Source organism: Cydia amplana, chromosome 2, assembly GCF_948474715.1.
Source record: "Cydia amplana chromosome 2, ilCydAmpl1.1, whole genome shotgun sequence".
Classification (NCBI taxonomy): Eukaryota; Metazoa; Arthropoda; class Insecta; order Lepidoptera; family Tortricidae; genus Cydia; species Cydia amplana.
Window position 1 is genome coordinate 17550966 of NC_086070.1, and position 144179 is coordinate 17695144.

Here is a 144179-nt window from a genome sequence, read left to right on the forward strand (position 1 = left end):
TGATGAATTGACATCAAAATATAAGTTTGTATTGGCCTCCTTAATATGTAATCGCACCGTAGTGTCCTAGCAAACAATAACAACACTAAATGTCACTTATGTCACAGAATAAATAATAGTACTAAGTACAGAAGACTCACTCTCTAACAAAACGCGTCTGTTACGATCAGCACAGATATGGCCGCTAGGTGGCGACAGCGCCACGCGCGGCTTATGGCTTTCCCCAAAATTGGGGCCGAACGGATGTACTTTTAGCTACCTGTAGCAAAGCGACGAAATCGCGGAGTGAGACACGTCTGCTTATGTAGCTATGTGTTTAATAGGCAGTATCATAGACATTATTTTGTCAATGCCATTTGGAATTATTTTTTATCTCAATATGTGTTTAAAATTCTATTTAAAGTACATAACTCATAAGTAATATATGATGCTACGTGCATTTGTCTAAAGTTGAAAGGGTCATTATGTACCTAGGTACTCTAAAACGGTGTACGATACACGTGCGAATAAGTAATTCGCAACTCGTGTCGATTTAAAGCACTCCCTTCGGTCGGGTTTTAATTTATCGCCACTTGTTGCGAATTTCCTACTTTCCGCACTTGTATCGTAAATAACGATTGAAATTCAGAGACCTATAAATACGTACGTACGTACATAGTTTACGTGAATATGCCGATATAAAAACGTTATGCCTAGATACTTACATCATTCCGTAAAAGCAATTCGCTGATTCCCAAATTAAATTAAGCGAATACAACGTTCTGTGAACCGACCGAATTAAAACGGATACCCTTTGTCTGTTTTAACCACGTACGTGCCAAATTGAAATGTATTTTAGCTATTATTATATTTGCATAGGATTCAAAAGCCCTGTCTATAACATGTAACTAATTAAACATCATTTTGCGTGATTCTACCGCAGAACAAACAGAAGTGATATTAAAACTCGATGTTGTGTACAGGGTGTAATCGTTAAGTGTTTACATAATATTCAATGATTAAATAAAACAAAAAAAAAAAACAATGGGTTGCACTCCGGGAGTGCCGGCAGAAGTGAAAACTCAATGACTAGTGCAAAATGTCTGCAGCACTATGTGTAATTGAGATTAACGCCATCAAGCGTTATTTCGTCACATTACTTGAAACCCCTAAGCACATCACTGTTAGTACTCGAGTTATATTAGTACCAGTTAGAGGGAAACTCGCTAGATGGCATTTAAATCAATAAAGAAAAACTCTGACATGACATTGTACCAGTTTTTCGATCAGGTCACGTGTCCGTCTTACGTATCTTTTTTTCCCCATCACAAGAAGTGCACAGCGCCGCTAAAGAAGTTTTCACTTCAATAAAATGTGGTTGGTGGCAAGTTCTTACTTACAGTAAGGAAGGGTACCCAACTGGTCAGCTCCGATTTGATTTATTTTTTAAATATGTTATAGAGTGTTCGGTGAAGGAAAACATCGTGAGGAAACCTGCATACATCTGCGAAGAAATTCAAAGGTGTATGTGGAGTCCCCAATCCGCATTGGGCTAGCGTGGGGACTACAGCCCAAACCCTCTCGCGCATGAGAGGAGGCCTGTGCCCAGCAGTGGGACGTATATAGGCTCACATTATTATTTTATTATTATGTTATAGAGTAGTCTAAAATAACGGACACGTATTTTTTTAGCTGCCCATACTCTGAAACGCTGAAACTATGAAGTGTGTTTTTTTTTTGTAAAATATGAGTTTGAGCCGAAATAACAAAACACGTGTCCATTCTTTTTTCATATTCTCTAACATATATTCAAACCAGTAATTAACTAGAAATTTGCTTGAATAAAACTCTCTACAGAAGTTAGAGCGTTTCGTCACTTTTCAGTACTTTGGAGGCCAATTTCAGGGAGGAGGGCAGCTAAAAAAAATACGTGTCCGTTATTTTAGACTACTCTATAACATATTTAAAAATAAAGTAGAGTGTAGTGTTATAGAGTAGTCTAAAATATTGGACACGTATTATTTTTTAGCTGCCCATATTCAACTTACTGGGAGAAATTGGCCTCCAAAGTACTGAAAAGTGGCAAAACGCTCTAACTTCTATAGAGAGTTTTGTTCAAGCAAACTGCTAGTTAATTACTGGTTTGAATATAATATGTTGGAGAACATGAAAAAATAATGGACACGTGTTTTGTTATTTTGGCTCAAACTTATATTTTACTAAAAAGTAATGTACCGACAAACGAAAACACACATGTGGATTTTTTTCGAGCGAAGTTTATTGAGTCGAAAGGTACCAAAGGTCTCATAATAGAAGTTTTTATATTATTTTATTTTTAATACGTATAGTATTTTGAAATAAAGGCATTTACAAAACTTCAAACTTCAAACTTCAACATTTATTCAGCAAATAGGCCACAAGGGCACTTTTACACGTCAACATTGAATTTACATACAAGCAAAATAATAATAATAATACATCAACAATTATTAAATACAACTACAACTACCAAATCAAACTAACGTAATACAATTACTTAGAGATGTATAAGGTCTCTTAATGTCGAATTACATAAAAAAACTATAATAATAATTTTAAAATAAAAACAAAACAGATACATGGAAAAAAAAATTTAAACTTATTTAGAGGTGTAAATGTCTCTAAGTGTCAGAACTAAAAAATAACATAGTTTATCATATTATCCTTAGAGATGTATAGGGTCTCCAAGATTCAGAATCCTATATGATTAACACATTACGAGAAAAGAAAAAAAAAAAACATACGAGAACCGAATGAGGCGTCTCACTGCAATTAAATTAAAAAATAAAGTTACTAAATATATTCGTGTTAGCTTAAACAGACCCGTCTCCACAAACAGCACCCGTTCACGAGTACGACGCGTATCTCAGCCATCGCCTCCCTCAACCTTCATTCGGGAAAGTGGCGACCCGATCAACGACGCCACCGTAAGCAAAGACTTTTAAGCGAGCAAAATCATAATTATGGTTTGTGGGACCCTCAACTTTATGAATTGAATCTCATGACACATGCATTTGATGAACACCGATTGTACATACCTACTGTCCGTAATCATCCAGCAAAGTACCTTTGTAATCCGATTTCACGGCAAATGTGCACAATATTATAATAATTAACCTGCAATCAGTCACCTAAAGCATTAATTAGGCCTTATCGAATTCTGATAAACAATAATTATCTAGCCAGGTATCGAATTGATTTATCTTAATGTCAACCAATGTACATAGTGCTATTTTGGTCGTTGTGTGGTAATCTTGTTTTGTTTTGTACCGGTAAGGAAATTTTAACTTTGATTTAGACAAAAATTTAAAAAGATTGTACAAAGTCACATTTTTGTTTTCTATTTCTACCTACTCAGAGTAACGAACACGGGGTTGCGTAAACATTATAATTCAAAATCATTAAATACAATATGTATACCTATCCCGTGATGAGCGTTTCTTTTATTTTTTGCCATTTTTTTTATATTGTGACCTTTTTTGCCACTTTTTGTTATTTCTATAGTCAGGATCGCGAGCCCTTTTCATTCTTATAAAAGAAAAAAAGTGTCCTAAAATTTCCATACATTTTTCAAACCATCCTTTTTGTTACCTCCATACAAAGTATATGGGGAAATGGTAACACAATAGGAAAAAACTCATGAACATTTTTTATCCCATTAGGATCGAAAGTGTGAGTGTCATAAATTAATTAAAAATTATAAAACACGACTGCAAATTAAAAGCGAACTGAAAAGCTAAATGTTTTTTCTAAAGGTTGCGTAATATGGCGTATTAAGTTCACCATATTGTTTTTATAATGACGTCACATAGCCTATGTTACTCGGGATGATGAAAGGATTCTAATGATATATCATACATGTAAATCGGTTAAGGCATTTAGCTGCTAGAGTGGAACAAAGAAACTTACATACCCAACCATCAACATACAAACATGAACCCTGAAAACAATACACTCCTTTTTTGGGGCAGTCGTGTAAAAAAGTGGCAAAAAAGGTCACAATATATAAAAATGGCAAAAAATAAAAGAAGAAGAAAGACTTAAAAGTCACCAATCCGATACACAGATTGTGTCTAGATTGGCCAAGAATTTAGTTATTCTAGGTACTTTTTCGGTAATGAAATACACTGGTCTGCAAAAGTAGGTTACTTAAGACTATTAGCGGTCATTGTGCGGCCTAAGTACTCACACCGCGGTATTCGGAAAACAAGACCCATCAAAAACATTACATGTAAAAAGGTGCAAGTCTCGCAACGCTTTTACTACAAAAACGTTTTGAGATGTAATGTGAAACCAAGTCGGTTATTTTAATCAGTGCCAGGGGGTGTTAAATTAAAACCGTATCTATAAGATATCTTTAATTTGTAATACGTATAATGACTTGGCCATCGCACGGCTCCATAATGACAAAAGGATCATCGTCACCTATTAAAAATAATTCTAATTGAACATAACGCTAGCGCTAATTGCAGTTTGAGCATTACACATATTTACGAGTACGGTACGAGTAAAGCATTATGTGCGATTGCCAAGTCATTATATGTACTTATTATTATTATTTGTATCTCCTTTTTTGGGATCACGGGCCTATAAATCCCGGTCTTTTGATAGGCTTGCGTGGGGATATAGATCCAACACGTAGAGGCCCTTTGGAGAGCTTTAATGTCATGTAGAACGCCTGCTGGGACCCGTTTACAGGTGCAACAATAGACACCCATGAACCGGTCTCAGCAGGCATTGGGACTATTGTAGAAAAAAAGTGAACAGAATACCGGTCTATGGATTGAAGTTTGGGTGGACTATGAGACTGGGCTATTGCAAAGACGTACGGACACCTGCCATAACAAGGTTTACACAAGTTATCGAGGCAGGTGGTGACTTGCCGCGCACTAGATGGGCCCCTGAAACTGCCGTCGCGAAGACGACCAGGAGCAACATCGGTGTGAGCGGCTCAGGGGTGTCGAGAGGTGTACACCGCTTTCTACCCAGTGACTGTAAACAGCCACTGTGCCAACTCGCGCTTACGCAAATTTCACTTCCACCCCTGGAGCATATAGCTCTAACGACTCCTCTCTGGACGGCCAATTAAGGCAAGCCAGAGCCGAGAGTCCTGCGGGTCCCCTTGGGGTTCCACTCCAACCGACGAAGACACGCCGGAGACGGAGACCCTGACCGACTCTCTGGAGCACTCGGGTCCGTGGGGTCGTTACTCCCCAACAGCTCGCCACAAGCTGCCCTGCGGGCTTATTATTATTATTATTATTGCGAGCCTATTGTGTCCCACTGCTGGGCAAAGGCCTCCCCCCTCTTCTTCCACTCCTCCCGATTTTGAGCTACATCTGGCCAGTCGCTCAAAAAGGAGTCTAAGTTATCCCGCCATCGCCGACGAGGTCTGCCGGATCTCCGGTTCGACTCACGGGGCACCCACTCTGTGGTTATCTTGGCCCATAAGTCATTCGGCATGCGGCAGACATGACCAGCCCAGTCCCACTTTAACTTGGCCGCTTTTCGAGCTACATCTATTATTTGAGTTTTAGAGCGCAGCGTGGTGTTCCGGATGCGATCCCTTAGTTTCACACCTAATATGCTGCGCTCCATAGCTCTCTGACAAACCCCGAGTTTGGACTTCTGAGCTTCCGTCAAAGACCAAGTCTGAGCACCATAGGTGAGGACTGGAAGTATGCACATGTCCATAAGCCTACGTTTGAGAGACAGAGGTAGGTCTCCCTTCATGAGGTGTTTCATGGACCAATAGCTCTTCCAGGCGTTCTCGGTCCGTCTATCGACCTCTTTTTCTTGTCGCGCCTGGAAAGAGACTATTTGGCCCAAATAAAGGTATTCATGGACATATGCAATGTGTTCTCCGTTTACCTCAATCCTACGTTTTATGCCGTTAGTCATGACTTTGGTCTTTGACATATTCATCTTCAGTCCAACCTCGAGGCTTGCGTTGCTAAGGTCTTCCAGCATATGATGTAGCTCGGATGCCGTTGGGGAAAAAAGGACAATGTCATCGGCGAAACGAAGGTTAGTTAACCTTTTCTCGCCGACAACCAACCCCTTGTCTCCCCAATGCGGCGCAAGCTTCTGGAAGACATGTTCTAATGTACTGGTGAAAAGTTTCGGCGATAGCGGATCTCCTTGTTTCACTCCCCATATATATACTTATATGTACTTATTACAAATTAAAGATATCTTATTGATACGGTTTTAACACCCCCTGGCACTGATTAAAATAACCGACTTGGTTTCACACTAAATCTCAAAACTTTTTTGTAGTAAAAGCGTTGCGAGACTTGCACCTTTTTACATGTAATGTTTTTGATGGGATCTCATCTCTTTTTGTAGGCAGTCCTTCTTTTCGGGTACTCATACCCATACTATGTATACACATATCATAACTAAACATATCTTCATTCATACTCACATCGTACATCGTAGTGTACCTTTACTTTACCTACTATTTGTAGGAACTGCAACAGTAACTTTGTAATATCATATATTTATATGGGATTACACACTTACTTATGCAGTTCTTAGATCTTTAAAACGTGACTGATATTGCAATATTTTTAGATTTTCCCTTTATGTGGCCATTAAACCCTAACTCTGTACCAAATTTCAGCTCTCTAAGTTTATGGGAAGTACCAGTTCTATTCTGATGATCATGAGTGAATGAGTGTCATAAATGCGAAACTTTGCTTTCGCTTAACTTCGGAACTAAATGACCTACAGACTTGAAATTTTGGATTTTAAGTATGTGATTATAACTTACTGGATGACGAAAATTTCTGCGTTCTGGTCTTATCCAGAGGTTCTCAAATAGGGGCCTGAAAATGCGGCGAAATGGTTCCAGTAAAGGATGGTACGGCAGTGTTTGCTTCGCGAGACGTTTTAGACATTGGTGGAAATCATTCAAGAGTATCTCAAGGATCGCGGAAATGTCAAATTTGACAGGCTAGATCTTAAAAATATTGTTGTCATATCTTGGTGATATCTAATAGATGTCTTGTTCAAAATCCGAATCGGGCCCACCGAGCTATAATTAACACGCGTTTAAACGTGATTGTTATACGTGATACAAGGACTTACCTTAAGGCCCAGTAGGTTTAGCTTCGTGTTCTTCTCTCACTTAAGCTGAGCGTCAAACGTGATCATACCTACTTGTTATTATTCTTACCGCATGGAACCATTTCGATATAAATACTCGTACTTAGGCAAATGTTTACCGAAAATAATGGTACCTATGACAATACAATTCTATATTTTGTTATGTTACGTTTTTTAAACGTATGGTATCTACAATATATAGGTTTATATTGTTTTTGGAAAACTAAGAACATCCGCTTAGATATTTTGTATAAATTATACATAATTATATTAATTCTGTTGCTATTGTTCGAAAAACGATTGCATCACTGGACTTTAAACTCATAGATAACTAAATTCCTACAAGCAATTACTTATTTTCTTCACCAATTTATTTATTTATTGTCACGCGAAAGATATACGAAGGTTACCGGCCTAGCCAAGGTGACGATCGCTTGCGCTTTGCCATCGAATCGCTTTTAGAAGGCCGGCCGCACGTTTTCTAATAATTTGTTAGACCAAGTATTTAAAATGTTACACTATGTTATATATTTGTGATTTACTCACAAAGCCCTTTCATTTGGTACCCCACATTACCATTACATTTTAAACATACCTGTTTAAAAGAAAATAAAAATAAAGTTTGTACTGCCGTCTTTATGACGTCACAGCAACTACCCCCACCACTTTCGCGCTTGTCATCTCATATATTTGTATTCAGGGCATTACACTGAATCGATGATAGCATATTTACCCATATCCGAGACGACATGAGCGAAAATCGATTTCTAGAAGACTTTTCGTTCGCTGGCAGGAGTATCGAAGTTTGTAGCGCTTTTATAAAGAACGCCATAAATAAATATATATGTTACGACATTGTCATCATAAATGTTTTCCTTATCGGACTTCCCTTCCCTCTTTTTCAAACATGAACCGCAGTTTTCCTGCAGTCATGAGCGAGATAACACTACTAGACTAATTGAAGGGATGTTTACAAAAACAACATAACTGCTTAGAGCGGTTGACACTTTATTAAGAACATTGTTAATCGTTTCAGGTGTCAACCAGTGTAGTCAGTTATGTTGTTTTTGTAAACATCCCTTCAATTGTAATGTAATGTCGTAGCTAGTAGTAATACCTACGGTACGACTCATGCGCGTGTCAAACCGTTTATGTGCTCTGCAAAGATGCGCGCGGTGTGTCGCAAAAAATGAAAAAAATAATATAATGGCGAAATTTAGTGAACTTATCTTAATTGTGTGTTTGCGTTTATTAAAAAAACCGTGAGGTATCGGTATAAGACCGTATCGGTCTAGGATCGTATTCTCAGATTTATTATTGTGTGAAATTCAGTACAAACTGTTCCGTGTCAATTGATTAACAAAGACCGCTTTATAATATAAGACTTTTGGGGGTACGTAAATCACATACAAATATTTTATCGTAAGTAACTTAAATAAATGAGTCAGCTTTAATCATATTGCTTTTATATCAGCTTTTATATATTATACTACATACTTATTAGAATATAAATATTTCATTATTTAATTACTATATCAAATCAGTTCGAGAATATTTTCTGATAATTTGCTTTCAATTTTATTCTCAAACATTTCTGACAACATATACATACTTAATTTTCAAGTACCTAATTAGTAATTATCAACTTGAATTTAAATTTATTTCTTATAAATATACCTAGTACCTTAGAATCGAGATTTTGACAGTATCATGATTACCTATAAGTTGACAACCCAGTTAATATGTTACCTTATCTAAATAACCCTAAGCCATGTAAGTTCTTGACGTTAATTCAATAGTCCCTCTTCACAATAAATTTCTTAACATTTAATTTTATTACATTAAGTAATAATTAAAGATGCAGCTTACTGACTATGGAAATATAAGCATATAAAATATTATACTTTTTAGAGAACGGTTTTGTACAAAACGCCTTCGGGCGACGCCTATTTGACGTTTATCGGTGACCAATAATCATATGCAGGGTGGATTTTCTTATCCTATTCCTAAAAATTCCGGCTAGAAAAGCCACAAACCGAAAAAAACTTTTCCCATACAATTTATATGAAAATGAAAACTTTTATTTTTCACATGCTATTTTTGTATGCCAATCGATGCCATTCCTATCCAGTAAAAAGCCACAAATTTGGACCCCACAGCAAACATAGGGAAAAAGTGGTTTCAGTTAAATCTCACGAAATTTTAGTATGATGTTAATTTGGCTCTCCTGATATTTTTTTTGTATGGGCACAACTCTCTCACAAGTATACTTTCAGAAATAATCAAGTATATAATTGTCTATTTACGCGACATGTTTTCTAAAATCGATATAATGTTATGACACGCACTGACAGTTACTGACGTTATAAGGTGCAGCCACCAACTGTCAGTCATGTACGCTTGTTTAAACCCGTGTATTTAAGTCTCAAACCTCGAGGAGCGATAAGATTATTGCAGACAAAGCAATGATTTCTTGTTGCCATCATCTGCTATAAGTATTATGTGCTTATATCTAATAACGTAATTATCAAAGATAAAATATGATCTTTACAATATTTCTGTCACGTTGACATCGCATGTTATCAGTTATCTATGTTACGAACAACATGCAAAACAAGACAAAGAGGAGGAATTACGTAAAAATGGTTAACAAACACATATTTTGTATAAAACAATTACATTGATTATTTCTGAAAGTATACTTCTGAGAGAGTTGTGCCCATACAAAAAAATAATCAGGAGAGCCAAATTAACATCATACAAAAATTTCGTGAGATTTAACTGATACCACTTTTTCCCTATGTTTGCTGCGGGGTCCTTAAAGAAAACTTTTTCCATACATTTACTATGGACAAAACGTGAAATTTAATTCATTATTATCTATCTCTCCCATCAGTCCTACAGCAATGTCTTCATACAGTATTATGGTCCTTAAATGTAACAGGACTTATTGGCCGATCTTCATTAATTTGAAATCGAGGGAAGGTCTTCTAAGACCGCTTTCTCGTAGCAGCACCGGATCTGGTAGCTGCCCTCACTGACCCAAAAAGAAAATCCATCCTGTATAATGTGTTTGCATTAATTACATAAATAATAATGAATGAATATTGAATAAATATTTTAAAATACAAGACAATGCCCATAGTAGTCTGATATTGACACGTACGTCAGTCGAAACAGTACATCACTTTCAACTTAACGTATTCGTACTGGAAAATATGAGAATAGTCAACTAATAGCGACGTCTTATAGCTGCAATACATCAGGTACCCATCCTAGTATTCCTAGTAGTTATTTTTTTAACACAAATTTTAGAGTAAGTAATTTAGTGTATTAAATGTTTGTGAACGTGATCATAAATACCAAGACATGATGAAGAACTGAAACGAAAATATAAAAAAGTTTTTAATAGACGCAACATAATTTTTTTATGAACAGTCTAGAACGTTACGTCTCTCGTCCCATATATGTCCCATACTGATACCTCCATAGTTCCATACGTATTTAACTTCTGTTTAATAGATTATACTTTAAAATGGTTCATGCTGTTAGTTAACGTCGTGATTTGTTATATATTTCATCCACTCTACGCAAACCCAAACCATGAAATGAATTTAAATTAAAAATTAAAGGAGTTACCTAATATTTGCAAAGTTCCTGAATAGTAAGAGTGGATAGTGCACACTGCACGTATTTTGAGAACATTACAACATTTAACATTGTGTCTTGGCATTTTCCATTATTAGACTTATATCGACCGGGATATGAACCGTGATTACCTTTTGTATTGTTTTTGAGCTCCCTATATTTCGACGCAGTTACATGCATCTTGTTCACGGTCGATATAAGTCTAGTGAAACTAACCGTGAATCATTCAAAACTGTTATTTTCCATTATTTTCAATCGAAGTCATGAGTACATTTATGAAACGAGTAAACAAAAAATTTGCTTTTGTTTTGAATTATTTTATACCTACTTAGTCATGTTTATACTATTGAGAGCCCTTCGATTGTTTGCACCAAAATTTGTATGTAGAAATTAGAAACGTTTAATGGAAGTCAAACAACAGTGGTTAGCGCCTAAATTAAATTGTTAAATCCATCCGCTTGGCAGATCTCATTACCCGCTACTTCTGATGGTTAATTAATCGCCAGATTAAAGCAATCTGTAGCTGTTATTACAACTAAGGTGGCCTATTCAATGTCGTTTTAAATTATGTTTACTTTTATAATGTGTTTCTACCTTATATACAGGAACATATAATGATTCAATTTCATAACGCATCTGTGTAAAATAATATACAGAAATTGTAATTTTTTTTTCCGTATCCGGTACATGCGGTATAATTAGGGTTGCACCAAACTGTTTGTCATCGTCGTTAAAGAGTGCGACAGATTTTATTGTATAGAAAGTTGCATAGTAAACCGCCGCGGCGTACCGGGTGACGTTGATCAGTCCGTCAAGTGCGGATGGTGCAACTGGCACAACTATACTCGAAACTGGAATTCAAGACAAAAAACTGCGACAATGTTACCACTGCAATAAAATGTTAGTACATTTATTCCTATTTTACATAAAAACAAGGTAAAAAAATGTATTTATTGGTAATTTTGATTCTATGATTTAAAGACGTCATTTTAATTACTTATTTTTACATAAATACAAGACGCCCTAATATAAACTTGAACATCCGTGATTTTTGTTGGGAGCAATATTTTACAAATAAGTTAAGAACGAACTCAGATGTAATAAATTACATCTAGCTAATTGACAAAATCGCAGAATAATAGTGTCTAGCTCGCCTTATGATTGTTATCGCCGCCATTTTTATCGGCGACCGGCCATAACTCCATGGTTTCTCAATCCACTCGACATCTCAGACGTCTGTTCCGAGTGTTAAAATGTTCTTTTTGCTCCGTGGTGTTTTCTGCCTTGTTGAGTTTTTGTTTAAGTGAGACTTAAAGGACTAATCTAGTCTAGGAATGTTTTTTGGTAGAAAAATGCGACGTTATTGTGTTTAGGTTCGTTAGAACTGTCTCGATGTTAGTTGAATGTTGAAAACCAAGTGTAGTCGGTGACAAAAGTTGTATTTTTTTGACAAAAACCTTGTTTTATCTATGATCGCCAACCAATATAAAGAAGGATATAAAAAAAAGTTTGACGCAACCTGTACGGATATGATGGTCGTTCTTGTCTACGTGACAGCGTGATAAAACGGTGTCCGTCACTTTCTTTCCCACGGTGTTAAACAGTGACAGTTATTTTATCACGTGGATAAAGATGGATAAAGCTATCCATAATAGGCTGGCAGCCAGCCTGAAATGTTTAGTTGACAGTGACATAAGTGGCATTGACAGTTTTGACAGTGACGTATCTGTCGTAGTAGTTTTTTTGTCTTGAATTCCAGTTTAGAGTATAACTTACGCTGTTAATACATTATAACGACTACACAAGTCTTAAGTTGATGGTAATTCATTTCGTACCCATAATCTATTAACAGGTATAACTTAGCGAGGTACAATATTCATGACCTAAGACCTCAAGCCGCAACACCTTGTAGCTCATCACTGATGCCATATCAAATCGGTTTAAAGGTATTTGCACTCTACACTTAATAGAGATAAGGTGTTTATCAGCTTGATAACTTGTCCGTTTACAAATCATTTACAGTTCAACTTAATTATCGAAGCATTTCTATTTTCTACCTTTTACGCTGAGGATTGGTAGTGTTTAGTGTAAACATTGTTGTGTTTACTAAACAATAATTATTCTTGGTGATATCTTGGTGGAAATAAGAAAATTATACCAATGCGAGTATTGTATTGATAAACTATATGGTGCTATAAAGTCCTATTCGTTATGATTAAGGTACCCACCTACAACAATACAACACATTTTTTGTTAAAAACTAAAACTTTTATTTTAATTAATGTTAATTTTTTTTAGGTACATCGTTTATTCCTTTTTATTGTTTTTTTTTAAATTGTCCCAACACGCTTGTAATCCTATAAAAAACTAATGTATTTCTTAGGTCATAACAACGAATTGTCAGTAATTCTAAAAAAAAACAAGGCTAATAAATAAATAAAAACTTATAACCTTATCGATTTATTAATGGGGATGCAACATGTGACGTCACAATTACATGTTGCATTTCTTGTTATGTTATCAAACCGTGATGACGTTTCGTAAATGTTAACTGAAATAATTGCTGCTGCTTTATCTAACTTTTGTAATAATTAATATATACCTAATAAGTATTTTCTTTGTAATGTCACACTATAAAACAAAACCATCATAATAAAAAATACCCAAGGTACCTGATTTAATTGCTCTTGTCTTTACTCAGACCTCATGTCCAAACAGTACCTACCGTAAAATGGGGTGAGTAGGGTTCGCAGGGAGAGTTGGGTTATGAATGGGGAGAGAAGGGATGAAAGGGGGGTGAGATGGAATTTTAAGGCTACTGCTACAAAAATGATGTATTTAAAATGGAGCTATAAAAAAAGCTATGGAGTAATAAAAAAAAATCGATCCAACAATCTTCCAAAATCCCATCTCACCCCAATTACGGGGGACTACGGGGTGAGGTGGGATTTTCTGTTTATCGTCAAAGTTATGAAATGGAACTACCCAAAATAAAATAAAAACTAAATTACAAACGTCCGGAACACTTATTATATACACCATTGAGTTTGCATATGTAAAAATAAAATGTTATCGAGGTTTGAATGTCAGTTTTGTCCCTACTCACCCCATTTTACGGTAAAGTCCAGAAAGTTATAAAACTGATAGTGACTAAGCCCACGCAACATTTTGCTTCAATTTATTTGATATCCTTGCAAGCAGATTGACGCTACAACTGGTATATTAATAGCTTCGTGTCCTAGTTAGTATCTATGTGCGTCTATTGTACTTCTAAAATCACACAGTGCGCCCCGAGATAAGACTCTAACAGTAAGACCACAAGATAGTAAACGGGCGTGAACGATTCAACATCTATTAATTTGTATTTGAAGATATAGATACATACTCTTAAATCAATTCGCGCAAATGGAAATGAAACGATCTCCAAGGTTGATTGCGCCTAGCATCCGATCTTGATTATTGGGCGCGTACCTAGTGTAACTTACTCATAATATAAATTTAATACACATTCAAATGAAACTCCATGTATCATGGCTTGCCATGAATGAGTACATACATGAATTAAAATGAGTACCTACCTAATAATATCAGATCCCTTAGTGTAGTAATGGGTTGGCTAAAATTATGATTTCGATAATCCGAGCCACCAGCATGTGTATCCGTGGGACACGGCACAGATTCAAACCCATCCAACATTTCTTCGGTCTCAATGACGGTGCAGCCCTACCTAACCTAACCTAACCCTAAAACAGAATGAGCAACAACAACAACATGGCGCTAGTGCAGGGTGGAGGTCCCTGCCAGAGATGTACAAAATGGTTTTAAAAAAGCATTTAAATACAAAATGCAAAATACTTTTCAGATTTACTATTTCAAATGCAAAATACCAAATAGTTTTGCGTTTTGTATTTCAAATGCTAAATGCAAAATAGGTATTTTCAAAATACTTTTTCAAAATAAAATACCTTTTGAGCAAATCTCAGATATTTTTATTTATTTTAGGTATTTATCATGAGAAATAGAGACACAATGCCGAGCCGAACAAAAACGTCTAATATCATGGCATGGCACCTTATGCATGACATTTTGGTCATATTTATCAGTACGCGTATCAATAAATTCTGTTATGGTATTAATAATAGTCCGTCGGTTCCTCTCTCTGCGGCCCTGACCACCGGCAGCTTGGGCCCTGCCCCGCTGCTGGCGGCACCCTAGGTTAGGTTTTTTATAATGTGTTTATAATATTTTTGTAAGTGTTTTTATATTTTAATTTTATATACATATTGTAAAAAACCAACCTAAGAAGAGAAATAAATAAAGGAAATAATACTCACTTAAAATAATGTAAAAAACTAGACTAACGAAAAGAGAGCCATGGCTCCATTTTGTGACTTGTGTGGCCATTTATTTCGGTTGATTGTGCATCTAGTTCTTATTTTATTATTATTACACTTTTCTTTTATTAATAACAACTGGACTGGTATTGTTAAAAAGTGAAAAAAACATAAGTTTTTATTTATTACGCTTTTTATCAATACCAGGGGGCCGATTTTTGTATTTCGATCGCTCGATTTCGTCACTCGAAAATCGGTGGAAAACGGCGAGATGCTGATTTTTGAAATACGAGCGATATAAATTGTGAATTTAGTGGTATTGACCACTAGTTTTTGATTCTATTAGTAGAATTTACATGCCTAGTAGTGGAGATATTACTGAACGAAATACACGAAATCGAGCGGTCGAATTTCAAAAATCGGCCTCCTGGCGCTGGCGCCAGGCGCTAGCAGGTGCCTCTATCGGTCAAATTCGGCAATACAAGCGTCATTCGTTCATTTCATTTTGTTTGACTGGTAATGTTGGCTAAACTTAATCACAAAGTATTTTGCATTTTGAAATGAATATTAAAAATGCAAAATACGTCTCGAAAAGTATTTCAAATAAAATACAAAATGGTTTTTACTAAAAGGCATTTAAATGCAAAATACAAAATAGGTATTTTGCATTTTGTATTTGCATTTTAAATAGAAGTATTTCAAATAAATCGCATCTCTGGTCCCTGCACTAGCGCCATGTTGTTGTTGTTGCTCATTCTGTTTTTTTTTATACATAATTTTACATGTTTGATAAATATATACATTTCCTAATTATTTTTGTCCTACACAGAAAAAATATATATAAGAATACCACTTAAAAAATATTTTAAATTAATCTTTAAAATTATGTTTACTTTGACATTGACTATGTTTTGTTAAATTATTTTCAGATATTATGTCTATGAAAATATAGAACACAATAGAACAAAATGGTGGAAATAAGCAAACCGTTATTCGCGCAGGCGTGCCAGAATTTGGACTGCCATGTTCTACTTCATCCCTGGCATGAGAGTTGTATAAAATCTATACCTCATACATACATCCATTCATTCATAGGAAGCGCCAAATTTTACTCAATAATTTATGTAGTAAGTATTATTCGATTATTAAGGGCGTAAGCGTTCCACATACTATTTTTTTTTGACACGTTATTAACCCAAGACCCTTCTGTTATACACATGATTATCCTTTAGACGTTAATGTCTGCCTCAATAAGATTAGAAATTATTTACAATTTCAAAAAAGTAAAATTAAACATTGATTAATCCCCGACTTTTTTCTTTCTTATGACTTAATCTAAATTAGTCTAGTTACGATATTGTTTGTGTTTAATCGTATTAAAAAATATTTCAGGCGCAAATTATAATGCGAGGTAAAAAACTGAAGAAAAAAGATGAATGGCTCAAAATGGGGGAGTATTACGCGAGGTCCGTGTTGCTTGGGGGTGCTATCTGCGCCACATGTTGCACTTTCGGTTGCATTTTGAGGTAAATGTTTTGTCTTTATATAATTTTTTATAGTAATCTATAACTACTCATCTATATTTTCGACTACCTAGTTTTCTTTAATCTACATTTTAACATTTTTGACGCTCTTTTCATTGTTTATGGTGATCAAGACACTATTAAAGTGCATTTCTAATTTCAGGAAAATGTTGGGCAATAAATTCTACTATTATTCGCTATTCCTTATACCTAGTACAATAAATGGTATATTTATATATGTTGAACCACCAAGCAGAAGAGGTCTGATAATCAACTTATTTACTAGTTTGGTAAGTTTTTGATATGGAATTAAGCAGTTGATTTGCAATGCTATGTTTGTTACAAGAATTGTACTTATAGTTTTAGTTTTTATTTGATACGGCTTTAATTTGTATGCAAGAAAATAACTATAAATGTAAAATTGTAGGTATGGGTTTCGAACGGTGCTAGTCCAAAGCCGAGTAAATACAGCTACAAATAATTATCAGTGTAGCCTATTATTTAAATTTTCAGATGTTAGAATATTGGATCACGACTATGGAGAGAGCTGGTTACTTATCAATGACTAAAACAAAACAAACAATCATGTTTATGCTTGGCAGCTCGGTTCTTTTCTATCTAATGCGCTTGGAGGGTGATAAAAAGGAACGGACGCCACTTTTTTGGTTAGCAGATATTTTACTTTTAAAATGTTTAACCCCGTTAGGATATCTTCATGAGGTGTGGTACTATACAGTGTGTAAGTCTAATACGGGTAATAAATTAAACCAGATATAGAATTTACCCGTCTTATCATTAATTAAAATGTTTTTTTAAGTTACACTTAATTATGACCCCGTGATTAATTTTTTCCACATGTACCGAGCAGCAATGTACTGCAAACATTAAGAAACAGAAGATGACATGACATTACTAGATACGAGCTTTTTATACCTAACTGCCATAGATGGTAGTATTTCTATAGATGTGGCCTACCGCGTGCCCCCGTAAGGGATAGACATAGATGACGTCACAAACCCGGGGATACCATATAATTAAAAATTACCCCAATATTATCAAATATTGGGGTAATTTTAATCACGTTCGCGAGTTGTTCGCCTACGTAAGACGCAGCGATAAATAAAATATCAATGGGCCAATTTTTTTATTTAGAAAACAAACAGCCTTTTACAAATAAGTCTTACAGAAATGACTAAAAATAGGCCTAAAGTTTCATACGTTACTAAGTTGACTATTACAATGAAAAGTAAATAGGTTACTTAAATTACCCGTAGGTATAGTTCAATAGTTGTGAGTACAACACGCAAATAAAGTAAGAAAACAATGCAAAATATTTACTTGAAACAATTTTTCAATTACTAGTAAACAAAATATGCCGAACATTGTTCTTGAAAACGGACAAACTATGAACAAAAATGTCTATATCATTAAGCGATTCATTATACATATTACAAGTACGCCTAAAGAAAGAATTTTTAGCATACTGTGTGCCACAGGAAGAAATAGAAAAGGTAGGTTTTCGTAAATATGCTTTGAGCATATCCGGCAGTTTTGCGTCGGTGCCCAGTTTCTCCTTCCGGTTGCTAAAATCCATTTAGCACGCGTGCCTGCATCTTGTGGAAATCTGGAGGTAATAAACGAAATATTCATTTTGTAATCTGTCACTCTTATTGCAAAATTAAGAATTAGTGCCTGCAGCATATCAATTAGATTCTCTGATAGACAGGTGGAAATCGGCCTGTTTCGAGAAAAGTCGTCGACATCTCTTCTAAATACCTAAAACTGGTATGGATGTGTTCCTCGTGATCTCTAGAATACGAAATGACCGGTTTTAGTTTATGGAGTGGGGGACGGGTCGAAAAAAAGGGGGGCAAAGATGGCGGCCGACCATCATTGATATTTGTTCACATCTTGAGTCCTATGGGACCGATCGGTTCGTGTGAGGTGTCGTTTGAAAGAGTATTAAACGTGCTATTATTGTTTCATAATAACCGTAGTCATAACTGTAGTCGTTTACAAAATATTTTAAAATATTTGATTTTATACCGTGCATGGATGGCATAAGTACTGATTAAATATGCGCCTAACTCAATAAATTACAACAATACCGCAATTATTTTATTACAAAATATACGAGACATTTCATTAGCTTACCAAAAACATAAGTTTTATTGGCGTATGATATTATATAACCAATTAATAACGAATTTTGTTCAGCATGGGTCACTACGCACCGTTACGTAAATGGCGGGCGACCGACGTAAACTTTTCATTATTTCTCGGGTTCTATTTTATTGATCAATTGCTGATAGGTACCATTTGAAAGGTTATTAAACGTACAATAAATGGTTTCTAATAGCCGTAGTCATAACTTTAGTAATTTACAAAATATTTTAAAATATTTGATTTTTTTACCGTGCATGGATGGCATAAGTACTGATAAAATATGCGTCTAACTCAATAAATTATAACTTTACTCCAATAATATTCTTACAAAATGTACTTGAAATTTCATTAGCTTTCCAAAAATATAAGTTTTATTGGTGTATGATATTATATAACCAAGTAATTACGAATTTTGTTCAGCATGGGTCACTAAGCGCCGTCACGTAAATGGCAGGCGATCGGCGTCAACTTTTCATTATTTCTCGGGTTTTATTTTATTGATCAGTTCGTGATAGATACCATTTGAAAGAATATTAAACGTACTATAATTGGTTTTCAATAACTGTAGTCATAACTTTAGTCATTTTCAAAATAATTGAAAACATGATTTTTTACCGTGCATGCACATAAGTACTGCTAAAACATGGTTCTAACTTAATAAATTATAACTTTATCGAAATTAATGTATTTACAAAATATACGAGACATTTCATTAGCTTTCCAAAAACATAAGATTTATTGGTGTAAGATATTATATAACCAAGTAATAATGAATTTTGTTCAGCATGGGTCACTGCGCACCGTCATATAAATCCCAACAAACAATTAGGCAACACTTAGCACCTATTTTCTTACCTAAAGACAGCCTGGCTCTAGAATAGCTACATCTATAGTCTTTGTTTAGAGTTTACAGGCTCTGGTGAGATAAAAGTGTTTAAAAGGTTCATCTAAAGATTTAAGATCTACAGTAGCTGTTTTGGCTATATTGCATGTTAAGCTGCTAGTATTATAGCTTATAGCTCAAAGTGAATTGAACAACCTTAACATCTATATGAGTAATAATCTGCAATTTGCACTTAAGGTTCTAAACGTGTGATAAAGCCTTCTACTTATAGCTTTTTATATCGCAATCGCTACTTAACTCTCTTGTATGACTTACAGTCGAACAGAGAAGTTATGAGTCGCTATTATAGATCTAAGATCATGTAGTTACAGACGAGCGTTATTTAAATACCGTAGTACATCTTATAACTGTCAATAGAGTCATACTTACAAGCTAAAACTACAATGCCAAACGCCAATGAATCAATAGGTAAGCAAAAACTATAAATTAGACCGTAAAATAAAATAGTAAATAAATATAATATAGATAGTTTACTCAATATTGACCTTATCTTACTATTACTATACTTAAAACCGGACTTCACGGATAGTTATTATGTGGACATACGCTGCTACTCAAATAGTAGTCACTTATTTTGCATCCTGGAGCGTGCGGCGACAAATATCTCTTTAACGCCACAAGCCTCAGATCTCACTAAAAAGGTGATTTTAAATTATTAACTACGGAGTGGGGTTGAAAACGTTTTACGTGTAGACGCGTGAGTCAAATAACAACACAGATATTAAGTACTTCATATGCAGTGGTTTTGCAATCATGAAAGCTACGAACTTAACGATGTTATGAACCTAGAACTGGGCTTTTGTCAAAAGAGTCAAACTATACTTAAGTTTCCTGTGATAAAAAAACAAAACAAACAAACCATCATTTATATCGATATTTTATCATTTTGGATACCTACATTATAAAATGTACTGTCAAACAATAATAGAATGCTGCTGGTCTACCAGGCGCTCGCCGCGCCGTGTGTTTGCTTGCTTGGCGAAATTGGTCCTGGCATACCTACATATATGTTTATAGTTGTACGGTAACTAAACAATATTTTTGGAAAGTTAATAAATAGTTTGCTGATTTTACTCTAAAAATTTCACGCTATATTTACTACATTATCTCTTTCTCAAATTATTTCAGTCACTAAGCAAACCTCTAAGGTAAAAATTAAACATTTTCTTTAATATTTTTAAAATGGTTATTTTGGGCCTCAGATTTCAAACAATCGAGTATTCACAGAAAATTTAATATGCTTGCAAATGGTATCCACCATGTATCAGAAAAATAGAACCTGAAATATAATGAAAACTCAACGATGGCCGGGCTCCATTTACGTGACGGTGCACAGTACCCATGCTGAACAAAATTCATGATTACTTAGTTATACAACATTATAAAGCAATAAAACTTATATTTTTGGATAGCTCATAAAATTTCCCGTATATTTTGAAAATATTTATTGCGGTAATGTTATAATCTATTGAGTTAGAAGCATGTTTTACCAGTACTTATGTCCATGCACGGTAAAAATCATATATTTTCAATTATTTTGTAAATGACTACAGTTATGACTACGGTTATTAGAAACCAATTATTGTACATTTAACATTCTTTCTAATGGTATCCATCACCAATTGATCAGTAAAATAGAACCCGAGAAACAATGAACAGTTGTGGTCGGTCGCCCGCCATTTACGTGACGGTGCGTAGTGACCCATGCTGAACAAAATTCATCATTACATGGTTATATAATACAATACACCAATAAACCTTATGTTTTTAGAAAGCTAATGAAATTTCTCGTATATTTTGTAATAACATTAATTGCGGTAAAGTTATAATTTATTGAGTTAGACGCATGTTTTGTCAGTACTTATGCCATCCATGCACGGTAAAAAATCATATATTTTAAAATATTTTCTAAACGACTACAGTTATGACTACAGTTATTATGAAGCAATAATAGCACGTTTAATACTCTTTCAAACGACACCTGAAACGAACCGATCGGTCCCATAGGACTCAAGATGTGAACAAATATCAATGCTGGTCGGCCGCCCACATTCCCCCCCTTTTTATCGACACGTCCCCCTCTCCATAAACTAAAACCGGTCAATTCATATTCTAGAGACCACGAGGAACACATCCATACCAGTTTTAGGTATTTAGAAGAGATGTCTACGAAAATCGTGAAGGAGACGACTTGTGTTTAATTTAACGCCAGACTATGAGTCGTGGCAAAACCCCCTATAACGTTAGAAAGAATCCGTAATGCTTAAATACATAATATAATTACATAATATAATTATATAATTTACATTCTAATTTAAACACAGTTCAATTTTATTGTTCGTATATGTCAAGTTCTACAGCAAAATTATTTATAAAAATGTTATTAAAATACAAAATACCCGAATTTTGGGGTAATTGTATGCATCACGGGCTGGTATCCCTCGATTAATAGCAATGCGACTAAATTGAATACACGTTATTAAAAGGGTGACGGCTTACTGTCAATATGCGTACGTAATTTGGTCGGTTAATTTATCAGGAAATATTTATAGGTTAATTTTTTTACCCGAGTTATTATTTACTGTAAATGCTTTTTCTACTCCGATTTTAATTTATATAGATTGTAGGATGCTGCTACTAAGCATGATAATGTGACCGAAGTATAAAATACTGTATTTACCTGTGAAATGTTACGTTGTCCTGTTTTTGCCGGCAGTCACTTGTACAGCGCAAAACTGAGCAATTCACCATATTTGTTGAATTGTTAAGTACTACCACATGCACACGAAACACTGATTTCAATATTTTTCCTGATAATCTTTGCACTGTTCATATGTTTCACACCAATTTGACGTTTACGCATTGTTTGTATCCCACCATAAACTACGGTGGGGAATAAAAAAATATGAGACTGTGACAAAGACAAACAATAATAGCGCTTTCTCTGCTACTCCTAGTGAAAGATACATAAGACTATCCCGTTCTGTCAGTTATCCCCACCACTCATGCCATGCCCTCGCTAACTGCCAACAAGCGTTGACAGTTACTTTAAAAAGCTCGTATCCCGTAACTTGTGTGGTGTATTACATTGCGGGCCGAATTATTTTGTATGGTTAAAATTTTCAATGCATTTCTAAGTAAAATCTATCTCAATATACTTTTTAGGTCCTATGCTAACCACCGTTTAAATATTCGCCCGTATTGGATTTACACACTGTATAAGTAGCAATTGGGAGGGCCTCGGAAAGCTAATTGTAGATGGCGCTCTTCTAGATTCCATACAATGAGTGAGAGTGACAGATGTTGCCGTCTTTAACTTTGTATCCAAACCATACACAAAATTTATTCGACAAAAATCTTTTATTTATTAAAGGATTTTATTGATTTCTATTTTGGGGCAATGCGGAATCATTCAATGAATCATTTTCACGAAAATAAATATTACACACTAGTTACTTTGAAATTTAGCCACGGCCAATTATGTGTTTTTTTTTTCGAGTGTTTGCCTACGATAAGCCAGCGTTAGTGTTATCTTCTGTCATTCATAGGAGGATTATGGGAATAACAGTCCTGCCTAATGTTGTTAACACTTGCATTACTCATGGATATGAGTTTTTAAATGACTCAATGTGTTGTTTGTAAAGTGAAAGTTTAAACACAGCGATGTGGTATGATAACGATCAAGCTTCATTTAGATTTTTGTACCTTTTAATGAAATAGATAACTAATATTATAGTCGATATATTTAAATAAATAAATAAATAAATAAAATATTTATGAGTGTTAAAAATCTCAATAAACTACAATAAATCATTTGAAGAACTTGACTCTAAATTTTGTTTGACAAAATGGGTATACGAGTATTCCCACTAGCTGGCAGAATAGGAATAATCAATTCAAACATTATATTTGTTACAATACAATAATACCGATCTCTTGTTTTTTTTTTCAGGTTATTTACGCCGGAAAAAGTGAAACAGAAAACAAATGATGATGAAAACCCCTGCCCACACAATGGGCCGTGTTTGCGACATATCTTAAAGGTAGGAACTAGGAATATAGGTTTTACCAATACATAAATATGAAAGAAGAGCTATGATTTTAGCAATCTATAATAATAATGTAAAAAAGCCTTAAAATTAAGAATGTGTAATATCGCTTTCAGACGTCTCTGCTTAGTACAGTCGTCATCAGATATTATATCGGAGCGGCTAAAACGCTCACAAATATCTGAAAACGTCTCTATTGTCAGGGCGTTAGAGTGCGTGTTCAGATCCTTTCGGCCGTCGTCGCAACCATGTTTCGCAACCAGGTGCGACGGAAGAATTTTCCTGCTTTGTTTGTAACTAGTTGCGGTAGGCGAATGTTTTGTCTTGATACGCAACCAGTTACCAACGCGTAAACCATTTTACGCATTGGCAACTAAGTTTCGCAACCAGTTGCCAATAAATATTTATCTTTTCTTGCTATGCAACCTATATGAACGTGGTAGTATAGTATACCCTGCATATTCTTCAGAGTACTAATTTATAAAACTAGGTAATTTTTATTTGGGTGGGCAACGGAGATCGTGGGTTAACTCACGGAGTAGATGGTGTTTTGTGTTTGTTTGTTTGTTTAAAATATAAACATATATTTACTTCATTTGTTACCTTTTTTATTTGACAGAGACAGTGCCCAAAAGTTAAAGGAGGAACAAAGTACACATAGGATTATAGTGCAATAGTGCGTATAATATTGCTAACATAATAAATTTACTACAAACTGTACTAAATTCAATGGCAACCTCATAATTCGCACTATATCGGCTGCATGGTCCCTGTTAAAGTCCACCAAATTGTCCTCTGCTTCCACAATTTCACTCCAGTCTTGGCCATGGCGAAGATGGTATTCGCAAGCTGTTGTCCCTGGCGAAATATATAAATTATATTTATAAAGCAATGCTGCTTTTAACATATCTGTAAACTTGTTCAAATGAATTCTACAGTTTAGTTGCGTATAAAGAATAAACGGTATTTTGGCACAACTATACGACCAAAAAAAATCTTTGCTGGCAACTGGTTGTGTATTACGTTAATTATTCCTCATTTACAACTAGTTGCAAACAAAGCAGGAAAATTCTTCCGCCGCACCTGGTTGCGAAACATGGTTGCGATGACGGCCGAAAGGGTTCAGATATTGTGAACACCTTGGCCGCTCCGATATATCTGATGGCGACTGTACAAAAAATGTTTTATAATAATGAGTAAGTTAATGTACCGAGATGTATAATCCACCGCAACATGAATTATGCTTACCTGCCTATATTATGAGAAGATGTTGGTGACGATGTAACAATCACCTGCAATAATATGTTACTCTTCGAAGGCCGCGAAAATATCTTACACGATCTTATTTGTAGAGCCATAAGAGAGTGTCACATATTTTTGCGGCCTTCGTAGAGTAACATATTATTGCAGGTGATTGTACACATATTTACAGTGGTATAGTAAATAAGTATTTAATAGCGATATTTTATTGTTTTCAGGGTGCTGCCACATACTTCAGTGTAGGATCAGCCTTTACCCTCGCGAGGGTCATCCTGCCTAAGATCGGATACCCCGCCAGAGCCTTGGCTTCAGTTCAGCGCAAGCATTTCAAAATGGGCCTATTCTTCGGTTCATATATCGGTATTTACAGAGTACGATTTGTTACTATGTATTGTATTAAACATGAAGCTAGGTTATATAGTTAAATTGCTCTCATAAAAACGGTCTTTAAATATATATAAAGACCAATTTTATGAGAGCAATTTAACTTTTCTTTGAGCATCTAATAACGTCGTAAGTTTATCAATATGGTTCATATTCATAATGATATAGTCTTGTTTTCAAAATAATTTATTCTAAAAGACACTGCACATACTTAATCTTTCTGGTTTGACCCATTGATTGACTGGTAGAGAATGCCTTAAGGCTTTAAGTCCGCCATTTGTACCTTCATGTATTGTGCAATAAAGATTAAAATAAATAAAAATAAATAACGTCGTCTTGTGAAACCCATAACGGTTATAACATTTACACTTATCTTAAGAAATTCAATTTTTAATTACAATATTTGATGGGTATCTAACCATTGTGAAAAAAGTTCACCTAATTATAAGATTGCTCTAGCGGACTATTTGACATTAGTCGTGATAAGGTTTTGCATTTATAAAACAATCATTAAATTAAGTAAAACTTGCCTGAAAAACAGGTTATTGAAACTAAAGGAAGTACAAATTTAGTCCAAAACAGCTTAATGGAAAACAATATCAAGTTCCTTGTAGGTACCTAGTAGTTATTGCTTGTGCATACATTTGTGCAAGTTGCGGAAAGTTTCCATAAAATTCTATAAATTCTTGAAAATTTCATGAAACTTTCACTAGGAAATATGGGAAATATAAATTTAAAATTGGAAAGTTTCAATTCTCATACAAAAATGTAAAAAAAAATCCGAATTTTTCCTACGTTAAATTTCCGAAACATTTCGCAATTTTGGAAAGTTTCCTTAGGCACATCAGTACTTGTACATACCTATTAAGCCAACATTCTAAGGGCCACTTGCACCATTTCACTTACCCGGAGTTAACCGGTTTAACCTGCAATTGCCATGATTACCAGTACAATTTGACACTGGGTTGACGGTTTAACCGGTTAACCCCGGGTTAGCGGTATGGTGCAAGTGGCACTAAGTCAGTTAGTACACGTTTTATTTAGCATCATGACGCAATTCACATGAGGTACCTACATATACGAGTTCATAAGCCAAAGGTCAAATGAATTAAAAAACTGGAAAATAATTCTAAATTGGATAATATCATCTGTAGAGTCAAGGCAGATCTTTGTATGCATATTTATGTTAAAATGTAAGTAAGCGATTATGTTTTGTTACTTAGGTATATAGGTACCTACTTGTTTTGTTTTCGTTACCTACGCCTTAAGTAGGTACTTACATGTTACTGAAATAAGGTTTTGTGTAATAATTCATTACTTTCATTAGTAAAACTTTTATCTGCTGACGAAACTTAAGGTCATATCTCAAAAACTTACCCATTTCCTTTGTTTATGTAGAACAAGAACGTGTCTTAATTTAAATTTTAAAGAAAATTAGGCACAGTTTATTGAACTTATTTGTTTGTGATATATCTAAACGCGAACAATCTGTACATTTAAAACTATTATGAATTATCAATTTTGTGTTACAGGCGGTTATATGCTACCTGTGCCGTAAACAAGGCGCAGACTCGGCGTTGTATGCGCTGCCGGCAGGGTACCTCGCTGGATTATCGTTCCTATTCAGTCCAACCTTGGGTTTTGCGACTGCAGCAGTCACAGCGGCATTGAAAGTGAGTAAAAATAACACATGCTTAACTTTTCACTAAATACTAATAATAATAATAGGCCATTACCATCTGTGTCAGATTTTTAAGCAGCATCCCGGTTACGACACTTGTGTTCGTGGCTGTAAAGCTCTATACGAGAGAGGATCCCTCGGCCACATACGCACTAAATAATATAAATAGTATACACATCTAATCGGTGCTTCCACAGCTGTATTCAACAATTCTCTACGAGAAGAAAATACTGCCAGACAACATCCCACTAGCAGAGCTGATGTACTGCCTCTGCCAGGGAGCCCTGTTCCATGCCCGGTTCATGCATCCGGAGACTGTGCCCAGCTACATGTTCAAGCTCACGGATGGTGTTAGCCATGGAAGGTACTTATGTTTCACAATACATTAAAAAGTAAATAATAGTGCATCCCACCTGATGACTGTATCAGGTGGGATGCACTTTTATTTACTAACGTCAAAAGTACCGGATCAGACTACGTGTCAAAATTATCTACCATTCTCAAACAGCTTATTAAAAAGAAAATATCTATCTCTATGTAGGTAGGTCAATTTAACTAACATAATTATACTTTTGAATGCGAACTGTAGAGATTTATCTGTGTTTGGCAGATAATTTTGGCGCGTTGTTTCATCCGCTACTATCGATATTGACTGTACCCTTTGCTAGTTGCACTTAGCAAAATTTTAAATAAGGCGTGAGACGTCTTACTCCTTCACACACTTCATTTTATTTTTCTTTTTAACCACAGAACTTAAATACTCATTTCTGGCTCATTTTTAAAAACTTTTTTGTTTTAAAGTTGGTACCTATATATGTACATATATAGGTACTTTGAGATTGGTCCCTTTTTTGACAAAATGAAGTTCTGTTGATGGTATCAATGAGGAGTCAAGGGAACTCATTAATTCTTATATAGGCATACATATAGTATTATAATTTCTCATCAAGCATTTTCTATCAAAAAAGTTATAGTCCGGTGGCCGGCTGCATGAAACAAACCTGATAAAAAAATAGAATATACCTACCCTGTGGAGGTACCTGACATTTAGTAGCTTCCAACGCACTTGGTCGGCCTACGCTTAACCTGGCAGATTTTGTACAAATGGCAAAAAAGCTGGACAAAAATTCATCAAAAAAAAACCTCATCGAAAAATAGAATGAAACTTGTATGGTAGGGTAACTGACTTTGAGGACAGTAAAAAAAAAGTGGTCGGCCAAATCCTGTGTTAGCAGGTTCCTGTGTCCGACCAAATTTGTGGGTAACGTGAGAGCTACAATTTACCTCATCGAAAAATAGAATGAAACAAACGGATTATAATAGCTAAAATAAACCTGTAGACGTATGTCTTGGTCGGCCTCACCTTAACCTGGCAGTTTTTGCAGTTCGACCACATTTATAAAAAAAATCACCAAAAAAATCTTATCGAAAAATCGTATGAAACTTGTATGGTACGATATCTGCCTTTGAGGACAGTAAAAAAAAGTGGTCGGCCAAATCCTGTGTTGGCATGGCAGGTTCCTGTGTCCGACCAAATTTGTGGTACCGCGTGAGAGCTACAATTTACCTCATCGAAAAATAGAATGAAACACACAGATTATAATAGCTAAAATAAACCTGTTGACGTATGGCTTGGTCGGCCTCACCTTAGCCTGGCAGTTTTTGCAGTCCGACCAAATTTGTGGTACCACGTGACAGTTATAATTTACCTCATCGAAAAATAGAATGAAACAAACCGATTATAATAACTAAAATAAACCTGTTGACGTATGTCTTGGTCGGCCTCACCTTAACCTGGCAGTTTTTACAGTCCGACCACATTTATAAAAAAAAAATCATCAAAAAAATCTTATCGAAAAATCTGATGAAACATGTATGGTACGATAGCTGCCTTTGAGGACAGTAAAAAAAAGTGGTCGGCCAAATCCTGTGTTGGCAGGTTCCTGTGTCCGACCAAATTTGTGGTACCACGTGAGAGCTACAATTTACCGCATGCAAAAACTGCCAGGTTAAGGCGAGGCCGACCAAGACATACGTCTACAGGTTTATTTTAGCTAATTATAATCAGTTTGTTTCATTCTATTTTTCGATGAGGTAAATTGTAGCTCTAACGTGGTACCACAAATTTGGTCGGACACAGGAACCTGCCAACACAGGATTTGGCCGACCACTTTTTTTTACTGTCTTCAAAGGCAGCTATCGTACCATACAAGTTTCATACAATTTTTCGATAAGATTTTTTTGATGATTTTTTTTATAAATTTGGACGGACTGCAAAAACTGCCAGGTTAAGGCGAGGCCGACCAAGACATACGTCAACAGGTTTATTTTAGCTATTATAATCCGTTTGTTTCATTCTATTTTTCGATGAGGTAAATTGTAGCTGTCACGTGGTCCAATAAATCTGGTCGGACTTCAAAAACTGCCAGGCTAAGGTGAGGCCGACCACTTTTTTTTTACTGTCCTCAAAGTCAGGTATCCTACCATACAAGTTTTCGATGAGGTTTTTTTTGATGAATTTTTGTCCAACTGTTTTGCCAATTGTACAAAATCTTCCAGGTTAAGCCTAGGCCGACCAAGTGCGTTTTATATTCTATTTTTTTATCAGGTTTGTTTCATGCAGCCGGCCACCGGACTATTAAGTTTGATACGCAAGTAAGGCTTGAAGAAACATTTCTGTTGATGAATTCCATGAGGAATTGAGGGAACTCAACGTCTTATAAGCATACATGTTTTTGTATTTTCATTTGCAAATCAAGCATTTGCATTTAAACAGGGCTATTTGTTGAAATAGAACTGCTGACGAAGACTAGAATGGAATAGCTCATCAACAAGTATTTTACATCTTTGGAATAGGTTCTCCTACAATTACATTACAATTGCAATTATGCAGTTGTTAGAAGATGCACTATGGTCGTAAATAATTCTAATGGTTATTTAACATTTTTTGTGAAGTTTCTTTTTCTGTTGTTGGCTTGTCCATCTAGGTATGTAGGTCTTAAGCTAGTGCATATTCTCTTTTTTAATACATTATTTCTGTGGTTGATATAATGAACGACAGCAACCTATAACTGCACGTTACGAAGATTTATATTGTAGACAATAAATTAAAAAAAGAGTTATTCTTAAGTTCTTTTTGTTTCAGAACTGCATTACTCTCGGACAATCTTCAAGCAGTAGCAAAAATGGCATTATCGTTATAATCACGGCAACGAAATGAAGAAATGTGGTGGTCTAATCTAAATATAATCAAGAATGATTGGTGATGGTTTAGTGGACATTGGTGGACATGGGGAATGGGGATTAAACTCGATATGACAAGTGCAATAAATGAATATAAGGGATAAACTGAAATAAATGTCATATACTCAGAAAAAGTGACCCAAGCCTCTAGTGCCCCAGGCTGGAATCGAACCAGCGTCCTCTGCTATCGCGGCAGGTGCCTAAATTCGACCTATGCCGCTGTCCCCCGGTGGCCGAGAGGTAACAGGCACCTGCCGCGATAGCAGAGGATTTCTGAGTATATGACATTTATTTCAGTTTATAATTTATATAGTAGTGTGACTACTCGAAATAAAAACAAATTAAAATATTTTCTGAAAATAATTTAATTTGTTCTAGTATGAATATAAGGGATGTGTAAGTAAATTCTTGATATTTGCAAGCAAATCCATTTTCAATATTTATGACGTCACTTTGCAAAATGTGGTCAGATAAAAACATTAAAAGATTCAAAGATGCCATTTAAATGTTACCTAAAACCGTTTTAGCACTACCGGTTTCGTGGTAATGTGTGATTTTAAATAACTGACAGTGATATCTAAATCAACTTTATTTGAGTAGTGGCGATGAAGTCATTTTGTCCATAGGATCTCAAGGTAGCAGTCATCTTATGAATATAGTCACAGATCATATAATACTAGTATACTAGTATATAGTACACTGTTGTATTTTTAAGGCCCAACTTCAATGCAATAATTATGTTCGAAAAAGGTTAAATTTTGTTTTAAAAACATACCTCATTTTCAAATTAAGATAATATATAATAATACATTTATTTAAAATAAAAATAAATAAATGTACTCTGCATTTTGTAGGTACCTAATTATGTTAATATTTACAGAAAACGTAAACGTAAAATTTGTCAATATAATTTTTATTTTGACATTAAGGTCTCCTTGAAGGCAACCATACTTTTTTTCGATGAGAACCGGCGAATTGCCTATTGTCTATGCAATTTAAACAGTTTTTTGTGCAAAGTGTTTACATAATAATATGCGGTTCTGTATTGTATAAATTTGTAAGTACTTAGTTAAATCAAAATTTACATTAATATAATGATTATAAGCGACAAAGAGACTTCATAGTGTCCTTTGAAGCTTTTGACCAAAAAAAAAGAGAAGAGATAATTTGACCATAAAAATGTAGATAAAAATGGTTAACTTAATTTTTACGCATATTTTATTTATTTACCTGTTGCACAAAATGCTATAGAAACATTTTATTTCTTTGATTAACATGATACCGTTGCAATGATATTAAACATTAAACTGCCAATGTGTCAATGTAGTTATGCAAACATAGAAATGACAATTTGTGTGTGGTAGGATTGGTAACAAATACAAACTATAGCAGATGACTGAAATAAATTTAATTGTACTTGGAGTATTTTTTTAAATTAAAACATGTTGTTTTTGTTATTCATTTTTTTATTTTTTTAAATAGATGCAATATTCTCTTTTACCATTTGTTTAATTTTTTTTATTAAATGTCTTAAGTTATAACTTGTATTTAGTACACACAAGAACAAATCAGATGAACGACTGTGTGTGAAAATTATATTAAAAGTGACATGTGTTATTGCTCTTTAGTGTATTATGGAATGTTAACGTAACATCATCACGTTATTTTTTTATCGCTAGGCGACATTCTGAGGGAATACTAAAAAGGTTTCGCAATACTAGTGAATAGCGAATATTAATTCCTTATAAAGTACCCTGTTGCTTTGCTCCGCTCCGCGGACTGGTTTGATCCGGCGGGTTTATAATCAATACCTTCTTCAATTTGCCATCATCACTTTGTTCCTGTGCTGGTGGGCCAATACCAAACCGGCAGATTGATTCGCACTGTAAGAAAATATTGTTGACGGTATTTTTATTACCTAAGTATTAACTTGAAATGGTTTGTCAGCGACCTAGGGTTTCAATTGGTTGATTGTATGTTCAAATCAATCTAGCATATACAGGGTCCTTCCTGTAACAGGAGCAATAAACTAAACTGTAGGCTGCACTCCTCAAACTGACCAACATTTGTTCAGCAACTTTTGAAAATAACTCATGTATTGATTTTTATTACACTTTAAAGTTTATTCTAAGACGCAATGTACTGCAAATTTTGTTATGTTTAAAGCGTGACAAGCAACGTCAAACATACTGAGGTCAGCGTACATTGAAGGCAATATTTATTTTGTATGAAAAAGAGGAAGTCTAAAGGATTCATAATTTTTTAAAGTTGCTGAACAAATGTTGGTCAGTTTGAGGAGTACAGCCTTTAGTTTAATTTATTGCTCCTGTTACAGGAAGCACCCTGTATACTGTACATGCCTATTATAATTGGAAATGTTGTATAGTTGGATGTTTATTTCTCAATCATGTAATCAATGTGGTTAGCTGTTTAACTGCGGAAATACTGTTCCAACGCCGACCTATACGTGGTCTACATACGTACCTGGGCTTTTTCAAAAAAAAAATAACGGAAACCTGATTCTTTCAAATCTGGACATTCTTGGGCTCATTCTACTCAGAATCGACAGCACTCTCCACCCTTCCATTAAAAAAAGATGTCCCAAAATGTCCATTATATTACGTCACGTTTTATTATGAGAAAAATTTTCACTTGTATGGACGTGACGTAGTGGAATGTACAATTTTCATACAAATTTTTGGGACATTTTTTTTTTATCATCAGGATTGAATATGCTAGTGATTCTGAGTTGAAAGAACCCAAAAACACCAGGATCCGTGAGAATCGGGTTTTCAATATTTATTTTAGAAAACGCCCTCCTAACAGTCGAGTGCCAACTGCCAATGTGTAATTGATAATAATATTACTCACTCCTGCTTGACTGTAGAAGTTGTTCTTGTTTCCGCCACAGCCGGAGTAAATAGTTTCTCTACAGACGTGCCACTTTTCATCATAATACCATCTCTTGTCTGCACCAAAACAGAAGCCGTAGTCAAATCTCAGGCTACAGTATGTTGGGCGGCCCGCTAGAACAACAAACAATACTTTCTAATATGTATTTAGGTCGGCAACTGGCATATCGCCGCCACAATATTCATATTGCATTTCTTTTTAACAAGCTTTTATTAGGTCGACCTGTATGTAACTATGTAATGGAATCTAAGGTAACTAATTTAACCATCTTCCAAGGACCGATGAAAATTGGCAGCTGTATGTAGTTCTGATAACAATACAATAATATGGTACTGTCGAACTGATCTGATGATGGAGACAGGAGGTGGCCATAGGAACTTTGTTATGAAACAACGCAACCTAATTGTGTTAGGGGTTTTTCGAATTGTTTCGATGAGTATTAGTTGTCTGTCGTAAGAAAAGTACAGTCAGCGCTAAAATCTTGTACCAAAAATGATATTTTTGCCAAAAACTTATTCAAGTTGCCAAACAGCGTTGCGCAAGTTACGGAGTTATAGGCTATAGTTTTTCGCGGGCTTGGTTTCCGCAACTCGACGTCTTATTAATGCGCCTATTTTGCGTGATGGGTTGGCGGCACTATTCTTGCCAACCCAACTCTACCAGGAAGCCTAGCAGACCCTTGACGTTGCCGACGACTTCTGGGAGAGACCCCGGTGAGCCGGGGTGTTGTGCCCGGTACTCTGCCACCCCTGGGCATTCGAGAATGAAGTTACGGCCTTTTACTCGTTGTAGGCAAATACCTAATGGCAAAAATAAACATAAAACACATGTATATAACCAATAACCGTAATCAACACACAAATAAATGTTTTTGCCGGTATTAGAATCCAGAGCCTCGCTCGAGCTTAGTTGGCGTGATCTGTACTACCTACCTGGACTAGGCTAGGAGTTCGTGACATTAAATATCGTTATTAAAAATAAATTCTCATAGATAGCACGACAGTATCAATTAATTGCGGCACATTAAAAATCTGAATCCGTTAAGCCTACAAAAAATCCTTTCTAGTTTTTTGATTTCGAACCGTAATTTTTATTGTAGAGATGCGTGCCGTGCCGCTATGGACTTAAAGGTTAACTAAACCAGAAATTATTGCTGTCACTTACTGCCAGGGTTAAGCAGAAGACTTTAGACGTTAGTCAGTAAGAATATACATTTTACTTCAAAAACTGATGAGATTTGGATTTTGTCCATAAGAGTGGCAAAATATGCTGCAAATTTTTAGTTTGTTCCTCATGTTGGCATAGCTGGCAGTCAATTCTTGACTTTAAAGTAATGATTTTGCATAATAAATATATAATTCAATTACGTTCATTTGACTTTTGTTGTAATGTTTTAGTTAGTATTTTACTCTCGTCAATGTAGTGAAAATTTTTGTATTTCACTCGGTAGCGAAGTTTGTTTATCCCTCGCACCTTGAAACCTCAGATTCCACTTTTCAAACCAAGCGCTACTCGTGGTTCAATTTTGGAATCCTTTGTTTGCTCGGATACATGTTCATCATCATCATCTCCTAGCCGTTTTCGGCCACAGCGACTGCATGTTAATATTTGCACGAAAAGTTTTCCCGGTGTGGAAAATAACTAATACTTACGCTGTTGGCCAGGCTGGCTTGTGCAGGTTGTCAAGCATTCACTGAGGGTGTCAAACCGGTTGCCATTGCCCTGGCAACCACCCCAGCGGAAGGTACTGCAGTTCATTGTCTCCGGTTGGAAGTAGTACATCGGAATATCAGCGCGACATGGCCCTTCGTCCGGTATCAGGAGACATATTTTGTTGATAACTAAAACATTTAGTAAGTACCTTTGGGCCCGATTCGGATTTTGTAATAGACATTTATTAGATATCTTGTAGACATCGCCAAGATACGATAACGATATGTTTAAGATCTAATCTGTCAAATTTGACATTTCCGCGATTCTGGAGATAATCTTGAACGATTTCCACAAGATATTACTTAGAGATCTAATTCACATCTAATAGATATCTAACACGATCTATCGTAAAAGTGACATTGGTTGCCCGAATTGCGCTGCAAAAGAGAACTAGTTGAAATCTAAACTATAACGTATCTAGAATGGATCTAGTACGTGTCGTCTCTTGTGAATATCATGAAGTTCGAATACGGCAGTATGTATTTATAACTTTAAAGGAAAAAAGAACACCTCAGATTACATTTAGGCGACAGATGGGCAAATTAAGATATTATTTTACGTTAAGACGTAGGTGATAGAAACAGAACAAGATTAAAAAGATTTGCGCGGTCGAAACAAATCAAACAAATCATGGGATTGTAATTTATATGGTTTTTAACTTCATAACATGCCCATGGGCATAAATGCCTACTTAAGTAGGTACCTACTTATTATCTTAGCTACACTGACCTTTTGGTACATGGACGGTTGCTCTACTTAACCTTTGCGATCGTAACGTATTATAAGATATTTTTCCATCTGTAATGGAAAAACGAAGTAATAATGCCAATAACAACCATTTAAACATCATATCTTAAATCCACAATATCGATATTGTGGTAAACACGATATAGGTACTTTTTTAAATCTATAAATGTTTCTGAGGTAGAAAATAAAAACTGTTTTATTGCATAGTATTGATGTGAATGTTTTTACAAATAATATGTTTTACTTTGAGTTAATTTTATGCAGCTATAAAAATATAATTTTATGTATTCTGATACAAGCAGTGCAATAGCTCATGCAGACTTCGATGGTATGGAAATTTCACCTAACCTAACTTAACTTACCTTTTATTTAAAGGATAGGTACTAAAACATTTTCTTTTTTAAGAACAAGAACTATATTTGACTAGAATGGCATTTGCCGGCTAAGTATTAAATTAAACGAATAAGGGTAGACCGTCTAAAATAATAAGTACTCTGCCGGCAAATGAAACGATAACATTATAGTGTGTCAAAGTACTGTTTTATTTCAAACATAATAGACAGAGATAATCATACTATCTTTTTCTTACACTAGTACTAGCACCCAAAAGCAAAGGGATGAGCATAGTTTTTTTTTATCCTATTTACTGAAAAATTGGTTTGACTAACTATAACTCTGTTCTGATATGCATTATGCAACAAGTTTTACGAAAGTATATCACTACACCTTATAAAACAAAATCCCCTGCCGCGTCTGTCTGTTTGTGTGTATGATTTATACTATATTCAGCACGAACAAAAAGATCATGCCTAAGTAGTTACTTTCTGAAGACAAATAAGGGTTAAACTCTATACTTACCTCATACGTACCGACCCTAATATCGCTTGTCATGCAATTCTACTTAGACGGTAGACGTATACAGTTTTTAAAGCCTTTTACGTAACGTATAGGCAAGACGCTGACGTAACTTTATAATACATCCATAAGCCAAGACAAAATACTAACGAACTCCCAAACTTCGCGTAAATGAGACTACGGCTGCCTCAGCCGTAGAGAAGATACAGCTGCTTAAGTCAAAATATACTGTTATTTCCTGAGTTTAGCAACTCTGTTATTAAAACATTTGAAACAGGCGCAGATTTAGAAGCACATAATTATATAGACATACACATTGCGAGATATTTATGAATAAGTATTGTTAAATTCAGCCGAAAACAACAATAAGTAAGTGCCACTGGTCTTGAATGGTGCCTATCAGTATGAGGGCATTTTTTAATTTAGGTACTCTTGAGAAATATAAAAAGTGACATTGGCAACCTAAGCATTGAAAGCCAGAACCAGTTCAGGATCTAACGTTTTAAGATAGGTACACTGTGCCTTTAGGAACCAAAAATGTAATTATTGTATAGCAAGATAGCAATCTTGTAATATTATTTAAAAGTAAGGGAAATGTGCGTAATGAAATCGCTGATTCATTTTTTCTTAAGGCTCACTAGATCTCTAGATACAGTATGAAGTGGAAAGGCTGTGCATCGCCAGCTGCCTGCACGCGGCGCGGCGCTGAGATAACTTGAGCTCTGAGCGCCTCGAAATCTTAACGAGTTGCCAGTTCAAATCCTATTCTATGACGTTTTTCTTGCGCTAAAACTCAATTTCCATATGTATTCGCAGTATGAAATTCAGAACAGCTTTCGCGAGGCGGGTAACATTTGCATTGTTAATTGTGGCTTCAGAAACTATGGGACACGCCGGCGCTGTGTTTACAAACCCGGCCATAATTAAAGTTTGATACCTACTTGCAGTGAGGACTTTCATTGTTGCAGCGGGTTAAGAAAGTTTTTGACAAAGCAATGCGGTAACTTTGGTCGGGTAGTTTTGCGGAAAAGTGGGTTGAATGGCGTATTCCAAATATTCTCAATGCGGTGGCAAAATTAATATATACTGGATCAACCAAATCCTGTCAGTAGTAAAAGGCGGCAAATTTGAAAAATCGCGGGTTAGCAACACTGTGTTCGAATAATTCCAAAATCGCGTGTCATCTGTGTGTTATCTGTGGAATGTGGATCTTATTGTTTACATTCTGAATCGTTTCTATTTCAAGAGAAATTTCTGCTGTAACCATTAAATACCAAGATTATGCAAAGCTAAGGTGCCTACAATGTACAAACATGCTCGTTGACGGTAAACATTACTAAAATTTTAGGTTATGGTAATTCACTCGAACTGACGTATGAAGGGAAACACGTTTTGGTTCGATGTACATTGCTGCTTTTCTTAGCGCAATTCTGCTCTTTGAGTGTTACATGGTGTTACCCTACTTTAATTTGCAGTACATTGCTACTGACAAGATTTGCTTGACGCACTATAAATACCCAATTTATAATTTTTAGGGTTCCGTACCCAAAGGGTAAAAACGGGACCCTATTACTAAGACTCCGCTGTCCGTCCGTCCGTCCGTCCGTCCGTCCGTCTGGCACCAGGCTGTATCTCACGAACCGTGATAGCTAGACAGTTGAAATTTTCACAGATGGTGTATTTCTGTTGCCGCTATAACAACAAATACTAAAAACAGAATAAAATAAAGATTTAAGTGGGGCTCCCATACAACAAACGTGATTTTTGACCGAAGTTAAGCAACGTCGGCCGGGGTCAGTACTTGGATGGGTGACCGTTTTTTTGCTTATTTTGCTCTATTTTTTGTTGATGGTGCGGAACCCTCCGTGCGCGAGTCCGACTCGCACTTGACCGGTTTTTTGATTGTTTTTCGAGAGTACCTATTTGAAATTTTGTAATTTACACTTTATCTGGATCTCATTTTACACAATTCATTTTCGCGAAAGATGATTGATAGTTTCTAACCCTAGGCACTATTTAAATGCTATCAAAATTAATTTTGTATTGAGTATGAAATTATCTAAACTAACTATACTTAGTTACCACAATGTTTGAATCAAAGAGGTGTATAAGTTGATATAAATAATATAACTGATGTCGCTGTACGGTCCCGAATATTAGAATTCACCAATAGAAACTTGCTTTCGCATACTAAATGTATTTTAAACAATCAATATACCTATTTATTTTCTTACATTCAGCCCAAAAATAATAAATTAGCTATAAGACTAAATATTTGTACACCTTTAAGGTAGATGATCACAGAGTACTGTATCAACTCACTGTCATCTGTACATAACCCGTGTTTCACAAATAAATATATTACTTACTCACAAAATTTGCCGCTTAAATGACAATATAAGTAGGTATAGGTATACAGTAGCTAGATAATTGGCACGTTAGGCGGGAGAGTGCAGATTCCACCGCAGCGCTCGGCTAGGTAAATAGAACCGGCAGCGGATTTGCCAACATGATGAACAAGAATTTGCACTTCTCGTCAAAATTAATATCTCACACTTTCCTGTAACATAATGTGTATCCTTTGCTGTCTATAACATAATTCCTTTTATTTAATGTGACGAACCACAGTAATGTAAAGTAATAATCTTCTTCCTCGCGTCGTCCCGGCTTTTGCCACGGCTCATGGGAGCCTGGGGTCCGATTGGCAACTAATCCCAAGAATTGGCGTAGGCACGTTTTGACGAATGCGACTGCCATCTGACCTTCTAACCCAGAGAGTAAACTAGACCTTATTGGGATTATAGTCCGGTTTCCCCACGATGTTTTCCTTCGCGGAAAAGCGGCTAGTACTTAAATATCAAATGATATTTCGTACATAAGTTTCGAAAAACTCGTTGGAAAAACCCTCCGGTTTGAAATTTGAAAGTCGCACGCTCTTACCGCTAGGCAACCTGCGCTTATGAGAAATAGTATAGTATAAAATTAGTAAAACCTCTTTTGCAGTCAGTACCATGGATTATTAGTACAGTCTACACAATAATTTTTTTTACAGTAATGAATAAGTAGCTAGTAAATGAGTCAAATCTTTCACTATACCTATTATATATAATTATCTGCCATTAAACCCACTCTTTACCTATGTCAGACGGTTTTATTCCTGAATAAAGAATAATAAAAAAACCCAGCAACTGCCGATTCAGTGCACGTATAAACCGCCTGACTGTGTAACATCATACACTAAGACCAGACGCTGTGTCCACGAGTTAGGTATCGAATTCTGTGTACCCTTTATCTAGCTTTGTTTTGAGACATTTCACGAGTACCTACAATCATATTATTCATTATATTGTAGATGGAACCTAAGCATTAAATAACCAATTCATTTACTCAAAAAGTAAAAAAAAAAAAACAGTCTTAAGATACTGAAATTTCTATAAAACGAGATTAACATAGTTGGTATTCAAATCGTTGTCAGTGTGAAATCCAAGCGACTACCATAATAACAAAATACAGAGAAAATGCACTCAACCGACTGAAAGGTATTTTCCTCCGGTCTTGATTCTCGGGAATCTCTCTATTGCGGGACTTCTCAATCAAAGTCCTGGCAAGTCAGTATTTTTATTTATAGGTGAATGCAAACTTTTTAGTGGTTCCTCCGAGCTCTGTAGCTTTGTAAGTGCTTTGTTTAGTCGTTTTTTGTTTAAAATACTTGGCTTCGAAACTGATTCACTACTAACATCGGATTTTATGGCTCCGTAGTCGTATTGATCGCTTTTGTTAAAGGCGATAAGTTAAAGATATCAAAAGTAAATAACATTGCTTTTCTTTTTATTGTTTCCACTATTGTTTATTCTTGTATATTCGATTAAAAATGGTGAGATTCAGAGACGGTTGTATTAACTACCTATCTATAGGTATCGCGAAGTCTGATTACCTATGTACAATGAACTATGGTGCTAAAGCCCCATTTAGACGGTTTAAGAACTTGCATTTATTTTCATAACATTGCGGTATTTAGTCGATCGATTAAATGAATTGTGTTTTGTAGTGAGCAATGTATCTAATACTGCATGCAAGTTCTTGCAACCGTCTAAATGGGGCTTAACTCTTCTAATTCCATGAAATATTTCTTCATATTATTTTATGATATAGAAGGAAAACGAGCAAGCGAATGGCATGATGGTAAGCGATTACCGTCGCCCATGGAAACCCGCAACACCAGGGGCCCGTTTCTCAAAATCTTGTAACTTGTAAAAGAAGTGGAAGTCCCTTTCTAAAAAAAGTTGACAGAAAGTGACGTCCGCTTGTATTACAAGTTACAAGCTTTTGAGAAACGGGCCCCAGAGGGGTTATAAGTGCGTTGCCACTAATTGCCAGCCTTTAAATGATAACTATGGAGGAACTTAACTTAAACGAACATAATATTAATTGTAATAACTGAAAGTCAATTTCAGACGTCTCACGTCAGCTTCGCTGCGCTTTCGCGTCGCTTAGTATTAAAGTAGCCAGAAAGATGACCTTTGTGAAATTCACTTACCAACTAATTTAATGTGCAAGTCAATAATTCTCATTCTGAAGAGTCTTGTTAGATATTTTAACGTAGATTTTATCGTTGATATAAATACAAATAAGAAATAAGTATAAGTAAGGTAAGTGAATCACACAAATGATTGACCTAGAATGTGGATCTAGGCATAGCTAAACGGGCGGAAGCGTGGCATTGCCAGAGAGCGCAGAGTACTCTAATGCAGAGAGTTACGGTATTCAGCTAACAGACGTATTCCTCGAAATGCTTGGTATGTTGTTATTAAGTTCAATATTTAGTAGGAAATTTCAAAACACAATAGGCATTGTAACTAAGTACTAACATGCCATGCAAGATAGATTTAAATTTGAGTTTGATCCGGAATTATTTAAATTATATTGCTAATTTTTGGATCAGATCCAGCTCATTTAATGGTTATTGAAGCATTAGTGTAGTGTAAACTAAACATTTTAAATGAAAACTTTGCTTGCCAACAAAATTATTATATCTTATCTTATCTTATACCTTTAAACGAGCAATTCTTGTATATTTATTTACGTATATATATTTTGATCTCGGAAACGGCTCAAACGATTTTAATGAAATTTGTTACACGTGGGGGGGGGGGGGGGGGGTCGGGGGCGAAAAGTCGATCTAGCTAGGTCTTATCTCTGGGAAAACGCGCATTTTTTAGTATTTATTTGATTTCCGATCGCATAGCTCGGTCTCCCAGATATTGTACTTTAATAAACCATAAATAATCTAAACGTGTAGTTGAACACAAAATATTACTCTGTATACGACCGTATATACTCTCTGCATTTCTTCCTACGCTCTCTCAGACTATGTTTGTTCATTAGAGGGGTTTTAATTTGATTTTTCTACCGTTCTAATTGCACCTCGCTTATAATTTTCTGCTCATTTATGCGGGCAAGGGCACAATTAATTTGCACCGTTTGTTTAAAACGAGGGCGGCTATCTTTAGAACTCTTATTGTGTTAAGTTTTCTGCAAACCGCTAATTGCAGAAAACTTTTCATTTTGTTTGCATCCCATATGGCTGTGGAATATGTTTGTTTGTCTATGAAATTATTTTTATGATTGCGAAGGTGACAAACTAATTGTAGTTACATACAAATGTTAACATAAAAACCCGTTTTAAGCTAAAATGTTTATTCCAGTTAAAATAAAATAAATAGGTTTAAAATAACCTTGGTTAAAACAAGTTTTACGATGCAGCGATATGAGGCGTGAGACAAGGGGACGTCATTTCCCCCAAATTGTTCTCCAATTCAATCTAGAACAGAATCTAGTATAGAATGCACTGGCATGGATGTGGCATAACTATAAAAATCTCATCATGCACTCTCATCATCATCGATTATTTAAGGTCGTCGTCGTGCGCGTCATGATGCTCGGAAGTGCTCCATCAGATTCTATGTAGTGTCCAAGCTGATCAGTAGAACGACCAACTTTCGAGCTAGCGACGTCTACCGTAAGAACATTGCACTTCTTAAATGGCTATCGGAGTTCCAAGTCATATCGTAAATTCAGCAGTAACGATGCGCCAGCCTATACTAAATTAATTTCCTAGAGTCGCGAGTTCGAGTCCCCCTCGAGTCATTGAGCTTTTCCACTGTTTGTGTTTAATTTTTATTTTGAGATTAGTAATTTTATAACCACAAAAGGTAGGGGTAACTTTTTCCTCCAAAATTAAATCTGAGTAACTATGCACTGAATAGCATAGTGTCGTTTTCGAATTATAATTTCGTTTGTTACGCAATATTAGAAAGCATTTCGGAAGAAAAACTTAAATTCTACCACTTTTGACGTTAGAAAACTTCTAACCTTAAAAAAAAACGGAGTACCTAAAGTCTGATCAGTACGGATATGAAGGTCGTTCTTGTCCATCTCCGTGACATACGACGAAACGTGCCGAGAAAAGATATGCACTGCCTTTTGCCCTTTGTCTCGTCTTGGCGGGGGCACGGCCGTGGTCCCAGATAAAACGGTGTCCGTCACTTTCAATCCCGTGGTGTTAAAAAGTGACGGTTCTTTTATCATCACGTGGATAAAACCACCCATAATACGCCTGCAGCTACGCTCTTAGATGTAAAGTGTAAAATGCATTTTATGTTTGGTGTAGGCAATCTAACTGTAACTCACGTAGATAAACTTCGGTCGTTTCGGCAAGTTTACCTTTAAAACGAGAAACGAGACGTTGGCACCCTATAAAAACGAAACTGTTTATTTAATAAAACAATTAGAAAGATATTTGAAATTGTATTTCCTTGTTTCTTTATATACATTTCATTAAATAGAAAAATCTTTGAAGAAAATCAATATTTGCTAACTAATTCGTAGTTTTAAAGTCTAAAAAGTATCCTATTTACTTTTCTTACATTTAATTTACTTAAGACTAGATATCTTTAGTATGCTTTATAGTGATAACTATGTACATAAAGTTATACTCGAAGTTAAAATATTTTATAACGTCAAGATTTGTTAAAGTTATGTGCATACTCGTATTTTACGCATTTTTACTTAGATAGAACTTGACCTTTGTGACATATTATTTTGTGTAGTTATAACTATTTTTAGTAAATACCACTTGCCAAGCCAAGATTTAAGAAGACAAAAAAGGCTATGGATGACAGGATGGAAAGGGACATAAAATATAAATAACCGATTTCATTTATCAAATACTCCTTTAAAAAGCTGGAAATGTGTCGGAGATATAATAGTACCTACTCTATAATTATGTATGTATCCATGCTTTATTAAAAAATACTCCAACGTCATGCGTTAGTCGTTAAATAATTTTGCTAAACAACAAATGAGGCGATCCATCAATCCGCGTACTTATATACCAGTCAAGTGCTGCTCCAGCATAAATACCTTATGATCCAAACCTCCTCATGTGGGCAATCGCACAACTCCCAGTTCGGACCCAAGTGTCGGTGGCTTCAGAAAAATAATCTCCGGGCGACGATTTTTCAACAAAACAAGTAATAACGGCTAATAAAACCCTTAATTTCTTCGGAATTAGACAGACGTGCTACATATATTTTGAACTCTAATTATATCAGCGTGTCGGAAAGCGTTTCCTTGGTCAAGATTTAATGTTCTCCGTGATCTTATTAGCGGCTTGTGCGAGTATCGGTTAATTTTAAAATTAAAGAAAAAATCGCTAACTTCCTTCGTGAGCCAATGGATTCGTAAAAATGTATACATAAGAGAGTGTAATTTTATCTAAAAGTCATCTCGGATATGGAAACAGATCAACAATATGGAATCAACAGAAAATTATATACTGTTATTCAAATTGATATCTCTTATTTTTTAATATGTCTGGTTATTTATTTGTGAACATTATTATACAAATCCTTTATTATCTACTCATTAGTAGTTGGCTATTTATGAGTAATTATTTCAACTGGTTGAAATTCGATCATCGCGCGATGGATAGTTTTGCACGGAGTAAGTTTAAAAAAAATATGATACTCGGTTATTAAGTAAAAAAAGATCAAGTGTATTGTGTCCTTTTACAATTTTGTATATTTTTCCTTCGAAGAAATTGTATTGTAACATCATTTTGCAATTAGGTATAAGATCAACTGTAACTTATTGAACTTTAGAAATTGAATGATCACCCTAATAATGAATTACACTAGAGGTAGAGGTGTGCACACAATTTCTAGACGGTGAGCTAGATCAAAGTTAAGATCTTAAGATATAAAACTTTTCTGACAGTGCTAAGCTATGATATTATGACATAACCGTTTATGTATGTAGAGTCTGTGCGGAAAGAGAAGAGTCGTAGAATTTATTGGATCCCATACATTTCACGACTCTTCTCTTTCCGAACTGAATCTAGCATGTGGTGTTATGTAATAAATAAGTTATAGGCAAAAAAAAACACATTTTTGGTACAAGCTTTTATCCCTAACTGCACTTTTGTTACCACAGGCATCTAATACGTATCGAGACAATCCTTAAGGAGCTGCCATTAATTAGTATAAAGTTACAGATTGATTCACGAAAGCTGGCATGAATGAATTGGAATGTTCGAAACTTTCATTGTATGAGTGACATTTTTTATTTATTTATTTATTTATTTATTAGAGATAAATCACAATAACATAATATTTAGATCCAAAAGCATCGTTAAACCACAGTGGTTTGTCTCGATACTCCATTCCGCAGTACTTAAATAATTAAATATACAATAGGCACTTAAAAACACATCTAATTCGTAAACAGCATAATGAATATAACTATTGCAAAAAAATACAAACTGAGCGCATCTGTAATCACACCGGCCGGCCGAGCAAGACAAGAACCGGTCGGCGCATACTCGGTACAGGCTGCTCCATTTATGCTAAATGGAATAACATAATTATGCATTTTAGTTAAAATAATTTAGTTGTTTAAGCATTTCTTTTTTAAGAATATTTCCTATATTATTTGGTGTTATCTTATCTTTCCATTCTTTAGGTAACTTATTTATTAAATCTGGTATGATATAATCTGATGTTATTCTGCCATAAAAATTATTGAATTGGGGCTTACGAAGCATTTGATTTGTTACTTGCCTCGTATTTATTGGATGAGAGATTAAATGCTGGATTTCATTTCTAAAGTATTGCTCTTTTAACATATGGTATTTAAATTTTGTGAGAACCGGTAGGACCTTACATGGAGTGAACAGGTCACTATCACACACACGATCCTCTCTAATTTTATGGGGTACTATTAACTTTAGCAGCCTAACCTGCAGCTTATATATTTTGTCTAAGTATGACTTAAAGGTACGGCCATAACTACTTAACCCATAGGACATATATCGGTATATAGTCAGAGCCCCCATTTTAATGGTTAATGTGGTTAACTCATTCATTCCATTCGTGCCAGCTCTTGTGAATCGACCAGTAATTGATTCCATTGTGTGTTCGGCAAGAAGTCTCTATTTAAGAGCCCATCAACGTGCACACTAGCGCCACTGCTAAATAATCGTGATTATTTAAATTTAACGAAATACAAGGTGTCCCAAGAAGTAGTGATATACTGAAGCTGGGAGGTAGAGGACCTAAAGCGCTATCTGAATCACCCCCATGTATGTTCCGCGATTTTTCGTATTTTCGGAGTTATGAATTTTTTTAATTTTTCACCTATCGCCGAGTACGATGAGATTTTTATTTATGGTGACGTGAATTATTGCGGTAGATGCTTGATTTTTTTTGTGTGCTAAGCTGATAGATAGGCCAATTCAGTATGGTAACATTTACTATCGTTAGATCTTTGAATGGAATTAAAAAAATAATAATGCCAAGAAAGATAAAATTACCCAGTATGTTCACAACTTCAAGGGCGCTTAAAAAAATAAAACATACTGGGGAATTATTTGACATAAGTAATAAATTTTCGTTACACATTGAAATCAATTAACTTATATAGTCCGTCAACCAAATCTTGTCAGTAGCAATGTAAAGCAAACTAAAGTAGGGCAACACTCAAAGAGCAGTATTGCGCTAAGAAAAGCAGCAATGTACATCGAACCAACAGTTTTTTTTTCCGCTGAGCGCGCCCTGCGTACGTCAATTCAAATTGTCACTCGCGGTTTATTGAAAAAAATTGAAACATGGACGGACAATTTAAAAGCGATGTTAAAACAATGTTAATCAAAATGATGAACAAATTTGAAGATACCAAAAACAACTCCCTATCGTAGTGCTTATATTCTCTTTGTTCCCTATCTATGTCTTCTAAGTTTACTAAAATAAAATCATATCAAAATGCAGATAATTAGATAGTGCATATATTTGTTATTTACAATATAATATGCCACTTGTTAATGTAAATTAGTGTACTGTTCTGGATGAATATGACATACCTGTGTAATTTTTTCGATTGGTATATATTGTACAATATACATATTAAAAATAAAACATCTGATATTTGGGTGTTTATTTAATTTAAAGGTAAATAAGATAAGGGTCACTTTTCGACTTGGTTGCGTTGTACACGTACATAAACCGCCATAGGTAAGTATTGTCTGAAAAGATACTACCTACTACGAACGCCTTATATTGGGCAAGATTTAATCCTGCAACAAACATGTATGGATTAGGTAGATATTGCGAAAGAACGGCGATATAATCAAGGCTCTTAATACTGTTTAAAAGGTTTACCTTTGTAAATAGTCACAACTGATTGCTGAAAATATTAGACACGTGGGCCTATGGACGGTTTCCAGGACACAATTTATGGTCTTGTTGGATAGATTTAGGCATACGTTTTAATTTTATTTATGCCTTTTAACCCTAAAACAAAAAAACTGAACATAATCTTAAAAGTTCGAAAGAGTTCTTCCAATACTTGTCATAACCTCAATTTTTAGTAATGTTTACCATCAACGAGCATGATTGTACATTGTAGGCCCCTTAGCTTTGCTTATTCTTATTTAATGTATTGGTATTTAATGGTGACAGCAGAAATATCTCTTGAAACAGAAACGATTCAGAATGAAAACCAAATGAAAACAAATAAGGTGACGGCTGTCATTCACGATCCACATTCCACAGATAAAACACAGATGACACGCGTTTTGGAATTATTTGAACACAGTGTTGCTAACCCGCGATTTTTCAAATTTGCCGCCTTTTACTACTGACAAGATTTGGTTGACGGACTTTAGGTACCACATTTTTTTGCAATTCAGCCATAAGCTAAGTGGTGTTTTAATTTTGAAAATTTATAAATGTACCAGATCAACAAAATACAGATTATCTTGCAAAATACAGTTATTTTAAAGAAGATTGATGCCGTGAATTCATTATTTACCTATTTAACAGACAAATATGAATCTTATCGTAACTATGTGCGCTAACCTAGTTTAATGCCCAATAAGTGACAGAAGCGGCTTTTTAGGAGTCGATCCTATTAAGTACAAGTTATCATCGTAGTTTTCTTCGAAATTGTTGTCATAGGCTTCGTTGAAGACGTCTTGGTTGAACATGCCGTAATCTTGAGCCAGCACAATGGGCAGGGAAAGCATGAAGAAGATCAGAAGCCAGCTGGTGAAGCATCTAGTGGCGTTGCTGCCGAGTGTGACTGAAAAACAAAATATAAAAACGTTAGCCGATTTTTGAAAACTTAGGTATAAAAATATAATTAAAATTGCAGGGGATAGAACTATAACATTTGAATAGAACGATTTTAATAATAAAAATTGGTTGATTAAACAGAATGTCGAAATCTTATGATGCGTTTGCATGGCTTACCTATGTATGCCATCTTACTAAGGGTAACATTCCATTTCTGACCGCAGCTGCACTACTGGTACTGAACGCGTCAGTGTTACTGTCAATTTCCATAGTAAAATGAACAGTAGTGCAGCTGTCGTTGGAAATGGACTGTCACCTTAAGACCAGGCGTCTTTGACCAACTCTAAGGGCAAGCATATAGTCCAGAAATTGGGACGGGTTCCACCGTGGCGGGGTGGCCAAGGAGTTCAAGGCGTTAGCCAAGATTGCTAAAAGACGCCGGATAAAATCTAAAAAAATATAATTTATTTATTTTTGGATTTCATACAACGTTGTACATTTTCAAAGTTCCCCTTGTAGTTGAGAAAGTGTAACCAAATAAGGGGGTGCCGCTTCTTTTAGCTAGAGTTTGAACTTTTCCCATACAAACGTGAACCACCCTAAAGTACGTAAGAAGGACGGCCTGTATGCATTAGTAAGACATTTTTACCTTGTTGCCCCAAATGATTTATTTTTTGAAAAAATATATTTTATGCAATAATATATTACGCATTAAATAACTAAAAATTGAGGTTGTCGCTATCACTCAAGTATTTAAAAGAAGTTTTGAGAATTTAGTTAAACGATATCTTATAATAAGACAAATAAACGCACCTAAGAAAGGTATACCTGGCTGAAGAGCCAGGGGCAGTTTCACTATAGGATTGCGGCTAAACCCTTTCTGTTTTTGTAAACCAATACCAATAATGTAATACCAGCTTGTTCAGGTATTGTTTTATTGTATTTTTTTTTATTGTTTATTAGAAAAAAAGAACCCTTAGATTTACTATGCTCGTCTCACAATTTGTACCCAGTGTGAAGTTACAAAATGACTTATCAAAGCATGTAACGTACTGGGATCTAATTCACTTAACTAGGCGACTGGTTCATGCATGATGGCACAAACTTGCCAACGGGTAGGTAGTCAATCACGCGAGATTATCGTGTTTGTTCACTACTAATCACTTCGCAGCACAAAGTCAGCTTTGTGCTGTGAAGTGATAGTAGTGTATTGTGTATACACAGTGTCTTGTTTATCATGACTATCAAAACGAATAATGTTACAGTAAATACTTATAGAATCGTAGAAACGATTTTTGATCTGGTCAATTCTCATAAATAATTTTAACATACATATTAATTCAGTATTGCAAATATGACTTAAATAACTACTGGTTGCTTCATTCAATCCTGCGGTAACATTTATTGTCTTGCAAACCATGAGATCATCGGTTGACGTATACATATTTAGAATTTGAAATTACATGATAACTCGTAAGTGACTTAATAATCAGTGATAATAAAATATTGATTGATATTTATTGAAAACAAATTTTACAGCATTACAGCTAACACCAATGCACTGTAAAATTAAGTATTAAAATTAAGTAAGTAATAATAAAGCGATTAATAAGCTACCTATTGCATGTTTAATTCGCAAAAACGTAAAATATCTTTAAAAAGTTTACGACTTTGGTCGGCAAACAAGTCGCAGTCAGGTGCAAAAGATAAAAGATTAAAATATATTGTCCATAAGATGTTTTTGTATCAGAAGTAGTACCTAATCGGAAACTCTTCGACCTTGGGTTTTTTAAGGCATACTGCCGTATTCGAACTTCAAGATATTTACAAGAGACGACACTTACTACTTACTACGTTATAGTTTAGATATCAAATCAACTAGTTCTCTTTTGCAGTGCAATTCGGGCAACCAATGTCACTTTTACTTTAGATAGAGTTAGATATCTATTAGATGTGAATTGGATCTAGAAGTCATATCCTGTGGAAATCATTCAAGAGTATCTCCACAGAATCGCGCAAATGTCAAATTTGACAGGTTAGATCTTAAACATATCGTTATCGTATCTTGGTGATGTCTAAAAGATATCTAATAGATGTCTATTTCATAATCCGAATCGGGCCCATCACACAACCAGATGTTCAGAATAGTTATTTGAAAATTATTTAATTCATTTTATTTTCTTATTTTTTTATATTTATTTAGTTACCACACTTTTCTAAATAACATTGATTATGTTAATTTTCGGGTTCCAAGCTATTATAGCACTCCTGTATCAAATTTACAAGTTAAACCAAGAAGCAGCGGCATCTTTAGAAGCTGATAAAACAATTTAAAGATTATGCATATTATGCACCAAAGTTGAACTTATTAAAGATTTTGCTTTGGTTATTAAATGGCTACCTACCTTGAAATTAATTCAATGTTATTTCTGTGTTCATCTAGTAATATTTTGATGGAAATTATTTATTTTAGGCAAAACGCCCCATGATCTACTCATCAATTATGCAACTAATTTAAAATCTTATTATAACCATATTATGAACCAAAGTAGAACTTATTAAATATTTTGCTTTGCTTTATAAATACCTACCTTGAAATGAATTCAATGTTATTTCTGTGTTCATCTAGCAATATTTTGATGGAAATCATTTTTTTAGACAAAAAGCCCCATGCTCTACTCATCAATTTCGCAACTAACATAAAATCTTATTATAACCATATTATGCACCTAAGTTAGAACTTACTAAATATTTTGCTTTGCTTATTAAATACCTAGGTACCTTGGAATGAATTCAATGTTATTTCTTTTTTCATCTAATATTTAGTAATATTCTTATGGAAATCATTTATTTTTAGGCAAAAAGCCCCATGATCTACTCATCAATTTTGCAACTAAGACAAAATCTTATTATAAGCATTAAGTAAATATACTGTAAACTTTTTCTATAGTTTGTAGCTTTCTAGTAGAGCCCGAAGGCTTATCCTATTGTCTATTGTTCAGTAAAACCGCACGTGCTACTTACCTGCAAAAAAGGGTCTTCATTATTCTATTTGGCACCTGAGCGCGGGCTAGTCCAACGCTCAAAAAACCAGTGTAGGTGGCTAGGTGCACTCTCCGATAACGCGCCTTTGTTACGCATCTCGATGACACATTTTAGACTGGTTCTGTAGCGTTCGACTCGCCGGCACTCAGTAACCGAAGTCTGACCGCACACATCGTAACAAAATATTTATCCATTAGTTCATTTTGAATCTTATTGCAATTTCCATAGGAGTTGTAATTCTATTACCTGGGTAAAGTGAACGAGCGATTTTTTATGCAGGTGGTATGCACGTAGCACGAGCGGTTTTACTTAACAATAGACAATAGGATTAGCCATCGGGCTCTATTAGAAAGCTACAAACTATACCATGATTGAGTCAAATTATTCATTTTCCTATATGTGTTCAAAAGAAACATACATCACTTACATCAGCCTGCATTTATTCTACCAAACCAAACTCACTTCTTTCTGGACGCGGGTCAGTCTCCGGCGTGAAGAAGTCCAGCTTGGCGGACTCGTTGTACACGGTGGCGTTGCAGGTGACGCGCAGGCGACCGCCGGGGAACAGGTCCGGGGAGACCTTCAGCTCCACGCCCACGCTGGCCCAGGACAGCCCGCCGTCCCACGAGTGCAAGGTGGTCTCGGATGAACGCAGCTGGAATGACACTTCTTTCTGGACGCGGGTCAGTCTCCGGAGTGAAGAAGTCCAGCTTGGCGGCCTCGTTGTACACGTCGTACACGGTGGCGTTGCAGGTGACGCGCAGGCGACCGCCGAGGGGTCCGGGGAGACCTTCATCTCCACGCCCACGCTGGCCTAGGACAGCCCGCCGTCCCACGGATGCAAGGTGGTCTCGCATGAACGCAGCTGGAATGACTCACTTCTTTCTGGACGCGGGTCAGTCTCCGGCGTGAAGAAGTCCAGCTTGGCAGACTCGTTGTACACGTCGTACACGGTGGCGTTGCAGGTGACGCGCAGGCGGCCGCCGGGGGGTCCGGGGAGACCTTCATCTCCACGCCGACGCTGGCCTAGGACAGCCCGCCGTCCCACGGATGCAAGGTGGTCTCGCATGAACGCAGCTGGAATGACTCACTTCTTTCTGGACGCGGGTCAATCTCCGGCGTGAAGAAGTCCAGCTTGGCGGACTCGTTGTACACGTCGTACACGGTGGCGTTGCAGGTGACGCGCAGGCGGCCGCCGGGGAACAGGTCCGGGGAGACCTTCAGCTCCACGCCCACGCTGGCCCAGGACAGCCCGCCATCCCACGGGTGCAAGGTGGTCTCGGATGAACGCAGCTGGAATGACTCACTTCTTTCTGGACGTGGGTCAGTCTCCGGAGTGAAGAAGTCCAGCTTGGCGGACTCGTTGTACACGTCGTACACGGTGGCGTTGCAGGTGACGCGCAGGCGATCGCCGGGGAACAGGTCCGGGGAGACCTTCAGCTCCACGCCCAAGCTGGCCTAGGACAGCCCGCCGTCCTACGGGTGCAAGGTGGTCTCGGAGCAGCTGGAATGACTCACTTCTTTCTGGACGCGGGTCAGTCTCCGGCGTGAAGAAGTCCAGCTTGGCGGACTCGTTGTACACGTCGTACACGGTGGCGTTGCAGGTGACGCGCAGGCGGCCGCCGGGGAACAAGTCCGGGGAGACCTTCAGCTCCACGCCCACGCTGGCCCAGGACAGCCCGCCGTCCCACGGGTGCAAGGTGGTCTCGGATGAACGCAGCTGGAATGAGATAGGATGTCCAATTAGAATACAGAAAAATAAGGGGAGTACCTACCGAAAAAATAACTGTAAACTTCAAATGAAAAAAACTGATGCAATAGGGAGTATTACTGCAAAGTTTTGCCGACAGAGTACAGTACTAGCGACGTAAGTGTACCATAGAGTAACTTATACATACTGTACCTTAAACTGTTTTTTGACAAGTTTTCACAGACAATCAAATATGAAATATGACATCGATACATCAAGGCGGTTTGTTTACAAAGGGGCCTACCGCAACGCAAAATCGACTCAGCTATCTGCATCTTTATTGCTCGAATATGCAAGAGTGATAGAGAGGTTAGATAACAAAATTTCGACTCTCATTTGCGGTAGACCCTTAGATTGTGAGTTGTTGTGGGAGTGGCGCCACCTACGCAGAGTTTTGCGTAATATTCCCTGTTGAAACTATGTTTTTTTAGGATGACTATAATAAAAACGACTTTAATATAGATTAGATGATTGCAATTTTTTTGACAATAATCAATGTTTTGGTTCAGAAGTACCTTTAAAACATTGTTGATAAACTTACACCGAAAAACAACTGAAAATGTAAAAAATCCCGTAGATACCCAAGAGGTAGGTGTTGCAAGAGCACGACTTCGTCATAGAGCCAAGGCAAGCATTAGGTACTTACACAGATGTTTATTGTTAAGTGAGACCCATAAAATTTAAATTAAAAAAGGTCAAGTGCGTGTCAGACAAAACACAATGAACTTTTATACAAAACAAAATTAATGAAACAAAAAAAAACATTCAGGCAAGAAAGCGTAGGTATCTTCATAGCACGTACAGAATTTTATTAAGGATGTATTTTGTCGGCAATTTAATTTAAATACTGGGGAACGACCTCAGAAACTATTTGGTTATTTTTTACTTGGATAGTACCTATTTATGCTATTCATATTTTTCACCACACCAACTGGTAAAGGCTCTCTTGATTGCTCAAAAAGTGATAGCAGAGTTGGGCGTTTTTTTTTTGTTGTCCCCTACACTTTTTTTTTCAAATTTGGGATTTTTTATGTTATTTCTACTCAGAATCACGAGCTCTTTCTATCCTAATAGGAGAAAAAAGTGTCATAAGGTTTTTATTTCCATTACGTCACCATTTTTCATAGACTTTGTATGGCGGTCGCGGAATGGAACAATGGACACTTTTTTTCTCCTATTAGGATAGAAAGAGCTCGTGATTCTGAGTTTATATAACATAAAAAATCCCAAATTTGAAAAAAAAGTGTAAGGGACAACAAAAAAAAACGCCCAGTTTGCATTTTATTCACATGTGAGACAAAGTAATCAAATGCAAATTTTGAGTAGTTTTCTTATGTTTGCTGGTATAATTGACTTTTAAATAATGATTTTGAATGATATATACCTATATTTAAAACATTCATTCGGATTTGATTTTGGTTGCTGTGGTGAAAAATGTTTCACTCGGGGACATTTTGAAGAATTAGAATCTTTTGCTTGCTCGGGTATCAATATTAGCACGAGCGGTTAAACAACAACTTTGCCCCCTTGTAAAAAAAATATATATTCCTCTGTCTAAATATCATCGGGAGAGGGAAAGATTTTGCAAACGGCCAGAGTTTGCTTAATAAGGGAAAGTGGAAATTTCGATGGCCCCTTTGTCAAGTAGTGAAATCATATTATCATTTTAAAAATACAGCAATAACTTGCAAAAATAAAAGTCTACGTAGCATGCAACAAACACAGAAGTTACAAAGAAATTGAAACATAAAATTTCATACCTTAGAACACATAACCTCAGCTGCCTGTTATGTGTAAAATCAATTGTAAGGAGATTTTTCGTTTTTGGTTTACTATGTTATTAGGTATAAGTAATGTAAGTCTTATAAGCACGGAGAACAAAATTGTTTGTATGATCAGGATAATATTTATTGACAGCTACTTTTTACTACGAAAAAAATAATCGTTACAATCTGACCAAAGAAAATTGTTTGGTACCTAAACGTAAAATAAAAAGATCCCAAATATTAATTAAAATTAAAATACCAATTCCTACAACTTACCTCAGACGGTTCGTAAAGAAGTTGCGCAGCAATTTTCTATTATTAGAGGGCAGCAGAGCTGAGATTTAAGACTAAAACTAATGTATATTTTACATTTTAACTTACATATTTTATATAATACTAATGAGCTTCATGCAGCCAAGCATTTCATCAGTCCATAGACCCAATAGCTGACCATCATAAATTCATAACTTCTTACCAGCCGCTTCAGTTAAAACGGTAGGACCAGATCTGCCGCGCCATGTACCGTTCGTGAACCGTGAAGAGCATAACGGCACGGGTTTCAACGCTCCCTCGGAGTTCACGCGCAAGTTGTAGATAAAATCAATAATATCATTTTGGTACGAACCGGTTCATCGTTGATGTAAATGGTGAGGTTGGCCGGAGGCTTGGCGGGCGCGGAGGTGCAGTTGGCTCGCATCAGCTCTCCCGGCTGGTACTTCTCCTTCTCTGCTTGAAGCACTGGCTGACTCTCTGGTGTCACTGAAATTAGCGGCGTTTGCATTTAATATTGTTCAATTATTTTACCTGAATTATGTAACGGCTAAATGGGAACATGGCAAGTTGACATGGTAAAAGTCCCTTACTGTACGATAAAGATAAAAAGATATTTATTTCTATGTTGTTCCTTATTATTCAAAATAATCAGATAAATCATCGGAAAATATCGGCATCGGTAAATCAAAGTGTCGGTGCGTAATCGTATAGATAAATCTTACGTTTTCTTAGAATATAAATAAACTCAATACATTTTTTTGTGTGATATAGTCCGCTGACAGACGGCATATAGTAAAGGCTTTAATAATTGAGTTCCGATATCTTTCGAGTACAAAACCAACCAGTACCAAATAAATATAGTTAGTGATAATAAGGCGACATCGCTAAGCTTATCTACCTATTCCTCAGTTTTATCAAACTAATGAAAAAGCAATCAGTTCAGCAATCCTCGCCAGAAGCCAATCATATTACTTTGTCTTTGCGATCAGCACTGCAAGTTCCCACTAACTTCTAATGTCTGACTTCGAAGTTCAGTGGTCGGTAGTTATGAAACTGTACCCACCTTCAATAATTTAAAAAGTTTTTATTTTTCTACAAAACTTTAAAAATAGTTATGACGATATTTTTTAAGTATTATCTTTCTACCAATTTCTGTAGTCTTTTGCATGATCTTGGGTATGATGGCTTGGCTACCTATGCGAGTCAAACGATGCCAGTGACAGATGTATAATTATGAATATTATGATTATGTAATTAAACGCCGCAAAATGTTATGTAATCAGACGAATCTTTGGTACTCAGCACCAAAATAGAAACGCAGGTAGGTAAGAAAACAAAAGGAATTAATGTTACTATTTGGATATTTCGTAAATTAACAAAATTGTAGCTAAGGATACGCAGATATTACAATAAATCCAGAAATCTATAAAAAACACTTTTAACCACGGATGTTTCAATTAACCTACAAATTTGGTATATTTAAAGATTTTTCTACTTCCGTACTTTTATTTGTCATTTAAAGGGTCGTGCACACACCTTTAAAACCCTACCTTATAGAGTTGTCAAGACAAGTCTTTAGTCTATATATTCCCCAGAATAGAATTTGTGCTTACACGCAGTATCTTTTTGGCGATTTTACGATACTTCGTGTAATGACCACTTAAAAAATATTGAATGAAATACAGTGTTGCCAACCTTATTTTAAATGTCATCTCTGACAAATAAGTGAACCATAGACATGTTTTTTTTTTATTTCATTCATTCATTCTTTTCCCGCCTGTACCCTCCATTTTTGCTACTTATTGAATTAAAAATATTTGTTAAATTTACAATTTTATTTCAAAGTACATAAGTACGTAGAAAAAATATTGTATGCAACGTTGTTTAACTGAGTCAAAAAATACTCGTGGCGTCTTTATTAACAATTTTCGGCTTTGCCTCAAATTGTTACTCACGCCACTCGCCTTTTTTACCTCTTTTAAACAACGCTTGCATAAAATACTATTTCCGGGGTTTGGTAAATCGTTTATTAAACTAACCTATACTTACTCTAGTTAGTCGATTTTCATATTGTTTCCAATTAACTTGGCTATATAGTATGTTTATTTGTAAAATGTTTGTCTTTAATGTGTCATAACAATTATACATTTTATTTATTTATTTCATTAAACTTTATTGCGCAGTAAAACATATACAGTGACAAAAGGCGGACTTAATGCCACACGGCATTCTTAATGTTTGCTTAAAATGCCGACTAACTGTTTGTCCGTTAACGATTAATGTTTTGTATCGAACTTTAAGATGATCATAACTAAGTATTGTTATTATAATAAAAGCATTATTAATAGTGGAAAAATAGGGAATATTTAGCTTACCAACGACATCAAGAAACTGCGTTGCGGTCTGGGTGGAGAAGGTGCTGTCAGCGGTGACTTCGCAACTGAAGTTGCCCGCGAGACTCGGCTCCAGCTTCCGCAGGACTACTTTCTTGTCATCAGAATTGTTCATCTGAAATGTATAGCGGTCTTTATAGAGAACGCGTATGCAACACTTCGTTCCGTATTTTATAAACATTAATCGAATGTTTGTTCCTATTTCAAACAAATGTAATGAACGCAACGTAATTAATGACCTCTAAATTACAAAATCCTCTATTATTACTTATTCCACCTGTTAAATACAAAATTACAAATTACAGCCCTATTTATTCTGGCTAAAGCCTGTTACGCATTGAGCTCCCATTAATGTCATTTAAAAGAACAATAATTAGATATACGTGATATAGATTTTGAATCTAAATATATTTTATATATTATTTATATTTTAAGTTTAAAATCTGTGAAAAAAATGTTGGTTAGGTAACTCACCATATTCTGAAAATGGCATATTTCTGAGCATAGGTGCTCAGCGCGTTCGGATCAGACATTTTCAGACGACAAAGAGCTCAACAATCGCATAAAATAGAACGCTCTAAGGCACGTAAAGGCGATCCTATCAGGACGTTGTTATTTTACAAAACGCCGCAAAATGTACCCTATGCTGTCAACACAAGGTTCACCAGTTTAATCGTTTTTAGAGCTGACAACACGTGTCGATAGAAAGAGCTCTTATAAACTTGTACGACAGAGCACTACAGAAACGTAGCTCAGATGTCGTTCGAACGCCCAATTTAGTTTTACTGATCCAATAAAGCAAAGGTGAGAAGTGGGCATATTCGATACAAGGAAGGTTGAAGCTGCAAAATGATTTCATACTTTCAGAGTGATATTGAATGCATGCCCCAACCGTCAGTCGTCTTTCCCTAATATTAGAACAAACTGAATAGATTTGTTTCCGAATATAGGGTGGGTGAACTGATCGGAAAATTTTCAAATTTGCAAAATTTCCACTTTAAAACTATTTTTGTATAAGAATCGAAAATGAAAGTTTGCAGTGTTCCATTTCCATTTCCTTTATTTCCTGTTAAATTTTCCTAAGGTAACATATTATGTACAGTCAGCATCAAAAGTAGTTTATCAGACTATGCGTCAAAAGTCTACCATTCTCTGATAGCTTAAGAAAAAGATTTGTATCTCTATATGTATATAGAACAATACTTTAGAACGCGAACTGTCGAGATACCTATATTACCTATTTGAAAAAGGCATCGAGGGTGGCAGACTTCGAGCAACACCGGCTTCCGACACGTCGGAAGGGAGGGGCCCAAGCGATATCTTACCGTACAAATCTTTCTGGCATTTTTTGCGGGAGGAAAGGTGCACACAGTCGCACTTCTCACACACTTACATACAAAATCCAATTTGAGGGCCTACCGCGAACCACGTTCGACGTGTTACCTCCCTGTCACACTTACGTACGAATTTACAAGTGCGACAGAGAGGCAACACGTCGAACGTGGTTCGCGGTAGGCCCTCTGTAATGACGACACAAATACATAGAAAATGACACCCTACACAGACAAATCTTGCACACCTCGATCTGTTTTTGTGTACGGACGAGTCACAAGTGTCACAACACGCACACTGACACATTTTCGTCGAAGAATGTTATTATTTTCTGAGTGATGAGAAGTCGGATTTGTCGCTCGACCGATCCGCATTTTGTACTCGGCGAGCAAAATCGATAAATCCAACAATTACGTGAGACTAAAATATAATAATTGTGCTTAAATGTAATTAAACGCATGATATGTAAAAAAACCTTAACACCTTCTTTTTGTAAACTTGATGTCCCCGACCTTTTTTTACAATAAAAAATCGAGAATTAGGCATTTTTTCTGCTGCTGTGTTCACCCGCGCGTCTGGACTCGGTCTAGTTTAAAATCCGAGCGCAACTAGTTTTATTACCCGCGCTAGATCAGTTGATCTTGTACCTAGGCAGAGGGGAAATAGTGCGAATGCCGCCTACCTTCCGTGTTGCTCGAAGGTGGCAGATGCTTTTGGTGCGTTGTTTCATATACTTCTATTGATGCTGACTGTACAAAAAGGTTTAGATACCGGAGATTATCTCAATATAATCAATGTTGCCAAAACCAGTGTTCTACTAGCTTCTCGAGTAATTGAAAGGTTCGGGCAGATCTCGCACCAGCACTACTTTGTTTACGTTTTTGTCATGTGTGTGGTTGTTGCTGTAAGTTGCTGGCTCTGATCTGAATTTACTATGGATAGTATGGATATGATCTGTCAGGTCAGTGACAAACATTGAAATGCGTTGAAGATAGGGTAAGCATAAGTAATTATTTATAAAGAATTAAACATCACTACATTATTATTTATAAAACCAGGACAGGGCTTTAGGATCCTACGCCGTTATATAGACTTTTTTAATGAATCTTTAAGAAGGTAAGAATAATAAATGTTCTTTTAAGAAAAGTCTTTAAATATTTTAAGAAACAAACAGTCACCGTCAAACTCAGCAAGGCCGTTTCGTACGTAGTTATTTTTGTTAACTTTGATCAAAGGAGATTTACTCTGATGGATAAGGTTTACTTTTCGGACATTGCTTATTATTCATACATTTACGAAAAAACATTATACGGCTGAAAAGGCATAATAATGACGAAATAATATAGAAATATAATGGATAAAAATCTGTTTATTTATACTCTGCCAAAGGCATATTTCAAAATGCAATGTATGTCTCAATTCTCAATGACAGCCAACAAAGATTTTGAAATAAACTAAGTACATTTCATAAATAAATAAACGTCTAAGTAATATACTAAATGATGAGGCTTTAGTTTTACTTTTAACTACCTAGCCATTTTATTTTGTCCCTAATTAATTAGAAAACTTTATACTTAGTTTCGCCATATATTTCGCTTATCTGTCTCCGCGACTTAGCTTATTTATTTAAATCTACAATTTAAAAAAAGTAAAAGATATAGTAACATTAAAATATGATCCTACCCTTTCTAAATATGGCCTAAAGCCCTTGTGGTCTTGGCTTAAATTTAAAATACCTAACCTTATTACGAGGGGTGTTCAAAATATTCTCGGTATGAGAATGAAAACAAACAAGTACGAAAAGTTTGATATTTTTATTTTTCAATATACTCCCCCCCTATGTTCATACACTTAAAAGATCGATCATTTTTTTTTTTAATCCTGCATAAAAATATTTTTTATCTTTGGTGTAAAAATGCTCCTCCACTGCCGCCTTCAATGCTTCATCATCGGAAAATTTATTTCCACGCAGATCCTTTTTAAGATTGGGGAACAAAAAGAAGTCGCTGGAGGCTAAGTCCGGACTATACGGTGGGTGAGTAATAGTTTCAAACCCACATTCAACAATAGCTGCCTTGGCAATATGAGCAGTATGGACGGGGGCGTTGTCATGCAGAAGCATAACACCTTTGGTTAACTTTCCTCGCCTCTTTTCTTTGATTGCATCCTTTAATTGACGTAGAATGTTAGCGTAGTACTGTCCTGTGATATTTACACCTTTTTCTTTATAATCGATCAGTAATACTCCTTCACAATCCCAAAATATCGTGGCCATGACCTTGCCAGCTGAAGGGATGACCTTGAACTTCTTGGGATGAGCTGAACCCTTAATGTGCCACTGCATGGACTCTTGTTTACTCTCTGGGTCATAATGATGAACCCAGGTTTCATCTCCAGTAACTATTCTTTGCAGCACCTCATCAGGATTTTCACCGCACAGGTCAATAAAATCGGAACAACAAGCTACACGCATGTCTTTTTGAAGCCGAGTCAGCATTCGCGGAACCCATCTTGCACTTACTTTTGACATATTAAGATGGTCATGGATAATATCATGTACGGTACCAATAGAGAGATTGGTTACTTGTGCTATAGATTTTACCTTCACTCGACCATCTTCCAATATAAGTTTTTCCACTTTATCAATATTTTCTTGTGAAGTAGCTACTACAGGCCGGCCAGGGTCGTCTTCAACACTCTCCCTTCCACGTTTAAACTCGCTTGACCACTTTTGAATGGTAGATAAAGAAGGAGCAGACTCATGGTAAACACAATCCATTTCCTCTTTTATGGTTTTTTGATTTTTACCCTGTTTTGTCAAGAATTTTATCACGCATCGATGTTCTAATTTAGTTAACATTGTCAATTCCCACATGATGTTCATGTTTGTTCAGCAATTGCAGAAAAACAAAAGAACATCTCGGTTCGAATTATACTTTTTTTTAATGTCAATGAATAAACCTTAGCGGCCAGTAACGAAAGAAATTTTAGAAGAGGTTGTAAGATATCAATACCGAGAATATTTTGAACGCCCCTCGTACAACGATTGACAATACGACTTCCCGACTAACTAGTTAGTTGCTGGTGGTGCTGCCTGAGACACCTAAACGAAACGCAAATATTCGTGATAAAAACATTAATCGGCCATAAATATCTGTGTAATGATGATAATAGCAGTATATCCACACGAGTAGAGATACTGGACTTTTATGGGTACCGTACGAATGCATTATTGACACATATATGATGATATAGTAGGCAGAGCAGCGTGCATCGTTACACTTACAATAATAATTAATGGACAATGGATATTTAACTTACATCAACAAAAATTCCAGGCAATCCAAACACCCTGGTGCTGGGGTTTTCCAAGGGCGTGTATCTGTAGAACTCATGGTTCCCTCGGTACCACTTGGCTGTGTATAGTGGCGCCCCCTGCATGTCGCGATAGCACGTCAACACTGCAGTGCCGTTGCGTTTTACGATGGATGGCTCTATTAGCAGCTTGACGTTGCCGATGCTGGTTACATCTGAAAAATATTTATTTTAAGCAAGTCTTATACATGACTACCCTTCTATTTCCCGGGAAAGAGATAGTTCATTGCCTATGTCTTATCTTACCTATATCCGACCAATGTTAATTTAGGACCCGATTCGGATTTTGAAATAGACATCTATTAGATATCTTTTAGACATCACCAAGATACGATAACGATATGTTTAAGATCTAACCTGTCAAATTTGACATTTCCGCGATTCTGGAGATACTCTTGAACGATTTCCACAGGATATGACTTAGAGATCCAATTCACATCTAATAGATATCTAATTCTATATAACGTAAAAGTGACATTGGTTGCCCGAATTGCGCTGCAAAAGAGAACTAGTTGATAATATATCTAAACTATAACTTATCTAGAATGGATTTAGTACGTGTCGTCTCTTGTGAATATCTTGAAGTTCGAATACGGCAATTAGCCTGAACACTTTAAGATAAAGCTCTGAAAGCAATGTTTTATTTGTAAATATTAGGATCCCACTCATTTCATGATAGACTCGTACTGATCATCTGTTAGTTATGCAAGGTGTCAGTAATGGCAATAGGTATATAGAGAAATTTATATTAAATTTGACATTTCCTGCATTCATGTTGCGCTGCAATACTGCTGCAGTCGAATGCGTTACTGCAGGAAACTTTCTCGATAAAAATGACTTTTTAGACATTTCCTGCAGTTTCAACATCAATGTTGCTGCCCGGATTTTTGTCATTTGCGGTAGTAATATAGTCGGCAGTAATGTTGTGCTGCAATACTGCAGCCTCAGTAATGCTGATGCACTCTAAATCCCAAGGTCACCTTTGTGACAAACTAAATTTATGTCAAATAAGACATTCGCATTTTTATAAATGTTACATTTTCACAAGATAATTGCTGAATGTTTCTAGAATATCCATAAAATCGAATAACCTCGTACCCTGCGTGGTCCATTTTAATTTTTATTACCTACCTAGTTAGCATTCTCGCAGTTAAGTCATTGTGGTACCCGAGAGACTGTTCGGACCTACTTCCATTTTATCGCGTTGTGTCTTATTTGCAACCTTTGGTTATATTAACGTATTCCATTGTTTCCAAAAAGTATAAAACTTAATACTTAAAGGGGCTTAAAATTATAAATTTATGAGAGAGTTACAGGGGATTGCAAACCAATTTTTGTTCGTCACTTGGAGTTTAATTTTTCAGCGTTGGTTTTCAACAAAATATGTTTACCAAAACAGGAATTGAATTTACAGCTTTTATGGATACCAATATTTGAGCCGTTAAATTGTTTGTATAGGTATATTTTTATTTTGACTACTAAAATAAAATAGTTTACTTATTTATTTAAATGCTTTCAAACACAAACAGGGCCAAAGAGGTGGACTCCACCACTATCCGCTGGGTGCAAAGCATGCTCTCAAGCAGAGTGGTTAGGCTGGACTTGCTTAACACCACAATCGAAGTGACCACGGCGAGAGGCTGCCCGCAGGGGGGTGTCTTATCTCCCCTGCTCTGGACTCTTGCGGTGGATGGACTTCTGCACAAGATGGCGGAGCTCCGAATCGACACACAGGGGTACGCGGACGACCTTGTTGTGACGGTGAGAGGCAACTGCCAAAGTACTTTATCAGACCTTATGCAGAGGGCTCTCAACACTATAAATACATGGTGTGGAGAGAATGAATTGTCTATCAACGCAGATAAGACAATTATAGTTCCATTCACGAACAAGCGGAAAATAGACAAACTCAAACCGCTTGTCATGAATGGCAAAAGTATTCCGTTCTCAACAGAGGTCAAATATCTGGGGGTAACACTGGACCAGAAACTGACCTGGAACAAGCACGTGGACGGAACTATACAAAAGGCTAGATCAGCCTTGGCAATAATATGCTGTCGTTTAGCAGGCAACCGATGGGGTCTAAAACCCAAAATTGCCTTATGGCTGTACACATCTATAGTGAGGCCGATAGTGTCTTACGCCTCTGTAGCATGGTACGGGAAAACGACGCAGAAGGTAACAGTGACGAAGCTTGGCAGCCTGCAAAGAACTGCCTGTGTCATCGTCACTGGAGCCATGTCATCCTCCCCGACGGCAGCCCTAGAGGCCATACTAAATCTACCGCCCCTTCACCTGCATCTGGAGTTGGAGGCGAAATCTAGTATGCTTAGAATAGCGGGCGCGAGGAGAGGTAATTGGTTATCGAAAACTCTGAGACTGTTTAAGGAATCAGTGTACGATATTCCTGTTCTTGGGATGCCATCCGACACTATGGCACCCAAATTTTGTCCACTCAAACTTTACTCAGTGGAAGTCCCCAAAAGGGAGGTCTGGTCAAACAGTCAAATTAAGTGGAAAGAAGGAAGCCTGAGGTGGTACACTGATGGCTCCAAATCCGGATCTGAAGTAGGCTGCGGAGTATACGGTGAAGCGCCTAGGGAAAGCATCAGCTTAAACCTAGGACGGTTTTGCTCTATATTCCAGGCAGAGGTATACGCCATTCTAGAATGTGCGTCAATCAATCTGCAAAGCAACTACGGTAATCACACAATCTATATCCATTCGGATAGCCAGGCGGCACTCTTAGCCCTAACCTCTGATGTCACCACATCGAGGCTGGTTGAGAACTGCAGGCAACTATTGAACAACCTTGGAGCCAGGAACAAAGTTGTTCTACGTTGGGTCCCAGGGCATGCGGGTATCGTAGGAAACGAAAAGGCCGACGAACTCGCGCGAGCAGGGGCTAAAGGGAAAAACTACAGTCCTGAGCCGTTTTGTGGTATCCCCAAAAGCCTAACGCGGCTCACCCTAAAGACCTACTGTCAATACACAACAATTCAACTCTGGAGGGAAACAACAGGTTTGAACCATTCCAAAGCGCTAATCAAGGCCTTCAGCAAAAAGGCGTCCTCGAACGCCTTAGCGCTGTCTAGGAACCAACTGCGCAACTTGGTAAGGGTGCTTACTGGGCACTGTTGCCTAAATAAGCACATGCACACCATGGGGAAACGTGACATGGGGCGGTGCAGACTCTGTATGGAGGCAGAGGAGACGCCCTTGCACATCCTCACAGAGTGCCCTTGCCTAATGCGTACTCGTGACTTAATCCTGGGCGGGCACATATTGCGCCCGGAGGAGGTAAAGTCTCTCGAGTTCAAAAAGATCCTGCAGCTGTTTGAAGTTGCAGGTTTGGATCGAGAGTTGTAGTAGGTGGCGATCACAATAGATCAGCGATGGTCGCAGTGATACATAGGCTTTGGAGCCTTATATAGCCCCTAACAAGAAGAAGAAGAAGAACACAAAATAATACAAATATTAACACAATTTCCACGTTAAAACTATTTTTGTATAAGAATCGAAAATGAAAGTTTGCAGTGTTCCATTTCCATTTCCTTTATTTCCTGTTAAATTTTCCTAAGGTAGGTACATATTATGTACAGTCAGCATCAAAAGTAGCTTATCAGACTATGCGTCAAAAGTCTACCATTCTCTGATAGCTTAAGAAAAAGATTTGTATCTCTATATGTATATAGAACAATACTTTAGAACGCGAACTGTCGAGATACCTATATTACCTATTTGAAAAAGGCATCGAGGGTGGCAGACTTCGAGCAACACCGGCTTCCGACACGTCGGAAGGGAGGGGCCCAAGCGATATCTTACCGTACAAATCTTTCTGGCATTTTTTGCGGGAGGAAAGGTGCACACAGTCGCACTTCTCACACACTTACATACAAAATCCAATCTGTAATGACGACACAAATACTGCAGCGTACGTATATGAATAAAAATATTGTTATTGTTAAATATTGTTATTGTTATCAAATATTTTGATTCTGAAATAAATGTCATATATTTAAAAAAAAGTAACGAAGCCTTCCAAGAATGAAGGCAGGATTCAAACCGGCGCGGCGTCTTTAGCTATACCTATATATTTGTTTGCCTGTGCAAAAATAACCTGTTTTTGCTTTCAATTATTCTCTCTTTGTAGAAGTTAACATTGTATAATATAGGAGATATATCAATATTTATATTTCACCTCCTCCATTAAAAGCAAGTACCTACCTATCTGGATCGCATAAAACTGCTTTGGTGTGCCGCCGAAGGCTTGCCATCTTCAACACACGTCTCGGCTTACCCAACACGCCAATAATATTTAGATTAATAAAAATCTGCTGCCGGAGGGGACTAACTAAAAGTAATGAAATATACATTTCAATCCACATTCCATATTCCTAGACAGTAAAATACGGTCTGATGTGCTCACTACATAACAAGCGCGCCGAGGGACACTAGAAATGATTATGGCCAACATGAACATTCAAATTGAATCGAGATAGCCGGATCGAATCCGAGTAGCCGATTTATATTCAGACGATATGTGGTTATTTTCTTAAAGGAAGTTCACCCTCGGGAATTTACGGTTTCAAGATATCGTTAGGTATATAACAAAAGAGAAAACAGTGTATCAACTTTCTATGACAATATTTTTCCGAAACATTACTGTGCACGTGTATACCTACGAAAATATTGGAAATTTACCGAGTGATTTTATTGTTTTGTATCTCGTATTACAAGATTAGGTAGGTATAATAAAAAAGAGGAAAGACACAGTATACTCGTATCTGATACGGATATCCGGTTAGCGCCCCCCTTCCTCCTAGCTTTATTAGTTGTTTAGTTTGTTTTGCATGGCCCATGACTGGATATTAAGTTATCTTAGTAATAGAAGTCAATGTGTAGAAATTCCTAGTATGATCGATAGTGAAAAAGTCCCAATATTAAAGACTTACGGCTCTTCCTACCGGCAAAACGTTAATGGGGTCCCACAGGGAAGCGTTCTTGGTCCGCTTCTCTTTCTGCTTTATATTAACGACCTGTCCAGTGTCTCATCTGACAAATACATATTGTTCGCTGACGATACGTCGGTAATAATTAGAGCCAACCCAGATGAATCACTTGAGGATAAGATTAACTCTACTTTGACGAAATTGTATCAATGGCTGTCAAAAAATAATCTAAAGATAAATTTAACGAAGACCAAAATTGTCGGAATACCCCTAGAAAACGTGTTAACTTATAAATCACACGTAAAATACGTCTGTGACAAGCTATACCGGTTTGTTTATGCATTAAGGCGCTTGAAACAGATTGTTTCACGTAAAGCAGCTATTATGGCTACGTCTACTCGAGCCTTACCTATGGATTAATAATCTGGGGTAACTCGACCGAAGTCTATGATGCTTTTAAAGCTCAAAAGAAATGCATCCGTGCCATTTGTGGCGGTGGACACAGAGAAAGCTGTAGGCAGCACTTTAAAACATTGCGCATTCTGCCCCTAGCTTGCATATACATTAGGGAAATCTGTATTTTCGTTAAGCAAAATATCCAACTATTTAAATTACAATCTCAGGTCTCAAATCGTTCTTACAGATATAACTATAAACTCGCAGCACCATTTTACCGCCTAGTATGTAGCCAAAAACATGTATATTATATGTGCATCAGAATTTATAACAAACTGCCACCAGAATTCAAAGAAGACTGCCTTAATATATTTAAGAAAAAAGTGACAAAATGGCTTCAACAAAATTGTTTCTACAGCCTAAATGAATATTTTAATTATAATGTCATTTAATTATTGAATGAATATTCCTATTACTTATATTATATGTGATTTAAATTTTAAATTTTACATTTTACATTCAAATAAATGACTTATGTACCTAATGACTTTATTTTGCAATACTTACTTTATTTTTTCTTGTTTCTGGAATTCTGATAATTGACATAATTTTGTATCTCCTTACTTTAAAATATTTGTGATTTAGATAAATTTAGATAAGTTTAGTTTAAGCAAACTTTCTTTGCATGCTTTGTTAAGCAGAATGTATTGGAAATTTTTATATTGTAAGAACTTGTTTTGTGTACTACATTCTTGCAAATGAATAAATGATTAAATGATTAAATTAAATGCAGTTTATTTACTACAGGTTATAGGTCGCCCACACTAATATGCGAGTACGAGCCAGATGCATAGAAAGTGAAATTACGCACATGCTAGCGGAAACATATTCGCCGCCAGTTTGACACTGACATCAGTGTCAAACTGGTGGTAGCCGTACAGATGTCCTCAAATCTGAGCGTACTAAATGTTTAAGGGCGTTTTTTTTTTGTTGTCCCAAACACTTTTTTTTTCAAATTTGGGATTTTTTATGTTTTTTCTACTCAGAATCACGAGCTCTTTCTATCCTAATAGGAGAAAAAAAGTGTCCTAAGGTTTTTTTTCCATTCCGTCACCATTTTTCATAGACTTTATATGGCGGTCGCGTAATGGAAAGATCGAAAAATGTATGGAAATTTTGGGACACTTAAAACCTACCCGTATGTCGCGCTACATCACATAACGACAGACAAGTATGAATCCGGCTTGATCCAGCTTAAGACAGCACTTCATAATCCCCAATTACCTGTTTCATAATGAGACCCATAATAATATTTTCGTTAAAAATAATTTATTAACATTTATAATAGGCACCTAATTTTAATTAGCTACCTAAAGTCAAGTTGACGTAATGGCCAGGCAAGTTGCACGGTGTTTGAATGCTTTGAAATTTTAATATATAAAAATACTAAGAGGATGTAGTTTAGTGGTAGCTTCTATTAAATACCTATAGGCTATACGCTAGGTTGGTAAAAATTGTTATGATCAGAGGATCACGTTGTTTTCATCATATGAATAAACACCCACTATCCTTAAGATCTGTGTGCCATCATCATCATCAATAGAACATCAAAAACTTCAGAAATGAGAAGAGAAAAATACAGAGAGTAAAACCATGCGCTCATATAATGAATACCTAAGGCAGTAGCAATGGGGGTACCAAATCGCTAAAAATAAAATGAATTAATTAGTGAATATTTATTAAATGACCGGATAAAATTTAAAGGCTCACTTGTCCCCTTATCATTGTGGAAGAATATTTATTCTCCTTAACCTGTACCTTTATTTTTCAGGAAAGGTATCTCTGGACGTTATTGCGATGTAGATAAAACTAGTGGCATCTTTATTGCCAATAAAATTCAGTAGGTACCTATATAATACGTCTGAGGTTGAAACAAATGCATAAATATTTATAGATATGTGTAGGCAGCAGCAATCTATTGTGCATATTTGGGCCACCAGTTTAAAAAAGATTATATCTATGTCGGGGCTTAATGTAGGTTTAGGTATTCAGGAATGGCTACATCTATATAAATAAGAAGTAATCAATACTATGTGTTACGACTATTACCGAGTGGTATTGGGATTATATGCGTTCCCGGCGTTAATCTGCTTCGACGTACATTTGCGATAAGAGATTATTATAATGCCTTATTGTTTGTACCTATGTATTAAGCTGCAACCATACATAATGACGAACTAGCAAACTAACATGACCTAATCCGTTATGTCGTGTTATTCTAAGCATTGTGTTCTAATCCTAACTTTAATTCAAACTGGGTTAATCAAAGGTAGAAAATACAAAAATAATTTCATGTATACCATTTCGTTTCAGTATAAATTATTCAATTATAATCTGTTAAAGTTAAAGCAAAGCATAATCTTCAACATTTTAATAAAAAATATTCTTATAAAATTGAAAATGTGAAGGGTCGTATGTCTGTATGTTTGTGGCTCTACAAATAATATATTATATACCCATACATTACTCATTTCTGAGCAAAGACGAAGTAGGTACTCCCGAGATCAAATACGCATACTTCATTGCGTACTTTAAAAACAAGCAAAACGTTTTTGAAAATATTTGAACTACGACTAACTGAAAAATATAAAAAAAAACTCCGCTTTTGAAGTCAAAATGTAACTTCTGTCATACACGTTGTAAAAAGCAATCGATCGATTCGATTTACACCTCATTCGCCAAAATCAGATTCATACCTAGTTTGACGCTATGGTGGAACAGACACATACCTACATACGGTACATACACAAACTTTTTCCAAAAAGCAACTGATAAATATATTAAGATGACATATGTCGTGATGTACTACTTGCAATCCCGAGTAACTCATTTGTAATACCCGTGTATTAAACCCACGACCTCTGATTTATAAAACCAACGCCTTAACGCTCGGCTTCCAAGTCTACCTGAAGCAAACTCAATTGGTCGAAACATAACCGGGCTGAGAGGTAGGACTTGAACCACAGCAAAAATATTGACACAGGAATGTTCTTATATGGGACCACGACCACGACATTCATCTCTCAGTCACTTAATAACCGCTTTACCTGCTGCGCTTTTAATTACAATCTTCCCATTCGTCATCATCATCAGCTAAAAACGTCTGTAGGTATACTGCTGAAAGTACTTAGGTCTTTTACGAGTATGTTGTGTTTTATCAATCCTGCGCTTCTAGCACAAGCTTCTAACATGGATACACGTTTCTTTTACAGTTAAGGAAGTCTGACTCTGCTTTTACTAATCACTCTAGTAACTAATAGTAACCAGCCACTGCCAGCAGTGCTCCACATTGGAGGACCATTAAAAAAAAAAAAAAAAAAAATTTAAATTTAATCTGTTTATTTCATAAAATAAGCATGCATATTTACAAAACTTAACTACTAATCTTAAATTAAAAAGATTTTTTGAGTTAAGGAGTCTAGGTAGTCATATATAATTAATTATACACTACTATTACATCTTTATTTATTATTTTTATTTATTAAAAAGCTCTGAGCGAATTTGCTCGGAAAAGCGTTGACATTGACGGCGGTATGACAATTATCTATCCTACTAGGCTAATTACTACCTACGCCAGCAAGTCTGCTGTTATTTTGTTAGAAACATTAGAGTCAGACCGAGAAAAGTCTGCAGCGATTTTGATAGCCCAGGCAGTGCAAGTGTCATTTTAAACGTCAAACTTCTATGAACTTATGACGTGTAAATAACACTTGCACTGCGTGGGCTATCAAAATCGCTGCAGACTTTTCTTGGTCTAACTCTATCAGTTACTAATTTTAGTTTTATGCTGCTAATAACTAAGATTTCGGTATAGTTCTATACTGCACATGTTTTTCTTGAGGATGACTCAATCAAGCTTTTACATCATCAATATGATCGGTGACGAAAGTGACGTGAATTACAATAGTAATTCTCCCCGGGGGTAGTTAGATTAATATATCTAACTACCCCCGGGGAGACCATTTGTGGAATGGATGTGCCTATTACCTATTTTATACACACGTATTTCATTTACAATACATAAATACAGCCTAAACCACAATTGGGTACTTTCCTCTACTTAAAATAAATTATTTCAAACCGTGCACGAAATAAAGCACCAGATTAATTAGAAAAACATATATAGCAGTTACTTTAAATACTATTTCTATTTAATAAATTGGATTGAACTATAAAAAGTAGGTGCTTTGACCGTGACGTCACTACACACGTTTTTATATTATTATCTATTTGGTTGTCGCACTACTAGGTGTAGGGTACGAATGTTATTACACCATATTTTTTGTGACTGGCACAAATATATTATGCATCAAATCTCTAATTTTCGAACATAAAAAAACAAAACACTGGTTCACATATTTGGATTGTAGCTGGGCCCTTACGTCCTTGTCCCAGTGGCTTAGTAGCGAATGTAACTCTCTCCCTAAAGCTCGTCACCGCGATGAGTGCGTACTTATTGCGGATTTCATATTTTACGTCCTTCACTCGTTTGAGCTTACAAAATAAAGCAGTGAAGTAAATATTTTAGGAAGATTATTCTACTCCACGTTGCATAAAACCGTAAGTGAATTCGAAAACTTATTCAATTGTTTACAATATGTAAAATATGATTTTCTTATAATTGTAAATTAATACGTGTTGGGGCTGTCGTTGGGTATAGGTACCATAAACATGCAATTTTTCCCTTCATTAGGTTCATTATAGCAATTTCAAAATGTTTTATTCCAAGTCAGTGGAAATCGAGCTCTCAAGCAGTCTGATGATTCATTAGCTATTTCACGAATCCTTAAATTATGAAAATAGTAAAAACCTCTTGAATAAGGCTCATATTTCAGAGTCAAAGTGTGAAGGTAGCAGAACAGAACAAACGTAGTACATAGTAGCACGACTTCGTTTACCAGTTACTCGCCTAAGGCACTGGCTGCTTTCCATTGCCAACGAACTCAGACAATGGTTGAAATTATTATCAAAGCGGTACAGGTAAGTGGGTTAATTGCTTAACAAAGATGACTTAATTGCCATTCTCTTCATGTACGCACTCGCAGCTCACGTGTGAGTTAACATTCTTAGCTTTAGGTAATTATTTAGAACAAAAGATTTGCTTAATTCACTTCGAAACATCGCAACACGTAACTTTACGTGTAACTTTCTTAACATCAAACCAAATTGCTGAAATTGGAGTTAAAAGCGCTACCTTGCTTGACGCAAGTTAGGAATGCAGGTTGATTGAGTTACTAACTACTTAGGAATTAAATCTTACAATGTTTGATACAGAGAGTCAGACCAAGCTAACTGTGCATAGTACAGGTAGGTACCTAATAAATGTCGTCAGTACACGGCAAAAACGTATTTTATCGAAGAAAAAAGTAACAACGAGCGCAGATAATAATTATAATCCTTATCAACCATCTTTTGTTTTTTTTTTTAACTGTATCGCTCGTAGTTTTCACCACGGCAATGAAACCTCCAGAGAGCTGTTCAACTAACGTATACTAACGGTTAATTAGCATAAAGTTCTTAATAGTCTTCAAAACTTAAATTGCCATGTTACGCAGTAGGAGGCAGGCATGTACAATTTGTCAAGACAAGCTGGCTATTTAGCAATTCTTTGGAGGCCATGGTTAATTAAAGTTTCTAATAGTTATAAGTTATAATTAACTTGCTAGATTCATTAATCTATTAATGCTCAGAAATCAATCTAAACTTTAGGCGATTGATGTTTAAGAGGTAATATTTGGCCAAGGTTCTGTCCTTTAAGGGCCAAGTGCCCCTTGGGGGTCTAAGTTGTTGGCCTATAAGTGAGGCTTCGTAGTAGGTGTGACGAGTTAGCTGGGTAAATTCCCACGGGCGTTCAGTTTGATGAAGGTAACCGGCACCTAGGTACCTAGTTCTCGCTTGAAAACAGTCACCTTGAACATTTATAAATGTCGAGCCACTTTCGTAAGTATTTACATATAGTTCTGAATTTCTAGGTGTAAATGTACACGTCGCTCTATCACACCGTATTTATCGCAACACTGAAAAAATGCACCTAACAATTTTATAAAATTTACTCGTATGAAAATAACGTTGCCGGCGTAATAATAGCTTTTGACACTTTTGAGTTGTCTGCATTTTTTTAGTTCAAAAAGACGGTAAAGTTCTCAGTTTTACTACTAAAACTCGACATGAACTTTGGCTTTAAGAGCGTCGTTTTTTACATTACCGGAGAAAAGCTACAATTCAAGCGCATACTTTTAATAAAATAACTCGCAACTTGTTTTAAATGTTAGGAATTATCGCCGCGAATGGAGTTTTGAAAAGTATTAATAAGTAATGCGTTGGAATATAGGGTGAGGGTGTCTCTGACTATGGGGCTTTAAATCCAGGGCTCGATTCTACTCGCTAAACTGAGCTACTTTTATTATGGCACCAACCCCGAAATCCCGAAAAAATTTTTTACTTTTTCATACATTTTGGCTAATCAGATGTCGTCGTTTTCTATAGAAAAGCCAAAAAAATTTCCCCGATTTTAGGGTTGGTTCCATAGCAAAAGTAGCTCAGTTTAGCGAGTAAAATCAAGCCCTGGATTTAAAGCCCCATAGTCAGAGACACCATGTAAACTAAAATTTGAATAATGTATATTCTTAGAAATTTACAGGTTTGGGTTTGCATATTATAGTTGCGTACAAATCCGAAAAAATCAAACGAAGGGACGCAGTAGTACATAAAATCTATCAAAACATTCTACGTTCCAGAGAGAAAAATGAGGACTACGTTTTGTATGGAAAGGCGATTTCGCGCTGTTGTCCTTATACAAAGGTTTGGACAAACCCCTATAACAAACCACGGAGTGAATTAGCAACATAAGCTTCTGGAATAAATAAAAATAATATGCCTTGTGTTTGTTCTGTGATAATTCATTCGTCATTTGTGAACCGATTTACATTCTTATTTCACGTAAATATAACTTAAGTAGTTTCCAGTGGAACTTGTCTTAAATCTGTGTCCGAAATTCGATCTTCAGCAATAAATAGGAATATGGATGAATTCATATAAAAATATAGGAGCTTGATAATCGGGCTATATATTATTGAGCGTCCATTTTGAAGGTTCTCCACCTTGCAGGCCACAGCACCCTCAGTTTGACCTGTCTAATGGACTGGAAAATGGAGTTCCCGTGCTGCGTGTGTTGGGATAAGATTGTGAAGAATTGCCTACATTTGCTTATGGCTCGGGGTTCAGCTATTGTCTTTAAGGTGTGAAGGTGTAGTTAGGTATTAACTCTACAACCTAAGAGATTAATATAGGTGTCTAATAATTACATTGATGAAAAATATTTTATACATATTAATTGTGTTTTTTAGTGTGACTTACTAAATAATTTGATTTATTTTCTAGTTGTATTAGACAATTAGCGTTTCATGATTTTATTTATGAATTAGTGTTAGGGTGGAACATAATGAAAATTTATTTTTAGTTTTTCTGAATTCGTCTGCTGTAGATACATATACAATTTAAGGAGTTTTGGCTACAGTGGATAGTACAAAATATTGTTGTAACTCAAATCTATTTAGTATTACCTACTTTATTTCAATAAATACAAACTTAGGTATAAATAAATCATCCTGTGTTATTTTATTTATTCTTTTTTCTGTATACATTCTATTTTGTATTGGTTTGGTAAAGTATACGTTAGCAATTAGAATTATGTAGTAGAAATATTTTGGCACAAAAGTAGGTAATAGAAGGTCGAATAAACAGCCTCTTAAATGAACCGTGTGATGTGGTTTGTTCACCCTTATTATGAGAAATAGGTTATTCTTCCTAGTTACCAGAAAAAATAAATAACTAATGAGAAAGAAAATCACCCTTGTCCATGTAGTATGTACCTAATAAAAAAATGTTCTACAAAAATCAAGTGTCAAAAGCCCCCCAGTTTCCCACAGTTTAGTAAGGCCTAAAAAAAATTATTTCGATAATAATTGGAACACTAAGCAAGCTTGTGAAATAAAAATATTGCTTCTTAAGTGAAAGTTTATATGTATACTTATATCACATTTATAGGTAGTTATATATAATTATTTTTTATCATTATTATTAATCAGAATAAGACATACGAAAGCGTATTTTTTTCCAAAAATAACCATCTCAATTAAACGACTACCTACCATTCATCTCTTGGTTAACAAGCTGCAATAACGCAGTCAACGCAGCTTTGGCATGCAGCGATCGGCCCAATCGACGAAATCCCAAAGAGATAGTGCGTCAAAGTTCTGTAAAGTAGAAATCTGCTCGGCAAGCCTAATTAGACAGACTCTGACTTGCTACCCCAGATTTCCCTATGAAGCAAAGTTGTTTTCGCTTACTCAGAGGTGAAAAGGAACAGATTATGAGACTGGAAGTAGATTTTACATGGGAAAATGAATTCTATTTACTATTGGATATGGCTTCCTTTCAAATGAAATTGTAGCTATAAAGCTTGTCTGAGCGTGAGAACGTCTCCTGAAGTTAAGTCGAGTATATGTGCTTATTTTAATTGATCCATTTTGAGATTTGATTATTTCATTTGTTGACGACCGGTCTGGCCTAGTACGGACCCTGCCTGTGAAGCCGATGGTTTTGGGTTCAAATCCCGGTGAGGGCATATATTTGTGTGATGAGCACAAAAAATTTCAATTTGTGATGAAATATTTAGATACAGAGATACCATTCTGTTTTGGATGAAAATTGTGATAGGTATGTCTTAAATGATTATTCTATTCAGACAATTGAACAATACCTATTTTAGAGAAAACGTAATAGAGTTAACTTTTATTTAACTACCCGGTTAGTATGTAGGTATGTATGTTAGTTGGTGTGGGTCAAATCTTGGAAGCTAAATTTGACCCACTTCCCGATTTCCGATTGAGCTGAAATTTTGCATTAAATATGTAAATTACATGACAATGCAATATTCTGATGACATGGAGCTGATCTCATGAAGGAGACAGGAGGTGGCCATGGGAACTCTTTTATAAAACGACGCAAACTAATTGCGTTTTGGGGTTGTTAGGATTGTCTCGTTGAGTTTAGTTGCCTATGGAAAGAAAAGTACAGTAATCAATAAAACTTGTACCAAAAATTAAATGTTTTGTTTCTAAATATTTGTTTTATTTCTTTGGCAATGTCCGTCTCAGCTCCCTCACATTCACAGAGGCCAATTCGAGTTTTAGTTATCAGATCTGTTTCCAATATGATACTGACAAATCAGTACCATATTGGAAACAGATCAAACACACAGTGCGCAAGGCTGGAGTTGTTGCTGGAAATGCAACAGAGCTCAAACACATTTTTTTCGATGTCTGTTGAGACGTGAACCCAGGAGCTCGATGTCAAAAAGTTTTATCAAAAATTTAAATCTTGTGAATTACTGGTCCCGCTCATACCTAGTCCAGGAAATATCAATAACTTTGCAGCGGGGTTATACTTATATCCCTAGTATATTTAGCACGTTTGCTCTGGGTGCATGTCGTCCCAAGGTTTAGTCGCTGCGTTGCATTTGATTTAGATATCTAGTTAGTAGATATTAGAAATGTTACTTTTTTTATTCAAAATAAATTAAAACTTTAAGTGACTGTTTAGTTAAGTAACATTAATCTGTACTCGTACCTACTTGTAAACTTAGTTTTATTGAAGCAAAAAAAATATGACTATTATTATGATAATGATGTAAGTATAAGACCGGAAACAATACAAGAACACGTGATACTCCGTAAACCAGGGATCGGATACCGGTATTTTTTGTATGGGAACGGAAACGGTATTTTTTCGTTCTTTGCTAATTACTTCATTTCTAATTGGGCAATCTAATAATACGAAGTCGTAACCTAAAAACACAACTGAGTCCTACATTTCGAGTATAAAATAATTCGAAAAACATGGTTATTTCTAAGTTTTTGCAAAAAACCGGTTCCGATCCCTGCCGTAAACGATAAGTGGACATTTCCGAGCTTTTTACGGGCTCGCCGTGCTTCAGAAGATTGGCCGAGAAACGGGATCGAGCTATAGCGAGCAATATTGATCAGTTTTACGGGCCAATACAGAAATCGCTGAGAGCTTCAAGAGATTTTCCAAAATAATTAAACGGAGCTAGATATCATTTTATACCCTGTTAAAATAAGTATTATCATACGGTACGGTATCTTACCATACGGTAAGATTTAAATTTTTGTTATATACCTAAAAATGTATTTAATCTGTCAGCTCCCACGGCTCATATATGAGCCACAACTCTTATGGTGACGTCATATCGTGGGATTCGACGGATCGGAACTAACTACTTTTTAGTACCTATTACTTCAAGGCCTGATTTACACATAAGCTACTGTAGAAACTGGCACTATTTAAACACTAGGTAATAAATGTAAAAACAGATCTTTTATGGTAATCTAATAGCATGTACCTTCAGCAAAATTTAATCCACACCCAGTCTGAAATAATACTTTATAAGACATTAGTAGTAACTAGTGTAGTAATATCCTTTTTGACTTAACTTGTAAAGAACAATTTGAACTAAGTAATAAATATTAGAATTAATTTAAAATAGCATGCTTAGTCTTCTCTCAAATAAGGAAATTCGAAGTACCTACTTTTACTACTCGTACCAATGAAAATGTATGGTATCATACATAAGCCCAATTTAATAATGAATTAGATAAAAACATATTTATTTTTGTACCTAGTAGTTTTTAGGGTTCCGTACCCAAAGGGTAAAAACGGAACCCTATTACTAAGACTCCGCTGTCCGTCCGTCCGTCCGTCTGTCACCAGGCTGTATCTCACGAACCGTGATATCTAGACTGTTGAAATTTTCACAGATGATGTATTTCTCTTGCCGCTATAACAACAAATACTAAAAACTGAATAAAATAAAGATTTAAGTGGGGCTCCCATACAACAAACGTGATTTTTGACCGAAGTTAAGCAACGTCGGGCGGGGTCAGTACTTGGATGGGTGACCGTTTTTTTGCTTGTTTTGCTCTATTTTTTGTTGATGGTGCGGAACCCTCCGTGCGCGAGTCCGACTCGCACTTGGCCGGTTTTTTTACTTTCTACATGTAAACATGGGGTATTTTATTCTTAATTTTATGAAATTTTAATTTTAGTTGTTTAATATTAACCTACGTAATTTTATATTCGTACTTTGGAATAAGAAAAATTGCGATAGAAGCGAGAACTCGTAATCAATTTTCTTTGATCTACCAATGTACCTAATAATACAGCTATAGATCTAATGTGCGCGCGTTCACAACACCAAAATCAAACCGTGAAGCCCGCTACATCATTCGCTGAAGTATTTACGCAAATATGGTTAGGTACGTCACTTTCGTTTATGATGAAGAAAAAGCGAAGGAAGGAGAAATACATCAGCTGTGTATTGCTTCGTTTGATGCTTCAAAAGAATTTATTTGAACACAGATACTTATATGTCGGTAAAAAACTTAGTTAAAGATCCTCTTGCACATGATTGCACATCATGTTCATGTACAATAAGGTACATAGATAACTGACCCAACTGCATAGAAACTTATTTGCAGGGGTAACATGTATATTTAACCAAAGGATCGTTGTCATTGCAATAGCTTGTCCTACAGTAATTGAGAGAATCATACGAAGTATTGCTTTTTTGTTTGGTTTATAATGTAAACATCCGGTCAAACGCACAAACGAGAAACTATTACTTAGTAACCTACCGCCTGCCGTTAATCAATGGACACAGTCGCCTTTCAAACATTTCTTTTTCTCCCACAAATAGAATTCGTCTTAAATCTACATTTTATTCAATCGCGCCTGTTATCCTGATCAGCACAACTAAGCATTTTTTTCTCTTACGTAAGTGTCCTTGTTACAAATGATAACGAAAATAAATTATTTTCTCTTTCTTTGTTTTTTGATAAGTCAGCGCTCTCGTAACCACATTTTTAAATGGCATTAGTTACAAACAACTAAATGGCCTGCCTGATAGTAAGCGGATAATGCCTTCTGTGGACGCTTGCGATTTTTCGATATAAAAACCTTAAAAAATCGATATATGTATATGTACATCGCGCACGATTATTATACAGGGTGTCCCAAGAAGTAGTGATATACTGAAGCTGGGAGGTAGAGGATCTAGAGGGCTATCTGAATCACCCCCATGTATGTTCCGCGATTTTTCGTATTTTCGGAGTTATGATTTTTTTTAATTTTTCACCTATCGCCGAGTACGATGAGATTTTTATTTATGGTGACGTGAATTATTGCGGTAGATGCTTGATTTTTTTTGTGTGCTAAGCTGATAGATAGGTCAATTCAGTATGGTAAGATAGCCCTCTAGGTCCTCTACCTCCCAGCTTCAGTATATCACTACTTCTTGGGACACCCTGTATAATACGAATAATCCACGATAAATTTTAGAACAACGGAATACCATACAATTTCGATCATTTTATGTTTTGAATACGGGAAATCAAACTAAAAGACTGACTCACTATGAAAAGAGAGGATTGATGAATAGGTATACTGTACCTCCAATAATTTACCCCCTCATGAGATAATGTCCGGAATAACAAGTAAGTACTATTCCAACAGCTTTAACGTTCTCAGTGTGCCAAATTTACACACATGGATATTCAGTGCACATCGCAATAAAAAAAATGATACAAATTACAATCTAATAATTAGAGATAACTAATAGGAACACAAACCCTCACACTTTCACACTAATTGTTAAAATTTTAAATTTTCACGATTTTTAATCATCATTATTCACAACAACGGGGCTTAATCGCGTAAAATTAAGTTTTTTACCTCCGACGTTTCGAAGACGGCGTTGTCCCCGTGGTCTAGCTGGAGACTTTTACACTTAGTCTGTGGAAACCAATGAAAACCAACAAAGTTTTTTTGTAGGTATAGCTAGTTGTAGGTGAACAGAGTGTCGAGTGGCTGGAAACGTTGTAGATATTAAAAACTGTCTCAAATAGTTTGGAATTTCAATTTCGTTAACAAAATTAGTAAATGAGTTAAGTAAAACACGTTTTAAAGCATTAGGCAACGGCTTAATTGTAATTCCAAGTCTATTTATTAACTTTAGGTTTATTGAATTTGAATTTGTGACCCTTTTTGGGGTTATTCAATTTTGTTAATTGCATCGTTTTTACTCGTGATTTAAATCTAAATAACTGGAAATGGCATGAACATGAACACATGCTTTCAAATGAATACATAATGTAGGTACTACAAAGCTGTTTTAATGACTAACAAAGTTCCTATTTGTAATTTACTTTCCTGAGAATTTATCGTGCGGTGAGCGGTAGATAGTTGGGTTGGTGAATAGTACCTAAAGGCGCTAGTAAGCATCGTTTTTACTCATGATTTAAATCTAAATAACTGGAAATGGCATGAACATGAACACATGCTTTCAAATGAATACATAATGTAGGTACTACAAAGCTGTTTTAGTAACTAACAAAGTTCCTATTTGTAATTTACTTTCCTGAGAATTTAACGTGCGGTGAGCGGTAGACAGTTGGGTTGGTGAATAATAAGCTAGGTTACTTTACATACGTATTTACTGTTTGAAACCGATTTTATGGTTCCACATGTTTTGAAAATCTTTCTAAAAACTTCCTCCAATAATAAGCAGAAAGAAATTAAAATGAAACCAAAATGAAAAGGGTATATTGAAATCAACGATTACTAGCGATGAGACTACCCGTCCTTTTAACCTCTGATTACGTTTGATTTTAACGTGTTTGAGTAATAAAAAGTATTTCAGTGACGGATTATTTAAAAGAGAATTAAGTAGGTACATACATGATATCCTTCATCTATTCAGGTATGTCAATTAAAGGTATTAAAGTGTTTCTTGGTATTAAATAGAAACCTATTTATAGAATGTACGCAAATAAACATGTTCCCATTAAACGCGTCTACATTTTCTACCCTCTTAACTTAATCAAAGAGCTTCGAACAACAACAGACTTGCGTCTGAAACATCGCAATGCTCTCCAAAAGGATTGCGCAAAATTCGAGGAATTCGAACAAAGCAAATAAGCTTCCGTTTAAAAAAAAAACTTTCTCTAAAGACCGCGATGCTTCATCAGAGGATCTTAATTAAAAACCCGGCAACAATAGCTGCTACGGTAAAATATGGCTGCTGCATTTACATGAATCTCCATGCAATACCAGTTTCCTTTGATTATTTCATGATTATTCGCATTTTTTTATTTAGCCATTTTATCTGTTGAAGATTTATTTCTCTTACAGTGGTTGTTTTTATGCTACAATCTAAAATAGCTTCATTAGAGGCTCCGAGGGCTACTGAAACATGTGCGCGACGACATTTTTATTTCCCAACTTTACCAACACTTTAATACTTCAAAACTTATAAAAGGTACAATAGGACTAAGATGGTCGGCTCTTTATCATTTGTCACCATGCCTGTCACGTTCTAACAAATGTAAGTGCGAAAGTGACGCATGGCATGACAGGTGATAAAAATGCGACCGTGATACCGGTGCAGGAGACCGGCGACCTGAGGAGCTACCGCGAAAACGGAATTTCGCAAAATGCGGGGATCTTTCTCTTTCACTCCAATTAAGACGTAATTAGAGCGACAGAGAAAGATGCCCGCTATTTGCGAACTTATGGATAAACGACAAACGAAAAAATCAAACCCCAGAGTCATTTCAAAATTAGTTGCGTATTCGGATGAGTAACAACGGTTATGTTTCTTCTCTAACTATACATAATGATGTGAGTGTAGGTACGTTTCGCGCAAGTATTTACATACCGTACTACGAGTATATATTTATGTGCATGTACATAAAATATCTTCAAATGTTGATTTCGATGCTAACAAGTAATAAGTAAGTGGAACCCGATGAAACTGTAAATTAAAGGTTCGATCAGTAAATAAAAGTGGTACAAGTTTTCACCTACAATTCCCGAACTAATTGGATATTTCGACGATCGTAAAATCTACCTACATATACGAATATGATGATGATGGTTTTTTTTTGTATATCGTGTCATGCACACTCTCGCATTTACTGGTATGATAAAAACATGACCATCACACATCCGTAATATTTTTCATCATTAGGATTTTCCGACTGCAATCTATAAAAGTTGGTTTCGTTTTTGGCAAGTGAGAATTGATACAGGCGATAGTGTTAACGAATACTTTTGCGATCTGACCTTCAAACCCAGAGAGGATAATAAATACGACTTACCTTGATCAAAGAGGTAATATACCTACTGTCAAATATAAAAATATATTTTGTATTTAAGTTTCGAGAATCATGTTGATAACGTGTAGTGTTCCAGGACTTACACGTCTAAAGTCAGACTAAAATAACTCTGCAGCGATTTTTATAGCACAGACGTGCCGGTGTTATCTTAAACGTTTTCTGTGAAATTATGGTCTGACTCTACCCATCTGCTGAATACTAGAGTGAATTAATCTGCTACTACTACATCATTTACCACTTCCATGTGAGTTGTGGTTTTCGTTTCCTGAGGCAGAGACAGCGAGCTAGCCATCTGGATGAGTGAATGTATTGTGGAAGGGACCGTTTTGTATGCTGGTATTTTTGACTTGGCTGCGTATATACGAATAATATACGAATAATTAATGTGAATTAATATTCGTAAAACTTGAACACCAAATTAATATATCTGAACAAACTTTTAGATTGAATCTTGTGGGAGTTGTGGGTTGAAAGACACGTACCTAATTAATTAACTTCTGACGGTAGACTTTGTTTTTACGCCAGGTTTATTTAAAAGTTCACTGAGTTAAGTGGTATACTAAATTAAAAAAAGTACACTTTATCACCCAGCAGCAATCGCACCAAAAAAATAAATCGGAATAATTTTCCTGCAGATTTAATTTAACAGTGGGAAAAACACAATAAAAATGACAAATGAATAATGTCTGCATAATGGAGGTTGTTGCTAAAAAAAATCTGTTCTCGATGTTGCTTTTGTTCCCAAAAAAAATTGAAATGACGTTGAAAATGAAATGATTTATACTTTTGCTTGTACTTTTTTGTGCATTCCACGAAAATAACTTTAAAATATTTATTTTTACTCATTTTATCGAAATCTAAACAACATTTATTTTGGTGACTAGACGTTCTATTAGGTTACTTATTCTAACTTTAGCTATTGATGAAACCTCACTTTCAAATGAAACATCATGAAGCAATAACTTTACTATATACATCATACCTATTTACTATTTATATAGTATAAAAGAACTAGCTCTCACGGCCAGCCGTCGGGGCCCTGCAGTTGACATGAGGAAAACCCCTATTGCTCCCGAATCCCGACCTCTTGGGTACATATAATATATTACCCCACTATTACTTTCTAATATGGGAATGGTCTATTTAATACGCTATTTGATTATCAATAGAACCGCCCTAGGACAGATTTATATCTTCTGGGATTTCTTTTACGTATTTTCGTATTATATTTAATTTGAAATATGTCATTCTCAGTCTGGCAAAAATATGTACCTAATATTGTTAGTATTTAGTCGATATAGCGCTATAGGTAAAAAAAACATTCTCAAGCGTTCCATATTTGAAATTTATATTGTGACGAAACTCTAGCAGATAATTTATTTACTTAGCTAAGGGCCACTTGCGCCATCCAGGGTTAGCCACTAACTAGGGGTTTATCGGTTAAACTCGGAGTTACCAGTACAATTTAACCCTGTGTTAGCGGTAATTCCAAGGTAGTGGCTAATCCTGGATTGGTGCAATGCAAGTGGACCTAAAAGTTATAATTGATCCTGTTCACATATAATTTACTCTCCGTGAAAATCAAATTAGTTTTCGTAAATTGTACACTACCTACTTTATAGAAGAGCTAGCATAAAGAACAGCAAGTCATAACATAACAGGAGGCACAGCCAGTCATAAAAGTAAGGAATAATTAAAACATCAAGTACCTACCTACATGTGAGTGTGATTTTCAAAAGTCACTTTGGTAAATTTAACGAGATACAGAAATATACTGATTATTCACTTCCATTTTGTGTTTCAAGCATTTCATTAGACAGGTTTCATTTTATTGAAACACACTTACTTTCGAGAACGCGATAACAAGCTAATAATTTATTAACTATATATTACAATCGATGTCTATCAGGCCAAGTCGAACGTACCTACACCACCTACACTAACATCAAGCCGATATTAGCATGAATCATATCAGTTACCTGTCTGTCATTCGCGCGTTCATTTCGCTCAGACTTGTCGGTTGCATGTCAGGTGCACGTTCGAATTGTCAGACAGCAAAGTATGTTTATGTTTGAGTATTATTGACTGATAATTTATTGAGCTTAAATTGTGTACAATCAGCAAAACTGTTAACTGTACATAGGTGGACCTTATTACAAAAGGCATAAGGTCCACCGATGTACAGTTAACAGTGTTGGCGATAGTACCTACACAAAACAATATTATGGGCAAAATTAAGTAATTCTAGAATTTCTAGAATTTCAAGAATTAAAATAACCTCAGAACTTCAGCCGCAGCAATTCGTGTAAACGACCTTACGTATATTTAATGCCCGCGTCAGACTATTGTGATCTCTAACAATGGAAAACGAAACGAGAGCCATGTCCAGTTGTAGACAAAAGGGAACTTGATATTTGAGTTCAGTGACACTTTAACAAGTCACAACAAAAGCGGACACGCTAAAGCCCTTGCTACACGGTCGCCGACAAGCCTTCTAACCGTCTGACCTTGGTCTGTCCTTGGTCAGTTTTGGTCAAATTTTGTTGGTAACAACTGTCTACACGGTCCGTCCAGACCAAGGCCACGCGGTCTGAGGGGCTTGTCGGCGACCGTGTAGCAAGGGCTTAAGGGGTCATACGTATGCTGAAAAGCAAAAGCTGTCTCTAATGTACCCAAAAGTCAAATATAATATTTGTAATTTCCGTCGGTAACAACCAGTACAGTCAGCAGCAGAAGTTGCTAAGTGGGCGAGGTGTTTGTGTACTTTGACGCGCTCCTTACTCTTAACAATAAAGTCGCGTGAAGATCATTTTGAACACCTCGCCCGCTTAGCAACTATTGCTGCTGACTGGACAAATATGGTTTTGAGCGGCATCAAAATTGTGTACGTTTTGTTCCACTCTACCAATGTTCTTGGTTTTAGGGAACATAAAAACCCAATTAGAGAACCTAAATGTTTTTCTAACCCAATTAAGTGGTGCACCCAAAAAGAACGATTACGATAGAATAGACACTTAAACACAACAACTCAAGTCTTGTCTGCATGTCTAATTGTATAATTATGCATGCTTGGTATTGCTTTAAGCTTAAATATAAAAACGTATAAATTATACGTACCTACATATTTTAAAATGGAGCAAACATAAAATAAAAAGGTCTAGTAATGAACGTATAAAACATTCTAGTTATAACTGATTTTATATTCCCCCTTACACATAAGTAGATTAAAATATCCAGCTTACCCAGAGAAATTAATCTGCATATAAATAACACATAATAATGTAGGTTTATAAAAATGTTATATGTAGTAAAAAAATAAAAGGCTATTACAAATACTAGTTAGATACTCAAAAGACCCTATATTAATTAAACATTACAAAATGTACAGTAAATTATTAAAACGTATTATAAGGCAATCAAAAAAACATGCATACATAAGGGAAATAAATAAAGCAGAAAATGTAACAAAATGTATGTGGAATGTTATAAAAGAACGCACCAATAAAAACAATAAACCGACCAAACAAAATATCGAACTCACGATCCACAATAATCTTACGACGACGGACTCTTATCAAGTAGCAAACCACTTCAATGCATTTTTTGCATCGGTCGGCGCCCCCGCCGGGGGAGCGCCCCCGCGCGGATTACCTGTTCTTGACCCGGTGACCAACTCATTATTCCTACGACCAGCGGAACCGAGAGAGGTAAACAAAATAATAAAATCTTTAAAAAATAAATATAGTTACGGCAACGACGATTTACCGCCTGCGCTAATTAGGAAATGTGCTGACGAGCTAACAATACCATATTACATTCTTATTAACCAATCTTTTTTGGAAGGAACCTATCCAGATATTTTAAAAACGTCAATTATCAAACCCATATTTAAAAAGGGTAATAAAACGGAGGCAAATAATTACCGCCCTATATCACTTTTACCAACATCAGCAAAAATATTTGACATGGCAATGTGTGATCGATTATACTCATTTTGCGAGAAATACAACATATTTCACGAATCTCAAAATGGTTTCAGGAAAAATAGATCCACCATCTTAGCTACCTACAAATACATGCAAGAAATATCAAACATATTAAACGATAAAAAATACGCAATAGGTATTCTTCTCGATATGTCCAAAGCCTACGATAGGGTACAACATCACATACTCTTGGACAAATTATATGGAATAGGTGTCAGAGGCGAGGCACACAAATGGTTTTCATCATATCTGCAAAACCGCGTACAATACGTCGAAATCCAACATATTGACAAAAGATCCGGAAATATTAATAAAATTAAATCCAACACACTGCCAATGTTAAGCTCAATACCACAAGGTGGCGCCCTCTCGTGTCTATTATTCTTAATATACATTAATGACCTGCCTAAAATATTTAATGAAACGTGTGTAATGTTTGCAGATGATATCTCTATTATAACATCTTGTAATGACAATGAAAACCTATGCGCTGACCTAAATAACATACTCACAAAACTCACACAGTGGATAAAAGAGCACAATTTAGAAATAAACTACACAAAAACTAAGATGATGCAATTTAGACCCAGACAAAAAGATCCCTTGCAAATATCATTCTCATTTATGGGAACCCAAATCGAGTGTGTCGATACTTTCACGCTCCTCGGATTAGACATCGACTCGCACCTGAATTGGAAGGCACATGTGATAAAAATTAAAAACAAACTGTCAACATTCATATACGCCTTAAGAGAACTAAAGAAATGCACCGACCTAAGAACAGCCCTCAATGCTTATTACGCATATGCCTACTCGTGGTTAAAATACGGTATTATACATTGGGGTGATGCTACAAACATTGAAGATTTGTTCATCCTTCAAAAAAAATGCGTACGTATTCTTGCCAACATCAAAAGCCCAGAGAGTTGTAAGCCGCTCTTTGTAAAACACAATCTACTGACCTTAACATCAATCTATATAATATGTAAATTTGTTCGGAAATACCCTCAATTTTTCACAAAAGTCGATGAACAACCACGACGATACCCCGCGAGATACAAAAATAATTTGGCAATTACAACAAATACTAATTTAAAATTGTACCAAGCAAGTCCAAACATGATGGCTATAAAGATATATAACAAGCTCCCAGATAAATTAAAGAACGAAACATCTGAAAATAAATTTATACATAAACTTAAACAATTTCTATTAAATAAGAACTACTATAGCCTTCAACAATTTATTGATGATACCGAAGAAAAATGACAAAATAACGTCGGTCTGCCTCTATTCACAGCATTGTAATGCCCCTCTGGCCCTACGCATAATAATTTCCATTTACAATAAATTTATTCATTATATTTATATTTTAGCTTTATAACATTATTGAAATCAGGATCTTAAATTGCAAGTTGACAATTTTTTAGCATTAGCCTATTATTACAACCTACACAATAAGAAACGACCTCAATGAATTAAAATAATAGCTATTAATAATAAATTGACAAATTAGTACAAATAACCATTTGGCAATATATTGTGGACGCTATGTACTTAGACTTAGTTTTAAGCTTTGACGTCATTTATTTTTAATTTTTAATTTAATTTATTACTAATAAGTAAATGGTATTAATTAGGGCGAGCGAAGCGAGCCCTATCACTATTCGACAAACTATGCATTCTTGTGGTACACTTTACGGAAAAACTACTGCACTGTTACGTTTGAGATTTAACATAGTAAGTTAAATTCATGTCTAGATGTGTTATCAAACATAAAAATATCATTTTATCAACTTAATAAAATAAAATAAAGGAATAACACTTTGTATGACTACTAGCGCCATCTATTAGAAAAATTATGAATTAAAATTCGTGTCAATGTACTATGTGTTAACAACGATGAATACAAAAAAACCGGCCAAGTACGAGTCGGACTCGCGCACGGAGGGTTCCGCACCATGAATAAAAAATAGAGCAAAAAAATCGTGTTTGTAGTATGGGTTAAATATTTATTTTATTTTATTTTTAGTATTTGTTGTTATAGCGGCAACAGAGATACATCATTTGTGAAAATTTCAACTGTCTAGCTATCACGGTTCATGAGATACAGCATGGTGACAGACGGACGGACGGACGGACGGACGGATGGACGGACGGACAGCGAAGTCTTAGTAATAGGGTCCCGTTTTTTACCCTTTGGGTACGGAACCCTAAAAAGGGTTAAAATTTTGGATTCAGACCCATTTCGCTTCGCTCGGTTTGATTCCCAATTTAGCAATTAAGTTTCTCTGAATACTGGAACAATAATCTTGCTGTATATTTGTCGCAGTCGGATCGTATAATCCACCGTATTACATTACGGCTAGCCGTTTTCAAAGGGGTGTTTTGACATGCGGCGGTTTAACTATTAGCCGGAATGAATGCGGCTGAATGAGAATCCGCCGGAATGTATTCGGCGCCATACGTTCTTCAACACGGCTAGCCGTAATGTAATACAGCGAGTCATTAGCCGCCGCTTTGACAGTTTTTAGTTCCAATTTTTAACACTCGTGGCGCTGCCTGACATAACAACAATAAACTATGAAAAACGCTGGGGTGTCCATCAAATCTGGAGTTCGTCGAACTGTTTCTTTTCAAAAAACATTTCCTTCCCAACTTAACTAGATGGAGCCCGGCTTCGCGGGGCTCCCATTTCTCAGCGGTTTGCCCTTCGGGCATCTGAAACTATCTAACGAACCTAACCTACCTACCTATTGATTTAGTGAGACGTCCGTGAAAACATTACACTTTAGGGAAAAAAGCGTAGGTAGGTAAGTAGGTTAGGTTCGTTAGGTTAGGTAGCTTCAGATGCCCGAAGGGCAAACCGCCCAGAAATAGGAGCCCCGCATTTGCGGGGCTCCGTCTATTTAAGTTGTGAAGGAAATGTTTTGGAAAAGAAACATGTAGTGCGGTGGGACCATAGTAAAAATAAATTAAATTGCAAACATTGTCAAACTCCGGTTACGTAGGCGACCGAAAGAACTGGTCACTCTACAATCTAAATAGTACTTAGATACGATGCGGCTACACGTAGGCCGCCTTATTGAAGAACGTATCGCAATGACAATCCGGCTAATCGTCGAACCGCCGCATTTCAAAACGCTCCTGTTTTTGAAAACGGCTAGCCGTAATGTAATACGGCGGATTATACGATCGGACTACGACATATTCACTGCGGAGGTCAATTTACTCGCTGTTCTGTTCTGTGATGCCGATGAACTGATCAGTCATGTTATAATTCGACACGTCTTGATGAGCACTTGGGGGAGCAGTACGATAGAGCTGATGCTTAACCCTGGCTGTACCTAGCGGAACTCAGGTTTGGTGCAACATAGACACACACTGGGTTGGACATCCGACTCGTCATGATGATAACTTGGTAGAGCAGTACCCAAGATAGCTGATGCTGAACCCTGGCAGTACCTAGTGGAGCTCGGGTTTAATACAACATATGCACACGCTGTTTTGGTCATGAGACTCGTCTTGATGAGCACTTACGAGAGTAGTACCCAAGATAGAGCTGATGCTGAACCCTGGCAGTACCTAGTGGAACTCGGGTTTGGTGCAACATAGACACACGCTGTTTTGGATCACTTGGTAGAGTAGTACCCAAGGTAGCTGATGCTGAACTCTGGCAGTAGGTACCTAGCAGGGATGTTGCGAACATCCGCATCCGCATCCGCAACCGCGGAACTTCCGCATTATTTTCAACATCCGCATCCGCATCCGCATCCGCATAAAATCGATGCGGAGCTTATGCGGATGCGGATGTCGAACAAGTCGGTACAGGAACGTCTTAGCGGCGGCGTAAGTGCTAGGTAATTTCATAATTACCTATAACGAAATCGTCTAGATCCAGAAAAGTCAGCCAAGTTACTGTTTATTAAATATAACGCACCTATATTCTTGTTCAAATACTAAACGTTTCGTTTTTTTTTAAATAAAAAAAATACTAAAAATGTAATATTTGACGTTTTCTAAGTACCTAATCTTGACATCCGCATCCGCATCCGCATCCGCGGATGTGAGCCTTTAAAAATCCGCATCCGCATCCGCATCCGCGGATGTCAAAAAATCGGCATCCGCAACATCCCTGGTACCTAGTAGAGCTCGGGTTTTATACAATATAGGCTCACTCTGTTTTGGTCATCCGACTCGTCTTTTTGAGCACTTAGGAGATACTCACGATATAGCTGTAGCTGAACCCTGGCAGTACTTATTTAATGGAACTCACGTTTGTTGCAACATAGGCACACGCTGTTTTGGTCATCTTACTCGTCTTGATGAGCACTTAAGAGAGCAAATTATACATAGTTTATGTGCGGAGCAGCATGATTACCGCCAGTAGGTGTCCAGACGGGATAGTTTTACGCTCAATTGTGTGGTGTGGACGCATAAATAAATTCAAGGACATTGGCTCACTGACCCAACATTGCCAGAAAAGAAAAGCCAGTTGACTTCCTTACAAGAAGTACTGGGCGACCGTGTAGGATGTAATAAGGGCTTATGAAATTGTATATTACGTGTGGATGATATTGGCAATTTGATTTTGTCGTCTGGACACGTTTTTAATGGACAAAGTAAAAGTTGTATCAGACAGGCGTACCGGACAGCGACCGAGGGCCAATTAGTAGGTATATTTCTTTCTTGCTCTCACTTATAGCTGCGTCCTTAACGGACTTATTACGTACCCACTCGATTGAACATGGAACAAGCCTCGGACTGGATCAAAGTCGCGGTACGGTACGTTTAGGTAGAAAAACTCCGCGAGCCCTTACAAAGCTCTGCTTTTTGCTAGTGTTATTATGCTGCCTTATAGACTAGCTTAGAATAGAATAGAATAATAATACTATTGTGTGCCCTAACAGGGTGTCATGATCTGACCATATACAATGTAACATCTAATGTACATGACAATACAATATGAAATAAATGAAATGAAATGAAATAAAAATATAATTGTTTTTGTACAGAACAAAAGTCGGTTAACAATTACTTTTTAATAATTTATGAGCATTCTGCATTGAACAACAACCAATTCGAATTAAATTTAATTTCAATTTTATTATCGGTGCGTAAAGCTTTATTTACTTAAGTGAGCATTTGGCAGCTAATAGGCACAGGCAGCTTGAACATTTAGCCAGGCGTGATTTTATTTATCTTTAGTAAGTATTTACAATGTTATTGCGAACTATATTTAAATTGATTGATAATGTAATAAATTGTGATATCTCTCGACGTCGAAAGTATTAAGAATACAGAAATATTTAACGAAATTTCTACCAAAATGTACGAATATAAATTAGTTTCGTTGGTATATACAGAATGGGCAACATTAGCTAACATCGCTTAGAAAGTTCAATATTCTAAACAAAATTATCTTTTACTTTAATTGTGCTATCACAACGATTGGAATTAACTCATCGATCGCAGGGAAGGACCCAATAAACTATTTAAAACCGTATACCGTGAAAACCCCAGACTTTAAGTTTTTTTAAGCTAAGTGTATCATCTAGTCAAACTAGTTTTCACTGAGGCCTTACAGAAAGCTAATTTTAACTAGTGAATATCTACGAAATCTCAAGTTCCTTATTTCAAAAAAATACTTATTTTTACTTCACAAATACTTTTTTGAGTGAGAAACTTAAAACTTCATAGAAAGGCATTTTGACAAACTAATGTCGCGAGTTATACAATTATTAACCCTACTGCTATCTTTTGATGTTCTTGTTCATGTAGAATATACAAACATACTACAACCAACATAAAAATCTACGCGAATAAAGACGCGGGCAATTACAGTTACTGGCTCTGCTTAACTGGTGCCCTGCTCAATCATATTGCGAGCGGTAGAAGTCAATATTATTATACTCTTTATTTATTTTTAATCTTAAGTTAGGTTATTTATAATATGGATATAAAAGTAAAATATATAAACACTTACAAAACAATAAAAAATACATATAAACACATTATAAAAAACCTAACCAAGGGTGCCGCCAGCAGCGGGGCAAGGCCCAAGCTGCCGGTGGTCAGGGCCGCAGAGAGAGGAACTGGCGGCATATTATTACTATTTAAACAGCCAGTCAGCAAACACTGAAGCAAACATTAAATATAAATAGATTCTAAATGACAGATTTTTTTTTTGATCAGTGTCATTTTAATATAATTTTAAATAAACTGTTATATTAAGTATGTATGTACGTATATTCAAAATTATGTGGCCTTATTATTAGTAATCTTAATCACTTAAACATTTATATAAGTGTATTATTTATACGTAGATAACAAACAATATCTGGGAGACCGAGCTTTGCTCGGAAAACATATAAAAACTCAAAAATTCGCGTTTTCCCAGTGATCAAACCTAGCTAGATCGATTTTTCACCCCCGAAAACCCCCATATAGCAAATTTCGTAGAAATCGTTAGAGCCGTTCCAGAGTTCCCCGAAATATATATACATATAAATATATAAATAAATATATAAGAATTGCTCGTTTAAAGGTATTAGATAGATACCTACATCCTGCCAATCAACAAATATTGTAACATAATAAGGGCATAATTTCGTTGCTTATTGAGTACCTATTGAAAACAAGTGAGTCCCTTCACTTCAAAGTCGGGTAAATCCATGTGTCTGATTATGCGATTTTGGCATTAAGAAAAGGTAATAGGGTAGATATTTGCTGAGAGGGTCGAATGGATTTACCCGAGTTTGAAGTTAAGTGACACAAGTTACTATATAATGTACATGTTTTCTTATAATAAAATATATTTTAAATCGCCTTATTCCCGAATGTATATATGTATGTATGTATATTTGTGTTTTCATGATAATTACTTACACCTTCCTAATGCCAGATCTCACATACTCGTATGTATTTAAAAAAAATCGTCCAAACTGAATGCTCAATGTATATTTGGTTAACTTTTTAACAATGATGTTTTCAAATATTCTCTCTTTTCACAATCACAATGTTAGTTTTTCCACAAAACAAAAAACAAATATAGATAAACGCACGTCGTCTCAGTTTTATCATTCAACGGACAAAAGCGTAAATTCCTTTCAATCACCAAACAACGCAACAATTACTCGGAATCCCATAGAGCTGCGTATTCTTTTATTTGTCCGCCATTGTGCAGTCATGTTTTATTCAGCCGCACTAACCCCACTTTGTGAAACAAACGAGCTGTTTGTGCGCTTGCTCGTTTCCACGCTTATTTTGGGGTGAAAAGAAACATACAATACATGTCGATGGCATACAAGCAAGAATAAAGCGCGTGAAACACGTTGGACAAGTCCAATGTATACGATTAAACAGTATCTAGTTGTTGTGCAATAAAGATTAAATAAATAAATAAAATCACACGCTCGAAGTAGACTACATTCGGCTGTAGACTAGTAGTTGGTACGAAAATATCATCACCATCATCATTGGCCTTAAAGTCTATTACAGACTATTGAAACAGTGTCAGGTAGGGCGACAACGTTTTCCGTGGTATAATACATACATAATTATATGTACATATCGGAACTACATTGAAAAAATCTCTTATCTCACACTGCTACTCAACGTTGAAATGCAGATGGTGCACTTCACCTTATAAAACAAAGTCCTCCGCCGCGTCTGTCTATGTGTATGTATGTTCGCGATAAACTCAAAAACTAATGAATTGATTTTCACCTATCGATAGAGTGATTCTTGAGGAAAGTTTAAGTGTATAATTTGTTAACGCGTACGAAGCCGCCGGAGCGCTAGTATAAATACAAAAGAGAGTTAAGTTAAAAAGTTTTTGCAGTGGTGCGAAGTTCCTCCAAGAAGGTCTGGAATATAACATGTATTTTTTCACGTTTTGAATATGTATTATTTCAAGACTGTGTTACTCGTATTAGCGAAATTTGCTGAAAAATTATCTATCTCAAATACAATTATTTATAGAATGAAATATTCACAAAGAGATGTAAACCTGTCAATACTAAGACATGGCTTAAGCAGGTTGATTTTTGTTGATGTTATATTTTATAATTGCTGATGTGTTTTTTTTGCTTGTGTGTAAATTCCATGTTGACGTGTAAAAGTGCCCCTGTGGCCTATTTGCTGAATAAATGTTGATGTTGATGATGATGATGATGATACTGTAAACTAACTTTCCATTTGCCTCAATATATTTGAGATAAAAATCATGTCAATTTTGTAGACCTCAAAGATATGTTTATGCTTTTGTACCTTACTCCTTTATTTTAAGGAAAAATGGAAGCATATCTTTGACGTCGATTGTACATGATGGTGATTGTATTCTTTGACGTCACACAGTTGAGGGTACACTTGAAAGTAGACTTTTGTTTTTATATGCGCCTCTTTCACCAACAAATCTACGCTAAGGAGTTTTTACACGACTGCCCAAACAAAAAGAGTGTATTGTTTTCAGCGTTCATGTTTGTATGTATATATTTATGTATTTATGTGAGTTTCTTTATTCCACGATAACTTCAGAATGCCTTAACCGATTTAGATATATGATATATCATTAGAATCCTTACGTCATCCCGGGTGACATAGGCTATGTGACGTCATTACAAAATCAATATGGCGGACTTAATACGCCATATTACGCAACCTTAAGAAAAAAATATCTTGCAAACCTATCGAGTAGGGTATCAAAATGTAGAGCTTTGGAAGACGAGTAATAATATATATGCAACATGTTGGTTTAAGTCTAATTTTGAGAAAGTAAGAATTTTCAAAATATGTTAAGAAAAGCAAATCCCATTAAACCATTTATTATTATTGAATCGGATAATAAAAGGAAGGTTTTGACCGCCGATCATAAAAAAACATAATAATAGTACCTACATATTACATTATACTACTTAAAGTTTTTAACACATGTTTTAAAAGCAGCCAAATACCTATTTTCCAAATTGCGGTAATGGAATCGAAATGTGTACATATAACTTATACCTATGTATTTATCGATACGATTGTAGAGTCCGTCTAAGCTAACTCTGCACCGACTTTGACAGAAAAAAGTGTGAAAGTGTCATTAATAACCTATTTTTTTAATAAAAATCTACATTTCTTTAAAGGCCAAAGGCCCGGGGCGGGGCGTAAGACAGACCCGGTGCACGCGTATACAACATCCCCAAGTATTCTAATTGCAAAGGCCGAAAGCCGAGCTCCTCGCAGGGCCGAAGGATTGGAGCGTAAGGCAGGTGCGTGCTTTTTGTATCTTCCCTAAGTTTCTTAATTGCGAAGGCCGTAGGCTGAGCTCCGCGTACGGCCGAAGGCCCTTAGCCAGGCTCAGTGCGCGCTTCCAACTTCCCCAAGCATCTCAATTCCGAAGGCCGAGTTCCGCGTAGGGCCGTAAGGCCCGGAGCGTAAGCCAGGTGCGTGCTTTTTGTAAGTTCCCCAAGTTTGTTAATTGCGAAGGCCGAAGGCCGAGCTCCGCGTAGGGCCGAAGGCCCGGAGCCAGGCTCGGTGCGCGCTTCCAACTTCCCCAAGCATCTTAACACCGAAGGCCGAGCTCCGTGTAGGGCCGAAACGTAAGGAGCGTAAGCCAGGTGCGTGATTTTTGTAAGATCCCCAAGTTTCTTAATTGCGAAGGCCGAAGGCCGAGCTCCGCGTAGGGCCGTAAGGCCCAGAGCGTAAGCCAGGTGCGTGCTTTTTTTGTATCTTCCCCAAGTTTCTTAATTGCGAAGGCCGAAGGCCGAGCTCCGAGTAGGGCCGAAGGCCTGGAGCCAGGCTCGGTGCGCGCTTATAACTTCCCCAAGCATCTTTATTCCGAAGGTCGAGCTCCGCGTAGGGCCGTAAGGCCCGGAGCGTAAGTCAGGTGCGTGCTTTTTGTATTTTCCCCAAGTTTCTTAATTGCGAAGGCCGAAGGCCGAGCTCCGCGTAGGGCCGAAGGCCCTTAGCCAGTCTCGGTGCGCGCTTCCAACTTCCCCAAGCATCTTAATTTCGAAGTACGAGCTTCGCGTAGGGCCGTAAGGCCCGGAGCGTGAGCCAGGTGCGTGCTCTTTGGAACTACCTCAAGTTTCTTAATTGCAAAGGCGGAAGGCCGAGCTCCGAGTTGGGCTGAAGGCCCGGAGCCAGGCTCGGTGCGTGCTTCCAACTTTCCCAAGCATCTTAATTAAGAAGGCCGAGTTCCGCGTAGAGCCGAAGGCCCGGAGCGTAAAGCAGGTGCGTGCTTTTTGGAACTTCCCCAAGTTTCTTAATAGCGAAGGCGGAGGCCAAAGCTCCAATTAGGGGCCGACGGCTCGAAGCGACCGAGAGAGGATCGTTTCCACGCAAGCTCGCGTCCATGCTTACTAGTTCTTCAAACACAGAAAAATATTACAAGTATCTAAATGATAAAGGCCGAAGACGGAGCTCCACAAAGGGTCGAAGGAACTTTTACAGCTCGCTATAAGCCCACATATTGTATGCTAGTACTATTAACCTTAATCGCAGTAATATCTATCAGATGATAAATATCGGTATTATAATTATGCGGTATTAAAGATATTATAGGAAATATGTAGTTGCAGAGATAGTAAGCTCTAGCACTTTTCAATACGTCTGGTTTTTGGGTCCGACCTATTTAGGTTTCCAAGCACGTTTCATGGTAACATATCAAAAATCAGCATGATGAAATCTCCTTGAAGGAACTACATTGCCTTAAATCATAAAAATATAGTTAGTTTGTATGATCACTAAAATGTATAAAATAAAAATAATTAATTAAAAATTAAAAAACACGACTGCAGTATAAAAGCGAACTGAAAAGCTAAAAATAAATTTAGTTATGTTAGTTACTCAACTTAATTAATGTAAATTAGAATATAAGTGTTCAGTCAGGGTCATAAACAGCAAATGCAAAAGTTTAGGCTCATTTAGGAGACGTGACTGTACCTGTATATTTTATTTTGATTGCAGTCGGGAACCTTGAGGTATTAATATTTTCCCATTTAAAAGGTCCCCGACTGCAATCAAAATAAAATATACAGGTACAGTCACGATCCTAAATGAGCCTAAACTTTTGCATTTGCTGTTTATGACCCTGACTGAACACTTATATTCTAATTTACATTAATTAAGTTGAGTAACTAACATAACTAAATTTATTTTTAGCTTTTCAGTTCGCTTTTATACTGCAGTCGTGTTTTTTAATTTTTAATTAATTATTTTTTTTTGCTTTCTGTAGTTCGAAGTTCAGTATAAATTATTATAGTTCTGACGTTAACTGCGCAGGATTACAGACGTCAGCGTGGCGAGAAGAACTTCCGATCAGATACCGCGATACAACTTAAAATTGCATTGGGAGATTTGGGAGTAGTAAAACACTTTATTGTACAAAAAAAAACATAAAACATGAAAAAACACACATCATTTTTACAAAGGCAAACTTATCCCTTTCAGGGATCTTTTTCAGTTAACCTTTGGACAATTGAGGGAGAATTCGAGAACGGTAGACATAAAAAAAAAAACAAATAGTGGAGTCCTTCCAGCATTTGTTTTCGCATTTAACCTTAAGTATAGGAAAAAAGATACAGTCAGAGAGCGAATGTAAATCTTTCCAAAAAAAACCGGCCAAGTGCGAGTCGGACTCGCGCACCGAGGGTTCCGCACCATCAACAAAAAAGTGAGTAAAAAACCCATCAAAAACTGCACATTTATAATAGGTTTTCCTGTCATCTTTAGGTAAAGAACTATTTAGTGTATTTTTTTTCAAAATTTTAGACTCGGTAGTTTCAGAGATAAAAGGGGGGGGGATGGTCATTTTTTGCTTATTTTCTTGAAAAACTAAGTACTTAATTAAGTCCGACTCACGCTTGACTGCACATTTCTAATAGGTTTTCCTGACATCTATAGCTAAAGAAATATTTAGTGTATTTTTTTCAAAATTTTAGACCCAGTAGATTCAGAGATAAAGGGGGGAATGGTCATTTTTTGCTTATTTTCTTGAATAACTGCTAAACTATTTTATCTATCTTAAAATTATAAAAAAATATATTTGAGATTCTCAAAATGAGCTCTTTCATTTGATATGTATCACGATATAGTTTGAAAAACTTTATTTTTTAATTTGCTCTTTTACCCCCCCAAAAGTGGCCTCCATATTTAAAATTCATTTTTTTACGTTACAAGTATTTTTAACAATATGTTTTTTTAATGAAAAGTTAGTAAAATCTCTTTAAAAAACCCGTAGGGGTCGGATCAAAAACTAAGTACTTAAGTCCGACTCACGCTTGACTGCACATTTCTAATAGGTTTTCCTGTCATCTATAGGTAAAGAACTATTTAGTGTATTTTTTTTTTAATTTTAGACTCAGTAGTTTCAGAGATAAAGGGGGGAATGGTCATTTTTTTGCCTATTTTCTTGAATAACTGCTAAACTATTTATCTTAAAATTATAAATAAAATATATTAGAGATTCTCAAAATGAGCTCTTTCATTTGATATGTAACACGATATAGTTTGAAAAACTTTATTTCTTAATTTGCTCTTTAACCCCCTAAAAGTGGCCTCCATATTTAAATTTTTTTTTTACGTTACAAGTATTTTTAACAATATGTTTTTTTAATGAAAAGTGAGTAAAATCTCTTTAAAAAACCCGTAGGGGTCGGATCAAAAACTAAGTACTTAAGTCCGACTCACGCTTGACTGCACATTTCTAATAGGTTTTCCTGACATTTATAGGTAAAGAACTATTTACTGTATTTTTTTTTTTAATTTTAGACCCAGTAGTTTCAGAGATAAAGGGGGGAATGGTTATTTTTTGCCTATTTTCTTGAATAACTGCTAAACTATTTATCTTAAAATTATACATAAAATATATTTGAGATTCTCAAAATAAGCTCTTTTATTTGATATGTAACACGATATAGTTTGAAAAACTTTATTTTTTAATTTGCTCTTTTACCCCCCAAAAGTGGCCTCCATATTTAAAATTCATTTGTTTACGTTACATGCTCGTCTTTGGGTCACAAACTTACATATGTGTGCCAAATTTCAACTTAATTGGTCCAGTAGTTTCGGAGAAAATAGGCTGTGACAGACGGACGGACAGACAGACAGACGCACGAGTGATCCTATAAGGGTTCCGTTTTTTCCTTTTGAGGTACGGAACCCTAAAAAGGGTCAATCACATCTTAGAGACCAACCTACTCGTACCTAGGCTAAATAGGGCCCTAGAACTGTCACAAAACAAAAGTAAATCTTTTCATACGTTTTTGCACAGGTTTTCAAATTGTGGCATGAATAAAAAGGACGGGAAAACTCCGCATTATTGTCTGTCGCTCTCGTGAAGTAGGTAAGTAGAAGTCCTACAAGAAAGTAAAATGGGACATGGAGATTTCAATTTAATTTCATTTTATTAAAACGAAAACCCAACATTGTACATAGTAATTTATTGTAATGTATTTTTATCTTTTTGCTATCTTTGTCTTTTGTATGTTATATATTAATTTTGTTTTGTATTCATGTTACCTGTCGTGATTGTTTCACCGGATGGTCTCATCGGAAGATCAGCGCTGGAAGTCGCCAGCAACATGCTGAGATGAGACCATTTCGTGGCACTTTATCCTTTTATTCTCTGTTATATCTCTTGTCATCTCTTGTTATATCTCTGTTATATCTGTTATATCTGTTTCTATTTTGTGTTTGTGCTCACGAATAAAATTATTTCTATTCTATTCTATTCTATTCTAAAAATATGAGGTTGGCCCTTTATTTCATTATATTTAAACTAGCGACCCGCCCCGGCTTAACAAGGGTTAGCAAATTATACCTTCCTCTTAAATCACTTTATCTATTTAAAAAAACAAGCAATAACGGTTGCACTCCGGGAGTGCCGATAGAAGTGAAAACTCACCTCACTATGTTACCGACTCCCGGTAACACGATACATACTTACGTTTAGCGGAGGTATTCTATTTATTTATTATATATTATTATCATTCTCAAATAAGATCACACTTTTTCATTGACATGTTTATTTACATACTTCCATGACAACGTCAAATTATTTGAACATAGATAAAGAGTCTTGAAAAGGAGTCCGCAACATAAATATCAAATAAAATTGAGTTTTTCTTTATTGATTTAAATGCCATTTAAATTATGAGTGGCCACCTTACGGGGCTTACGGTCACGTGATCGCCTTACGCCCCTTACGGTCACGTGATCACCTTACGCTGTCTCGAGTTTATCGTTCTTTCCCCACCTCAAAAAGTGCCCAGCGCCGCTAAAGAAGTTTTCACTTCAAAAAACCGCATCAAAACCAGTTGCGTAGTTTTAAAGATCTAAGCATACAAAGGGATAGACAGACAGCGGGAAGCGACTTTGTTTTATACTATGTAGTGAAGCATAATACACTAGCAAAAAGCAGAGCTTTGTAAGGGCTCGCGGAGTTTTTCTACCTAAACGTACCGTACCGCGACTTTGATCCAGTCCGAGGCTTGTTCCATGTTCAATCGAGTGGGTACGTAATAAGTCCGTTAAGGACGCAGCTATAAGTGAGAGCAAGAAAGAAATATACCTACTAATTGGCCCTCGGTCGCTGTCCGGTACGCCTGTCTGATACAACTTTTACTTTGTCCATTAAAAACGTGTCCAGACGACAAAATCAAATTGCCAATATCATCCACACGTAATATACAATTTCATAAGCCCTTATTACATCCTACACGGTCGCCCAGTACTTCTTGTAAGGAAGTCAACTGGCTTTTCTTTTCTGGCAATGTTGGGTCAGTGAGCCAATGTCCTTGAATTTATTTATGCGTCCACACCACACAATTGAGCGTAAAACTATCCCGTCTGGACACCTACTGGCGGTAATCATGCTGCTCCGCACATAAACTATGTATAATTTGCTCTCTTAAGTGCTCATCAAGACGAGTAAGATGACCAAAACAGCGTGTGCCTATGTTGCAACAAACGTGAGTTCCATTAAATAAGTACTGCCAGGGTTCAGCTACAGCTATATCGTGAGTATCTCCTAAGTGCTCAAAAAGACGAGTCGGATGACCAAAACAGAGTGAGCCTATATTGTATAAAACCCGAGCTCTACTAGGTACCAGGGATGTTGCGGATGCCGATTTTTTGACATCCGCGGATGCGGATGCGGATGCGGATTTTTAAAGGCTCACATCCGCGGATGCGGATGCGGATGTTCGCAACATCCCTGCTAGGTACCTACTGCCAGAGTTCAGCATCAGCTACCTTGGGTACTACTCTACCAAGTGATCCAAAACAGCGTGTGTCTATGTTGCACCAAACCCGAGTTCCACTAGGTACTGCCAGGGTTCAGCATCAGCTCTATCTTGGGTACTACTCTCGTAAGTGCTCATCAAGACGAGTCTCATGACCAAAACAGCGTGTGCATATGTTGTATTAAACCCGAGCTCCACTAGGTACTGCCAGGGTTCAGCATCAGCTATCTTGGGTACTGCTCTACCAAGTTATCATCATGACGAGTCGGATGTCCAACCCAGTGTGTGTCTATGTTGCACCAAACCTGAGTTCCGCTAGGTACAGCCAGGGTTAAGCATCAGCTCTATCGTACTGCTCCCCCAAGTGCTCATCAAGACGTGTCGAATTATAACATGACTGATCAGTTCATCGGCATCACAGAACAGAACAGCGAGTAAATTGACCACCGCAGTGAATATGTCGTAGTCCGATCGTATAATCCGCCGTATTACATTACGGCTAGCCGTTTTCAAAAACAGGAGCGTTTTGAAATGCGGCGGTTCGACGATTAGCCGGATTGTCATTGCGATACGTTCTTCAATAAGGCGGCCTACGTGTAGCCGCATCGTATCTAAGTACTATTTAGATTGTAGAGTGACCAGTTCTTTCGGTCGCCTACGTAACCGGAGTTTGACAATGTTTGCAATTTAATTTATTTTTACTATGGTCCCACCGCACTACATGTTTCTTTTCCAAAACATTTCCTTCACAACTTAAATAGACGGAGCCCCGCAAATGCGGGGCTCCTATTTCTGGGCGGTTTGCCCTTCGGGCATCTGAAGCTACCTAACCTAACGAACCTAACCTACTTACCTACCTACGCTTTTTTCCCTAAAGTGTAATGTTTTCACGGACGTCTCACTAAATCAATAGGTAGGTAGGTTAGGTTCGTTAGATAGTTTCAGATGCCCGAAGGGCAAACCGCTGAGAAATGGGAGCCCCGCGAAGCCGGGCTCCATCTAGTTAAGTTGGGAAGGAAATGTTTTTTGAAAAGAAACAGTTCGACGAACTCCAGATTTGATGGACACCCCAGCGTTTTTCATAGTTTATTGTTGTTATGTCAGGCAGCGCCACGAGTGTTAAAAATTGGAACTAAAAACTGTCAAAGCGGCGGCTAATGACTCGCTGTATTACATTACGGCTAGCCGTGTTGAAGAACGTATGGCGCCGAATACATTCCGGCGGATTCTCATTCAGCCGCATTCATTCCGGCTAATAGTTAAACCGCCGCATGTCAAAACACCCCTTTGAAAACGGCTAGCCGTAATGTAATACGGTGGATTATACGATCCGACTGCGACAAATATACAGCAAGATTATTGTTCCAGTATTCAGAGAAACTTAATTGCTAAATTGGGAATCAAACCGAGCGAAGCGAAATGGGTCTGAATCCAAAATTTTAACCCTTTTTAGGGTTCCGTACCCAAAGGGTAAAAAACGGGACCCTATTACTAAGACTTCGCTGTCCGTCCGTCCATCCGTCCGTCCGTCCGTCCGTCCGTCTGTCACCATGCTGTATCTCATGAACCGTGATAGCTAGACAGTTGAAATTTTCACAAATGATGTATCTCTGTTGCCGCTATAACAACAAATACTAAAAATAAAATAAAATAAATATTTAACCCATACTACAAACACGATTTTTTTGCTCTATTTTTTATTCATGGTGCGGAACCCTCCGTGCGCGAGTCCGACTCGTACTTGGCCGGTTTTTTTGTATTCATCGTTGTTAACACATAGTACATTGACACGAATTTTAATTCATAATTTTTCTAATAGATGGCGCTAGTAGTCATACAAAGTGTTATTCCTTTATTTTATTTTATTAAGTTGATAAAATGATATTTTTATGTTTGATAACACATCTAGACATGAATTTAACTTACTATGTTAAATCTCAAACGTAACAGTGCAGTAGTTTTTCCGTAAAGTGTACCACAAGAATGCATAGTTTGTCGAATAGTGATAGGGCTCGCTTCGCTCGCCCTAATAATAAGCAATAATGGCCTATCCATTATCTATTGCTTTAAGTAGCAGTTATTAGACGAGAGATAAGCACTGAAAAATGGAACTATCCAGCGTCAAATCATCTTAACCGACCGTCTCAAAGTCTTTTAGCCATGTTTAGCTATTGTACTTCCTTACCTAGCATACATCGTTGTAATTGTGTCCCAAAACAAAAGGTACTTTTAAAGAACACGTTACAATTACGGGCAGATTATTAATTTTCTTTTACGTCCGGCGCATGACGAAGTCGCAGACAAAATGAACTATTAAAACCGATAATCGGTTCCAACATACACTCTGATAAAATTCAGTTCCAGCCGTTTAATTTTATGTGGTTATTATATCCGTAGACCGTGTTTATTTTTATACAAATTTTGCTCCTTTTTAAACCAAGCGTGCTCTAGTGTGTTTTAGTGTTAAGTAATAACATACGCCTACGCATAAAAGTAAATTAATACAATATAATTCCAATAAAATCTACAATATAACATAATCGTTCTTATCTCCCCAATACATGTCATATTTATTCCAGCGATAATAGTTTGTTGCTACCTTTTCTGGTAGGTAGGTTTACTCTACTAGGTACTACTTAGGTACCTTTACATTTATTGTAGGTACCTAATTTTATTTCTGATTGTTTTTAATTTATGGCGCAATAAATAATATTTTATAAAAATTTCTTAGTTAAACCCCTCGTTAAACCGATAACCCCTAACTAATTACCTACCAGAGCCCGGAATTCTCGTAGCATTTTTGAGCTGTCATAGGGACTTTTCGTTTATCAACTTCCGAGTATAGGTATCGATAAAAACAGAATACAATATGGGACATTATATATGAAAAGGGACCTTATTGTCGATGGCGCTTACGCCGCACAGCGTCGCGCGGCATTGTATTTATCTCGGGGCATCGTTAATAATGGCGTAAGCGCCATCAACAATAAGGTCCCTTTTCATAGATTACGTCACATATTTAAAATATGATTACGAGTAAAATAAATTATAATTTATATAAACAATAAAATATTATTATTTTAATTTCTATTTATAATTTCCTAAAAGTTGGTATCCAAAAGTTATCTATCTCGAAGAGATCGCTCATTCGCGATAAGGCTGCATGTTGTTTACTTCTACTCATAATCATATTTTACATATTGTATTCTGTATTTATCGATATACATATATATAATCGGAAGTCGATAAACGAGAAGTCCCTATGACAGCTCAAAAATGCTACGAGAATTCCGGGCTCTGCTAATTACTTGAGTAACTAGTTAGTTAGGTATTAAATTTTTTCTATTTTTTTTTTATAAAGTCGCCATGCACTTTTGTGGCTTATGGTACCTAGGTACCATCCTAGTATACCTACGTATACTTTGTGCCAATTAACAGGGAGCTCCTTTGTTGCCCTTCACAGTTCGCGCACGCTGCCTTGTCTATTCTAGGTTTCCGTGAGAACAGTATTTTTTACTCGACAACAAGTTAAGAGCCCGTTATCGATTTTAAAGCCAAAATGTAAAATTGATAGAGTCGTTGAAATTGTACTCCTTTTGTGTTACGTAATATCTAAATAACAAGTAATGGTTTCTATTACCACGTCTTCTCATCTTGCCTTTTAATAATGAAGTCCCGAGCGTGCGTCACCGGCAATATATGACGAGAAGGGGTAGTTTTTAAAAATTCATCAAAAAATTATAGTGGTAAATTATAAAAAATATTGTATAAAAACAGTTTCAGAAAATGTTGTAGATTGTTTAAGTATTAAAATTACATTGAAATTAAGTCGATTTTCACGAAAAATTTTCACTTGTTTTGAAGTAATTTCTGGTGAAAATTTATTTCGTATGTGTAATACAAAATTACCATTTTTAGCAGTCCAAACTTTACGAAATTTACAAATAAGATCGACTAAATCAGTGCTTTACGCGCGTTTACCTAAACGTCCCGCAGAAAAAAAATCATTACTAATTTAGTGAGTCAGTTTAAAAAAATTATATGTACAAATGCAAGATAAGAATACGTGCTAAAAGATACCAGTACCTACTTGTTATTTCTATTACTTAACAAAAGGTGTACAATTTCATCGACTAAATCTATCAATTTTACATTTTTGCGACTAAAATCGATACCGGCCTCTTAAAGGTAAAGAAAAATGTAAGTGTAAGTACTAAGCACCATGCATAAAAACAATAATAACTGAGCAGAACAGTAAAAAATCTGAAAATGATATTTTTTGATTATTCATTGTGAGTTGTGACTAAGTGGACTTGAAACCGACTTGCATAATTATTGACTATAGTTCCGTCCGGGTCAATTTAATGCGAATATAAGGCGTAAAATGGCGTTTCGTAAAAGGACGTAAAGCTGCTAATACATCGCAATTTAGGTAATGGTTTGTGGTTAGCAAACGGAAAAGATTTATTGCTGGTAAAGCTCAAGATAGTCTGCCACATTATTCTATGTCACTCTCGTTTCGGGTCCAATGATAAAAGCTCTAAACTATCTATCACATGTTTCCGGTAAAGGTAGCAATTGTTGCTAAAAAATAAATTATTGATTAGGTATCTTCAATATTTAGTTATATCAGTCTTTGAGAAATTAACTTAAGTAATATAAGCTCAGGAATTAACGGAGTTTAAAAAAGACGGTGTATATAATATATGAGAAAGAGTAGAATTGTGAAAGTAGTCTTTTGAATAAGTGTCGGTAAATTTCAAATTACTAATTTTTTTTTTATTAATTCTAAAAATTTACACAGCATTACAGCGGACTAATACGCTGTGAAATTTATAATAGACAGTATTTATACAAACAAGGTACATTATAATTCTGAACATCAGTTACAATAACGTAGGTAATGGATTTCGAGTCCAATGTACATCCAGCGCTGTTGTGGCTAGGCGCTGGCCGGACGCAGGGAGCGTACGAAATATTTTAAAGCACTCACAAATGGAAGTCAGGGCTCCACGAGTAGGTATGTGCGGAATAAGTTTCTGACAACACTTTTGATACAAGCCTGTATTACCTAGTAACATTGTTTTTCTTTCTACAATTATTATCTAAGTAGACAAGTTCACCAAGATAAACTCAGCTTGACTTTTGTGATAACTCTGAGTAAATTTATCAGTTTTTATTTTATACAAATTTTATCACTAAACTTATTTCGCATTAGTGTAAAACGGGGTGAGTAGGTTTCGCGGGGAGAGGTGGGTTATGAATGGGGAGAGAAGGTTTGAGAGGGGGGTGAGAAGGGATTTTAAAGCTACTGCTACAAAAATAATGTATTCCAATTTAAAATGGAGCTATAGTAATACGCGTAATAAAAAAAAATCGATCCAACAATCTTCCAAAATCACCTTTGTATGAAAACCCCTCTCACCCCAAATACGAGGCACTACGGGTTGAGGTGGGTTTTCCTCTTTATCGTCAAAGTTATGAAATGGAACTGCCCAAAATAAAATAAAAACTAAAATACAAACGTCCGGAACACTTATTATATACACCATTCAGTTTTCATATGTAAAAACAAAATGTTATCGAGGTTTGAATTTCAGTTTTGACCCTACTCACCCCATTTTACGGTACCTATATTTAGCGAAGTTCAAATTATAGAGCATCGACAGCTTAAGCAACAGATAGTAGGTAGACTATGTACAATATTTTCTAATTTATTATTGCTATTTCTGAACATCAGTTACAATAACGTAAAAGTGTGGCTAGGCGCTGGGCGGACGCAGGGAGCGTAGGAAATATTAAAGAAAACATCATTTCAAAACCGGACTAATCCCAACGAGCTCAAGTTTTTCCTCTGGGTTGGGACGTCAGATGGCAGTAGCTTTTGTGAAATTAAAAATACCTAATTTTTGTGCTAATTCTTGGGATTTGGAGCCAAAGTGGAAATGGAAGGCTTCTATAGAATGTACACCAACTGCAAAAGTGTATAGCCATTTTATGAATGCATTCCATTCATTTTAACTTGTAAAAAGTACACTACATGCATGTTTTTTGTAGGTACGCGACAAAATAAACAAACAATAAAAACATTTATAAGGGCTCTCTAAATCATCGCCGGAAATTATTTTGCCGAATTTCATTTCGCAACAAATTCGCATAATCGGAAAACATCGCGAGGAAACCGGACTAATCCCAATACGGGCCTAGTTTACCCTCTGGGTTGGAAGGTCAGATGGCAGTCGCTTTCGTAAAAACTAGTGCCCACGCCAATTACTGGGATTAGTTGCCAAGCGGACCCCAGGCTCCCATGAGCCGTGGCAAAATGCCGGGACAACGCGAGGAAGATGATGATGAACAAATTCGCATAATGTCGTTTTGCTGACTGATCACGTAGCAACTCAACACAATAATTCGTATGATTTCTAAATCGAATAGTAAATAGTAAGCAACTTATGTATGGACAGCAACTCTAATAAATAGCACATTTTTTTTTAAATCGCATGGTGAAAAAAGAGCAGTACTGGCGCTAGATGGCATGTCAAATAATAATCTACTACAATAATTCTACTTACTGAGACGTTTTCATTATGAAAATGTGCCGAATGTTTGTTGCCAAAGTAAATCATGTGCGATAAACTTAAAGCAACACGGAAGGGAGGCGGTACTCGCACTATTTCCCCACTGCCGAGGTACAAGATCAACTGATCTAGCGCGGGTAATAAAACTAGTTGCACTTGGATTTTAAACTAGACCGAATCCAGTCGCGCGAGTGAACACTGCTACACAAAAATGCCTATTTACCTGGGTTTTTTGTTTTAAAATTTACTAAAAGATGGTGTTACATTTCACATGTACCTAATAATTTTTTTACATATCATACGTTTAATTACAATCAAACACAATTATTATATTTTAGTTTCATGTAATTGTTGGATTCGACTTCTCATCTCTTGACGAAAATGTGTTAGTGTGCGTGTTGTGACACTTGTGACTCGTCCGTACACAAAAACAGATCGAGGTGTGCAAGATTTGTCTGTGTAGGGTGTCATTTTCTATGTATTTGTGTCGTCGTTACAGATTGGATTTTGTACGTAAGTGTGTGAGAAGTGCGACTGTGTGCACGTTCCCCCCCGCGAAAAATGGCAGAATGATTTGTATGTTAAGATATCGCTTGGGCCTATCCCTTCCGACGACGTGTCGGAAGCACGTGTTGATCGAAGGCGATAAGTTGTCTGAGCCTTAAGGCAGAACAACATTTATTTTGTTTTATGACATGAAGTGGATTTCAATTAGTACGTTAAATTTTATTACTTAATGTAGGTCTCATTATTGGTACAAATATCAATACTAAAAATCTTAAACCTGATAATATACCTGTACCCAGTAAAAACTTAATTAATTTCACTTATTACTGAAACTACCACATATCCGGCGAAAACTTCGATTAAAACGTATAACAATTTACATTTCAATAGAGTCATTATACATTTAAACGAGAAATTATAGTTCTGACGTTTAATTGCACTTAATGTTTTCGATGGGAATTGAACTATATGAACACCGTGAGTGAATGCCACACTGAGGGACTAGTTAATGAGTTTTACCTACTATTTTATACATAAATAAATAAATATTATAGGACATTTTTACACAAATTGACTAAGCCCCACAGTAAGCTCAAGAAGGCTTGTGTTGTGGGTACTCAGACAACGACAGATATAATATACAAATACTTAAATACATAGAAAACAACCATGACGCCGGAACAAATATCTGTGCTCGTCACACAAATAAATGCCCTTACTGGGATTCGAACCCAGGACCGCGGCTTCACAGGCAGGGTCACTACCCACTAGGCCAGACCGGTCGTCCGGTCCGGTCGGTCGGTCGGTTTATAGATCGTTAATAATTCGTTATTGTTTTTATATTAGTACTGTTTACAATAGATTAACGCAATACAAAAGATTATAAATGAGTAGATTAACATATACTTGCTAAATAAGAATCCTTACTACTTATTTCACCACAGAAGTAAATTAACACGAAGTAGAAAATGTTTTTATGAATAAATATTAACAAGTTATATTAACAAGTCTGCGGAACTCTAACCCGACAGTCCCGACAGAGCCTGAAGTATATTTCACTCAAACAACAACGTCAACAACAGAGCTGTTGACAACATTATTAATGACAACAGTGACGTTTCCAACTGTGAAACTGTGCCTTTGTCTGGATTGGCCCGTGTCGGCCATGATTGTTTTCACTCGCAATTGTTTTTGTAACTTAATCTGTTAGAGTACTCTTATTATTTTATTATCATTTCTTTTTTTTACATTATTAACTCACTTGAAGCGAAAAGTAAATTAACGCAAATTTCACATAAAGTAGATTTAAAACAAAATTGTTTTTGCATGCACGAAGTAAGCTTTTATATATTATAAAAGTAAAAGCAATTTTCTGGGCGTTTTATATACAAGTTGTGATTCGACTATATAATTATGAATATAAAACACCTATTTTAATACTATCTATCTGCCACACATACGTATTAAAATATTATCATGAAATAAAGACAGTTATAAAGAGTTATTAATTTCAATATGAATTGACAGACTACTCGTAACTATTATATAAAAGGGATATTATCACACACACATGGCACACAATGAATGAATTAATTGATAAATAATTATTAAAACCACAAATTGAAATAAATAGTTTGTACTATGTAGTACAGCCATTGGAATAAATATAAATATATTTTACAGTACATATGGGGCTACTTTTCCGCACTAGTGCGTAAAATAGCACTTTTCGTGCGATGTCGAAACTTTAAAGTGCCATATGTACTGTATAACGTTGTTCGATACACGTGTGAATAGGTAATTCGCAACTCGTGTCGATTTAAAACACTCCCTTCGGTCGTGTTTTAATTTATCGCCACTCGTTTCGAATTTCCTCTTTTTCGCACTTGTATCGAAACTAACTATTTAGTATCAACTGCAATGAAAAAATTTACTGTGATCAACTTTGGTTAACGTGTCACTCGAACCCACATCTTTGGATTGCCGGTCCAACGCATTACCAATTTTGCCAGCTAACCATCCGTCATTCACCGCGAATTTAAGGATGACTCACGTTAGACCGGGCCGTGTCCGGGCCGGAGCTAACGGCGCTTACTTTTCTATGACAGATGACAGGTGACCACTTGATGCTTTCCTCAGAAAAGTTACCTGAAGAAATTAAAAAAGAAGAAAAAGAAAATATTTTTGCAAATAAACTAAAACAAATGCTTATAACGAAAACTTATTATTCTGTGAATGAATTTTTAAACGAGCAACTATAAAATGTCATCATTATTTTTTTTGTACAATATCGCGTGTTACAGTTGTTACCTAGTGTAAAAAAAAACCCATTAGTTTAAGTTAGCTTAAGTTACTTATAAGAATTGCCATGCCTACTGGGCTCATGTTTGAAACTTTTATTTCATAAGATCTTATGTACAACATGAAAGCAAATAAACTACTTGAATACTTGAAAACGAAGCTCCGGAAGCTGCGGCCTGGACATGGCCCGGTCTAACGTGAGTCATCCTTTACCCATTGCAACTGTGATCAATATATGTTTATTAAATCGTATTGGTATATTAACATTAAGACAAAAAATAGTACTTACAAAACAAAACCAAACATACAAAAATGTGGAGTCAGTAACATCATACAATATATTGTATTGTATGATGTTTTTGCGAAAGTTTAATATACCATGAAACCGTCATCATCTTCGTCGCGGTGTCCCGGCATTTTGCCACGGCTCATAGGAGCCTGGGGTCCGCTTGACAACTAATCCCAGGTATGTGTGGGCGCTAGTTTTTACGAAAGCAACTGCCACCTGACCTTCCAACCCAAAGGGTAAACTTGGCCGTATTGGGATTAGTCCGGTTACCTCACGATGTTTTCCTTCACCGAAAAGCGACTGGTAATTTATATCAAATGATATTTCGTACATAAGTTTCAAAAAACTCATTGGTATGAGCCGGGGTTTGAACCCGCGACCTCCGGATTGCAAGTCGCACACACTTGCCACTAGGCCACCAGCGCTTCCTCGTCGGGTTTATTTTATTTTATTTGCTTTGATAAAGTTAGAAAAGCTCGCTAAGGATGCGAAAGGAAAACCTTTAGTAATAAAATCAACGATGAGTAACCCAGCCAATCATAATTGTAAATCACGAAATTCATTTTGTATTCTTATCACACGACGAAGGCCACGGTTACATCAATGTGCTATCCCTACTTATTATTATAAAAGCGAAAGTAACTCCAGTTTCGGTCTGTTACCACTTGACACTTAAACCACTTAACCAATTCAGATAATATTTAGTACCTATTGAGTAGTAGTATCATTCGTATATTATTTTGTTACTCCAATTTGGACTTCACGGGCCTATAAATCCCGGTCTTTTGATAGGCTTGCGTGGGGATCCAATACGTATATGCCCTTTGGAGAGCTTTAATGCCATTCTTATATTACATTATTATCATTGACAGAGCTAGGACCAAAAAAACGGAACGGAATTAGGAACAAAAAACTTTTATATGTAAACTCCATATAACATGTTACATACCATATATGCGATACATAATGTGCTTTTCCCGGGCGGGACGCAAACTAAACTATCTTCACCTTTCTACGCAGACAAAGTTTTACTTTGGTAAAAGCTAGTTAGAGCTATATATTGTTCATTTTGTAATATATACTTAATACATATATTTAAATAATCTTTATTGAACAACAACATAAGTATAAAGCAACAATAAAGATTCCAATATCGCCTAGCAACGGACAAACACGGTCCATAAGGATTTTTATTCAAGAAATTATTACTTTTTTAACAATTTTCACGTAATACCCTGCTTTACCAATCGTACATCTCTGAAGACAGCGCGCAGCCAAACCTCCGTGCTGGAACCGCAGCCCGAGCACCCAAAATACTGCCCCGCAAGATCTAGTACGCTTTGACAGCTATTTGTCATGCGAAAAATTGTTTACAAACAAGAAATTTCTTTTAACATCCAAATTATAAGCCGTCTTGTTGTGCTGTTTGCGTGAAGTGATAGTTGATCCAGTGCTTTGTGTAAAGCTATAATCGCCGTCTTACTAAGATATGTAGGTACATAACAGGCATGGCAGAACCGGCCTCAAGGACCTGCAACGTGCAAACTATAAGTACCACGTAGGCCTTTCGGTTAGATCGCAACAGGATCATCGCGTTACCATAATACCTTATTTATTGTAATATTTTTATATCCTTTTTTATGTTGTTGTAAGTTTTATATTTAAATAGTTTACCTAATTAGAATCATAATCTAGCATAATTTTACATTTAGTTAAGATGAGTTCCACCCCCCGTACGTTGATTTGCCCCCACTGCCCCGAATCATCTCGCAAATTTACGCCGCAGGGCCTTAAATCACACATAACTCGTATACACAAGAACGTGGCTCCTCAGCGCCCCCGCCAGCCCTCATCTGCCCAGGTGGCTCCCCGCGCCATCCAGCCTGACCCCCCCAGCCAGCTCGACCGCGCCACTACATGCCCACAGGGCTCGCAACCGTCTGGAGACACCCTCAGGAGCCTCAGCACCCTTAAAACTTCAGTACGGGTACTTCGTCACATACCCCGGGGAGCGAGAAACCTAGCCGCCGAAAAACTATGCAACGTTATTAGTAAGTGCATTGAGACCAATGAAACTGCCGATTGGTGTGCGCTACTTACTTTTGCATATACGGCGCTAAGAGCACCTGACGTTGAGGCCCCGGGAAATCTCACATCTAAAGTGAAGTACAACATAATTGACGCCGGATATTTGTCTACTTCGCTTGAAAATGTAAGTGCCGCGGAAGTTTCCTCCCGTATGCCCTCTATACTAAAAACAATAGAATATAAAGTCTTCGAAGGTGATGTGAGGGGCGCCGCTCGCGTTTTAATGTCAGACGACTCTATAGCACCTCCGGGCCCTGAGACTCTTGCCTCCCTACAGACAAAACACCCGCCTCCGTCCCGCCCTTTAATTTTCCCCCGGGAGCCAGATAGGACTACTCAAGCCTTGACCGTTAACCTAGAGGAAGTGGTTCAAGCGCTAGGGACTTTTCATAATGGGTCAGCCGCGGGCTTGGACGGAATCCGACCAGCTCATTTAAAAGAGTTGACGTCGACCTCGGCTGGCGATAATGGGCAACGGTTGCTCGAGTGTCTTGTTAAACTCTGTAATTTTTTACTCAGCGGACAATTAAACCTCGAAGTTTGCCCGTATTTGTATGGAGCCTCTCTGTGTGCTTTAACTAAAAAGGAGGGGGGCGTACGGCCAATTGCCGTGGGAAGCACCTTTAGGCGTTTAGTAGCAAAACTTGGGTGTCGTGCGGTAAGGGAACGGATGGCTAGGTATCTCCAGCCACATCAGTTAGGCTTTGGCACACAAAGAGGATGTGAAGCCGCTATCCATGCCACTCGCACATTTGTAGCAAACCCAGCAAACACAGACTGCATTGTCGTCAAGTTAGACGTTAAAAATGCGTTCAATTCCGTGGAGAGAGACGTTCTCTTGAGCGAAATAGAACAACTTTCACCGTCTCTATATCCTTTTCTGTACCAAGTTTATCATTCCCCGTCTAACCTATTCTACAACGACTCTTTGATCCTTTCCCAGGTGGGTGCGCAACAGGGAGATCCACTCGGACCGCTCACCTTCAGCCTCGCCATACATAAAATAATACCGCTTTTAAAATCACCTCTTAACACATGGTATTTGGACGACGGGACCTTGGGAGGGAGACCAGATACCGTAAAGCAAGACTTGGATTTTCTTCTTCCCCGTCTTAAGGAAATGGGTCTGGAGGTGAACGCGACAAAATGTGAATTTTTCTGCTGCAGCCCAACTTCTTCTTCTTCCTTGTATTCTTTTCAGACTCTGCTTCCTGGTCTCAAAGAACTTTCACGTACCACGTTTTACCTTCTGGGCTGTCCAATATTCCCAGACGCCATCCCGGATGCAATAGAGACCAGGAGACGGCTCCTTCTGCGCGCCCGAGAGCGCCTCAATAATATAGGTACCCACGTCGCCCTTGTTCTGCTTAGAATGTGTTTTGCGGTTCCAAAAATAACGTACCTTTTAAGAACCACCCCGACGTGGTTGTGTCCTGATGAGGTGTCTTCTTTTGACAACACCTTAAAGGATACAACAGAAACCATTTTAAATGTGTCCCTTTCTGATGACCAGTGGACCCAAGCTTCTCTGCCTGTACGTCATGGTGGCCTGGGATTACGGCGCGCGGGGGACGTAGGCCTGCCAGCCTTCCTAGCGTCAGCGCATGGGGTCGTTGACCTTGTCTCTAAAATGTTACATTCCCATGGAGACAGGGCTACAATTCCCTTTGTTAGCGATGCGCTGGCAATATGGTCAGTTCGTTACCCAACTGCGACTGTGCCTGAGGCTCCGCAAGTGCAGAGAGCCTGGGATGACACGGGAGCCAGAAACACACTTGCCCGTCTCTTGAGTGCTGCTACGGGTGTGGATTTGGCAAGACTCCGGTCGGTGTCAAAGGTAGAAGCGGGAGCGTGGTTACAGGCATTGCCTTCCCCTCATCTGGGAACACTCCTTGACAGTGATTCAATGCGTGTGGCTGTAGCTCTCCGCCTGGGCTGCGATGTTTGTATACCTCACCAATGCATCTGCGGCGCCACGGTGGAAGCTAATGGCCATCACGCTTTGAGCTGCTGTCGCTGTTCAGGGAGATTTCCCAGACACCACGCGCTTAACGACATCGTCCGGAGGGCCCTTATATCCGCGAATATACCGTGCGTTCTGGAACCACCTGGCCTCTGTCGCACCGATGGCAAACGGCCGGACGGCTTAACTTTGGTGCCGTGGCAGAAGGGAAAATGCCTACTGTGGGACGCGACGTGCGTCAGCACTTTCGCCGCCTCACACCTTAACCGGACGGTGCAGACAGCAGGCGCTGCGGCAGAGCTGGCAGCGTTAAGAAAGAGGATAAAATATTCCGACCTTGAGGCGAATTATTATTTTGTACCACTCGCCTTCGAGGTAACGGGGTGTTGGGGGTCTGACGCCATAACTTTTATAAGGGAGGTGGGACGTAGAATTAGGGAGAGGACCTCTGATGCTCGCGCGGGTTCGTACCTGGTGCAAAGGCTGGCCATCGCTATCCAACGTGGCAACGCGGCAAGTGTCATGGGCACCTTTGCACCCGGTACAACTCGCGGAGGTCTTTTTGATTAAAATATTTTAATATTTAGATTTATTTAAGTTATTTTTGTATGATTTTTTATATACCATTAACCTTTTGTATAATACAATAAAGACAATAAAGTAACCTAAATAAAATTAAAACTACCTACAAAACTAAAACTACTATTTAATAAAGGAAAACTAAAAATTTATATACATATATAATCTATTACAAATGGAACAGAAATTTACAAAAACACCCTACCCATATGTAGTATAATGTGTGTCCTTTAATGTCAATACTCATAATACATTAAATACCTATGTACATTTCTAATCATTATAATTATGAAACTTTATTAAATTACAAAATGTATCCGTGATTATTCTTTATTAACTTCATTACTCGATTTTTTTCGGGAGATTCAAGAATAAGGAATTAAAATTATAGTCAACGTCAGCCTGTCGTGATTAAGTCCCGGCGCTGTCGGCTCATTTGCGCCCGTTTACTTAATAAGCCAAATTATACTACACCATTAAAGTGGTATATTGAAATGAGTAGATAAGTACATAGATATTATTAATTATATAGTCGAATCACAACTTGTATATAAAACGCCCAGAAAATTGCTTTTACTTTTATAATATAGTTTGTCAAAGGAGTGTCTCATTTCAAACATAGACAGAGCGAATCATACTATCTTTGACCAACTATAGTATAATTAACGTACTGAAATATAGTGTATATGCGATACATTTGTGTATATGTTATATCTTGATTTTTTTTGGTTATGTGTTATATAAAACATAAAAAAGGTAAAATTAAACATATGAGGGAAGATTTTATACTTCTTTATCGGACTTATTAAGGTTTTTTTTTATCAAAACCGGAGAAGTTTCCTATAGTATCCTATCCTATATAGGTATTGTACACAATAACTCTTGGTGATATTGTCTTAATCAACAAATTGTTAAAAATCTTTAAAAACATCATTATAATGACGAGTTGAGAGAGGAGTTTTGTATTGTAATTAGTTCGACTGCCTGGCAGGATAAGAAAAGGAACTTCGCACAGTTACAGACTTTTTGTTTCCGGCCTTTACGGAGTTGTGAACTTTTTGAGATAGAATCAGAAATGTTTATAGACTTTAAAGGAACAAGTTAATTGGAAAAAAGTTTTTTTAATAACAAAACTTCCGTGAGACAAAGACATATTAAATATATTAAAAACGGTAAACATGTCGAGCGTTTTTCGACTTAAAATAGGTGAGTGACCCGTCTTTAATATATTTAAAAAAGTTCTTGTTTATTTACAGCTCATTTTGTATCCAACTTAGCAATACATCTTATAACAATTTTTTTTTCTGAATTTATTTATGTACAAATACGTAGGCACATAGGTACTTAAATAGTAAAAAGGTCAATCTTATTTCCCTTTTGTTAAATATTAATATATTTATATAATTTGTATTTTTCATTATAAATTGTTTTTATTTTTCGGTCGAATACAAATATGATTTTCTAGTAATTTTTGCAATACTTAATCAGGAATTTTATTTATTTTTTTATAATTTTTATAATCGGATAGAGTAGCGTCATTATTCGAAATAATGTGGTCGTGACTACAAAATTAATTAATTTATTTATTTATTGATATATATTTGGAATCCTGAAGATAAGAGATCGCTCTTAAGCGATAAGACCGGCTGTTGTTACCCATATCTAATTGTCTTTATTTGATTATATAGATTTAGGTAGGTATTATACACTGTGTGAGATAGTACTCGTATTTAAAAAAAATATATAATTTACAGTTGTACGTAGTCGTTGTCATATATAAAGTAGGTAGAGTTAAAATACACTGTATGATAATAATATTAAGTATATACTATCTGTAAAATAGTAAAAACATCCGCGGATTTACATTTTGAAAAAAAAATGTCATTCATTAAAGTAGAGTCTGTGCGGAAGCAGAAATTGGAAAAATACTGTTTATTTTATTTAGTAAATCTACATTTATGTGCTCTTCATTTACTAGGAATCAAAATATAAATTGAGTGATTATTTAATTTTAGACTCACATTATTGCGAGAAATGAGGCTACTCCATCCAATCCCTGGAAATAATCGCAATAAACAATTCTATCAAGAAATATGTTACCTACGACTGCATTTAATGCATAGAATAAAGATGATTTAATGATAGATAACAAAGATGAATTACATTAATGCCTGTAATATATTAAAAGTTATGGAGAAACATAGATACCTATGCATTATGTTTCGTATAGGAAAAGATCCTATAAACCTAAAAACTTTTTTACCAATAGTCAGGTAATTTAAATTAGTATAATCTTTCACAAAGTCTTACTTACCTCCAAAACAATGCAAGAAAATAAACAAAAATGTCGACTTCAGGCGCCCTATCATTTTCGAATCACTAACCCACTATTTTCACAGTCTTAAACTTTCTTCAGTTCCTTAACTTCATACATATTCACATAAAAAAACTACCTGTCCGCTTTCAAAACTGTTACTATTGCCATTGTATTGTGTGGTACTAAACAAAATCGAAATTTAAATTTGAATTTCAAATAACGTTCCAAAAATCTATCAGGATCGGATACGTTTACCCTCTCGGGAGTCCCGCAGAGCACTGAAGAAAACAACCCGACTGGGGAAACGTCAGATTTAAGCGGGAAAGCTCGTTTGAAAACAAACGTCGATAGAACCGGCTTGGATACCGCCAGATCACTAGAGTTTTCTGCGCTTAGTTTGCTAAGCTGTGGCTCTGTACCTCTCTAGACCAAACGGTACAAAACTGTAGGCAAATCATTTGGTAGAATTTAAATGAAAATTGTCGGCTAGACCGTCAGTTATATCCTTTGAATAGCACCACATTATTTCCATTATTTAACTACTTTGCTTTATACGGCTCGCACCTGCTCGTGCTGAATCTTTTATTATCTTTTGTCATCAATAAAAACGTTTTGGATAAGGATTAATGATCGATTTAAAACAAAAGGACCCTTGTAAATTAGTGGTCTAATGAGATTGGATTGTTAAAAGTATTTATATTACAGTTTAAGTACATTATTCTTTAAAAAATTGATTCAGTGCAATAGATATTGCACTATGGACTTTTTCTAAAATAAATATCGAAAACCCGATTCTTTCAAATCTGGACGTTCTTGGGCTCATTCTACTCAGAATCGACAGCACTCTCCATCCTACCATTAAAAAAAGATGTCCCAAAATTTTGTATGAAAATTGTACATTCCACTACGTCACGTTACATACAAGTGAAAATTTTTCTCATACTAAAAACGTGACGTAATGGAATGGACATTTTGGGACATCTTTTTTTAATGATAGGATGGAGAGTGCTGTCGATTCTGAGTAGAATGAGCCCAAGAACGTCCAGATTTGAAAGAATCGGGTTTTCGATATTTATTTTAGAAAAAGCCCCTTTACTCATTTATTTCAAGGTTGATATAGGTATATCAACGGCTTACCTACACTGCTTAAGTAGGTACTTAAGCAGTGTAGGTAAGCCGTTTCACGTGCTAACACAACGAGATATTATTTTGTACCCTTGTACTAACTCTAGGTACGATGTCAAATAGGTATATGCAAATTTTAATGTATTGTAAAGGCCATTGTAGCGTTAAATTAACGTTTTGTGTTTATTACGATAGCCCGAGGCTTATCGTTTGAGTACAAAGTGTGGCTTGAGTAAGCACTTATCGTCTAGTACATGTGTGATCCAAGTGGATCACACAAGTGGAGTTGTAAGTACAACATATACTTAATTACATACAATATATACTTAATTAAATTAATCAGGCAAGCACCAAAAATTAGTATTTATGTTATGTGCTGTGATTAGTTATAGGTACTTATTTATTTTTACAACATCGGAACACGATGCGGCTGCGGTGACTGCTTACTATCAACGGGCTGTTAGACTACAAGTTTTTGCCAACTGCAGCAGCTTGACAAGTTTACTCTACTTATCTGAATGTACATCAGTCAGCGGCAGAAGTTGCTAAGCAGGCGAGGTGTTCAAAATTACCTCGACACGTTCTTATTCTCTTAACAATAAAGTCGCGTAAAGGTCATTTTGATCAACTCGCCCGCTTAGCAACTTCTGCTGCTGACTGTAAGTAGGTAAGTACATTTGAAGAAGGTATGAATCGAAATTAGGTTAGACCAAGTTAGACATCATACTGGATTTGTTCGCGTAAAAGCATGCATTGGCATTTCTACCTCAAAGCAAAAATCTTGTTAAGTATTATAAAAATTGTATTCTACTAAACATTTATTGACGAAATTCACTCATATAAAGAAAAATAGCATCTGCCCGCAACTAGGTCTCGTGGATAAAAACTATCATGTGCCCTTTTCCGTCCCTCAAACTATGCCCATAGCAAATGTAATACAATAAATAGACTTTCGCATTTCTAACATTATATACCTAATATATAATACAATAGGGATAACATTACCTACCTATTAATATACACAATGAACCCATGTCTAGCATCCTCAAAATATTCTAACACGTGTCAAATGCAAACCCTTTCGTAAAATAAATAATTTTGAACATCGCTTAAAAGGCAGTTAACCAATTTTTAACAAAATCAGATAAAGTTGGACACATGCCATTTGAGGCAGGCACAATTTGGCGCGTTAATAGGGGTACCCTGACAGCCATGTAGATTTAGGTAAGGGTCCCAAGGTGCCCATAATCGCGCGGTAAACGATAACATGATCATAATTTAAATTTTGTTTCGTTGCAAGATTGATGAAAAGGGTTTGCTCATTTTATTGACGTTATTGCTGAAACGTCTTTTATGTGTGTTACATTTGCTTATTCAGGGTTGTACATATACCTTTATTTAGTGGATACACCAGCTACCTACTCTTACATAGGTACAGTTAGTTCTTTTATTTTTTAAATAATTTAGAAAAATTCACGCTCATATCGATAACCTAGCCTAACTTTAACCGAAATGAATACAGTATTGCGTAAAAATCATCTATGTAGTATTTTTTGTATTGAGCATTTTAGCAATATAGAATACCCTTATATAAAACATATTTTTTAGGTTAAAACCTTGTCCGCGTAAACTGCATAGCAATATTTCCTCACATTGAAAGTAATATTTTCTTACTAACAGAAAACATTTTGTCTTACAAATAGCAATTCATTTGTCCATGACCTTTATGATCCATGTGCTAAAATTGATCTGCCCTATCATTTTACATTGTAGATTATATCGGATCTATTGATACCGAATCTTTCTGAATCTGAAGCCAGCAGGATTGTTACTATGTTAAAATGTTGTTATTTATTTTCTGATATGATACAAATTGGTCCTTGTATCAAAGGCATGTACTAATTTAATATAGCTAGCTGTAGTAAATAAAAACGTCTACGATATTTATTATAAATATGACGCTCTTATTACCTTTTAATTTCGGCAAATACAAAAAGAAGAAACAATTTGTAGGTAAACGCTGAAAACGCCACATGAAACAAAATAAGGCACTTGCAAGTTTCAAGGACCATTTTTATTCCAATAATTGTGTACTTAGTTGGTAAGTCTAATAAAAAGTTCATAACCGAGGTTCAGGCACGTTCTTTCGATCGATGCCAATCACTGAAAACGAAAAAGTTGTGATATAAATTGTCAACAAAGCAATGTTGACCGTCTAGCACAAGTTTCTGCAATAAATTTAAGACTACATATTTTACCGTGAACTCTAATTTCCTGAGCGGAAATGAATATCCACTCGTACCTATGCGATGCGAGGAAATTAAGGTTGCCAGATAACACGATCGACCCACTTGCCGGACGTATGTTTGATCGCTGTATTTAACGAAATATGACATTGATTTGAGCATCTTTACCTAATATTTATTTTGCATTTCATTAGCATTGGTACTAGTAGTACAGTCAGTCGCCTCGCGCCTGGCCCTCTTGTACATAGAAAATTGTAATCAGGCGGTCTAGCATGTGTTGCGTTCTCGCGCGCGACCCCATACATCTTGCGCGACTTCAAGTATGGAGTCGCGCGCGAGAACGCAACTCATGCTAGACCGCCAGGTGGACATATTTAAGATGTCCGTGGCTGAATTTACTTATAAAATTTTAATTTTATTTATGGCTCTCTTGAAAAGAAGGCGTTTATCCTTTATGACATTTGAAATTTCTCTGTCATAAGTATTCTTAAAAACTTCTTACTACCACTAGTTTTATGTTGCTGTATCTCTTCAACTTTTACCGATGCTTCAACAAATTATTAACGTTTGTTTTGTTTTAGAGACTACAAAAATACTTTTTCAAGAATCGATAGGCAATCAACCAACTTAAATATGTATATACAGTATCATCTACTTGTTATCGATAAAGATATATTATACATTTTTGTCGATCTCGTAGCGTTCGGAGATTTTCGGTGAATAAATCTTAACCATTTTCCTTGTTATTGATATCAAATTGCTATTGGATTTTACGAGTGTGATAAGATGTAGGTACCTCCATATAAATAGTGTTCTATAAATGATTCGACATTCGATCGCAAGACGAGTATCTTGAGTTGAGTATCTGGGAATTCATGTTTAGATACGAGTATTAGGTATGTTGAGATTCCAAATATAATGAATATTAATTTCGTAACTTTATTATTAATAAAAGTTTTTTTGTATACTTGAAGTTGTAAATGTATAATTGGGTAAAAATGGTCGAACATAAAAATGTAAGCGTTGAAATTACTAATCATTTTTGGTGTATTTTCCACTTGTCCCATTTCTTCTATTTGCTGCGTTTTGATTAATATTTTTTAATAGAAAACAATCGACTCTACAAAACAGTTGAAAATGCCATTAAAATTATTTACGACCATCTCAAATGAAGTAACCCCTACACGTAAATAAAATCTTAAATACCTACTTGTCGTAAAAGACTTTCATTTTGGTCTTCATCGGGAGTTCCACTTCACCGACTAGCATTGTTTATGTAAGAAATAACATGATTTTAGATTTAAAAATATCGCTATAAGTATGCTTAAAATATGAGCAGTTCCCTCAAATCCTCGTGGAACCCTTCATTGAACTCTTGCATGTTGAAAAACTAAAATCTCGGGTTTTTTTACTATTGTATCTGGAGCTACATAAACTAATTGCAGGCATAGATATAAGTACCTTATCTTATTGTGAGTACAAAGTAATCAAAATATGTATTCGTTTGAAAATGAGAGCGGAACTACATACGTTTGTATGGAGAACCGAGCTTGCTACGGACTTTTAATGAAGTTATCTATCGCTCAAGATAGTTTTTTTTTAATCTAACTACCTACTGAAATACCCAATAATAATATCTCCGATCTATCTACGAATATAACTACATAATCGGCATTTGCCACTGCGTTTAATACATTACTTATCAGCTTTTTACGCAATAAATATGAATGTGGTTTTATCAATGAAAAGTCCTAAATATTACACGTTTTAGGCATTATTATAACACACAATTTTTTATACTAGTTAAATAAGTAGGTAGGTATCAATATTTTTGCACTAAAACAAGCATAAATGTGATACAAAATCGGACATATGGAGAAAACATGAAAATGGAGCCCAAATAAATTAAAACCGTCAGCCAGAATATTTACGCAGCTTGTCTGCTGTCATTGTGCTTATGTGTTTCGGTTGCAAATTGGATCCAATACAAATTCTATAAAAATATAATCAAATCCATGAACCTATAATATTACGGACAGAGTTTCGCTTACAACACAACTGTGATTCCAACATCCACCAGTTTCTAAGTATTTACGCGTGACACACACACATTGACAGCCCACATCCACCAGTTTGGCGTCAGACGAATCGAAACGTCATTGAAGTAAACATGTCGAAGAAAAATATAAAATATGCCGGCATGCGTAGTTAAATCCTGCTAGAATTATACCGATCGAAAGAAAAAAAGTCACGGAATAACTTTTCATACTTAAGTTTATCAATTAGTACGTAAAATCACGATAATTTGTTGTTTATAAATTATCAAACTTCAAAACAGGAGTGTGACCAGTAACATGAATAGGGTAATTTCCCGAAAGTAGGGTAATTGATACCCTTCTTATTAAATCATTATGTATTAAGAGATCATTTAGGTAAATGGTTAAATTATTGATTGTGCATTTCAAACTAGGTCGGTATGGTAATTTCCCGATACTAAGGAGCGATATTTAACGTTTGTTTGTTTATGTATTATAATTTTTTTGTTGAAAACCAGATATGTTTCAAGTTAATTGTATAAATTAAAAAAACATGACGAACTGATTTCATTACGATGCTAAATATTATTAGGTATTGAAAATAATGTTTGCACAAAGTAATTGTGCAATATTGCGCATTTTCAAGACCTATAAAATCAGATACGTACACACCTTTTTAGGGTTCCGTAGCCAAATGGCAAAAAACGGAACCCTTATAGATTCGTCATGTCTGTCTGTCTGTCCGTCTGTCCGTCTGTCTGTCCGTCCGTATGTCACAGCCACTTTTCTCCGAAACTATAAGAACTATACTGTTGAAACTTGGTAAGTAGATGTATTCTGTGAACCGCATTAAGATTTTCACACAAAAATAGAAAAAAAACAATAAATTTTTGGGGTTCCCCATACTTAGAACTGAAACTCAAAATTTTTTTTTTCATCAAACCCATACGTGTGGGGTATCTATGGATAGGTCTTCAAAAATGATATTGAGGTTTCTAATATCATTTTTTTCTAAACTGAATAGTTTGCGCGAGAGACACTTCCAAAGTGGTAAAATGTGTGTCCCCCCCCCCCTGTAACTTCTAAAATAAGAGAATGATAATACTAAAAAAAATATATGATGTACATTACTATGTAAACTTCCACCGAAAATTGGTTTGAACGAGATCTAGTAAGTAGTTTTTTTTTATACGTCATAAATCGCCTAAATACGGAACCCTTCATGGGCGAGTCCGACTCGCACTTGGCCGCTTTTTATTGTCTAACGCAGCCATTCTCAAAGTGTGTTCCGCGGAACCCTAGGGTTCTGCGACACCCCTGCAGGGGTTCCGCAAGAATTTAGAATTATGCTTATTTAATAAAAAAATACACTTCTAAAAACTATTGTTTTATTGTAGGGTTCCATCAAGTATTTCTTTTCCAAAAGGGTTCCGTCAAAAAAAAAGATTGAGAACCGCTGGTCTAACGTAAAACTGTCCTAATTTTTTTATTTGAAAACAAGGACGATATTAAAAATAATTGTTTCACCTTTAGGGGAGAATTTGTGTTACATGGTAACACTCGTCTACACGCACACATTCAAACCGTCCGCCATTGCAGTGTCACAGTTTGTCTTAGGTGACAGACCGTCCGTAATATTCTAGGTCCATGATCAAATCATTGCAAATGCTAAACGTTAGGAATTATAAAACTATTAAATCATGCTGTTAACTCAGATTAAATGATATTATGGGCAGCATTATGGGCACCCTTCCGCATGGAATAGGTCTGGGGGACTTTTTACGTTAGTTTTAAGTCGTATAGTTTTTATTTGCTTTTATGATTTTATTTTATGAAATTTTAGATATTAAGAAATTGTTACTTAATGTGTGTGGAGTATACTTACCTATTATGCTTATCTAAAAGGAATATAGCATAATAATGATATTTAAAAGTTGTACGAGTATACGTTGCCAGGGGCGTATAAAAACGTGCAAAATAATATGCTTAATAATATAAGTAGGCAATTTTAAGCTGACCAAAAATGGACTACGATCACAATGTAATATTATTCCAAAAACACTTCAGCACCCGTATTAACGAGATTGAAAATGGTCGCTGTGAGAGCAAAGCTTAATTATCAATTAATTTAAAAAGTCACTCCTAATTAAGGCAGCTTTCGCTCCATTTGAAATCCGCTTAGCTTTGTCTGGCGATAATTGAACAATCTAACTTATGACGTGTCATTTATTTTACGCTTTATCTTTGCTAAAATTTATTAAGAAAGTGGATTTAACTACCAAAATCAAAGCAAAATCGTATTTTTACGGCGGCGAACGTCACTCATTTTATGAAAGAATTGGCAGATAGAGCAGCGGCAGCAACGCTGCAGCAGTAATGTCAGCTGCAGTAGCCATCCGAATTGCACCTTAAAGGTGTTCGGATGTTATCTGCAGACGCATTTCTGTTGCGACATTACTGCGGCGACATGGACGCGGATGCTGTCACTGTCAATTTTCTATATCACAATAAACTGAGTTGAACATTCTAATGCGCCTCTAAACTCCAAATATCTACTAAACTAGACGTAATTTTTATGAAAAATGAAACCTCAATCGTCGTCTTACAACACTGATTGGGCACCAAATCAGTGTTGTAAGACGACGATCCCAAGCCCAGATAAAAGTAAAAGTAAAAAACTCTTAAATTAAAAATTCGATAGAATCCATTTCGTTTTTCAAATACTTCCTGAGTCAAGTTGGAGAATTAAAACAATTTTCATAAAATCCCGTTCTGAGAAGTGCCAAAAATAAAACAAAAGTGCTTTATTACGGCCATTACGGGAGATCGGAAGAATTTGCACGCTTCCGCTATGAATGGTTAACGCAGTCACTACTTTGTGTAGGTACTCTTCGCTCCCAAAAGTAAGTTTACATAGAATTAATACCAAAAATAAGAAACATCAACAACATTTCTTGACTTAATCAATAGAATTGCAACTCTGTAGGATGAAGATAACTTTTATCAGAATTGTAAAATTTCATAAATGTATCTCATCTTGTCATCAGTTGTAGTGCATCGCGCTTGTATCCATAGTAGAGAGCGAGATGGCAAAATTAGATCATATTCGTAATTTGAATGACCCTCCTATTTAGTCAAAAGATAACAAATCTAGACACGCGGCAGCGTCAAAACAAGTTTCCTTATTTCACAAAGTGTTTATTTTGCAGTATTTGATTAGTGCAGTAATTTTTGGCTACAATTTCTTCGAAACAAAGATCATGGAACCCCATTCCACATTGTTACGTCATGTTTTATAATTATGACAGTATAAAATAAAAGCTCACAGTATGGAGTTGATTGTCACGCGAGTCGGCAATTACTCGCCAAATACTCGCGACCACGCTATGCGTTACAACCGCAAATGAGATACGCTTAGGTGGGGCAAATTTAATAACATAACATCACAATTACAAACGCACTTTCTTTAAATTAGACTTAATACTCTAGTGGAATAAGGTTGTACAGTAAATACTATTGCTTGTGCTCTTAAAGCACTACATTTTTGATGACATTAGAGAATGTGCCGGTCACCTGGGCAAGTTTTAACTGAAATCAGAGGCGCAGTCACTGTTAAAATTATGATATTCTGACGAGTTAATGCTAACCAAACATAAACTTTTGCAGACAACTGTTTAAAAATACCTTATTATTATCATAGTTAACTTTTACTACTTAAAGTTTTCGAGTACGCGGAAGTCCTTATTGTGTAAGAGCGCTACGTCAAAGACGCGGACGGCAAAGATTGCATTCACGGCGGGACTTCTTTCGTCAAGGAGATTGCACCAAGTTTCTTCGTAAAAACTCGTCTTAAGGTGTCGTTTAGATGGCAACTGCAGCTGCATTACTGTGGCAACATTAGCGCTGCAGCGTTGACGTGGGCGCTCTGTCTGACAATTTCCTTGATATAATTGGAAACGTTCGCCGTCGCATTACTGCCGCTATTATGAAATTCAATCCGTCACTCATTTTTTGTCTCGGCTGCGTTGATGCCGCAGCAGTAATGTCGCAAGAGTAATGCAAGTAATGACAGTAATGTCGCAAACATTTTGCTGGTCAATATGTCAACGTTTTCTATGGGACCCTGATTGTAGATTTAGATACTGTGTGTTTGAAATGTATTGTAGGTTAATGGAAAATCTATTATTTTTCGTGATTTTGGGGAGAGCCCAATATTAAATAAAGCTCAACACCATTTCTCTATACAACAACTTTTTCTTCTGCGTAGAAGAAAAAGTTGTTAGTTACCGAAACCTACAAGCGTGTAATGCAATACACAGGTTCTTTATACTGTCCATCGTTGCGTTGTTAATCGAACAGACAGACAAACTTCTGCCTCGGGGTGATGTAGGCAATTCCAATTGGGGCGGGGTATAACGTGTCCATTCTATGAAATACTATTTCTTATTCTAAACTTATGCTTAAGTTTTGTTTTAACTGAATTCTTTTAGTAATTACAGCAAATGAATTATTTATCTTTGAACTAAAATTCAATTGAAGTTGAAGACTTGTTGTATTATTGTTTTAAGTGCATGTTTACGTTCCATGCATTATTTAGACAGATAGGTAATAAACTAAAATTCGACTAGAGTGTATTTTATTACCATTACGTCCCGTAAATTATGTGCTACCAGAGAACCATCATTTTAAGGACACAATATTGCAAGCATTTGATTTTAGAACCACGCATAAGTCGATACCTGTGTTATTTTGCACTTTCGCGAACACACTCGTTTAATTTCTTTACTTACTTTTTTTGTTCCGCGTATAATCGTATATGGATTTCAATGTCTGCAAAAAGGTGTTTTTAAACACACACTGCTATACACTAGGTTCTGTGTATATATGTCTGTTATTGATCAGTCTTCTTGTATATTTTGCACAGGAAGCGTATTCTGTAATATCAGGTTATAAATTTGGTCTTGATTTGTTATGGATATGACCCCCGTCTCAAAAGAGACTTTCCTGGTCAAAGGTAACTTTGACACTGACAGATTAAATCCATAACAAATCCATCAATTCTGAACCTGTTATTAAAATCGTAATACGCCTCTAGGAAACAGAGATTCGGGCCCCTCTTCGTCTTTCAAAGCAATGTACAACACAACATCACTTCAACTATTACATAAAAAGCAGTCGGTTATTTATACACCTACCTAAAATAACTCTGTTCATCAATTTGAAACGTGGACCTAGTCATGTGAAACAAATACACGAAGTCAGTTTTAGAACAAACATTCATGCGGAACCACAGAGCGTACAACACTTTCACAATACCTTTGTTTGCTCAAACCTTTTCATTGTTCTCTAAAGGGGACAACTTGCGTTTCGAGCGTGAAAATCCTGTTTACAATAGACGTCCTGCATATTTTATCTATCTCGGCGATTAAAACACTTGCTCTAGGAGTCTTAGCCCTTTGTGAAACTGTTTATTCATGCTCTTTAGCGGTACCCTTGGTCAAGGGTACTTACTCCAAAATCAACCGTATTTTGAATAGAATATCATATCTCATTGTTTGCCGGACAAGGTCCAGACCAGGGATGTTGCGAACATCCGCATCCGCATCCGCAACCGCGGAACTTCCGCATTATTTTCGACATCCGCATCTGCATCCGCATCCGCATAAAATCGATGCGGAGCTTATGCGGATGCGGATGTCGAACAAGTTGGTACAGGAACGTCTTAGCGGCGGCGTAAGTGCTGGGTAATTTCGTCATTACCTATAACGAAATCGTCTAGATCCAGAAATGTCGGCCAAGTTACTGTTTATTAAATATAACGCACCTATATTCTTGCTCAAATACTAAACGTTTCGTTTTTTTTTAAATAAAAAAATACTAAAAATTTAATATTTGACGTTGTCTAAGTACCTAATCTTGACATCCGCATCCGCATCCGCATCCGCGGATGTGAGCCTTTAAATATCCGCATCCGCATCCGCATCCGCGGATGTCAAAAAATCTACATCCGCAACATGCCTGGTCCAGACATCATTTATCATTCATCATTTATTGAATGCCAACCATGGTATTACAAGGTGTTTATGTATAATATTACAATAACATAACATTATAGAGTACAACATGGCTGCTAGGGCGAGACAAATCTTAAAATATAACTTAACCTAGAGAAAATATATAGGTACACTTAAAACTAATATTTTTTTTCCGTAGATAGTGTTTGTTAATTATATGTTGTTTATCATACTTGTTATTGTTTTAACTCGAGATATTAAATAGCTGTAGCTGTAGCTGACCCCATCACCATGTGGGATATATAGCTTGGAAGAGAGAGAGAGAATCTGAAATAGACAGCTAGAATACAGATGTACTTAATATTCTAAAGAAAAAGTGACCAAGCCCTCCAGTAGCCGAGACCGGAATCGAACCGGAACCTTCAGCTTACGCAGCTAACGCCATAACCTCGAGGCCACCCGGCCACGTCGGGCTAGGCGTAACCCATAGACTACTAATTAGACTAGACCCGTAATTATTTCATGAAACCGATGCTGCCAAAAATACGGGGGTGCGGGGGGACGAGGTGAGCAAATCCCGTGTCGTGATCGATCCTTTCAAAGACACGGACCAATCACGGCACGGGATTAATTCGAAGATGGAGTAAAACTACCGTATAAGTGGCAGAGGGGGTAGCGTCACTATGCTCAGTCTAGAGGATTCCTAGTCTATGGCGTAACCTAACCCTATTCCTCTGCACTATAAATTAGAGAAAGCGATAAACGACACTAGACTTCAATAAATGACAGTCAACATAATCCAGTATCAAACATTCTGAACACGAATGCATTGAAATGCCACAAAACCTGTCCATTCCAAACAATTTAACGCATTCACTTCGGCGTAGTAAAGTGCTACGCCACCCGTAGCTCGTAGACGCTTTATAGCGCAGCACTTACATGCTTGAAGGCACGAAACTCCTACAAATTTGTAAACTGAACTCGAGATAGGCAACTTCTATCTTGAGAAGCGCTTAAAATTTATATGCTTAATATCCATTACCCGTTCACCTAGATAACTTATAGGTAACAATATATCATAAACACTTTACGCTCAGAGCCACCGGGCAGCGGGAAGCGGGGAGTAGTAAACTGTAACATGATTGTTCTACATTCGGATTGTCTGCATAATTAGTAAGGTACAAGCGTCATTATCTACTCTTGCCCTGGTCGCTTATCCCCCTAAATTCTAATTTGAACCATTAGGTACGTTGTATATTTGTTGAAAGTCCGTCCACTCGTAATTAATTTATACGATTAGATATATCTTTGAATTACAGGAAACAATCAGTACTATCATAGAAGCTGGTTTCCAATTATGAGAGCGCATCATGTTCTGCATTGCGATGTGTTTACCTTTTGAAGCTGGGCATTCATCACGTAGAGAGCTGTTTATTCTATAAAGTAACTGTTCCGACTCAGGCTTAGAACGCGCTGATATTATTTTCTTACGATTGTAGAACCGCAAAAAATTTAACGTACGGTGTGCTTCATAAGCGCATGCACTTGTAAGACTGAAACTGCATGAAATTAATCGCAGTGCGTTCTAAGCCAGTATGAGAATTTCTTTTCTGTATCTAATAGTTAAGTGTGTTTCATACGTAATGTAGAATGTCGTAGATGACTGTACGTAAACCCTCTTCAAGTACCTACCTACCCTTTTACTTAAACCTCAATCGCATCACTTATTGTTAGATGGCGATGACGGTGTACTTTAATATAATAATACACGTGCCTTTATTACAGTTTGATGCATATACTTATGAGAGCGGCCCGGAAAGCTAAGTTTACGCTTTGAATTTATAAATAGCCATAAAAGTTTACGCACAAAGCTAAAATGCAACTATAATTAATACATGGCTATCTACAACAATAATGAGACAAGCGAAACACTCCTTATCACATCTGCCTAATAATAGTAATAATATTGTTTTTATTTTTGGTCATCTTAAAGGAGCCACTAGAGTACCTATATTATCTATTAAGACCAATAATAACATCGTGTCAGTAGTCTATTTTTATGGGAATTAGTATTTAATAAATTGACTTACCCATCGCGAATTGTTGAAACGTCCCGACGTCTATATAGTTGCGGCAAACTGACGTTCCTTCAATAGATATTGTTGGGACAGTACAATGAATTAATAATACATACAATTCGCTTTAGGGCTGTGCCATGGATTGGTATACAGATAAATTGAGTTATTGAATATTTTAGCGTTCTCATTCGTTGTTAATGATATGGCTTGCTGCTGAGATAGGCATCATAACCGTGCATTTGTACAGATTGGAGACTTATTCAGATTTGTTACAGTTTTGATCTTATTTTGATACGACCTTGAAGATGGCTCACGCTGATTGGTGCATGCGCTATGAAATGAAAGCCGTGCATGAGATGCACGCCTATCACCGAGATGGTCGTCGAGGTCGTAGTTAAAACTCATAATGCTGCATGATGCTGACTTAACAACATTATTTAGTGGCATTCTTAATTGGCAAACGACATTCGGTTATTAATGTTTTTTATTGATAAAACTTTTAATATTACTTGTATAAAGATTTTAGCGCTTGTCCTTCCCTCAGTTATTAATTTGATAGTTTGGTTAAATATAAGAATTTTAGTTCTAATACATTAATACATATTAGTTAACATCTCTTATGAATAGGTATATTTTGACTGTTTACATGTTGGAGACTGTTTCAGTTTGAACACTTAAGTATTTTGTTATTTTTATTTTGATAATACAATGAATAATAAAAAGACTTACCGTAAAACGGGGTGCGTAGGTTTCGCGGGGAGAGGTGGGTTATGAATGGGGAGAGAAGGTTTGAGAGGGGTGAGAAGGGATTTTAAGGCTACAGCTACAAAAATAATGTATTCCAATTTAAAATGGAGCTATAGTAATACGTATAATAAAAAAAAATCGATCCAACAATCTTCCAAAATCACCTTTGTATGAAAACCCCTCTCACCCCAAATACGAGGCACTATGGGGTGAGGTGGGTTTTCCTCTTTATCGTCAAAGTTATGAAATGGAACTACCCAAAATAAAATAAAAACTAAAATACAAACGTCCGGAACACTTATCATATATGACACCATTCAGTTTTCATATGTAAAAATAAAATGTTATCGGGGTTTGAATTTCAGTTTTGACCCTACTCACCCCATTTTACGGTACCAGAAAAGTAGGTACCTAATATCATATTACAACAACTTTGGAACAGAAGCTGGTTATTTGATAGTTAGCCAAATAGAATAATAGCGCCTAAAACTGAAACGTTATGTCGGATGCCAAGGAGTGGTAGCGAAATCAGTTCTTTTTTTAAAACGAATATCATTTTAGGCTTAATTGTGATACGGCAACACAATACATTATTGCCACTTATGTTAAAGTGCCGATGTCCAAGTTGAATGCAATTTTTTATAATGAAATTATGAAACGTCTAAACATTTAATGTCATGGCGGCCATAATACAAGCAGGCAACCATTTCACAAGTTTAAAAAACATATTGAAATACAGAATATAAACATTAAATTTTGTTTTAATTATTAACGTTATTACTGCAGCACAATTTATTGAAACGCGAAAAAACACAGAAAGATCGACAACCCTTTAACATGACTGACAGCACACCATATATAATCTAGTAAGTAATTAAATGTCTAGGCGTGGTTCGCCGAGTCCCCTGCCGCAGCTAACAGGGGGGCAGCTTTGCCTGCACGGGGCCACGGGTCTGTATTCAATTAATGACGGACCAATATGTGTGACAACTATTAACTATTCATGATCACGCCGAGACAGCCGAACAGCACAACTCTATATTAACCTACCATCTTGGAGTTATACGAAGAAAAAATGTAGGTAATGCAAAGAGGTTGTTTGTACCCTACGACTGAACAAGATATCAAAAATACATTACACAAGTAGGGGTCGGATCAAAAACTAAGTATTTAAGTCCAACTCACGCTTGACTGCACATTTCTAATAGGTTTTCCTGTCATCTATAGGTAGAGAACTATTTTGTGTATTTTTTTCAAAATTTTAGACCCAGTAGTTTTGGAGATAAATGGTCGGGCAGACAGACAGATAGACGCACGAGTGATTCATAATAATTCGTAATTCATAATTTATTCATTGCTTTTATGGGTTTTACAAGATTTTAAAGTATGTATTTACATGTTCCAGCATAAACCCCGTTAAGCAGCAGCGGCATAACCCCGTGATTCACATTGTATAACGTACAATTTATAAAATATAATTGTGGTTTATTTATGTTTATTAACTAATCCACTAGGCGATCAATCGAAATGTTATTTCTATTACCGTTCAGCTTATTGTTCAATATTTGAAGCGTTAAACGAAACTCCTCTGAAATTCAATTCCGTCATGAAAGATACTAAATTATGCACCATTTGCCTTTACCGTATCAACCTATATCATTGTTTGAAATGTAAGCAATGCGCAGCTAATAAGAAAGCTTTGAATAAATTATGCCATATTTATAAACACCCTTTTAACCCATAACCACTGACGTGTCATTTTTGTAAACGATTATAAACTTAAGGAATCGACGTAACTATTATGTATACTTAGCGATGTACACGTTAAGTACCTACATATTTATCAACTTATCAATTTAAATCAATTGTCTATTAAAATCGCAAAACGATGAACTGAATGAGTAGAAAACGAAGATTTCGGTCAGAATAAAATCAGTCAATCAATCATCTGCGTAGAATCAATTTCCGTGGCGCATTTTGTCCTGAGTAATTAAGAAAGATATAAGGCAACCGATAACTCAGACAAGGCAGTCATTTACCACCAAAAATGATGATTTGCAACTTTGCCCGAATAACAGTAATATTTAGAAATCACATACGATACGAGCGTGATACACAAAAAATAAGACAGGCGGATGAGTTTATAAGTTAAAATTATTGGTATTTTGTGTACTGCCATTATTATTTAGATAGAAACAATTATGTATATTGCGCACTTACATGCTCTTATGCAAAATTATCCAAGGTTTAATTAAAAAACTAAAATAAACTCTTACTTATCGCCTCTTAAAATGCATTATTATACATATTAAAACATAATTGTATGTGATAAGTAATTGAGGTATCGTCTTGGGTCGTCCCATTCGTTTTTCGTCAAGTTCTTAAATTAGTCCTATTCTGCTTTCGTCACCCATTCTACATTCGTCACAATCACACACGTCACAATCATCACAACAGCTGCCCAATTTACAAGTCTTAGGCCAGCGTTGGCGCTCTATTTTGCCTATGTTCGGAGTCGGTTGGAGTATGGAGCTATCGTGTGGGATCCGCATGAGGCCAAGTATACGCTCGTGCTTGAAAGAGTGCAGCGCAAATTTGCCAGGTTTGCCTATAAAAAGATGTTTGGCTACTATCCCTTTCTCTACCCTTCCCGCTTTGTCTTGGGCATGGTTGGCCTGGACTCTCTGGAACTCAGGCGCAAAAACCTCCTCGTAGCGCATTTCCACTCTTTGTTCTGGGGTAGAGTCGACAATCCTAGTGTCCTGGGCCGCGTGGGGCTGGCTGTTCTGTTACCCAGCTTCTGTCCAATGGAAGGGGATTCGGTTTCGGGTGGCGCACGTCCCGCACGAAGGCGTAGGCGCCTACTGGCAGGCCCTGTGACGCGGACTGTACGTGCTGCGAGTGCGCCCTCCGCTCGGGCCGTCGCACTTATAAATAATCTGCTGATGCAGGTCCCGGATGCCGACATCTTTGCTAACCAGTTAGGCATTTTCCTAGAAGCTGTCATACCTGTTCTCGACTCTATGTAAATGAATTGTATTATTATAATTTTTATTGACTTATTTTTTATTTGTTTATGTTTTACTGACTTTTATTGATAGCGACATTTATTTATTCTGTGATTTCTGTGTAATTAATTGGTATATTCTCTGACTTAATTTTTATTGCATGCCTGTTACGCACAACTGTTTAGTTTTAAGTTTTTATTTTTTATTGTACCTATACCGTGTAAGCGTTTTGGTGAAATACTGTTAGCTTATATGTGGGAAATAAATGAAATGAAATGAAATCGTCGGTGGCTTTCACTGTAGAATGCGTCACGAAAGCAGAGAATAGGACTAATTCAAAAACTTGACGAAAAACGAATGGAACGACCCAAGACGATACCGTAATTGAGTACCTTATCGTTTCATTTCCTATCTAAGTTTGAACCCACATCAAGTCTGCTTGTTTCCCAATGTTTGTCAGGTAAATAGAGGATACATGAAGGCACTCAGTTTGCTATATAAAATTCTTATCAAAAATGTGAATGAATACCTAATGAGAACAATAGATTTTGGATTACATTCTAATTGAATGGGTTCTCGCATGAACTCGGGCTTAGTGGAAGGATTAGGTATAATGACAGTACTGCAAAATTAATGCGTATAATTCTACTAATATCGGACTTTGGAACATAAAATATACCTAATGGCACTGGCATAATTCTAGTAAAAGCTATAATTTATACTTTTAACCGTCGTGTGAGCTCCAACTAACGGGTCAGACAGATGACATACATATAACAGCTGGCCCAAAGATTAATAATGGAGCGGAGAGTTTAAATTTAATTAAAAGTATGCTTAATATATAATTAAATTAAATATATTAATTTTATAGTATTGCCGCCAATGTGGACTGTGTAGCGCTTGATTATCTAATGGATTAGATCGCACGCGAGTTGCAGTGAGAAAGATCCATCTGATTTGACTTTGAATACTACACGTAAAAATATTACTTGGTGTCTGTTATAATAAAATTACGTTATATAATATCAAAAACAACAAAGAACTACAACTAAAGAGACCGCACACGTACATAGAACGTAATATTTTAGTTAAATAGGTAACGTACCTAAATCTCAAAAACCGCAAATGATTTTAACGATGGTTCATTATTCAAATGTATAGGTAGTACTTTTGGTATGATTGCTGTTATCTTGGACCACATACTAAATGACACATTTGAAACACGCGAAAGGGTGTGGAAAAGAGATATAACATTCAAGGACTCTTTAAAATGGATGTCCCAGCAAAGTACCTATTTACTAATATTGAGGTAATTAACCGATGGTCATATTTTTGTCGACATATACCTAGGTCAATTCGAGTTTTAGTAATCCGATCTGTTTCCGATATGATATTGATTTGTCAGTATCATATCGGAAACCGATCGAATAACTAAAACTCGAATTGGCCTGATAGATAGCGTCAAGGCTTCCCATACGTCCATTTTTAGGGTTCCGTAGCCAAATGGCAAAAAACGGAACCCTTATAGATTCGTCATGTCTGTCTGTCTGTCTGTCTGTCCGTCTGTCCGTCTGTCCGTCTGTCCGTCTGTCTGTCCGTCCGTATGTCACAGCCACTTTTCTCCGAAACTATAAGAACTATACTGTTGAAACTTGGTAAGTAGATGTATTCTGTGAACCGCATTAAGATTTTCACACAAAAATAGAAAAAAAAAAACAATAAATTTCCCCCATACTTCGAACTGAAACTCAAAAATTTTGTTTTCGTCAAACCCATACGTGTGTTGGTTATGACAGAAGACCATACATTATGTAACCGAAATTTCATACTGATACCCAATTGTCTGACTAATTAACATATTAGTTTAGGCTTCAGCATGACAATGGCTCCGCAATATCAGACCGCTGCCACGCTGTGACTACTCACTGGAACTACTATTGGAATGTACCCTGGAAGCGTAACCAGAGAGAGACAGAAAAAAAATAAAAACATCGTTACATTTAGGTAGATGAAATTCCTCCTGTTCACACTTAAACTTGAATGCGCTATGTTTTTGTCCTCGCATTATTCCTCGCAAAAATAGCCAGTATATGGTGATAATAAACCGCACAATTCATTGCTCGCTCGAAATAATATTCTGTACCTAAGCGCTTGAGACCACAGAAGCGCTTGAAAAGGTTATTTTTAAATTGAAATTCGTCCACCAAGCTACGCATTTTCATGTAGCATTATGTTCAAAATCAAACCCGTTTGATCTTCAAATAATTTTATGTAGGTACCTACCTATTCTATGTATAATAAAAAAAAATCTGTTGGAATTACTCGTAATTCTAAAGAAAATATTACTCGTCCGCTCTAGGGCACAGCCACATGTGTGTGAGCGGAGGATTGATATTAATATGTAATTCAATTTGGATTCGGCTCTTTGAGATATAGTATAGTATCTAGTTTGCTACTATAAAATAGTAAGTATTCAATAAAAACACATTCATACCCCTTTTTCATCAAGTGCTACCGCACGCTAGCACCAGATCTCTGTCACCCATTAAATAATATTACAACAGATATGCCATTCTGCCAATAAAATTCTACAAATTCAATTACACACAGATATAAGTAAATAAGCATTGCAATTCAGCGAGGAAATGCTGCCAGTATCTTTGGCACTATGCCCCTAATAATCGCTATATCATTAAACTAAATTTAAAAAAAATCGGGTTTCGAATCTCTTTGCACACTTCACAACGAAAGCGCGCTCGTTGCTCATTTATTCTTTCAGATAGTAGCCTATCTTCGTTGTATTCTGTAATCTATGCTGGCTCCTCTGTCACAGCCCCGAACCTCGCGATCGCAACTGTTACCAATCTCCCGCTATTTGACGTTTCACTCGGCGAAAGTAATTCGATCCCCGACGCATAGTTCGCTCGCAATGGCTCAATGTACGGAATTTCCTTTGTGCCTCGAGTGCCACGAAGAATCTATCACGCGATATATACATATGTGTGTCTTGTGCAAATAATCCGGTGGTATTAGCTGACGGGAGCGTTCGTGAATGCCGTTCAAGTCAGCGATCAAAAAAATATTATTTACATGAGGGAAACTTTTTCCAACACTAGCTATTCAGGCGGCGTCTTATGTACGTGTCGACATCATACATCCATACATATAACTTTTATAAAAAAAACCAGCAACACCTATCCGATACCTGAGCCCGTGCCATGAGTCATTGACAGTGTCAAAACTGACATAAACGCTTTCGAGAACGTAATTTACTTTCTATACATCTCGCTTGCCCTAATATGTGAGTACCAGCGAGATGCATAGAAAGTAAATTACGTTCTCGATGGCGTTTATGTCAGTGTCAAACTGGTGGTAGAGTGGTACTGGTTCAGCTGGTTGGTGAAACTATAATTTGATAGTTTGGCGTTTCGGATGCTCACTAAGTTAGTTGTTTATTTTATTTTATTTGGACTAAGAAGTTTAAAAATGCACGCACAGAAAACAGAACTGTCTTGAGTTCATTTTAATTTTGATTTAGAACTCAAATCTCTCCGCATGTTACTGTATCCAAGTATCCAATAATCTGTTAGGTATTTCAATCTGACCTTGTTTGAATATCAAACTGTTTTTGGAACACCCTCTTGACACAATTCAAATAGCCTTGTTTACATAAAATAATATTATGGTAACAATTGGAGCATTCCGGATCTGAATGAAAATAACAATGCTTAAAACAAATAGGTACTTTATAGTCGTGAAGCGAGACCTAACTTTATCACATAGAGAAATCGCTTCGACTGTTTTATGGCTTACTTTTTCGTGAGATACATTCTCATTGCCATAAAAGAGCATCTCATTATAGGATGCGCTAGTGAAATTAATATGTAAAACTAAATAATAACTAACATTAAAATGTGTATTTATTATTAAACCACAAAATATAGTAGGTGAGTAAATTAATAAATACATAATAAACTTAAAAATTTAACATGACCTACAAAACTCATAATCAACCCCTAACGCCTGTTTTTACAGATCTATTTTTTAGAGCGATACTTGTCAGCGGCGATCAAGTCGGCGATTAAAACTAGGTTAGTTATGAAACCAAAACATAATATACCGTAAAACGGGGTGAGTAGGTTTCACGGGGAGAGGTGGGTTATGAATGGGGAGAGAAGGTTTGAGAGGGGGGTGGGAAGGGATTTTAAGGCTACTGCTACAAAAATAATGTATTCCAATTTAAAATGGAGCTATAGTAATTCGCATAATAAAAAAAAATCGATCTAACAATCTTCCAAAATCACCTTTGTATGAAAACCCCTCTCACCCCAAATACGAGGCACTACGGGGTGAGGTGGGTTTTCCTCTTTATCGTCAAAGTTATGAAATGGAACTACCCAAAATAAAATAAAAACTAAAATACAAACGTCCGGAACACTTATTTTATACACCATTCAGTTTTCATATGTAAAAATAAAATGTTATCGAGGTTTGAATTTCAGTTTTTATCCTACTCATCCCATTTTACGGTACCTTAGTTCCAAAAGCTCTAATGTAATTAGCGAATAAAGCACGAGTACAAACGCGATACTTAACGCTGTTAAAGCGCCGACCGTACTAAGGGATAATGAAACGTATCTGATTTATTTTTATAGTTAACGTAAATGTCCAAAAATCGCGGCTCAGCCCTAATCTGCTCAACCCACTCCATTCGTAATCACTTAGCACTCGTTTTCAAAGTCGGTTAAACGAATTAATTCAGACGTGCGTTGTCGTGCGTGCGGCAAACGTAAATCACGTCTCGGGTGTGGTCCGAATAATTAAAACAGGAACCTCGCCCGGCCCTAACCCAGTTGTGGCAGACTCATTTTAGCACGATACTGCTAAATGCGTTCGCTGGGAGACACTAAAAGAACTAGTGGTTAATGTGATTTTGACATATAACATGACGTACCCAAAATAAGTAATACAGGGTGCTTCCTGTAACAGGAGCAATAATTTAAACTAAAGGCTGTACTCCTCAAACAGACCAACATTTGTTCAGCAACTTTTAAAAATTGTGAATCCTTTAGACTTCCTCTTTTTCATACAAAATAAATATTGCCTTCAATGTACGCTGACATCAGTGTACATGTACGCTTTAAACATAACAAAATTTGCAATACATTGCGTCTTAGAATAAACTTTAAAGTGTAATAAAAATCAAAACATGAGTTATTTTCAAAAGTTGCTGAACAAATGTTGGTCAGTTTGAGGAGTACAGCCTACAGATTAATTTAATGCTCCTGTTACAGGAAACACCCTGTATACCTATACCTACACGGAATTCTTAGAGATTATTTATCAAAATAAGACTTTTTTTATTACTTTGTCAAATCTCGATCTCGTTGAGATCTTTGAGGTAATTTTATTAGCTTTCTTAGCCTCAAATATTTACTCTATTATATTGGACTAATAACTGTCAAACAACGAATAAATCATAGCCACCTATTGTCCAGCACATAACCAATACGTCACTTTAGTACCTACCTATGTTATCTTAGAGATATCTAATGAGAAGTCAAAAATAAAGCATTCTTCCAAGGCACTCATATTACGAGGCAGTGCACGTAGACATAAATTTACAGTGTTCTATTTCTTTATAGATAAAACAAGAAAAGGTGCAGCGGTAAAATATATTTAGTGCTTTCTACACTCACAACGTTCAACTATTTGCTTCTAACTAGGACTAATATAATATACTTTATCAAGAATATTATATTAAACATAATTGTCATTAAAAATCAATTCTAATCTATTTTATTTATAAGCTTACAAATTTCCACGCTGGATCACCACGGACAGCCTTTGCACAAGGAACGACTCGAAGGGAATAAAACGATCAACATAAAATAAAACTTCCCGTGCCATTTGTTTCACAAGTTACAAACTGATCCATCAAAAATAAGGTGCAAAGCGTTGTTGTTCCGGAATTATACAACGCAACTGCAATGTCAAAAGCAATAACTTCTTTCCAGACACGGAGATTAAACTTTACACAGATATATCAGAAACAGCAGGTTCTTTTACAGGATTTGGTTATTTATCATAATTATTTTTGTTGTTTTTAGTTTTACAATGACAATGACGAATACTAAGCGATCTAGACTTATCTGATATGACCTTCAGTGCCCTAAATATAATAATAGGGAGGATTGTGTCTACAGGTTTTCCTTTTTTGCCCTTCTATTATACTAGCAAAAAGCAGAGCTTTGTAAGGGCTCGCGGAGTTTTTCTACCTAAACGTACCGGACCGCGACTTTGATCCAGTCCGAGGCTTGTTCCATGTTCGATCGAGTGGGTACGTAATAAGTCAGTTAAGGACGCAGCTATAAGTGAGAGCAAGAAAGAAATATACCTACTAATTAGACCCCAGGATTGGAGGATTGGAATTGGTCAACGAGCCAATGTCCTTGAATTTATTTATGCGTCCACACCAGTTTTACGCTCAATTGTGTGCAATTGAGCGTAAAACTATCCCGTCTGGACACCTACTGGCGGTAATCATGCTGCTCCGCACATAAACTTACGTATAATTTGCTCTCTTAAGTGCTCATCAAGACGAGTGAGATGACCAAAACAGCGTGTGCCTATGTTGCACCAAACCTGAGTTCTACTAGGTACAGCCAGGGTTCAGAATCCGCTCTATCTGGGGTACTGCTCTCCCAAGTGCTCATCAAGACGTGTTAAATGACTAAAACAGCGTGTGCCTATGTTGCACCAAACCTGAGTTCCGCTAGGTACAGCCAGGGTTCAGCATCAACTCTATCGTACTGCTCTCCCAAGTGCTCATCAAGACGTGTCGAATTACTAAAACAGCGTGTGCCTATGTTGCACGAAACCTAAGTTTCAATAGGTACTGCCAGGGTTCAGCATCAGCTCTATCTTGGGTACTGCTCTCCCAAGTGCTCATTCTGACGAGTCGGATGACCAAAACAGCGTGTATCTATGTTGCACCAAACCTGAGTTCTACTAGGTACAGCCAGGGTTTAGCATCAGCTCATCAGCTCTATCTTGGGTAGTGCTCTCCCAAATTCCCATCAAGACGTGTCGAATGACTGAAACAGCGTGTGGCTATGTTGCACCGAACCTGAGTTCTACTAGGTACAGCCAGGGTTCAGCATCAGCTCTATCTTGGGTACTACTCTCCTAAGTGCTCATCAAGCCGAGTCGGATGACCAAAACAGCGTGTGCATATGTTGTATTAAACCCGAGCTCCACTAGGTACTGCCAGGGTTCAGCATCAGCTATCTTGGGTCAGTACCCAGCACCAAGTGATCATCATTTATTTTTTATTTTTTTTTATTTTTTTTATTTCAAAACAAGTTATACAGCATAACAGTATAAATACCAAACCACTGCTAACTTACACAGAATATTATAAGAAGAAGAAAACAGTATACAATTAATCACAAATTACACAATATTAACACACGATAATGTACCATTTTAAACTGTAGAAGGACGTGCATCCATCTTCTCACAAAACCTCAAACATTCATCACGCACAACCACCTGTCTGCCTGCAAACAAATCACACTGAGAGGCTGATGCAAGGAGCGCATTCAAAAGGAGCAAAGAACGAACCAGAGGGGAATTCCTACGTGCTACAGTACGCGAAGATGGGACTGCCATGAGACAACGGTCACGAGGTCTGAACTCGATTCTGGTCCGTGAGGGAACGTACAGACGTACTAGTTGCCCCGCCAGCTCAATGCAGTCCGACTCTCCGCGCAGGATACCGCAAGCAGTAGTGAGAAGTCCAAAATTACGTCTTACCTCCAGAGAGTTGAAACCCAGTATTCCTAGCAAAAATTTGGTTGGGTATAGGAACGGATAGTACCCATACATTTTTTTATAGAGGAACCGTAAGAATACCTTTTGCACTCTCTCCAGAAGCAAGACATAAGATGCCTCATAAGGATTCCAAACAACGGAGGCGGACTCGAGTTTGCTTCTTACTAGGGCACTGTACAGGAGCTTTATAGTACCAGTGTCATGAAAATCCCTAGAATTCCTGACTACAAACCCTAACCTCTTGTAGCAGTCACGCGCCAATGACAACATGTGGTCATGAAAGTTGAGGTGGGAGTCAAGGATAACGCCTAGATCCCGAACGGAATTAGCCCGGGATATAGTCTCCGAATCCAGGATGTACTCGTAGAAAAGTGGATTGCGAGCTCTACTAAATGTCATGACCGCACACTTTGTTGTATTAAAAGTCAACCTATTTTTGATACTCCACCGGTGAACTCTGTCTACGTCTTCTTG

The 144179-nt window shown here is 36.5% G+C and overlaps 3 protein-coding genes across 3 annotated transcripts; 1 reads left to right on the forward strand and 2 right to left on the reverse strand.

The window, feature by feature from the left end:
- Nucleotides 1-16025: 16025 nt before the first annotated feature.
- LOC134659215 (transmembrane protein 135-like) lies at nt 16026-30391 on the forward strand. The gene is made up of 9 exons (XM_063514846.1): nt 16026-16237; nt 16503-16636; nt 16797-16923; nt 17147-17298; nt 23656-23746; nt 25231-25383; nt 26929-27069; nt 27275-27441; nt 30223-30391. The coding sequence occupies exons 1-9, from the start codon at nt 16079-16081 to the stop codon at nt 30278-30280; spliced, it is 1182 nt and encodes a 393-aa protein (XP_063370916.1). The 5' UTR covers nt 16026-16078; the 3' UTR covers nt 30281-30391.
- Nucleotides 30392-32062: 1671 nt separating this feature from the next.
- LOC134656499 (BPTI/Kunitz domain-containing protein-like) lies at nt 32063-35832 on the reverse strand. The gene is made up of 4 exons (XM_063512062.1): nt 35676-35832; nt 34886-35074; nt 33192-33346; nt 32063-32203 (listed from the first exon to the last, which is right to left on the reverse strand). The coding sequence occupies exons 1-4, from the start codon at nt 35794-35796 to the stop codon at nt 32063-32065; spliced, it is 606 nt and encodes a 201-aa protein (XP_063368132.1). The 5' UTR covers nt 35797-35832.
- A 12061-nt stretch (nt 35833-47893) lies between these two features.
- Nucleotides 47894-119058, reverse strand: LOC134659866 (uncharacterized). Its single transcript, XM_063515578.1, has 6 exons — nt 118613-119058; nt 62059-62267; nt 57388-57520; nt 55365-55498; nt 52742-52943; nt 47894-48185 (listed from the first exon to the last, which is right to left on the reverse strand). Exons 1-6 carry the CDS (start codon nt 118665-118667, stop codon nt 47968-47970), a joined length of 951 nt encoding a protein of 316 aa, XP_063371648.1. The 5' UTR covers nt 118668-119058; the 3' UTR covers nt 47894-47967.
- Nucleotides 119059-144179: the final 25121 nt, after the last annotated feature.

Bases quoted from the DNA above. Each gene is read 5' to 3' on its own strand.
- LOC134659215 (XM_063514846.1), top strand. From the start codon at position 16,079: ATGGTGGAAATAAGCAAACCGTTATTCGCGCAGGCGTGCCAGAATTTG. The intron at 16,637-16,796 runs GTAAATGTTTTG...TTCTAATTTCAG, and splicing joins ACTTTCGGTTGCATTTTGAG to GAAAATGTTGGGCAATAAAT. The intron at 27,070-27,274 runs GTGAGTAAAAAT...GTGCTTCCACAG, and splicing joins CAGTCACAGCGGCATTGAAA to CTGTATTCAACAATTCTCTA.
- LOC134656499 (XM_063512062.1), bottom strand. From the start codon at position 35,796: ATGATGTTTAAATGGTTGTTATTGGCATTATTACTTCGTTTTTCCATT. The intron at 33,347-34,885 runs GTAAGTATTAGT...TTGTTGTTCTAG, and splicing joins AAGCCAGCCTGGCCAACAGC to CGGGCCGCCCAACATACTGT. The intron at 32,204-33,191 runs GTGAGTAATATT...ATTTTCTTACAG, and splicing joins ACTTCTACAGTCAAGCAGGA to TGCGAATCAATCTGCCGGTT.
- LOC134659866 (XM_063515578.1), bottom strand. From the start codon at position 118,667: ATGATAGGGCGCCTGAAGTCGACATTTTTGTTTATTTTCTTGCATTGT. The intron at 62,268-118,612 runs GTAAGTAAGACT...AATATTTTTCAG, and splicing joins TTTCTTGCATTGTTTTGGAG to ATGTAACCAGCATCGGCAAC. The intron at 52,944-55,364 runs GTTCGTACCAAA...ATCTCATTCCAG, and splicing joins TTTACATCAACGATGAACCG to CTGCGTTCATCCGAGACCAC.